The 144,179-nt window shown below is 45.6% G+C and overlaps 1 long non-coding RNA gene across 1 annotated transcript; it reads right to left on the reverse strand.

The window, feature by feature from the left end:
- Positions 1 to 35,615: 35,615 nt before the first annotated feature.
- Positions 35,616 to 114,847, reverse strand: LOC115456619. The gene is made up of 3 exons (XR_003939896.1): positions 114,741 to 114,847; positions 67,054 to 67,140; positions 35,616 to 35,736 (listed from the first exon to the last, which is right to left on the reverse strand). It is a non-coding gene; the product is annotated as an uncharacterized LOC115456619 (long non-coding RNA).
- Positions 114,848 to 144,179: the final 29,332 nt, after the last annotated feature.

The raw sequence follows: 144,179 nt of genomic DNA on the forward strand, positions 1-144,179 counted from the left end.
CTGATGCGAATTTCCAGGGATTGGGAACCTGTCTGGAGAGAAGACTAAGATAAATCATAGTATGAATAAAAGGGAGGAACATATCTAAAAATATCTGAACAAAAAATGATGGAAGAGGATCAGCTGGAGCTATAGTAATGTTTACGGACATAATAGTGCGTTGGAGGTCTTGAGGTGAAAGTATGTGAAAAGTAGCCATAGAATTACATAGGGTTGAAAGAACTAATGGAGAAGAAGAGATTAATTCTAAGGGATCTAAGTTACCAATAGTGGAGAGTGGCAATGAAGAAAAGGTACTTCACAGACATGTAACTTTATCATGAAAGAAATCTGCTAATGGTTGTGCTTGGAAAGAGGCTGAAGTAGTGACTGGAGGGGTGTGATAAGTACTTAATGCTTTCAAAATTTTATATAAGACAGCTGAGTTAGGAGCTTCTGTAATTTTACTGGTGTCTGGTCCTGGATGGTTTGCAGGATATCCACAATGATATCAACCCCTCCACGGGCCTGACTCATTATTTCCCTAATTTAGATATTTGCTTTGCTCCTCCCCAGTCTTTCCTAATATGGGCAGAGCTTCCTGATGGGTTGCAGGCTTCCATGTCCCCACCCTTCTGGACCACACCTCCTAATTATTCTCATCTTGGGCTAACCCATTCTTAAAGGGTCCTCTTCCTTACCTAGGTTCTTGATATATTTGTCCTTGAGAAATGCATTATGGGACTCACAGTTTCAGCTTTCTTAAAAGGGAAACTCCTTTTCCTGTCATGACAGGTCCTGTACCTGTCACACTGTGTGGAACAACTGCTTATGGCCTTCTGGCATCTATCAGTCCTGGCCTTTGTCCAGAGCCAATGTATTTGTTGTTTAATCAGTCTCCTATACAATATCTGGGCATACACAAGGGCCTATGGCCCTATGAGCAATGTTCTCTGTTCACATACAGAGTGCCTTGCAATAGCATCCATGATGGTTTGGGTCTGGTGCTATAGGCACACAAAAAGATTGGCCCAACTGTTGTCCTACAGACCCAGGGGCCTGTCTCTGCACAGCAAATCCTCAGTCTGTCAGGCAATCATCTTGCAAGCAAACGGTAACAGAGCAACAACAACAACAAAAAAAAGCACAAGTCTCACCATTCATACCATTCAGAGAAATGTCATGGCTGCCTGACTATAACTTGCTTGCCTTGAACTTAGATTTGGAAAATGAAAATAATACATCTAAAGTCTAAATCCTAAACATTCTAGAGATCACTACTGACATCATCATTCCTTAAAGGACGGGTTTTTTTCCAAAATGGACCAAAAAAAAAAAAAAAGTCCTAATCACAAAACATCCAAAATACAAAACGTCCATAGTATTTTCGAAAAATAAGATAGACGTTTTTCTTTTTCGAAAATGAGCTTCTTTCCTGTTCAGAATTTGGATGTTTTGTGTAAAACATTCAAATTCAGATTTAGACATCATATCAAAAATGCCCCTCCACGTCTCTTAAAGTTGATGGGGATGGATGGGATTTGGGGTTTCTGAATGTTGGGCTGAGCACTCTGAAGAGTCCACTGAGTGCTTAGGGTTTAGTTGTGTCTTACAATGTTTTTCTGAAGGGAAAAAAGATTCTGGATAGGGGAGAGTTGGGGGGGGGGGGGGGTTAGGGAATAAGGGGTAGGGGGATTGGTGGATTGTTCATAGGATCTTTTGTTGTGATTTCGTTTCTTCTCTGACATCCATGATATCGTTCTGTATTGTTTTTCATAAAATGCAATAAAAATTTAATGTTAAACAAAAGAGAGGGTATGCACAGAGTTCTAGAGATATCATGACCGCACACCATATGGCTGCATCCTGTTCTGGGGATATGGAAAGGCCACAGTCCATGTGAGAGTGACCTGACAGCTAAGCACAGCAGTACTGCTAAATATGGAGAATGGCTTTTAGATAGTAGCCAAAGAGGAGTGAGAGTGAGAGTGAACATATCCTCCACCCCCACCCCCCCAAGACAACTTACTGATTGTCTTGGGGGGGCGGGGGGATACGTTCAGTTAGTTCTGCTCCCACAAAGCGGGTGTCAAAAAACTGCCACTCTGCCTAGGTTAAAGAAGCCACCTGGCCAGTTTGGGATTTGCCATTTGCCTTGACCTTCATGATCCTCCTCAGTTCCGCCCTCCACTTCTTTTGCATCTTAATTATTGGGCAATATACCCTTTGCTTTGTGGCAAATCCCTACACAATTTCTTTGCTTGGTTTAAGCACTGACTTTTTGCCTGCAGGGCCAAACAGATGCTCTGATGATTGTGGATCTCCTTGATCATTATACTTACTGAGGGGTGGGGGAGGGAGTTGAATTTTCTCAGCAAACATTTTTTGGGGTGTGGGGGGGAACCATTGTACAGATATTGAGGCTGTATATTTTTTTATTTTTTGTTACATTTGTACCCCGCGCTTTCCCACTCATGGCAGGCTCAATGTGGCTTACATAGGGCAATGGAGGGTTAAGTGACTTGCCCAGAGTCACAAGGAGCTGCCTGTGGCGGGAATTGAACTCAGTTCCTCAGGACCAAAGTCCACCACCCTAACCACTAGGCCACTCCTCCACTCCTTGTGGGTTTCTAAATGGAATGCTACACGTGGAAAAGGCAGCCCATTGGATGCTTTTACAAATGTTTCCTAATAAAATTAACATAGTAACATAGTAGATGATAGCAGATAAAGACCTGTATGGTCCATCCAGTTTGCCCAACAAGATAAACTCACTTCATAAGGTATGATGTAATACTGCTTATGTATACTTGATTTATCTGTGCCATTTTCAGGGCACAGACCATAGAAGTCTGCCCGGTGCTGGCCTTGTTCTCTAACTACTGAAGTTGTCATCAGAGTCCTACTCCAGGCTGTCCAAATCTGGCCAGCCATGATCAGGGCACAGCCAGCACTGGCTTTGCTTCTCAACTACTGGTGTTGCCACCTCTCAGGGGAAGGGCATTCCAGGCATCCACCACCCTCTCTGTGAAAAAGTACTCTTGATGTACTCCTGAGTCACTCTCTAGTTCTACCACCTTCCTGTCTCTGGAAAAGGTTTAATTGTATATTAATACCTTTCAAATAATGGCAGCTCTTTTAAACATGGTTAAGCCTGCATATGCTTTGATAGCCTTTATTGGGTGCCACATGGCCTCCATCAGGAATTGTGCAAGCCATTTCACAAGGTCACACTCCGCTCCATTAATGGTGCCCATATATGATGTGGACTGCTGATAGGTGCCATAAAGACTTAGTAGGATGCTTGGCCAACAGGGATGTGTGAACTATATATCCACAACTGCTTAGTCACAAATCAACAGTGAAAACAACACTGATAATTAATGTAAACTATAGGGACCATCTGAACAGTTCACCACCATGGCTGCAGATAACTAACATAATACTGTCTTATGCAGTATAGTTTGGTATTGTACCTAACTTAGACATCTCTGCCAGTTTATATATGGGCAAAGGAAGCAAAAGCTCTGTTAGCTTTGGTGGTGGTGGTGGTAGTGGTAAGTATGTTGTTAATTCTAAGAAAAATTTGCAAATGATTAAATAGTATGCTTTGGGCCTTGTTGCGAGGAACTGTATAGAGTGGGTGTGGGATGCTTCAATAGATAGTTCACAGGGACAGAGGAGAGACACAGTGGCTTCCAACAAAGGCCTGAAAAGGATGGGGCAGACATTAGATCTAATAGATGTATGAAGAGTGTTACACCCCACTGAGCGGGTCTATACACACCACGCACGGGCACATGAGTCCCAGGCTAGAATAGATTACATACTCCTATCAGAAGAAATGCTTGAGAGGGTAAAGGATGTGTCTATTGGCCCTTACACGATCTCAGACCAAGCCTGGGTATGCTTAGATTGGGAGCTGGGAATAAACCAACACAAGGTGAGCTCTTGGCAATTTCCCTTAGACCTAGCAGGAGATGACATCTTGAGGGCAAAACTAAAAGAATGCTGGGAGGAATATGAAACTTTGAATCAACAACATATAGGAGACCCAGTTCTGTTTTGGGACGTAGCAAAAGCAGTGATAAGAGGGGAAATAATCAGTTATTATCACCACGTTAGAAAGACGCAAAATAGAGAAATATTGCGTTTAAGAAAATTAGTGTGTAAGGCACGCCAGACATATGGAAGGACACATCTAGAAACTCACCGCAGCAACCTCTTAGAAACCCAAGCTGCACTGAATATGCTTCTACACCAAAGGGCCTCTAAGTCCCACTTATACTACAAATTCCAGCTACATCGCTTTGGAAATAAAGCAGGGCGCCTTCTGGCACGTCTAGCCAACCTGAGAGGGAATAAAAGACAAGTACTGCAAATCAGAGGGACCCAAGGGACAGTAGAACTTGCAGCTGATAAAATTTATGAGACCTTTGCAAAATTCTATAGTGAATTGTATGCGCAGCCAAGGGAACAGGTCATGCCGGGAACCCTGTACTTAGATAATTTAGAACTTCCAATTCTCGATCAACGAGATAAGGATAAGTTGAACTAACCAATTACAGATGAAGAGGTATTACTGGCTATTAGACAAGGTACCCTTCTTAAGGCACCTGGTCCCGATGGCATGCCCATAGAATTTTACAAAATGATGGGAGAGTTCATTACACCGACCCTCACCAAATATTTTAATACAATGGTGGATGCGGAACGAGTGCCTGAGGTCTTATCCGTAGCGCAAATAGTGGTGCTCCCAAAACCAGGTAGAGACCTACAACAACCAGAGTCATATCGCCCAATATCACTTTTCAATGTGGAAATTAAATTATTAGCTAAAATTATGGCCAATCGAATGAAAAAAGTACTACCAAAGCTAGTGCACGAAGCGCAAGTTGGATTTGTAGAGGGCAGAGTTATAGCCAAAAACCTAAGGAAAATAATTGGGGCATTGGAGACGAGACAGAGGAAGGACACCCCCTCTTTGCTTATAAGCTTCGATGCAGAAAAAGCATTCGATAAGGTGTATTGGCCATTTATGTTCTCCACGCTGGAAAAATATGGGTTTGATGGTAGATTCCTGTCAGTGGTCCGGGCTCTTTATTGTAATCCAAAAGCATGGGTGAAGGTTAATGGGATGGAATCAGAGGAGTTCCCAATATGCCAAGGAACCCGACAAGGGTGCCCATTATCCCCGTTACTCTTTGTATTGTCACTGGACCCGCTGATTATAGATATAATGGCAAGGTACAAGGTGTTCGAGTGGGTCGGACCGTATTTAAAATAGTGGCTTTTGCGGACGCCCTATTGGGGGGCATTTCAAGATGGCGGATGTTGCCTGTTAGCATGCATCAAGGCTCTCTGGATTTTTTTTCCTTTTCTATCTTAAACATAATAGTTTTCTCTGAAAGATGCCTCATACAAAAAGGAAAGGGGTGGTAAAAAGCTTACCATCCGTGGCAGGAACCACCCAGTTAGTCCAGTTGACCCTCGATAGTTTTGCTACAAGCACGCCATGGGAGAAGGAGGTGAGGAGCCCTGCTGTGGGAGCATCTGGAGGAGCGACGACTCCCCTGGGGCTAGTAACAACTCTTTCCTCGCCAGATCTTAACCCTCCTCTGTGTCCTGCAAGCACAAGAGGTGAGGCAGAGTTTTCAGAAGTCTCCGAAGGGGGGGGGGCTGAGGAATCCTCAAGGGACGGAGCCTCGCCCGCCCGAGAAGCCTGCAGATGATTTGCAGCAGGAGCTATTAGCTCCCACAGAGGTAACCCTAGGAAGCATTTGGATAATGTTGTAACAATAAGACAATTACAAAAGCTGCTTCGGACACTGCCTCTTTGGTGATTAAAGTTGATCTTTTGTCTGACTCTGTAGAAAAAATCAAGCAGATAGCCAGAAAATACTTTTCCAACAAGAACTAAGTTCACTAAAAACTACAACTGAGTGCCTGATTAAGGATAAAGTTATTATCCATAACAAAATCGATCAGCTTGAAAACATTAACAGGCGGCTCAATTTGCGAATATTGAATTTTCCTAAAATGGTATAACTGAGTGCTCTTGAATTGTTTAAAAAATATTTGTCTGATATTCTCAACTACTCCTCTGACCATATTCCCCCAATAAACAAAATCTACTATCTTCCAATACTGCAAAAAAGGAGAGAGGAGGAAAAGAGAAAACCAGAGAATCAAATGCAACAAGCTTCCGGATTACAAAATTTGACTGCATTCCTAGAGCAATCCTTAACCGAAATCCACACTCGCTCTACGTTGTTGGTTTCTTTAGTCTTCGAGCAAGACTTGAACTCAATAATGAAGTTCTATTTTAAAAATGCTTTAAAAGAATTCTTGGGCGCACGAATCTGGATTTACCCGGATGTTACAAGAGCAACTCAGGAAAAACGGAGAAAGTTTCTTGCATTAAGAGAAGATACCAAAGCACTGGGGGCCAGTTTTTTACTGGCATACCCGTGCAAATGTATGATAAGATTTGTAACAAATATGTTTTCTATGAACCAGATCAGCTGAAAAGCTTTATTGCTTTAAAGAAAATTACCAAATGACTTTCGGGACTAGTGTTGAGTAAAGCAATTGTAAAATAGCCCGTGGTTTGGGTCCAGGCCTTATTGCCTATTATGAACTAATATGATATATGTTCTCCTCAACTTTACTGACCTCCCCCTCTAAATTAGTGGTCTAAGAAAAGAGGAATATTTACTTTAGAATATTTTTTTTATTTCAGATAATATCTCTGTGTTTCTTGTACAAGATATATCTTGTGAATAAGGTTTGAAATATTATAAATATATAAATAAATACTATTGGTATTATTGACAGAACCCCGGACATATTTTGCGGTACTCATGGATTTGATGAAAGAATACGGTGACTATGCAGGATTCAGCTTGAATTTGACTAATCCTTAGCTTCCTCAGCGACAGTGAAATCACTATGGGATCAAAGTTTTCCACTAAGCTGGGTGGAAGGATCTTTTAAATACCTAGGGATAAAGCTGACTATGGAATTGGAGAAATTGCATGACTTAAACGTCACCATTTTGTTAGAAGGGACAAGAACCAAACTAGAGGGGTGGGATGGCCTCCTGCTGTCCTTGAGGGTCAGGTTAAATCTAATCCAAATGGTGATATTTTCCAAGTGGTTATACCTCATGCAAACACTTCCCATTCGACTACGATGAAAAGACTTAGCGAAATCACAAAACTTTTCAGTAGATTCTGCTGGGGAAAAAAGAAGCCCAAGATGCAGTTTAAAGGGTTACTGGGAGGCTGGCACTGGGGGGGGGGGGGGGGGGGGGGGGGATGGGACTGCCTGATATAGCTTTATATAACCAGGCTTGCCTGCTGAGACATGTAGGAGACTGGATAGGCCAATCAGATATATTTACGCCAATAGAGGTGGAGCGAGAATATTTTGCCCCCTATGATGTTCCTACCCTCCTGCATCTCGATCAGAGGCAGATTCCGACCCAGTTTAAACATTGCCGACTATTACAACCCAAGCGCTGGCTATCAGCATGGGGGGCACGCCAGCAACATCGGAACTGTTAGCACTCAGAGGAAATCCGAATTTTGAGCCAGGGCAGAGTAATACTACATTTATAAGATGGGGTAATAATGGAACCACAAGGGTGGAGGACCTGATGGGACCAGAAGGGAGCCTACTAACATTTGAAGAATTACAAGATAAGATAGGGAATACTTGGGGAGACCGCTTTGCCTATGCTCAGGTTAAGCATTACATTCTACATCTAAACCAGCCTGCCTTAAGAATGAAACTTGGACATCTGGTTAACACGTTTTTTCAAAACCTAGAGATAGCGGGAATGACAGTTTCAACCCTATACAGAGCACTAGTGTCACACTATCCCCAAAATAATTTAGGATATATCATACAAAAATGGGAAAGAGACTCGGGGAGGTCATTAAGAGGATGGGACATCAGGGCAACACTGGGACGCATTCCGTCACTCACCATAGATGAGAGATTAAGAGAGTATGGATATAGGGTGGTTATGCGGGCATATATGTCAGGGCAACAATGGGGACATATGAGGACCACAAATGATACTAAATGCGTAAAATGCAATCATGCACCTCACAACTTATACCATGCTTTTTGGGGCTGCCCAAGGGTACGTGCCTTATGGAGACAAATCCAGAGTTATCTAACTAAAATAACACAGGTCTCAGTAGGTGGAACCTGGGATCATTATGTCTTAGATACACAAGCAGCCTTTGCGACCCAGGCGAAAGGAAATAGAGTTTGGTGTCGCAAGGTATGTTTAGTGGCACGCAAGACTATTCTACAGAAGTGGATAGACCCGGATCCACCGGTGTATTGGCACTGGAGGAACCAGATACATGAGTTAGCCACTTGGGAAGCCAGAGAAATGAAGGGATCCCCGAAAAGGAAAAAACAGTTCATGTCAATATGGGGCCGATATATACAAGGACTTAGTCCACGGGGGCGAAGTTTGCTCCTCAATCTATTGTGAGTTACCTTGGTAGTACACATGGTCTGAATGCTTAAACCCACTATCCCCAATATTGTTTGGCACACACAGAAGTAAGGGGGGAGGGAGGGGGGAAGAGAGGGTAGGGAGGAGGGTAGGGGGGAAGTATACAAAAAACTTGATGATGGTCTGTTCAGTACTTATATGTGAAGTTCCACTGTATTGTTGAAGTTTTATATTTTATGGTATCTGTTATACCATATTTATTTCATCATCAATAAAAACGTTGAAACATAGAGTGTGCGTGGATACTTGCTGACACTTTTGTGGACGAGGAAAGGTGTTCAGCCACATACTGTCTACCTAGGATGTACATGTAAGTGCGACAGTAATCAGGGTTATACCCTCCCTCTGCTTGGCATTCCCTCAACTCCTGCAGCATTTCCAGGGCTTCCACCCCTTCTTCCCAAGCGTGTAGGCCTCATATACTGGACATGTTCTATGAAGGTTGGATATAGAACCCCAGACAGCCATTGAGCTGCACCTTGCTTATATAAGGATGCCTCTTTAGGTTCGTATACTCCTGTATGAATTGTTATTGAGTTTTGTAAAGACTGAATAAACATAACCATAAGAGGGTTTATATTGCTGTTACCAACATTACACTAGAATCGGTGATTTTTTTATGTGGTAAGTTTTATAAAGAAGTGTTCTAGCTGAGGAGGTTCGGTAGATGCAGAATATATATTTTGATTTAGTACTATATAGCGGAGGCATTATGTTGGGGGGCTGGAGAAAAAGTGCAACATCTTGTACACCTCCCCAACACCCACCTTTAATGTGGGTTGCAAAACCTGCACCGTTGCCCTCACTGCAGTTATTTATTGGGGGGGGGGGGAGGGGAGTGCAGGGGCAAAACACAGGCAGCAACAGGTGGTGGGTTTTTCTTTTAGAAAGTTGGCAAGCCTAGTTTGTTCTCCTGCTGCTTCGCTCTGTTCTGCCTCTTTGCTCTTTTCCTTCTCTGCCTCCATCTATGGTGCTGGGAAGACAACATCATCTCCCTCCTCTTCCTCCTGACAGATCTTACTGCTGAACTGCAGAAAGGCAATATATCAAATCCATGACCCTTTCTTGCCATGAAAGTGTGTGTGCATCTTAGTTGGTGGTGCAACTAGAACAAAGGTTTCTGGTAAACCATGCCCAATATGAACTCAAGGGAGAATCACCTACAAGTTGCCATTTGGTTTGACAGGACTGGCTACATATTAGGCAAGAACAAGCAGTCAGAGTAACAGTGATTCTTGGTCTGATTCTAGACACGATTTAGAGTGTAGGATATCACACTAGAGAAATGATGGGTCTGCAGAGTGGTCCTGCTCTCCTTTGGCCATAGCAAGGAGGGAGGCCCTAAGTAGTATTATTTAATGGGAATAGTGCTGCAACTGTAGACACACATCTAGGTCAAATGCCATATTCCCGTCTCTCTCCGGGTACAGTAACAATGCAGTGGGGGAATTCTTTTACTTCCCTTATGGAAGGGGGAAGGGAAGAGATATACTGTCTTTCTGTGGTTTTTGCAATGACATTCAAAGCGGTTTACATAGTATACACAGGTACTTATTTGTACCTGGGGCATTGGAGGGTTAAGTGACTTGCCCAGAGTCACAAGGAACTGCAGTTCCCCAGGATCAAAGTCCCCTGCACTAACCACTAGGCTACTCCTCCATATCTTATACGGGGCCCAGCTATACATTCCAAGTAGTCAATGTAGAAGCTACAGGCTGATTGTAGATGACCTTAGAAAGGAGCAATCCCCTAATAGTGTCATTAATGGTGAGGTGTGGAAGGGTGGAAAATTGGTCATTTGGGGAGGTACAGCACCCCAGAATAGGCACAGTCAATTAGCAATAATTAACATTTGCATGCGCATCTCCCCGTACCAGGTATTTGTGACCTGGATTGACCACTGTTGGAAACAGAATACTGGGCTTGATGGACCCTTGGTGGCAATACTTATGTACTTACGTAGCCTATTCTATAAGCCCATGCACCTAAATCACCGAGTGTGCAACTCGAAAGGGTGTGTGGCCAGGAGAGCAACAAGGGTGTTCCTAATAGTTGCACGTGAAGTTATAGAATAGCCCCATTTCCGGCATTTACACCAGATTTCAGCTGTGTAAATACCGGCGTACAACGTTTGACATGGAAATGGGTTCTAAGCATCATTCTATAAACAGCGCTGAACCCACACTGATTTTTTCTGGTGCCGTTCATAGAATGTTCTCCATGGTGTGTAATTCTGGAGACCATACCTTCAGAAAAATATGATCAAGATAGAGTCATCTAACTTGCCACCTGCTCGTAACCGTTATCTTATCTTCCTCTCTTCAATAGTCCCTTTCTGTCTGTCCTACCCTTATCCCTTATTTGTCCTGTCAGTCTGGCCTGATTTAGATTGTAAGCTCTTTTGAGCAGGGACGGTCTTTTCTTCATGTTAAATTTGTGAAGCGCTGCGTACGACTGGTAGCTCTATAGAAATGATTTGTAGTAGTAGTAAAATGGACAGTGGTCTTCATAATAAAAGGGGACAGCTTAAAAATCTCAATGTGTATGCTTTGGAAGAAAAGTATATATATGCACAGATGATGGGTTTCTTTCCAATTGAAAGGAAGCTATGAAATGAGGCGGGCATATGATGAAACTCAAAGAGGAGAGATCAGGGGTCCATAGGGGAAAATCCACTGCTTATTTCTAGGATAAGCAGCATAAAATGTTTTGTACTTTTTGGGGATCTTGCCATGTATTTGTGACCTGGATTGGCCACTGTTGGAAACAGGATGCTGGGCTTGATGGTCTGTCCCAGTATAAAAATACTTATGTACCTAAGTAAATATTTCTTTATGGAAAGGCTGGTGAACGCATGGAATGGACCATATCTGAATTCAGGAAAGAATGGGGCAAGCACAAAGGATCTCTAAGGAAGAGGAAGGGATTGTACAGCTTGTAGTCGGTATGGATGGGCCGATATGGTTTTTATCTGCCATCATTTTCTCTGTTTCTATAAAAGTTACCAGAATGTGTGATACATTGTGTCAGATAACTACCATTTCACAAGCATCACAGTAAACTTTGAAACAGATCCTGACATTTACGGCTGTGTGGAAGTTTGCCCCCTATTGGAAGACTCCAGGAGCTCCAGGGGGTGCATAATACCTTCCCAGCTCGAGTGCTCTTATGAAAGAATGTAACAGTGGTTACATTAAACAGCACTGGATGTTGGAATCAAAACACTAAGGTGATAGTCTGCCACACACGGGGAAAAAAAAGAAGAATTTCCATATACCAGGGCCATCTCAAGCCTCTTTTCCCCTTCCTCTGGATTATCCAGGAACTCAGAACCCTGGTATGAAGGCACATTATTGTGTGCTCATACATATTTTTTGTGTTGGTGGAAGGGGGCAAAATCAAAAGAAATACTGTGTCTGAGGGGCCCCCTTTCAGCTAATAATGAAGGGAATATTGTATTAGGCATGGAAACATATTCAGTGGAACATGCAGCAGGCAGACAGAGTCCCTTTTCATCACACCCAGGCCACAAATACAACTGCCAATTAAATCGGCTCCTTTCTTCATTGACTGCCAACATAAACGAGGGAAAGGTGGGGAGGAGAGGATGCAAAAATAGTAGCAACAGAGGTGCCAGGGCTAGGTTTCTAGGGGCAGCTTTCCTCCCTGCTCTCTTGCACTGTCTGCTACCAGACCAGTGAGCTTTTTCCAGTCTGCCACGTCCTAGAAAACATCAAGTAAAGACATCAAAATCATAGTCCCTTCATCCTTGCTAAAATACCAGGCCAGTATCAGCAATCCATTGTTGGGGAGAGGCTGGGTAAAATGAGTGGATGTTTAGTGCAGAAGAATAGCTATGAGAACAAAAGGTGTTTCTTCTGAACAGTCAATTCATTTCAGCAAGTACCAAGGGGAGGGCATTGGTTCAGTAAGAAGAGTAAGCCTTTTAGGTTTTCTCAAATATCATTCAGTATTCAGATAATCAGATTCTGAGGCCTTTTAAACATTGTTAACATGAAAAGGCCCTGACTGAGATAGTAGAAGTTTTCTATCACAGTTCTAACATTCCCTCTCCCATCTCCCAATACCCTTTGCACATCAGAACAGCCCAGCTCCTGTAAAGGACATTAGGACTCAGAGCTGCCAATGTATCCTGTCCACAAGGCAGATTTTTTGGCCAGTCCTGATTTTAACTACAGCACACATCAAAAAACAAAGTGACATTTGTAGTCCCTGAGCTTACCCATCGAATTCAGTGCTGCAGATCCCAGAATGCAACAGGAGGGTTTTTTCAGAAATCCAGGAGGGAGATTCTATGTCAGCCCTGGAACTGGGTAGTTTGCCTGTTCTGCAGGATGTGACACCACTATCTGGCTAAGTGCCACTGAAAATGCCCGGTTAGTCTCAGACAGGTGATTTAAATGGTCCGGAGCTTCACCTGGCTGTTTAAACCACTTTGAAAATGGGGCCCAATGTTTTTTCCACTGACTGAGTCAGGCACACAAGGGCTGCTCTGTTCATTGATGATGTCGATTTTCCAGAAGCAGCCTAGAGAGAAAAAAAATATATGAGAGTCAATGTTTGTATTTTCTTTTTAAAACTGCTTCAGTTTATCTTAATTATGGAAACAACCTTGATGTCATTTTTTTTTTATTTGCACATGGCGCTGTATCAAATAATGCTGTCAATAAATGAATAAATCTCACAAAGATAAGTTGCCAGTACATCTTGACTGAATGTACTATCCTTGATTGTGAACTGCACTAAGTTGTAGTGTGAAGTAAATGTGGAGAACCAAGCAGCTACTTTGCAAAGATTTCATGAGCGGCCCACAGTATCTCTGATTTCGTCAGGTCTGTCTTTACTGGCTAGAGGAGAACTAGCTTCTACATAACAGAATTGTGGATATAGCATGCTAGCTAGTTTGCCAAAGTTGGTTTGGCTACTGAAATGCCAATTCTTTTGGAGTCGAAGCTGCCTAGATTTTCTGATTGATTCAGGACTTTAAAATAGTAAGCAAGAGCACTTTTTAAGTAGTTTAGCACCGAATATAGGAAACAGTATTTACTGATTGGCAAGGAAATAAATATGTGACCAACTTTGGTAAGAACATAGGAAGAGTACATAGAACTATTTTGTGATGATGGTTCAGAGGTTACCAAGGACTGAAGTTCACTTATTCTTCTAGCCAAAGTAAATGCTACTAGAGAGTCCTTTCCAAATAAGATGCTTGAGTGAAGCAGATTCCACTGGCTCAAAAGGAGGCCTCATGAAAGATAAAAGGGCAAGTCTGAGGTCTCACAACACAGTAGGCTTCTGAATTGGTGGCTTGACATGAAGAAGTCCTTTCATGAAATGAAAAACGATTGGATATTGTGAAGCTAGAATAAGGTTACCAGATTTTTGGCTTACAGGGTCTGGTGGGGGCAGGTGGGTGGGGTCACAGTGGGCTCTTCCCATGGCAATTTTTTACCATAAAAAATTATAATCTTCACCTCTCCCCCTTCCAGTCTAGACATCTCCACTTCTCTCTCTCCTCTGCCCTTCCAGTAAGCCCATCTTTCTAAGTACATAAGTACATAAGTAGTGCCATACTGGAAAAGACCAAAGGTCCATCTAGCCCAGCATCCTGTCACCGACAGTGGCCAATCCAGGTCAAGGGCACCTGGCACACTCCCCAAACGTAAAAACATTCCAGACAAGTTATACCTAAAAATGCGGAATTTTTCCAAGTCCATTTAATAGCGGTCTATGGACTTGTCCTTTAGGAATCTATCTAACCCCTTTTTAAACTCCGTCAAGCTAACCGCCCGTACCACGTTCTCCGGCAACGAATTCCAGAGTCTAATTACACGTTGGGTGAAGAAAAATTTTCTCCGATTCGTTTTAAATTTACCACACTGTAGCTTCAACTCATGCCCTCTAGTCCTAGTATTTTTGGATAGCGTGAACAGTCGCTTCACATCCACCCGATCCATTCCACTCATTATTTTATACACTTCTATCATATCTCCCCTCAGCCGTCTCTTCTCCAAGCTGAAAAGCCCTAGCCTTCTCAGCCTCTCTTCATAGGAAAGTCGTCCCATCCCCACTATCATTTTCGTCGCCCTTCGCTGTACCTTTTCCAATTCTACTATATCTTTTTTGAGATACGGAGACCAGTACTGAACACAATACTCCAGGTGCGGTCGCACCATGGAGCGATACAACGGCATTATAACATCCGCACACCTGGACTCCATACCCTTCCTAATAACACCCAACATTCTATTCGCTTTCCTAGCCGCAGCAGCACACTGAGCAGAAGGTTTCAGCGTATCATCGACGACACCCAGATCCCTTTCTTGATCCGTAACTCCTAACGCGGAACCTTGCAAGACGTAGCTATAATTCGGGTTCCTCTTACCCACATGCATCACTTTGCACTTGTCAACATTGAACTTCATCTGCCACTTGCACGCCCATTCTCCCAGTCTCGCAAGGTCCTCCTGTAATCGTTCACATTCCTCCTGCGACTTGACGACCCTGAATAATTTTGTGTCATCGCCGAATTTAATTACCTCACTAGTTATTCCCATCTCTAGGTCATTTATAAATACATTAAAAAGCAACGGACCCAGCACAGACCCCTGCGGGACCCCACTAACTACCCTCCTCCACTGAGAATACTGGCCACGCAATCCTACTCTCTGCTTCCTATCTTTCAACCAGTTCTTAATCCATAATAATACCCTACCTCCGATTCCATGACTCTGCAATTTCTTCAGGAGTCTTTCGTGCGGCACTTTGTCAAACGCCTTCTGAAAATCCAGATATACAATATCAACCGGCTCCCCATTGTCCACATGTTTGCTTACCCCCTCAAAAAAATGCATTAGATTGGTGAGGCAAGACTTCCCTTCACTAAATCCGTGCTGACTTTGTCTCATCAGTCCATGTTTTTGTATATGCTCTGCAATTTTATTCTTAATAATAGCCTCAACCATCTTGCCCGGCACCGACGTCAGACTCACCGGTCTATAATTTCCCGGATCTCCTCTGGAACCCTTCTTAAAAATCGGAGTAACATTGGCTACCCTCCAGTCTTCCGGTACTACACTCGATTTTAGGGACAGATTGCATATTTCTAACAGTAGCTCCGCAAGTTCATTTTTTAGTTCTATTAATACTCTGGGATGAATACCATCAGGTCCCGGTGATTTACTACTCCCCCTTCCAGTAAGCCATCTCCAACTCTCTCGTTCTTTTTCTTTTCAGCCCAGTCATCTCCACCTCTCTCTCTCCTCTCTCTTCTCCCTTCCAGCCCAGAATCTATTTCTGGTTCCATCCTCTTCCCACCCCCACCCCTACCTCAAACCTCCTTTCACAGCTCTAGGCTCCTTCTCTCTGGTTGCCGCATTAGGAAGTAAGCACTGCAATGCTGCAGTTCTCCTCAACCTCACTGTGCATCTCTGTCAGGTCTTTCCCCCTCTGACATACTTCCTATCGCCATGGAGGCAAGAAGCAGCAGACACACACTGAGAGTCAAGTAAACCGCAGCATTGCAGAGCTGTACTGCTGTTAATATGTGTCCCAGCTTGAGACCCATCCACTGGAATAGTGGTGGGCTGAGTTATATAGCTTAAACTGCTGAAAAGCACTGACTAGGCCTAAAAATCTGATGATGGCCTTGTTGCTGAGCACCTGCAGAAGCAGGGCTGCTTGATAAGCCTTATTAGAATTTAGTGTGACATTCAAAAGCAGTGCAAAAGCCAAGATCAAGGAATTAATGGCTAAGATCCTAAAATGTTTGGTTCAGAACATGGAGTCTGTTGTAGTTAAAATGGCTCCCAGAGTCACAAGATACAAAGAAACTGATCTCTCTATATTAGGAAAGATGTTTACAAGTCCGGAAATTGACATTATTAAGTAATATCAGAAAGGAGGGGCAGGTGGGCACCTGACTTGCGGTTAAGTATGATTCATAGATGAAAAAAAAATTAGAAAAAAAGTCTTTCTCCATTGAGTTGTATGGACTGCAAATAGTATATAAGGACTGTGAATCTGAGTTAAAATCGGATTCTTTCCCCAACGCTCCCATGAGGCGAAGCTACGGTCCGTTGAACCCAGAATTTGACTGATGTGTGCAACAGCTGGCAGATTCATTTGGTGAGAATAAAGACTATCTCTATCACTAAACTTCTCCAGTCTCAGTTTCAATCTCTTCATTCTCTTTAAACTGCCTCACATAAATACTATACACATAAGTAAATTATCTTTCACTCATGTAGACTTTATGTGGGAACATAAATGGCCGAAGATTCACCTAGATCCTAGAAGACAGAAAGTTGTGGTCATGGGAATTAGATTTGAACTGTGCCTTCTGTCACCCCCCCTACACCTCCGTGTCCGAAGGCACTCATTTGGAACCTTGTTCACCTCACCGTGGAAAGGGGTTCCGCGGAGGTCTAGAGAGGGGTGGATAAACCAACTCCTGAAAAAAACACTTCCTAATCCTGGGAGGGAAGGAGCTGGAAGCAGAAGGGGAGATTTGAGGGGAGAAACTAATGCTGGCAAGAGTGAGAGATGCTAGATCACGTGAAAGGAGGCACGAGGGGCAATGGAACACACTATGGCACTTCTGCCCCCATTTCTAAAATCAGGGTCAGATGGTTGCTAGTCAAGGACAAATCCCAAACAGGGGTCTGAAATCAAGGACATCTGGTAACCCTACGCTAGAAGTCTATCAATGGGAACATGACATGCAAAGATGCAGGACATTTGATGGAGGACATTTGCATCCCTAGGTGACGGAGATGATATAGGTATTGTTGTGTAGTAGTTGGAGGACATAAAATGGGGTTGTCATGGGGTAGTGATCAATGATGACGCACCAAAGGGTAAAAAGAAGTATTCCTTGCTGCTAACCAAGTTAAATTGAACTGGCATTGGTAGACGTGGAGACATACTGTCAAAGCACTTATACTTACAAAGTTATATAGTAAGCTATGGAACTTTGTAAGTCTAAGGGCTTTGAGCCCCTTAGGGTGACAACTAAATGCTGCTCAACTGCCATGCTCTCAAGGCCAGTGAATTTGATTTAATTTATTCAATTTATACACTGCTTAGCTTGGCAAGGCATTCAAGCAGTTCACAATAATAGCAAATTCAATAACTTAAGAAAAGAAAATTAAAAATGCAATTACAGCATACAAAATATAATGTCTGATAAAAATAGCTAACACAACCATAAAATCCAATAAAATAACAAACAAAAACAGTCATGGTCACAATATAGGCATAGTTTAATTTGAAAAAAAAAAAGCCAGAACTCCAGGATTTTCAAAGAAAAAAATACTTAAAAATACTAGTTGCAAGTTTTATTAGGACGTGATATACTGCCCAGGAGGAGGCCTATCTGGACAGTTTCCATACAGTTAAATATAACATGATATATATGTTCTAGGACAGATGAGAGAGGGGAGGGGTGAATCTGGCGGTCACTCCCAGCACAGTGAAATTTAGTGACCAAATGCATCCAGGAATAGGAGGGTTTTCAAGTCAGATTTAAATTTAGTGATCGGTTGCTCTAATCTAACAGAAGGAAAGGGCATACCAAGTAATTGGGCCAATTACGCTGAAAAGCTTGTGCCCTACAGAATCAAAACAAATATGATAGAACGATGGGATATTTATGAGGTTGTGTTGTGAGGAACCTAAAGATTTGGGGGGGAGGGTGCAAGGAATCTGGACAGTCAGAGGGGAGTGCCAGAGTGATTTACTTTGAAGGTATGCCAAGAAAAGAGAGATCCCTTCATTACTCCTATTGATAGATGGATTTTGTAGGAAATTCTGTGAGATATTGGTGGCCAGTGTTCTTCTCGTTGGAGGGGAGTGACATGAAGTAAGATTCAAGAAAGAACATATTCCTCCAATTTATCTGAAAGGTAAACAGAAACAACAGCTTATAAGAAATCCTTGCCATAATTGGAAGCCATTGCAATTTTATAAGAATAGGCATCATGTGATCAAATTTCTTTTTCCCAGTGACTTGAGGTTAGGAGCTCCTATGTGGAAAAGTTTGAAGAGGAAGAATTCAGAGTCTTTTTAGAAGAGGGAACCAGTTCGCATTAGGCCAGCAGAATACTATGAGAACAAATGAGCCAGGTATCGTTTGCAACTTGCACAGGGTTCTTTCTATCAGTGTCGATCCTTGTGCTGATTGGTGAGGAAATACTGATTGCTAGATGTGTTCATGTTTAAAGTGTCTTTTTGGCTTGATTGCTGTTACCATATTGAAAAAGATATTTCATACAGATACTTGACTTCTGTATCAGGCAATTACAATGCTGAAACACGGACCGTGTCGAGTCCACTGTATCTGGTCTCTCAATATATCTTTTACTGCAGTCAACCTCTGGAGTTTTGCCTGTGTGGTTGGCCTACATCCATCACCTACTTCATCAGTTACTTTGGTTCCCTTGTAGGGACTTTTTTCTCATTTTGGTGGGTGTTGGTTTTTACCTAAAAAATTAACTATATGCCCCTATCGGACCGACCGTTCACTTGTGTATTAGATTGTAAGCTCTTTGAGCAGGGACTGTCTCTCTTTGTTAAATTGTACAGCGCTGCATAACCCTAGTAGCGCTCTAGAAATGTTAAGTAGTAGTAGTAGTAGTATACCTATGAATTATCACACATAGGATAATAGAAACAGACACACAGAAAAATGAATGCAGATCAAGTTCAAGTTCATCTTTACTTGATATACTGCTACGAGAAACGTACCGAGTGGTTTACAATTTTACAAATAAGAGAAAAAAATATACTACTGAAAAAGTACAATTAGAATACAAAAGCAGAAAAAGAAACCCGCAGTCAGAGCAATAAAATAATAAACTCTGTGCACCAAGCTAAAGTCCCCAAAAGGGCAAAGGCCAGATAAAGACCAAACAGTAAAGGATTAGCAGGCATTCCTTTCTTGTTCTGCATACTGGGGGAAAACATCTCTGAATATTCCCCATTCACTTTCACACCCCCTCCAGGATTTCTGTAGAGGCCTTGTGTCCAGCTAATAAAGTTTTCTGCATAAATAAGTACCTTCACCTCACCCTGTCAAATATCTGTTTGGCATCTATCAATAGGAGTAGTGAAGGGATCTCTCTTTTCTTGGCATACCAGATTAGGTTAAGCATTCCCTTAATATTGTCAGTTGCCTGAAGACCCGGGATAAATCCAGCACTTAGAACAGGGCGCATTTCTGAGACTGCTACCCTGGAGGTTCTGGATTTCCAGAACCTTTCTCCCACTTTCCTGTCATGTACCAGCTGCCTCCTCCCCAGCACTGTCTAAAATCATATTTATGTGACACGTGAGGTGTTAGCTATAGAATCACTTCCTGTGTTGCTCTCTTTTCAGGTGATCTCTTCTCTCCAAGGCAGCACAGAGGTTGCCAGACTCAAGGTGGAGCTTCTTTACTTTGTCCCTGTAGTACTCCTCTATATACCTGTCTGTCTGTCTTACCTCCTCCAAGTCTCTGAGGCCCAGAAACATAAAAATTAACGAACTAGCAACATGGTTTTACTGGCTTTAGCTGGTTAAGCACAGATTTCAGCGAGACATGCACAAAGGGGTTCTGCGGGCTCTTTTTCTGTCATGGTAGCAGCTAACAATAATTGCATGCTAAGTTATTTAAATGAGCTACTTACCATTCAAAGTGCATTCCGAGTAATGAACAACCTTTTCATAGTGATGCACAGAATGGACTGCCTACTTTAATGATGAAATTTTTATCGGTAGTCAGGAGCTGTTGGTACCGCTGTTTCCTTCCCATTACTTTGGAAATAGCAAGTGCCTATTGGCTAGGGTTACCATATGGCTCCAGAAAAAGGAGGACGGATTGAGCCAGCCGGGTTTTACTTCCATTGCTCAATGGAAGTAAAACCCGGCTGGCTCAATCCGTCCTCCTTTTTCTGGAGCCATATGGTAACCCTACTATTGGCTGAGGAGAGCTGTGGCATCTCTAGTGCCCCCCCCAACCGCTCGCCAAGCAGCCCTTCGCTGTCTCCTTGGCCTGGCTTGCTTCCCTCCCCATCAACACTGGCTCCACTGCTGCTGAGGGTCATCAGGTATGTGCAGAGCAGCCAGGCTTAGCTGTTCTGTGCATGCTCAGGTGACCGATTGCCTTCCCGCCTGCCAAGCTGCTTGCTGTTTTTGCAAGCAGTTCATTTACATCCTGTTTGTTTTGAGCATCCTTCATTACAGAGTTGGAAATAGCAATTGGTGCTTTAATGGAACTTTGACGCATCTGCCTGTGAGAGCTCTTTACAGGAAGTGCACCTACATGACCCTCTCACCAAATGGGTAGATACAAGAGCTGAAAGATGTGAGAAAGTGACCGTGGCAATGCAGGCAGGCCAGACTGAAGCAGAAAAAAGAAGTGGGAAGGGAATACAAAAAGAAGTGGGGATCAGACTATGAATTTGAATGCAGGGTGAGGGAAAACGAACCAGAGTAAAAAGGGAGAAACGATGGGGGCAGGGGGGAGATGAAAGGATTGGGGATAGATAGCAAGGAGGACCCTGGAGTTGATAAAAGGGAAGGAAGGAAGTGTAAAGAGAGAAGAATGGGGAAAGAACAGCATGCAAGAAAAAAAGAAGATTTAAAGAAGAGTGTTAAAGTATTCACAATGAGAAAGACAGAGAAGAAGAAACAAAAAAGATAAAGGGAGGATGACAACAGAAAGAATGAGGAAGCAGAGATCAAATTGACACAAGCAAAAATAGGTGAACTGCAAACATACATTAAAATGATGTTTGGTTTTATCGTACTCCAACCTAGACTAGTTTGGAAAGTGTGAGAACTAAATACATTTCCTGTGATATGTAGGAAATGTACCTGTATGTACGAGTAATATGTGGTAAACCACTTTGTACTACAGAAAGCCAGTATAACAAGAATCTATGTTAAATAATAAACAAACAAATGGCTGCTATCTGTTCTCATTTAGCTCTGTCACCAGTGTAAATAAGGTCTATATTCTGGAAGGAGGGGATGTTTACATCTGAAGTGCTATCCTACCCGCTGTTAGAAATTGTTCCCCCTGGCAGGTTTGCATGTCACTCTTTCTAGTCACTTTATTTTGTTCACCCCATGAAAAAACCTAACCCTTTGGTGGACTCTAGCCAAATAAGCATGTTGGAACCCCCCCCCCCTCTATTGTAACATAAATACATCTTAAAATGCCCCCATAGTTCTCACTGCAAAGTGAAAATGGTACAGGAAGAAACAAGGTAAAAGGTACCAGTCACCAACAACTGTAGTCAACTGGAGGACTATGCATAGGGGGTGGGGAAAGCAGATAGACCTCTGCTGGCACCAGTTCCTCTGATTTCCCCCCCCCCCCCCCCCCCCCCCCCCCACACACACACACACACTCTCTCTTTCTTCTTGCAGCTGACTGCACCAGGATAAAATTCTGCTTTGTTCTCTCCTGAAAATTTTCGGCCCTAGGCAAGTGACTAGTAAGTGTCTGTAGGTATTTACCCCAGCCACATCTGCAAGGCACAGATAAAGAAGGCCAAGAGGGATTACGAAAAAAAGATAGCATTAGAGGCAAAAAAAACATAGTAAAAAATGTTTTCGGTATATTAAAAGCAGGAAGCCGGCAAAAGAATTGGTTGGGCCGCTGGATGACCGAGGGGTAAAAGGGGCGATCAAGGAAGACAAAGATGTAGCGGAGAGACTGAATGAATTCTTTGCTTCGGTCCTCACCGAGGAAGATTTGGGTGGGATACCGGTGTCGGAAATGGTATTTCAAGCAGAAGAGTCGGAGAAACTTACTGACTTCACGGTAAACCTGGAGGACGTAATGGGGCAGTTCAGCAAACTGAAGAGTAGCAAATCTCCTGGACCAGATGGTATTCATCCTAGAGTACTGATAGAACTGAAAAATGAGCTTGCAGAGCTACTGCTAGTGATATGCAACTTATCCTTAAAATCGAGCGTGGTACCGGAAGATTGGAGGGTGGCCAATGTAACGCCGATTTTTTAAAAAGGCTCCACGGGAGATCCGGGAAATTATAGACCGGTGAGTCTGACGTCAGTGCCGGGGAAAATGGTAGAGGCTATTATTAAAAACAAAATTACAGAGCACATCCGAGGACATGGATTACTGAGACCGAGTCAGCACGGCATTTGTGTGGGGAAATCTTGCCTGACCAATTTACTTCAATTCTTTGAAGGAGTAAACAAACATGTGGACAAAGGGGAACCGGTTGATATTGTGCATCTGGATTTTCAAAAGGCGTTTGACAAGGTACTTCATGAAAGGCTACAGAGGAAATTGGAGGGTCATGGGATAGGAGGAAATGTCCTATTGTGGATTAAAAACTGGTTGAAGGATAGGAAACAGAGAGTGGGGTTAAATGATCAGTATACACAATGGAGAAGGGTAGTTAGTGGGGTTCCTCAGGGGTCTGTGTTAGGACCGCTGCTTTTTAATATATTTAGAAATGGGAGTAACTAGCGAGGTAATTAAATTTGCTGATGACACAAAGTTATTCAAAGTTGTTAAATTGCGACAAGATTGTGAAAAATTACGAGACTGGGAGACTGGGCGGCTAAATGGCAGATGACGTTTAATGTGAGCAAGTGCAAAGGTGATGCATGTGGGAAAAAAGAACCCGAATTATAGCTACGTCATGCAAGGTTCCATGTTAGGAGTTATGGACCAAGAAAGGGATCTGGGTGTCGTCGTCGTCGTCTATAATACGCTGAAACCTTCTGCTCAGTGTGCTGCTGCGGCTAGGAAAGCGAATAGAATGTTGGGTATTATTAGGAAAGGTATGGAAAACAGGTGTGAGGATGTTATAATGCCGTTGTATCGCTCCATGGTGCAACCGCACCTTGAGTATTGTGTTCAATTCTGGTCGCTGCATCTCAAGAAAGATATAGTAGAATTGGAAAAGGTGCAGCGAAGGGCGACTAAAATGATAGCGGGGATGGGACGACTTCCCTATGAAGAAAGATTAAGGAGGCTAGGGCTATTCAGCTTGGAGAAGAGACGGCTGAGGGGAGACATGATAGAGGTATATAAAATAATGAGTGGAGTGGAACAGGTGGATGTGAAGCGTCTGTTCACGCTTTCCAAAAATACTAGGACTAGGGGGCATGCGATGAAACTACAGTGTAGTAAATTTAAAACAAATCGGAGAAAAGTTTTCTTCACCCAACGTATAATTAAACTCTGGAATTCGTTGCCGGAGAAAGTGGTGAAGGCGGTTAGCTTAGCAGAGTTTAAAAAGGGGTTGGATGGTTTCCTAAAGGACAAGTCCATAAACCGCTACTAAATGGACTGGGGAAAAATCCACAATTCCAGGAATAACATGTATAGAATGTTTGTACGTTTGGGAAGCTTGGCCTGGATTGGCTGCTGTTGTAGACAGGATTTTGGGCTCGATGGACCCTTGGTCTTTTCCCAGTGTGGCATTACTTATGTTCTTATGCACATCCATAGCTGTGAGTCACCTCCATGCTGCTCATACAGCAGCTTTGAGTATTACTTAGCATCTTTTTAAAACACGCTGCTTTAAGACTCCGTACTATCATGAATCACCACCTTCAGCATTCCTGACTCTTTTAGAGTAAAACATTCACAAAGAGTTATTAGAATTGGTTATTGGAGAGGGCATTTCCCAGCAGTTTTATCAAAAGTTATTTTCACAGACTTGATAAGGATCTCAAAGAAACAGAAAATGCCTGCTTACAGGCACATTTACTCCTATTGAGGAACAACCATCTTAAAAAGACAAATCACCCAGAACAGCCACTGCAACCTCAAAGAATGGCTATTTACAGCACTTTTAATTCCTGGCAATCAAGCAATAGTATCCTTGACTTCTCAGGAAATGATATTCACATATTAACATTCCACTGGACTTACAATTATTCAGAAATCCTGCTATTTCAGTTACTACACACAAAAATAGGCCAAAGTGAACTTTTAGCTGTGTAAAGAAAGCTCATGGGTCACAGAAAACAGCATCTGTAAGGCACAATCACAGTTTCAAAACTGGTTATTTGCAAAGCTTATTTAAGTGAACAACTAGACTAGCCAACAGAATGATTCTCGCCAAAACACACAGAACAGAGCATATTTGTTACTAGTCTAAAGTTGGTTTAGAACAGAAAACTACAAGCACATATGAGACATGTATGTATGTCACTTTTTAGAAACCATGAACTATTGACTAAGAGGGCTTTAGTGCCACCTCGAGGCCACATACACTAAATGCAACAGACAATTGCATGAAACAGAGAAAAGGAAGGCAGAAAAAGACCAGATGGCCTATTCAGTCAGTTCATATACATACCATCCAATGTATGTTCCTCTCCTTTAGAGATTCTATACCATTCACTACTCTCTTACTCTCTATCCTATGTGTTTCTCCCATGCATTCTTGAATTCAGATACAGTCTATCTCCACCACCTCCACCGCCCATCCATAAAGAAGCATTTCCTCAGGTTACTTCTGATCTATCCCCTTTCACCTTCATCCTGTGCCCCCTCATTCCTGAGCTTCCCTTCATTTGAAAGAGATTTACTTCCTGTGCATTTATACCATGGAGGTATCAGGGGTGTAAGCGAACAGCCCATTTTTGGGGGTGCCAGGGTGGACTGGGTGGGTGGGTATGCATTTCCTCTTTGCTATCCCCCCACCCCCATGTATCTTACCTTTGCTGACAGGAACTTCCAAGTCCCACCAGCCAGAGATTCACTGCCAAACCCATCTCCTCAACAGTGAGGAAGTCAGCGGTGTGCACAAGGAGTGCTGGTATCACTGGCTGAAAGCACACAACTGACTTCCTTACTGCTGAGGCAGCACGAGGGAGAGTGGAGGGAGGTTGACAGGCAGCGTATCTCTTCAGCTGCTGGGGCCTGGGCATCCCCACCACCAGCCATTCAAGATTACTGCAGTTTGGGAGGGGGCGTGAGCATAAAGTTGGGGGGGGGGGGGAGCAGGTTCCCAAGTTCCCCTGTGGCTACGCCACTGAGAGGTATATATCTCTATCATATCTCCCGTCTCCTGCCTTTCTTCCAAAGTATACATACTGAAATCTTTAAGTCTGTCCCCATATACTTTATGTTGAAGACCAATGACCATTTCAATAGCCGCCATCGGCGTAGTTTGGGGGTGGGGGTGGGCAATGCCTCCCCAAACAAGCTGCCACCTTATTTTTCTGCCTGGCATCCCTCTGAGTGGTGCAGATGCAGCAGCATCTCTCTTTATCTCTTTCCGCCGCCGCCGCCACCACAGCACTGCAGTCTTCCAGTTCTTTCTCTCCTTCCAGCCACAGCTCCAGTTCTGTGGTGGTGGTGGCGGTGGTTGTGGGAGGGGCTGGAAGAACGAGAGAGACATGGGCAGGCACAGGCAGCGAAGGGTAAAAAAAATGAGACCACGGGGGAAGGGGGAGTAAGAGAGAAAGATGGAGAAGGAACAGAAGATGGATGGGATGGGGGGGGGGTATGTGGAGGGAGGGAGAGGGAGCAGATGAATGGGACTAGGGGGTGTGGAGGAGAGACAGGGAGCAGATGGATGGGACTAGAGGGTGTGGGTGGGGGAGGGAGGAGCAGAAAATGGGTCTAGGGGGTGTGGATAGGTGAGAGGGAGGGAGGAGCAGAAGATGGATGCAACTAGGGATGTGGGGGGGAGGGGAACAGAGAAGATGAGTGGAACTTGGTGGGGGAGGGAGAGGGAGCAGAAGATGAATGGGACTAGGGGGTGTGGAGGAAAGAGAGGGAGCAGAAGATGGATGGGACTAGAGGATGTGGGTGGGGGAGGGAGGAGCAGAAAATGGATGGGTCTATGGGGTGTGGGTAGGAGGGAGGGAGGGAGAAGGAGCAGAAGATGGATGCAACTAGGGGTGTGGGGGAAAGGGGAACAGAGAAGATGATGAGTGGGTGGGGGAGGGAGAGGGAGCAGAAGATGAATGGGATGGGGCTTTGGAGGAGAGGGAGCAGAAGATGGATGGGAGGGACTAGAGGGTGTGGGTGGGGGGAGGGAGGAGCAGAAGATGGATGCAACTAGGGGTGTGGGGGGAAGGGGAACAGATCAGAAGATGAGTGGGACTTGATGACTGAATGGGAAAGGAAGATGACAAGAGGAGAGAAGAAATGGAAAAGCTGATCCGGAAAGGAATTTAGAAGACTGACACATGGAAGGTGGAAGAGAGTGGGACCAGCCCAATCAGAAAAATAAAGTGCTCAGACAACAAAGGTAAAAAAGAAAAAAATAATTGTTATTTAGTATTTTTTAAAGATTGAGATGTGCCTGCTTTGTGAAATGTACATTTATTTACTTATTTATTAGTTTTATATTTTGCAGAGTACAGAAGGAAAAAAACATTTCTGTTTTTCTCTTAGCAGTATTGCCCTGCTTGTAGAGTCTGACTTTCTTGAGTGGAGGGGTGGTGGTGGTTCCATTTCAGTTGTTGTCTGAATGGTCTTTTTCTGGTCCCCTACATATATTTATGCTAATGAATATGCTAATGTACCACACCCCACCCTTTGCCCCTCCCAAATGAAACTGTCAAACTATGCCCATGATAGCCGCCCTCTACCAACTCCATCCTGTTTATATCCTGTTGAAGGTGTGATCTCCAAAACTGTACACAGTACTCTAAATGAGAGCTCATCAGAAACTTATACAAGAGGCAGTATCAAAACTTTTTTTTCCTGCTTATTATTTCTCTGTCTATGCATCCGAGCATCCCTTCTGGCTTCTGCCATCACCTTTTCTACCTACAGTGGTGGAAATAAGTATTTGATCCCTTGCTGATTTTGTAAGTTTGCCCACTGACAAAGACATGAGCAGCCCATAATTGAAGGGTAGGTTATTGGTAACAGTGAGAGATAGCACATCACAAATTAAATCCGGAAAATCACATTGTGGAAAGTATATGAATTTATTTGCATTCTGCAGAGGGAAATAAGTATTTGATCCCCCACCAACCAGTAAGAGATCTGGCCCCTACAGACCAGGTAGATGCTCCAAATCAACTCGTTACCTGCATGACAGACAGCTGTCGGCAATGGTCACCTGTATGAAAGACACCTGTCCACAGACTCAGTGAATCAGTCAGACTCTAACCTCTACAAAATGGCCAAGAGCAAGGAGCTGTCTAAGGATGTCAGGGACAAGATCATACACCTGCACAAGGCTGGAATGGGCTACAAAACCATCAGTAAGACGCTGGGCGAGAAGGAGACAACTGTTGGTGCCATAGTAAGAAAATGGAAGAAGTACAAAATGACTGTCAATCGACAAAGATCTGGGGCTCCACGCAAAATCTCACCTCGTGGGGTATCCTTGATCATGAGGAAGGTTAGAAATCAGCCTACAACTACAAGGGGGGAACTTGTCAATGATCTCAAGGCAGCTGGGACCACTGTCACCACGAAAACCATTGGTAACACATTACGACATAACGGATTGCAATCCTGCAGTGCCCGCAAGGTCCCCCTGCTCCGGAAGGCACATGTGACGGCCCGTCTGAAGTTTGCCAGTGAACACCTGGATGATGCCGAGAGTGATTGGGAGAAGGTGCTGTGGTCAGATGAGACAAAAATTGAGCTCTTTGGCATGAACTCAACTCGCCGTGTTTGGAGGAAGAGAAATGCTGCCTATGACCCAAAGAACACCGTCCCCACTGTCAAGCATGGAGGTGGCAATGTTATGTTTTGGGGGTGTTTCTCTGCTAAGGGCACAGGACTACTTCACCGCATCAATGGGAGAATGGATGGGGCCATGTACCGTACAATTCTGAGTGACAACCTCCTTCCCTCCGCCAGGGCCTTAAAAATGGGTCGTGGCTGGGTCTTCCAGCACGACAATGACCCAAAACATACAGCCAAGGCAACAAAGGAGTGGCTCAGGAAGAAGCACATTAGGGTCATGGAGTGGCCTAGCCAGTCACCAGACCTTAATCCCATTGAAAACTTATGGAGGGAGCTGAAGCTGCGAGTTGCCAAGCGACAGCCCAGAACTCTTAATGATTTAGAGATGATCTGCAAAGAGGAGTGGACCAAAATTCCTCCTGACATGTGTGCAAACCTCATCATCAACTACAGAAGACGTCTGACCGCTGTGCTTGCCAACAAGGGTTTTGCCACCAAGTATTAGGTCTTGTTTGCCAGAGGGATTAAATACTTATTTCCCTCTGCAGAATGCAAATAAATTCATATACTTTCCACAATGTGATTTTCCGGATTTAATTTGTGATGTGCTATCTCTCACTGTTACCAATAACCTACCCTTCAATTATGGGCTGCTCATGTCTTTGTCAGTGGGCAAACTTACAAAATCAGCAAGGGATCAAATACTTATTTCCACCACTGTATTTGGACACCTTAAGGTCATCTGATACGATCAGCCCCCAAGTCCCACTCTTCTTCCAAACACAGAAGAAGTACTTCACCCCTGGTCTATACTGTACCACATCCTCAGGTTTTTGTAGCCCAAATGCATGATTCTGCACTTTTTAGCATTAAATCTTAGCTGCCAAATTCTAGACCACTCTTCAAACTTAAGTCCCTCTTCATGCTATCTACTCCATCAGGGTGTCTACCCTATTGCAGATTTTGCTATCATCTGCAAAGAGGCAAACCTTATCAAACAACTCTTCCACAATATTTCTCACAAAAAATGTTATAAACAGCCAGACCTAGAACCAAACCCTGAAGCACACCTCTGATAACAACCCTTTCCTCCAGATGAGCTCCATTTACCACAACCCTTTCTTGCCTTCATTATAATCCAGTCAGCCATTTTAGGGCCCATACTGAGGGTACTCAGTAACATAGTAAATGATGGCAGATAAAAACCTGAATGGTCCATCCAGTCTGCCCAACAAGATAATCTCATTTTACATGGTATGTGATACTTTATATGTATAGCCAAGTTTGATTTGTCCTTGCCTTTCTCAGAGCACAGACCGTAGAAGTCTTGTACTAAAAGTTCTGAAACTAACGTTGAAGCCCCTTAAATTTACACTCCAGCCCATCCATATCTATTCAGTTATGATCAGGGCGTAGACCGTAGAAGTCTGCCTAGCAGTGGCATTCCGATGCTGGCTGACACCCGGGGCGGATCGCTGATGCGCCCCCCCCCCCGGCGAAATGACACCCCCGGGTGCACGCCGCTGGGGGGGGGGGTGCCGCGGCGCGGGCCTGTTGCCTCCGAGTTCGCATGTGTTCACTGCTCCCTCTGCCCTGGAACAGGGCAGAGGGAGCAGTGAACACATGCAAACTCGGAGACAGGGTGACAGGCGCGCGCCACGGCACCCCCCCAGCGGCGTGCACCCGGGGCAGACCGCCCCCACCTTGGTACGCCACTGCTGCCTAGCACTGGTTTTGGCTTCCCACCCAATGTCCATTAACATTCCGTAGATCCATTCCTTCTAAAAAGGATTCGTGTTTATCCCACGCATGTTTGAATTCCATTACCGTTTTCATCTCCTCCATCTCCCACAGAAGGGCATTCCATGTATCTACCACCCTTTCTGTGAAAAAATACTTCCTGACATTACTCCTGAGTCTGCCCCCCTTCAACCTCAGTTCATGTCCTCTACTTTTACCACTTTCCCATCTCCAGAAAAGGTTTGTTTGCGGATTAATACCTTTCAAATATTTGAACGTCTGTATCATGTCACCCGTTTCTACTTTCCTCCAAGGTATGCACAGCAAGCCTCTCCTCATACGGTTTGCAACGCAAATCCCATACCATTTTTGTAGCTTTTCTTTGCACCACTTCCAGTGTTTTCATATCTTTTGCAAGCTATGACCCTCCAAAACTGAACACAATACTCCAAGTGGGGCCTCACTAACGAATTGCAGAGGGGTATCAACACCTCCTTTCTTCTGCTGATTATATCCCTCTCTATGCAGCCTAGCATCCTTCTGGTCACAGCCATCGCCTTGTCACATTGTTTCTTCGCCTTCATATCCTCTCACACCAACACCCCAAGGTCTCTTTCCTGAGTCGAGCTTACTAATCGCTCCCCTCCTATCCGGTATCTCTCTTTTGGGTTTCTGCACTTCTTGGCATTAAATGTTGTATTACTTCAATTGATGGGACCTGAGGGTGGTCTTCAACATAGGTTGTTATATAAGGAACAACGATTTATTTATATGTGGGGCACCACCTATTCCGGGGGCTTGAATAGGGAAGTGGAATGGGTTTGATAAATCATTTATGAGGTGTCCCTTTAAGGGTGAGAGAAATTAAGTGGGAGGGGGCGCCTGGTAATTAAAAGCATCAGATGACCGTGTGCTGGCCTTTAAATTCCGGTATATTCCAGAAGTTCAGTGTAGTTAGACTTCCCAGGAGGGAAGGTCAGTGTTGAGGACTTAGGTCCGACCGAGAAAGATGGCCACATCGATGAGGTAAATGGAAGTTTTTTTTTTAAAAATGGGGTTGTAGTAATGAAGAAAGTTATTTTGTTTGAATTCTGTGTATTGTTTTTGTGAACAGCAATTCCTTCTGAAGAAGCATACTAGCGAAACTCTGCATGAGCAAAGGAACGTCTTAAACCATAGTTTATGGAATATTTGTTACAAGATCGCATGTGGACATTTTGGGTTTCCTTTTTTGGACACACACCGTAAAACATAAAGTATGATTGGAAGCAGATGGTAAAATCTGTATGGGAGATTGAAGATGTTCTTCAGTCATTGGTCATATATTGGTGTTAACCTTCCTGGAAAAGCAAATTCATGAACGTTTGGAAGAACTGTTTCATATATAACTTAAATCTTTGTACATCAGCAGACGGTGGTGACCATTTGGATATATGTTTAGTTGTGTTAGGAAACATTTAGTACTTTTATGTATAGGGACGTGAAATGCCATGTATCAATGCTACAGTTAAGGCAATAAAATATTGAATATATTTACAGCTTCAAAATTTGATTTGTTAATGAAAAGCTTATTGTTAATGTATGTGGTAAAATCAAATTTGTTTATGATGATTATTGCTATAAAAGTGCTTTTGGTAGTTTTATCATTGAATGTATAGTTCCCAGGTTTATAAAGATTCAATTTTAACTGCCAGACCCTTGACCATTCTTCTAACTCTTGGAGATCCCTTCTCATTGTTTCTACTCCCTTCGAGGTATCCACTCTATTGGTTATCTTCGTGTCATCAGCAAAAAGGCAAATGTTTCCTTCTAACCCTTCAGCAATATCTCTCACAAATATATTAAACATAATAGGCCCCAGCATCGACCCCTGAGGAACTCCACTGCTCACCTTCCTTTCCTCTGAGCAGATTCCATTTACCACCTCCCTCTGCCACCTGTCGGTAAACCAGCTTCCTATCCAATTCACCACTTTCGGTCCTAAGTTCAGCCCTTTCGGCTTATTCACGAGTCTTCTGTGGGGGACTGTATCAAAGACTTTGCTGAAATCCAAGTAGATTACATCTAGCACACATCCTTCATCCAGTTCTTTGGTCACCCAGTCAAAGAAATCAATAAGATTCGTTTAGCAGGATTTTCCTTTGGTAAAGCCATGTTGCCTTGGGTCCTGTAACCCATCGGCTTCTAGAAAGTTAACTATCCTTTCTTTCAGCAGCGACTCCATTATTTTTCCTACCACCGACTTGTGCTGATGAAGAAACTTGTTCAATGGGTGGCAAAATGGTCAACCTTCTTACCCCAAGTGTTTATATACCAAAGAGCAGTGATTTATTTTTCAATGGGATACAATATAGCCTCACAGGCTCAACAAAGAAGTTGAGTGGCTAACCCCGGTTTAAGGTCTGAATCCTGTTTTAGCCAATTGGATAACGCATTCATCATCACAACGTCAACTGTTAACCGTGATAGCCTTGGGAGTGAGCACATTAAATGTTTTGCTTAAGAATGTTTTGAAATAATATATTGAGGTGAAGAAAAAAATTTTTTCAGGTGGTTATGTATATCTATGTGGGCTCAGACATTGTTTTTTTTTACATATGTTTATAGATTTACATTTTATTCCCCTGAAACAGCAGCTTTGAGAAACAGATTGTGTTGGCAATAACTGCATGCAAGGATCTTTTCAAACACTTTGGGTAAGAAGGTTGACCATTTTGCCACCCATTGAACAAGTTTCTTCATCAGTACAAGTCTACATTGGAATGAAATCTCTACAATAGTTAGAATTTTTTCTAAGTTGGATACATTGGAGTGGAATCTACATACGGTGTTCAAGTTATTTACCTATATTTTAGAGGATATTAGTACAAGATTGAATTATGGACTTTTAGCTACAGCGTTATAAGAATCTCATCCATCTTTATGAACTTTGTAGGGGCTGTTATGTGCAATAATGGGATGGTCAGACATCCTTAATTAAAGGGCAACTGGTACTCAGAACATTTCACACATAATTATATAGGTTGTATTTACAGGGATTAGTATATTCATTATTTAGTACAATACTCTGATCTTTTTTGATGCATATTCATTAGAGATAACCTGAAAACATGGCCAGTTTGCAGCCCTAAAGGACTAAACCTAGACAAGCCGAAATTAGATAGGTTGGATTTAAAACAGACATAAAAAGAAATCCACATGTGTGCTGATGATGTGCAACTACTCATACCCAATGAAGCAAATCTACCCACAGCTCTAAGTAATCTGACTGCCTGCCTAACCGCAACTCAGGAACGGGTGAAAAACAACTGACTGAATCCAAATAAAACAGAGAGTCTTTGGATACAAAACACGTGGACAAATAACCCACTTCAAAATATCTTTTGGAAAGTATGAACTCCCCCTAAAATCACAGGTCAGGAACCTTGGGATACTGCTAGACTCATCACTCACTCCGATCCCACAAATTCAAACAACCTTCAAAAATTACCAGCTCCAACTAATTCAGAATGCAGCAGTATGACTGATACAAGGCTGCACGTGGCGTGACCATATCACACACTTCCTGCGAAAGCTACACTGGCTACCAGTATCTTACAGGGCTAAATTTAAAACTCTACGTTTGATTTACAAGGTCCTCAGACAAAATGGACCAGAGTACTTAAAGAATAAGTTAGCCCTCTAAGGAAGGATCATCACTATCTGTACCCTCATCAAACGAAATTGTACTATGCGATACCCGCCAGCAAGCCTTCTCAGGAGTAGCCCCCATGCTCTAAAATTTACTCCCAGAGGGGCTACATGTAACTCGAGACTACCTCTACTTCAGAGAGTGGAGGAGTGGCCTAGTGGTTAGGGTGGTGGACTCTGGTCCTGGGGAACTGAGTTCGATTCCCACTTCAGGCACAGGCAGCTCCTTGTGACTCTGGGCAAGTCACTTAACCCTTCATTGCCCCAGGTACAAATAAGTACCTGTATATAATATGTAAGCCGCATTGAGCCTGCCATGAGTGGGAAAGCGCAGGGTACAAATGTAACAAAAAAAAAAAGCAGATGAAAGGCTGGCTCTTCTCCCAAGACTTTAATACATAGGGTGACTGACTATACATTAATTCTGTACCTGGACTAGCTTGCTACACACACTGTAACTTAGATCAGTTCTTTATCTCTTGCTTAACTATACAAAGAACTTGCCTTGAGTGTAGCTAACCACCAAATTATCCCAACTGACTGTACCATGCATTTTGTTCCCATCAGATATATGCTCTTGGTCCCTCAGCTATATGGTAAGCCGTATTGTAGAAAATCTTTAGCATCATATCTATGTAAGTTGAATATTCCTATGGGCTTCTCTAGCGTTTAACGTGCGCTAATCATTAGTGCACACTAAAAACGCTAGCGCGCCTTTGTAAAACATCCCTTTAGCTTTTGTCTCTGCATAAGTCACTCCCTATACAGAGACAAAAAGCTAAAGGGTCCTTTTACCAAATGGCAATAAAAGGTGCGTGGGATTGCTGCGTGCCAAGGCCACCTTTTACCACTGTGGGAACAAGGTAATTTTCTTTAAAGGCCAGTAAATGGCTGTGCACTAAAGAAACATATTTAGGAGGTGGTAAGGGCTCTGGTGCTAACTGGGAAGTGAGTGGCGCTGCCTGATTACCACCATGCACGCCCCCAGCACTAGAAAAGAAAAAAAATTCCTAGCGCTGGAAGCCAAAACTACCGCCAGGCTCCTGAGCGAGCTCGGCAGTAGGTACACTTTCCTGCGTGCAAATCCAGAAGTAGCCCTACTACCGGGTAGTAAAAGGACTCCAAATAATTTTTTTTTTTTTTTTTTTAAAGAGTAAAAGAAATGCATTAAAATTTAGGAGCTTTTTTTAAGCCAATGATTGAGGAACACTGGTGTAAAAGTTCACACGTATCTGTATATTTCTGAGGCTTTTTCATCCTGATTAACAAAATTAAAAGCGAACAATATGAATAAAAATTACATTACTGTTCACAAGCTAGAAGTTTAATAAAGGCATGTTTATTTATTAAGGGGGTCTTTTACTAAGACATGGTATCTTACAGGACGTTTTTAGTTCAAGGTAGAAATCAGCTAGCAGTAAACGCCAAGACCTCCATTATATTCCTATGAGCGTCTCGGCGTTTACCGCCAGCTGATTCCTACCACAAGCTAAAAATGCTACCACAGCTTAGTAAAAGACCCCCTTAAGTTGGAATGATCTACAAGAATACTGAATGTTGATTTAGTGAAGTTTTGGTTTTGTTTGGTGATTATTTCTACTTCACTCTTCTTTGGAAGTATTTCTGGAATATTGATCTAACAGAGAAATGTTCAAGATTTCAGATTTATTCATGTTTACTTTAAATCATGGTACGAGTCCAAATTCCTAAAGTGTCCAACAAGGATTCCTTAATCTGATATAAAGAACTCACACAGAAAGAAAGGTAATCTGCAAGACAGCTGGGATTGTTCTCGTTCTCCATAGTTTTATTACAATATTTTCCAAACTAAAGAACTTTAATTTTTTTTACTTTCTTAAAGTAATCACAAAACTGTCTCATACACACACACACACACACACACAAAATAAGCTCATCAGCAGAGAACACAAAATTTATACCTCAGTATAAAGTAGGCAAGTTAAAGAGGATATTATATTATGGCAGAAGTCATTTTCTGTGGAATAAACAGTTGAATTACAAGCCATTATTTCTTCCAGGTTATACAAACTGCAGAGCTACAAAGTGTTCAGAGAAGAAAGGGATTTCCTCCAGACTGATCTTATGCTCTCATCTCCTTGGGCAAAAATATCTGGAGAGAAAGAAAATACATTTAAGACACAGCAATGGTTTATGCTGGTGTTCATTCATCTTGATGCCAAGTAGCTAATCAAGACTGAAAACAACATGTCATACAAGCTTCTTTAAGTACATAAGTATTTCCATACTGGGAAAGACCAAAGGTCCATCGAGCCCAGCATCCTGTTTCCAACAGTGGCCAATCCAGGTCACAAATACCCAGCAAGATCCCAAAAATGTACAAAACATTTTATACTGCTTATCCCAGAAATAGTGGATTTTCCCCAAGTCCATTTAATAACGGTCTATGGACTTTTCCTTTAGGAAGCTGTCCAAACCTTTTTTAAACTCCGCTAAGCTAACCGCCTTTACCACATTCTCTGGCAACGAATTCCAGAGTTCTTTGTCTGTAAGAAAAGTGGGATTCAGGTACCAACGACAGACAATAGGCCAGACCCCCAAAGAGAAGGCAAGTAAATGCCTAGAACGGACTCTTCCAGCACTCCATTATCACAGGGAATTGAATCACAAAATATAATCTGAGCTACAGGGCACAAAAAAATCTGACAAGAAACCCAACAGTGACATAGGCCAAGTACTTCTAAAACAGTGGTTCTCAACCAGTGTGTCACGAACACAGGAGGAGTGTCGCGAAGCCAGCACAGAGCAGCTTTTTTTTTTCTAGTTTCCAAGGTAGTGTGCCTCTCCCTTCTTTTCCCTCCCCTCCCGCCACGGATTCAGAAACTCTTCACGGCCTCTCTCAGCATCCCTAATCCATCAAATCTTTCTTCACCAGTACCTCCCTCGGCTCCCCCAGTCAAGCAAACCTGGTCTTTACTGGCAGCGCCAGTAACAGTGCCCTGCCTGGGCCAAAGCGGATCCTTCCCCGCCTCTCTCCAACTTAATTTCCTGTTTACGTGTGGGTAGCACGCAGAAGGGGAAGGATCTTCCTTGGCACAGGCAGGATGTTACTGCTGTTGATGCCGCTACCAGCGAAGAACAGGTTTGCTTGACCAGGGGTGCTGAGGAAGGAACTGGCAAAGAAAGGCTTGATGGACTGTCCTCTCTCCCTTCCCCTCTGCTCCTATGGTGCAGGGCAGCCACTCTAAGGTGAAGGCAGCCACAGAAAAAAAACCCAGCTTGGTAGCAGGAGATGCAGCTACATAAATCCCAATGCCCTGCTCCTTCCTGGGCTATGTAGGTGGAAATAAACACATCAGAACTAAAAGCCTGCCAAGTGAGGTTTACCACCTACACAACCCAGAAAGAAAGGCGGCATTGGGATTTGTGTAGCTGCATCTCTTTCTCCCCCCTCCCTTTCTTCTCTTGCAGCCCAGTATCTCTTTCCCCCATGGTCTGATGTTTCCCTCAGCCTCCACGGTCTGATGTGTCCCCTTCTCCCTACCTCCTACCCCTCACAGTCTGACATGTCCCCCTCGTTCCACCCTCTATCCCCCATCCCCACAGTCTGATGGGTACCTAGCACTTGACCCACTCCCACAGCCTGTCATGTGCCCCTCCCCAGCCCCACCCCTGACATGTGCCCATATCTCCACCCCACACGATGGTAAAATTATTTATCATACCTGATAATTTTCTTTCCATTAATCATAGCTGATCAATCCATAGACTGGTGGGTTGTGTCCATCTACCAGCAGGTGGAGATAGAGAGCAATCCTTTTGCCTCCCTATATGTGGTCATGTGCTGCCGGAAACTCCTCAGTATGTCGATATCAAAGCTCCATCCGCAGGACTCAGCACTTAGAGAATTACACCCACAAAGGGACACTCTGCCCAGCTCACCACCGCCCAAACGGGGGAGGGGAATTAACCCAGTTCATCCCCACACAAGTGGGAGAGGGGAATCCGTCCAGCTCATCCCCGCGGAGCGGGGGAGGGACACCACCCCGCCGATGCGGGGGGGATCTGGCTTATCCTGCAACCGCGGGAGGAGCTGACTGACCCTAACACCGCCGAAGCGGGAGGGGTACAAAGCTGCCCTAGAGCCGCACGAAGTGGGAGGGAGCGCCGGCAGAATTTAGGTCTCAATCCAGCCCCGTAAAACAGAGGGGAAAGGAATGCAGCAGCTCACTGTAACACAAAATCGTCTCAACTCCTAAAGAATCCAATTGAAAAAACTTGAACACGAAGTCCTCCTGAACAGGAACTGAAGACTAAACTTGAACCTGAAATGCAACCAGAATAAAAACAGTACAGATATCTGGGAGGGGCTATGGATTGATCAGCTATGATTAATGGAAAGAAAATTATCAGGTATGATACATAATTTTACCTTCCATATCATCATGCTGATCAATCCATAGACTGGTGGGATGTACCGAAGCAGTACTCACCCAGGGCGGGACATAGAAATCCCTGACCGCAACACTGAAGCTCCAAACCGGGCCTTCGCCCGAGCAGCCACAGTCAAGCGGTAATGCCTGGAGAAGGTATGAGCCGATGCCCAAGTTGCCGCCTTGCAAATCTCTTCCAAGGAGACGGACCCGGCCTCCGCCATCGAGGCCGCCTGAGCTCTAGTGGAGTGAGCCTTCAGCCGGATAGGCGGCACCTTCCCCGCGGCCACCACATAAGCCGCTGCAATGGCTTCCTTGACCCATCTTGCCACTGTAGGCTTAGCAGCCTGCAGACCCTTACGAGGACCTGCAAACAGGACAAACAGATGATCCGACTTCCGGAAATTATTGGTCACTTCCAAGTATCTGATGATGACTCGTCTCACATCTAGATATTTGAGAGCAGAGTACTCCTCTGGGTAGTCCTCCCTACGAAAGGATGGGAGACAGAGCTGCTGATTCACATGGAAGCGAGAAACAATCTTGGGCAGGAAGGAAGGCACTGTGCGAATAGACACTCCTGCCTCAGTGAACTGCAGAAAGGGCTCTCGACATGATAGCGCCTGGAGCTCGGAAACTCTTCTGGCTGAAGTGATAGCCACCAAAAAGACTGCTTTCAACGTCAGGTCTTTCAGAGATGCCCTTGACAAGGGTTCAAAAGGCGGCCTGCAAGGCTCTTAGCACTAGATTGAGATTCCACGCAGGTAGCACTGAGTGCAGAGGAGGGCGCAGGTGATTAACTCCCTTGAGAAAGCGCACCACATCTGGCTGCGAAGCCAGGGAAGCACCCTTCAGGCGGCCCCTGAAGCAAGCCAGAGCCGCTACCTGGACTTTAAGGGAACTGAGCGACAGGCCTTTCTCCAGACCTTCTTGCAGGAACGCCAACACTGAAGAAATTGGAGCAGTGAAGGGAGAAAGAGAGCCTGCCTCACACCACGATGCAAAAGTACGCCAAACCCTGGCGTAAGCAGTAGAAGTAGAGCGCTTCCTCGCTCTTAGCATAGTGGCGATGACCTTGTCTGAGAAGCCTTTCTTCCTCAGACGCTGCCGCTCAATAGCCAGGCCGTAAGACCAAAGGGGGAGGGATCCTCCATCACCACGGGACCCTGATGCAACAGGCCCTGCTCCACTGGCAGTCGCAGAGGTCCGTCCACTGAGAGCCTGATCAAGTCCGCATACCAGGGACGTCTGGGCCAGTCCGGACCCACCAGGATTACCCGGCCCGGATGCTTTGCCACCCGGTCTAGCACCCTGTCCAACATGGGCCAGGGCGGGAACACATAGAGAAGCTCCTGTGTCGGCCACTGTTGGAGAAGAGCATCTACTCCCAGAGATCGAGGGTCCCGTCCTCTGCTGAAAAAGCGCGGCACTTGGCAATTGGCCGATGACGCCATCAGATCTAGGCTCGGCTGGCCCCAGCGCTTCGTGATGTCCAAGAACACCTGAGCCGATAACTGCCACTCTCCGGGATCCAAGGTATGGCGACTGAGAAAGTCCGCCTTGACATTCATGACTCCAGCAATGTGGGCCGCCGACAGCTGTTCCAGGTTCGCTTCCGCCCACTGGCATAGATTCATGGCCTCCTTGGCTAGAGGGGCGCTCTTGGTACCTCCCTGGCGATTGACATAGGCCACAGCCGTGGCATTGTCCGACAGGACCCATACTGGCTTCAACGCCAGTACCGGGAGAAACTCCAAAAGCGCCAACCGAATGGCTCTGAGTTCCAGGAGGTTGATAGACCACTTTGCCTCTGCAGGAGACCAGAGCCCCTGCGCTGTCCTTACCAAGCAATGGGCTCCCCAGCCCGTCAAAGAGGCGTCCGTCGTGACGACAACCCACTCCGGGGTCAAAAGAGGCATCCCTGCGGACAACTTGTCTGTCCTCAGCCACCAGCTCAGCGCCTCGCGCACCGCTAGGTCCAAGGGAAGGCGCACAGCGTAATCCTGCGACACTGGAGTCCAACGCTGCAGCAGAGAGAGTTGTAGTGGTCTCATATGAGCCCTGGCCCAGGGCACTACTTCCATCGTGGCCGTCATAGAGCCCAACAGCTGCACATAGTCCCAAGCCCAAAGAGGAGAGGCTACTAGGAACTGGTCCACCTGAGCCTGAAGCTTGACAATTCGATTGTCCGGCAGGAACACTCTGCCCACTTGGGTGTCGAAACGAACTCCCAGATATTCCAGGGACTGAGTCGGGCGCAGCTGGCTTTTCTCCCAGTTGATGATCCACCCCAGGGAGCTCAGAAGAGCAATCACCCGGTCTACAGCTCTGCCGCAATCTGCATAAGAGGGGGCTCGGATCAACCAGTCGTCCAGATAAGGATGGACTTGTACTGAGGGGAGATATGATAGAAGTGTATAAAATAATGAGTGGAATGGATCGGGTGGATGTGAAGCGACTGTTCACGCTATCCAAAAATACTAGGACTAGAGGGCATGAGTTGAAGCTACAGTGTGGTAAATTTAAAACGAATCGGAGAAAATTTTTCTTCACCCAACGTGTAATTAGACTCTGGAATTCGTTTCCGGAGAACGTGGTACGGGCGGTTAGCTTGACGGAGTTTAAAAAGGGGTTAGATAGATTCCTAAAGGACAAGTCCATAGACCGCTATTAAATGGACTTGGAAAAATTCCGCATTTTTAGGTATAACTTGTCTGGAATGTTTTTACGTTTGGGGAGCGTGCCAGGTGCCCTTGACCTGGATTGGCCACTGTCGGTGACAGGATGCTGGGCTAGATGGACCTTTGGTCTTTCCCAGTATGGCACTACTTATGTACTTATGTACTCCTTCCTTTCGTAGGAAGGCCGCGATGACCACCATTACTTTGGAGAAGGTCCGCGGAGCAGTAGCCAACCCGAACGGGAGGGCTCTGAACTGGAAGTGTCGGCCCAGGACTGCAAAACGCAGAAAGCGTTGATGAGGAGGCCAGATGGGAATATGCAGGTAAGCTTCCTTGATGTCCAAGGATGCCAGGAACTCCCCTGCCTTCACTGCCGCTATAACAGAGCGGAGAGTCTCCATTCGGAAGTGCCGAACTTTCAAGGCCCGATTGACCCCTTTGAGGTCGAGGATAGGCCGTACAGAACCTCCTTTCTTTGGTACCACAAAGTAAATGGAGTAACGTCCCTTGCCAAGCTGATCTTCTGGCACCGGAACGACCGCACCCAGGTGGATCAGATTGTCCAAAGTCTGCTGCACTGCCACAGCTTTGACCGGAGACTTGCAGGGAGAGTGTACAAACCCGTCTCTTAAGGGTCGGCAGAACTCTAGCTTGTAGCCGTCTCTGATGACTTCCAGCACCCAAGCATCTGAAGTTACCCTGGTCCACTCGCCCAGAAACGAGGACAGGCATCCTCCAATCTGCACTGGGCCATGGACCAGGGCCCCGTCATTGGGTACGAGACCCTGGGGGAGGACCGGAGGAAGCACCTCCGGGACGGCGGTCTCTGCGAAAGGAATGCTGCTTGGGGGAGAAGTTCCTCTTGAAGGAAGAGGGGGCAGAGGAGCCCGACTTGCCCGGGCGATACCGACGGGCTTCCTGAAACCGTCCTTTGGAGTTACCGGGGCGAGCACTGGCCCGAGCCCTGACCTCTGGTAACCTCTTGCCCTTAGACGTGCCGAGATCGGTCACAATTTTGTCCAGCTCGACCCCAAAAAGCAGCTTGCCTTTAAAAGGCAACTTAGGGTAGGGTACACTTGCTAAAAATGATTATTTTTCCAAGGTGGCTTTATGCAATGCAGGCTTTACCACTATGGATCAATAAACAAGATTTGGAGACCTTCTATAAAATGGCGGCAGGATTTTGCTGGGGGGGGGGTAGGAAGGCAAAAATGAAATGGAAACTGGTGATGGGTAATTCAAGGTTTGGAGGGCTGGGATTTCCAGATTTTAAGAAATACAATCAAGCCTGTTTACTCAGATATCTTAGAGACTGGTTGTTGGAAACCAGCACTTATCTCAATATGGAACTGGAAAAAAACTACTTTGACCCCTGGAATGTAGCATCTTTGCTACATGCATCCAGAAGACAAAAGCCAACACAATTTCGGGACAGCATATTGCTGCGTCCAATATGGCAGCTATGGAGAACATTATTGCCACTGTGGCAACAAAATCCCACGAGTAGTGTATGGCTTCCTATACAAGGGAATCTAGAATTTGCGCCAGGAAGGGATTCCAAGGTGTTTCGTCAATTACTCAATAAGGGAATAATAAGGTTGGCAGACCTACTCCAACAGGACGGTTCGCTGGTAGACTACCAGACTTTTGCAGGGTTGGGAGGATGGGGCCCATTAAGCATATTGGCCTATAGGCAGCTGGAGCATTACGTGCGATCGCTGCCATCGGAGAGCCTATCGGTTGCTTTTGGTGAACAGCTAAGAACACTCCTGGAAGGAGATGCAGAGGGACAAGTGTCGGTAGCATGGTTCCATAGAGAACTATGCAATAAAGAAAAAGCCCGTGACTTACAGGGGGTGGCAGACAGATGGAGCAGAGAGATGGGAAGGCAGATACCTGCGCAATTGTTATTGACAGCCCTTAAAAGTGGCCCACAGTTGGTCCACAGTGCAGAACTCCAGGAGTGTCATTTTCGGGTGGTGCATAGGGCTTATGTTTCCCAGAGACAGGCTGCTCATATGGGGGTAACTGATTCACGTTGTTGTCTCAAATGCACAAGCGGTGAGGCTACACTTGCCCATGGACTGTGGCAATGTGGAAGTATTTCTAGATATTGGGCGGCGATCTCCAGGTTTTTACAAGAGGTACTAAGTAGGAATTTTAAACTAACGTTTGAAAGAGCAATATTCAGTGTGCCCGGGATGTGGAGTCTGGGCACACGAGGGGAGAAATTATTTCTAGCAAAGGCGTGCATTGTAGGGAAGAAGTGCATATTACAATACTGGTTGCAGGATCACCCTCCCTCCTTTTGGCATTGGAGGAATAAACTTCACGAACTGATGATATGGGAGGCCAGAGGTGCGGGCCTGACACCGGGAAGGCAGCGGAGGTTCTTAGCAGTGTGGGGGACGTATCTGAACACCATCTCGCCACGAGCGCGTAGTCAAATTTTAAATAAACTCCCCTGGCAAAAGTAGTATTGCCTACACGATGCTTCGAGCGTTGCATGGAGGGAAGGGAGGGGGAGGGTGGAGGGGGGTGTAGAGTGGGAGGAGGGAGGGGGCTTGGGGGGGAAGGGGGGAAAGGTCTGAGCGGTAATGCACGGCTTCTTATTATAGAACTTTAAAGTATATATTATTAGGAAATGGGAAATGGTTTCTGTTGAATCACAAGGCTGGGCAAAATAGGAGAAACCAACCAGTGCAATGGTGTACTGCTGACGCCCAGAGGAGGTGCACGGTCAACAGGATCCTTGAAGCAGGAATCATGGGGCAGATGAATGTTAAGATTGGGGGGGGCGAGGGTACAGGGGAGGGGGGGAGAAAAGATTCGAATACTGTTTGATGAGGACAAGACTCACAATGTTTAATCAGATGTGTATGTTATGTTTACAATGCACTGTAAAACGACTTTGTGTGCTGTTGTTATGTTGTGGAATCATCAATAAAAATGTTGAAAAAAAAAAAAAAAAAAAAGGCAACTTAGCCAGGCGAGACTTAGAGGCGTGGTCCGAAGACCAATGCTTCAGCCAAAGCCACCGCCGCGCAGAGACTGTCTGAGCCATACCTTTAGCTGAGGCTCTCAAGACATCATACAGCAAGTCTGCCAAATAAGCCAAGCCCGATTCCAGGGCCGGCCAATCAGCCCTCAAGGAAGGATCCGAGGGGGAAGCCCGCTGCACAATCGTCAGGCACGCCCTGGCCACATAGGAGTCGCACACTGAGGCCTGCAAACTTAAAGCAGCCGCCTCGAAGGACGACCTTAAGGCCGCCTCCAATCTTCTGTCTTGGGCGTCCTTTAGGGCCGTGCCACCTTCCACCGGCAACGCCGTTTTCTTAGTCACCGCAGTGATTAAAGAATCCACGGTAGGCCAAAGAAAGGCCTCCCGTTCACCTTCAGGCAGAAGATAGAGGCGGGACATAGCCCTAGCCACTTTGAGGCTCGCTTCTGGGACATCCCATTGAGCCGAAATCAAGGTGCGCATGGCCTCATGCACGTGGAAGGTTCTAGGCGGGTGCTTCGTCCCCAGCATAATGGCGGAGCCAACAGAGGCTGAGGGAGAGATCCTCCGGAGAGGAAATCTTCAAAATGCTCATGGCCTGCACTAACAGGTTGGGCAAATCCTCTGAGCGAAAGATCCGCGCTGCAGAGGGGTCATCTGCTCCATCCGAGCGGGAATCCGTCTCCTCCAAGGAATCCCCAAAGGACCGTTGGGAGAACTCAGATACGCTGCCCTCATCTACATCAGAGGAGACAGAGTCCTCTAGGGCCTGGAAATCCACCCGAGGGCGTTTGCTTCCGGAGGCCTCAACCCCTTTATCAGACAGGGGGGCAGGGGCAGCGTTTTGCATAAGAAAAGCCTGATGCAGCAGCAAAATGAACTCAGGGGAGAATCCCCCCGAACAGTGCACTTCTGCAGCTTCAGCCACGGCCCTAGCCGCACCCTCAACCGGCGCTCGCAAGAGCGGGGGAGAAACGTGCTGCGCATCCAAAATGGCGTCCGGCGCGAAACTCCGAGAAGGAGCCGCGCGGGAAGAACGGCGCTTAACTTTGGCCGCTTTCTTACCGTCGCCCGAATCAAGGGCGACCATAGTATTAACGTCTCCCAGCTCGAGGGCGGCCCAAGAAGAAGCCGTCCGAGCAGAGTGGCCGGCCAACATGGAATGGGCAAGCAGCGGGGGATGGGCGCTTATGGCGGGAAAAACCACCGCACAGGAGGAAGAACCGGGACACTGACCGGCCTCCAAACCGATGCTTAACAAAGGCGATTCAGGTTTTGAAATCCCCGCATCCCCGCTAGACGCACCCACGCGGTCCGGGGAGCGAATCCTCGCGCCCTCGCCCTCCGACGCCATAAGCCACGTGGAGACCGAACGGGGAACCCCCTGCCCGCTATAAAAAGGTAAAATTACCTGCTTCTCGCTCCAAGCTGTAACGAACTGGTGTCCCAGTGAGCAGCTGCAATAAACGTTGAAATAAACGCCCTTAAAGACGTCCAAAAATTTTTTTTTTTTTTTTAACGGAGCCAGCGGGAGGGGGGAGAAAAGGAGGGACCCGGTACCACCAGGTTTGCACTTGCTCAAGAAGAGCCCTCAACCCCAGGTACTCAACAAAACCTAAAAATTAGGCTTGGAGACCTAGCCAGAGCTGCTGCTGTGTGTGACCACCACCTGCTGAGATAGAGAACATACTGAGGAGTTTCCGGCAGCACATGACCACATATAGGGAGGCAAAAGGATTGCTCTCTATCTCCACTTGCTGGTAGATGGACACAACCCACCAGTCTATGGATTGATCAGCATGATGATATGGAACAGTCATTTTTCCCTCTCTACAGCCTCCACATCCCCATGATCTAACATTCTCCTCCCCTTCCCTCACCCAAGGTCTGGCATATTTCCCATGGGCCTGGCATCGCTCCACACCCCTCCCACCAATCCTGTGAGTCCAGCACCTGTTCCTCAGCCTCAGTCAGCACCCCCATTGTGAAAAATGCCCTACTTTTCCCGGGTTTGCTGTCAGGTGTTTTTACTCAGTGGGACTTCAAGGGCTTGTGAACTTGGGGACAGCTACTGGATGATGGGATATTTGTTTCCTTTGCTACCTTGGCAGATTCCTACCAGCTTCCCCAAGACATATGAGAGACTTGAGGAATTGAACATGTATACCCTGGAGGAAAGGGGTGATATGATACAGACGTTCAAATTTTTGAAAGGTATTCATTTACAAACCTTTACCAGAGATTGGAAGGTGGTAGAACTAGAGGATATGAAAGGAAGTTGCATGGGGCCAACTCAGGAATAACGTCAGGAAGTACTTTTTCATGGAGAGGTTTGTAGATACCTGAATGCCCTCCCGCGGGAGGTGGTGATGAAGAAAACAGTAACGGAATTCAAAAATGTGTGGGATAAACACAAATGAATCCTGTATAGAAGGTGTGGAACCAAACAGCAACCTTCAAGATCTGCTTCTACTATTTACGACAACTACGCTGCCTCTCTCCTTACATCGCAAAGGAAAATCTTACCCCATTTGTGCATGGCATGATAACATCAAGACTGGATTACTGTAATGCACTCTATAATGGTATGACTACAAAGGGTCTGCACCAGCTCCAATTGATTCAGAATGCTGCAGCAAGACTCATAGAAGGTTGCAAGCGACGTGACCACATCACACCATTTTATTTATTTGTTGCATTTATATCCCACATTTTCCCACCTATTTGTAGGCTCAATGTGGCTTACAGTATTCTGCCTTGGCTATTGCCATAGCTGAGTAAAGATACAATTAATAATTATATAAGAATATAAGTAACACAGTGAGATAAAGCATTGGGTATTTTTTTTTTAATTTTTGTTACATTTGTACCCTGCGCTTTCCCACTCATGGCAGGCTCAATGCGGCAGGCAATGGAGGGTTAAGTGACTTGCCCAGAGTCACAAGGAGCTGCCTGTGCCGGGAATCAAACTCAGTTCCTCAGTTCCCCAGGACCAAAGTCCACCACCCTAACCACTAGGCCACTCCGCCACTCCTATAACGAAATCAATAATGAAATAACAATTAAAACAGTAATTTACTAAAGTTCAAGTGAAGGGTCGTTGTGATATGTTCTATTGAAGAGATAGGCCTTCGGTGATTTCCAAAAGTTGATTAGGTCGCTTATTTTTTTCACATCAAGTGGTAATGCATTCCAAAGCTGTGTTCCTATATAAGAAAAACTGGATGAATGTGTTAATTTATATTTTAGTCCTTTGCAACTAGGGAAGTGAAGATTTAGGAATGTGTGTGAAGATCTTTTAGTGTTCTTGGGTGGTAAGTCAACAAGGTCTAACATGTAAACTGGGGCATCTCCATAAATAACTTTATGTAAAAACTTTATTGGATACCAGTACAATACAGTGCTAAATTTAAAACTTTATGTCTGATATTCAAGGCCCTTAAAAGGAAATGGCCCCGAGTACTTGAAAAGCAGGATGAACCTCCACACACCTCCAAGGACACTAAGGTCCTCTCAAGGACTATCCCTAACCACTCCCTCTTCAAAAGACATTAGACACGATGTGATACCTGTAAGCAAGCCTTCTCTGAAGAAGCCCCCACACTCTAGAATGCCCTCCCTGAAAGGCTCCGCTTAACACAAGACTACCTCTACATCAGGAAGCAGGTGAAAGCTTGGCTCTTCAACCAGGCCTTTAATGGAAGAAGTAATTAACTTCTAAGTGTCACACACACACACAAGGAGTGACACAGGCTACACATACTACAGCTGGACATGTTTATTCACTCCTACCCTAGCTAATCATCTCTCTGACCTCATGTGCAACTTTCTTTAAATTAGTCACCTTATTTTCTAACTCTTAACTCTCTTACCTATCTATATGTTCTATCATTGCTTATACCTTACACTGTCTATTAAAATGTTCTATCATAAATTGTGTTGACATTGTAAGTAGTATACTTATCAGGCTTATTGTCGAAAGAGAAGGACGCCCATCTTTCAGCACAAATCGGGAGATGGGCGTCCTTCTCGTAAGGTGAAACTGAAAGAAGCCAAGAGAGAGATACGTCTGGCGAAAGCGCAAGCGGAAGAAAAAATGGCTAGAAAGGTAAGGAGGGGTGACAAAAATGTCTTCAGGTATATTAGTAAAAGGAGGAAGACTAAAAATGGAATTGTGAGACAAAGATGCTGTGAACCTCTATGTAGATAATGATGAAGAAAAAGCAAATTTGCTAAATAGATACTTTTGTTCTGTTTTCACAGAAGAAAATCCTGGAGAAGGACTGCGATTGACTGGCAAAAGTACAAATGAGAATGGAGTGGATACAGCACCGTTCACGGAAGAGAGTGTGTATATGAACAACTTGAAAAGCTAAAGGTGGACAAAGCCGTGGGACCGGACGGGATCCACCCCAGGATATTGAAGGAGCTCAGAGAGGTTCTGGCGGGTCCTCTTAAAGATTTGTTTAATAAATCCTTGGAGACAGGCGAGGTTCCGTGGGACTGGAGAACGGCGGAGGTGGTCCCTCTTCACAAAAGTGGTGATAGGGAAGAATCTGGAAACCACAGTCCGGTAAGCCTCACTTCGGTTATTGGAAAAGCAATGGAAGTGATGCTGAAGGAAAAGATAGTGAATTTCCTGGAAGCCAATAAGTTGCAGGATCCGAGACAACATGGTTTTACCAAAGGTAAATCTTGCCAAATGAATCTCATTGAATTCTTTGACTGGGTGACTGGAGAATTGAATCAGGGATGTGCTATAGACGTAATCTACTTAGATTTCAGCAAAGCTTTTGACACGGTTCCCCACAGGAGGCTCTTGAACAAACTTGACAGGCTGAAGATAGGACCCGACGTGGTGAACTGGATTAGGAACTGGTTGACGGACAGACGCCAGAGGGTGGTGGTTAATGGAATTTGCTCGGGTGAGGGAAAGGTGAGTAGTGGAGTGCCTCAGGGATTGGTGCTGGGGCCGATTCTGTTCAATATATTTGTGAGTGACATTGCCGAAGGGTTAGAAGGTAAAGTTTGCCTTTTTGCGGATGATACTAAGATTTGTAAAAGAGTGGACACCCAGGAGGGAGTGGAAAATGTGAAAAAGGATCTGCGGAAGCTAGAAGAATGGTCTAAGTTTTGCCAATTAAAATTCAATGCAAAGAAATTGAAAGTGCAAAGTGATGCACTTAGGAAGTAGAAATCCACGGGAGACGTATGTGTTAGGCGGTGAGAGTCTGATATGTATGGACGGGGAGAGGGATCTTGGGGTGATAGTATATGAGGATCTGAAGGCAATGAAACAGTGTGGCAAGGCGGTGGCCGTAGCTAGAAGGTTGCTAGGCTGTATAGAGAGAGGTGTGACCAGCAGAAGAAAAGAGGTTTTAATGCCCCTGTATAAGTCGTTGGTGAGGCCCCACTTGGAGTATTGTGTTCAGTTTTGGAGGCCATATCTTGCTAAGGATGTAAAAAGAATTGAAGCGGTGCAAAGAAAAGCTACGAGAATGGTATGGGATTTACATTACAAGACGTATGAGGAGAGACTTGCTGACCTGAACACGTATACCCTGGAGGAAAGAAGAAACAGGGGTGATATGATACAGACGTTCAAATATTTGAATGGTATCAATCTGCAAACGAACCTTTTCCGGAGATGGGAATGCTGTAGAACGAGAGGACATGAAACAAGATTGAAGGGGGGCAGACTCAAGAAAAATGTCAGGAAGTATTTTTTCATGGAGAGAGTGGTGGATACTTGGAATGCCCTCCTGCAGGAGGTGGTGGAGATTAAAATGGTAATGGAGTTCAAACGTGTGGGATAAACATAAAGAAATCCTGTTCAGAAGGAATGGATCCTCAGAAGCTTAGCCGAGATTGGGTGGCGGAGCCGGTGGGGGAGGCGGGGCTGGTGGTTGGGAGGCAGGGCTAGTTAGGGCAGACTTCTACGGTCTGTGCCCTGAAATGGCAGATGCAAATCAAGGTAAGGTATACACAAAAAGTAGCACATATGAATTTATCTTGTTGGGCTGACTGGATGGACCGTGCAGGTCTTTTTCTGCCGTCATCTACTATGTTACTAAGGTTGTCCAAATCGGCGTAATCGAAAGTCGATTTTTTTTGACACCCTCGACTGCTTTCTGTCGCGGGGACGACCAAAGTTCATGGAGGGTGTGGCGGCAGGGTAGCGAAGGCGGGACTGGGGCGTGATTAGGAGATGGTCGTCCTCGGCCGATAATAGAAAAAAGAAGGGCGTCCCTGATGAGCACCTGGCCAACTTTATTTGGTCCATTTTTTTTAACGACCAAGCCTCAAAAAGGTGCCCCAACTGACCAAATGACCACCGGAGGGAATCGGGAATGACATCCCCTTACTCCCCCAGTCATCACTAACCCCCTCCCATCATAAAAAACAAGTTTAAAAATACTTTTTTCCAGCCTCAAATGCCATACTCAGGTCCATCGCAGCAGTATACAGGTCCCTGGAGCAGTTGTAGTGGGTGCAGTGTACTTCAGGCAGGCGGACCTGGGGGGGGGGGGGGGGGGGGTTGGGGGGCTCAGCACCCAAGGTAAAGGAGCTATGCACCTGGGAGCAATTTGTAAAGTCCACTGCAGTGCCCTCTAGGGTGCCCGGCTGGTGTCCTGGCATGTCAGGGGGACCAGTACACTACAAATGCTGGCTCCTCCCACGACCAAAGGGCTTGGATTTGGACGTTTTTGAGATAGACGTCTTTGGTTTCCATTATCACCGAAAACCTAAAGTCAAGATTTGGCCGTCCCTGACCGTATTATTAAAATGAAAGATGGACGTCCACCTTGTTTCGGTAATACGCGTTACCCCGCCTCTTCACGGCACCGTCCTTAGAGTTGGGCACTCTTAGAGATGGTCGTCCCCGTTCGAAAATGCCCCTCCACGCCATACTTTCTATTGCTATTTGAATATTTTTACTGCTGTAATTGTCTATTGTTTAGGTTTGATTTATTCTTACTGTACACTGCCCTGAGTGAATATTTTCAAAAAGGCGGTAAATAAATCAGAATGAATGAATAAATGAATAAGTAAATAAATAACTGTTTCATGGAGCAACCGGGGTGGGGGATGGGGTTACATTTTATTTATTTATTTGTAGCATTTGTATCCCACATTTTCCCAACAATTTGCAGGCTCAATGTGGCTTACATTTGCCGTAATGGCGGATGCCATTTCCGGGTAACAGAATTGCAAATGGTAATGTGTTAAGTTGCATACATACATGGTAACATACATGTAACATAACATACGTGACCAGATCATGGCTTAGATATTTATCATGTGCATATATATGTTAAGGAAGAATAAATTATGGTAATACATGAAAGTTCCTGAGTAAGAAATTGGAAGAATAAATTATAGAAATACATGAATGTTCCTGAGTACGAAATTGGGTTGTATCATTCTTTAGGTCATCGACAATGGAGAGACCATATTCGACATAGAGATTGAAGTGGTTATGCTTATTCATTAGTGGTAAGGGGTTTTTGTATCTTTTTTTTTTTTATTTTCTCAGGACGTTTCGTCTTAAATTGCATTTTGGTCACAATTAGAATTTCAGTAGAGATCAAAAGTCCTTCTCAGACAAACAAAGATTACCGTCAGTGTGTGTACACCAGGCCTGATTGACGCTGTATTGGATACATTTCAACAACTGGTTACTTACCTGTAGCAGGTGTTCAATGAGGACAATAGAATAAATAGGTTAGTTAGTTTAGTTTATTTGAGCTTGCGACACCACCTTTGCCAACTAGTAGATCAAAACTAGTTGATACGTGGAGGGGCATTTTTGAAAGGGACGTCCATGTTTTGATATGGACGTCCTCGCAAAACGTCCCGATCTAGGGGCAGGGAAACCTGTATTTTCGAAACAAGATGGACGCCCATCTTTCATTTTGAAAATACCGTCAGGGATGTCCAAATCCTTAAATTTGGTTGTCCCTAGACTTGGTCATTTCTAATTTTCGATGATAATCGAAAGCAAGGACGTCCATCTCAGAAACGACCAAATGCAAGCCATTTAGTCGTGGAAGGAGCCAGCATTTGTAGTGCACTGGTCCCCCTGACATGCCAGGACACCAAGCGGGCACCCTAGGGGGCACTGCAGTGGACTTCATAAATTGCTCCCAGGTACATAGCTCCTTTACCTTGTGTGCTGAGCCCCCCAACACACACTCCCCGCAACTGTACACCACTACCATAGCTCTTACGGGTGAAGTGGGTACAGTGGGTTTGTGGTGGATTTTGGAGGGCTTGCTGTTTCCTCCACAAACGTAACAGGTAGGGGGGATGAGCCTGGGTCCGCCTGCCTGAAGTGCACTGCACCCATTAAAACTGCTCCAGGGACCTGCATACTGATGTCATGGACCTGAGTATGACATCTGAGGCTGGCACAAAATATTTTGAAAGATATTTTTTGAGGGTGGGAGGGGGTTAGTGACCACTGGGGGGAGTAAAGGGAGGTCATCCCCAATTCTCTCTGGTGGTCATATGGTTATTTCGGGCACGTTTTTGTGCCTTGGTCGTAAGAAAAACATGACCAGGTAAAGTCGTCAAAGTGTTTGTCAGGGACGTCCTTGTTTCTTTCGATTATGGGTCAAGGACGTCCAAGTGTTAGGCTCGCCCAAGTCCTGCCTTCGCTACACCTCCGATATGCCTCCTTGAACTTTCGCCATCCCTGCGACGGAAAGCAGTTGGGTATGTCCAAAATCGGCTTTCGATTATACCAATTTGGACGACCCTGTGAGAAGGACACCCATCTTCCGATTTATGTCGAAAGATGGGCGTCCTTCTCTTTCGAAAATGAGCCCGATAGTATCAAAAACTGAAGAAAAACAGAAAGGAACTACAATATTTAGATAGGAAAGATAATAGCCATCCATGCAGATTAAAATTAGGGGGAGACATTGGACTGTAACACAGGAAGGATAGGAGAGGGAGGGGATGAGAAAAAAGAGAGGTAGGAAAAGGTACTCCTAGAAACAGAAAAAAGAAAGAGGCAAGGTGAGAGAAAAAGAAGCAGATCCATTCATGCAGTACCAAAAGCCAAGTCTTCAATTCAACTTTAAATTTTTCATACGATAACTCGCTCCTAATTTCTTTTGGAAGAGAGTTCCAATTAAAGGGGGCAGCAAAGAAAAAGGCATACATACTCTCCCTCCTCTATTAGCTTAAAAACTGGCTGGCTGGCTAGGTCCTCTGTAAGAAAGGCAGACAGGAAGACAGGCATATGTGTCTGGTACAGTATTCTAAAAAGTTGCTGTAAACAAGCTGGAGAAAGCTCCCACAGCGGCTCTGTTGATGATGGGTACCTAAATGCAAGATTTACATTTCCCCAAAGGATTAGATCTAAAATGTAACCCCATCCCCCCCACCCCGGTTGCTCCATGAAACAGTTTTTATTTACTTATTCATTTATTCACTCATTCTGATTTACTTACCGCCTTTTTGAAAAAATTCACTCAAGGCAGTGTACAGCAAGAATAAATCAAACCTAAACAATAGACAATTACAGCAGTAAAAATATTCAAATAGCAATACAAAGTATGGCGTGGAGTGGCATTTTCGAACAGGGACAACCAGGGCAACGCGTATTATCGAAACAAGATGGACGTCCAGCTTTCATTTCGATAATACGGTCGGGGACGCCCAAATCTTGACATTTAGGTCGACTTTAGAGATGGTCGTCCTCGGTTTTCGGTGATAATGGAAACCAAAGACGTCTATCTCAAAAACGTCCAAATCCAAGCCCTTTGGTCGTGGGAGGAGCCAGCATTTGTAGTGCACTGGTCCCCCTGACATGCCAGGACACCAACCAGGCACCGTAGAGGGCACTGCAGTGGACTTCACAAATTGCTCCCAGGTGTATAGCTCCCTTACCTTGGGTGCTGAGCCCCCCATCCCCCCCCCCCAGGTCCGCCTGCCTGAAGTACACTGCACCCACTACAACTGCTCCAGGGACCTGTATACTGCTGCGATGGACCTGAGTATGGCATTTGAAGCTGGCATAGAGGCTGGCAAAGAAGTATTTTTAAACTTGTTTTTTATGGTGGGAGGGGGTTAGTGATGACTGGGGGAGTAAGGGGATGTCATCCCCTATTCCCTCCGGTGGTCAGCTGGGGCACCTTTTTGAGGCTTGGTTGTGAAAAAAAATGGACAAAGTAAAGTCGGCCAAGTGCCTCGATAGAGGCCGGGAGTCGCAATGTTTTGAGGGAGGGGGTATATAATACTACGAGGTCCCTTATGCCCCCAGGGAAGCCTTATAAGCCGGAACTACCTTACCCAGAATCCATCAGAGAGGGGGGTGTTTATCAGAACCCGGTAGGGATTCCTTCCTCGGGAACGGGGCCCCTCAGTTGCAGTAAGGGAATGTCAGGGACGCCTTTAGCCAGCAGGGGGAGCGGAAGCCCAGAAGACCAATTTCCCTGGGTAAAGAATCAGTATATAATCCCTGCCACCTGTGAGGAAGGGAGGCCTGTCTTCCAAAAGACTTTAGGGAACGGAGGAGGTGGAGAAGGTAGTAGTGAAGGGAGAAGAGACATGGAATGGGAAGAGAGTCTGCCAGCTTCCCCAGCTGCTATACAAAATCAAGAGGAACAAATGGACATGAGCTGTTAAAGGATAAGTGCCATTTACTGTGTTTGAAGAGAGCAGTGTGTGTGGGAGGCCACAGAGTGTTCCTTGCTGTGTAGAGGGAGGAGCACTGCTATGGTGAGGTGCCAAGTTGCTGTGGTTCCTTGCTGAGAAAAGAGGAAGAATGGAAATTTAAACGTGCTAAGAACTTTAAAGAACAGTTTTCAGCTTTTGGGAAAAGAATCTTCAGTTGTTGGGGAGAGCTAAGTTGCAGCTCTACTTTTCTTTCTTGGTGGGGTTTTTTTTTTCCTTTGAAGAGTGAACATTTAAGAGAAGCAGAAAGACTAAGTCACCTGCTTCTCACCTGCTTCTTGATTGGAACTTTGTGAACTCAATTAAAAGGAGGAGCTGAAATAAACAGGATTTTGTTTTGGATTAACCAAGTGTGTGAGAGTTGTGCTGTGTCAGCAGTGGTCATTGGAAACAGGAGTTGAGCCCAGGAGAAAAGTGATCCCTGAAACGAGGGGAGGCTTTACACTATCTGTCTCCAAATATCAGCCTTGAAAGAAGAGATCAACAAACTCAAGAAGGAATTAACTACAATTAAAGAAACATCCAGGATAGCGAAGATACTTACCTGTAGCAGGTATTCTCTTAGGACAGCAGGCTGATTGTTCTCACTGATGGGTCGGCGTCCAAAAAAGCTTTAAGACAGCTTCCGGAATGCGAGGGACTCGCACTGCGCATGTGCGGCCATCTTCCTGCCTCAGTTATATCAAAAAGCAAATAAGAACAACAACAACTCCAAAGGGGAGGTGGGAGGGTTGGTGAGAACAATCAGCCTGCTGTCCTTGGAGAATACCTGCTACAGGTAAGTATCTTCGCTTTCTCCGAGGACAAGCAGGCTGCTTGTTCTCACTGATGGGGTATCCCTAGCCCCCAGGTTCACTCAAAACAACAAAAGAAGGTCAATTGGGCCTCGCAACGACGAGGACATAACAAAGATTGACCTACGAAGAAACATCTAACTTAGAGTGCAGCCTGGAATAGAATAAAATGGGCCTAGGGGGGGTGGTGTTGGATTCTAAACCCCACACAAATTCTGCAGCACCGACTGCCCAAACCGACTGTTGCGTTGGGTATCCTGCTGGAGGCAGTAGTGAGATGTGAATGTGTGGATTGATGACCACGTCGCAGCCTTGCAAATCTCTTCTATAGTGGCTGACTTCAAGTGAGCCACCAACGCTGCCATGGCTCTAACACTATGAGCCGTGACATGACCCTCAAGAGTCAGCCCAGCTTGGGCATAAGTGAAGGAAATGCAATCTGCTAGCCAATTGGAAATGGTGTGTTTCCCGACAGCAACTCCCCTTCTGTTGGGATCGAAACAAACAAACATTTGGGCGGACTGTCTGAAGGGGCTTGTCCACTCCACGTGGACAATGCTCTCTTGCAGTCCAATGTGTGCAACTGACGTTCAGCAGGGCGGGTATGAGGACAGGGAAAAATGTTGGCAAGACAGTTGACTGGTTCAGATAGAACTCCGACACCACCTCCGGCAAGAACTTAGGGTGCGTGCGGAGGACTACTCTGTTATGGTGAAATTTAGTATAGGGAGCATATAAGTACAAACGTAATGCCATACTGGGAAAAGACCAAAGGACCATCGAGCCCAGCATCCTGTCCCCGACAGCAGCCAATCCAGGTCAAGGGCCCTGGCAAGCTACCCAAACGTACAAACATTTTATACAAGTTATTCCTGAAATTGTGGATTTTTCCCAAGTCCATTTTGTAGCGGTCTATGGACTTGTCCTTTAGGAAACCGTCCAGCCCCTTTTTAAACTCTGCCAAGCTAACCGCCGTCACTACGTTCTCCGGCAACGAATTCCAGAGTTTAATTATGCGTTGGGTGAAGAAAATTTTTCTCCTATTTGTTTTAAATTTACTACACTGTAGTTTCATCACATGCCTCCTAGTCCTAGTATTTTTGGAAAGCATGAACAGACGCTTCAAATCCACCTGTTCCACTCCATTCATTACTTTATATACCTCTATCATATCTCCCCTCAGCCGTCTCTTCTCCAAGCTGAAAAGCCCTAGCCTCCTTAGTCTTTCTTCATAGGGAAGTCGTCCCATCCCCGCTATCATTTTAGTCACCCTTCGCTGCACCTTTTCCAGTTCTACTATATCTTTCTTGAGATGCGGCGACCACAATTGACACAGTACTCAAGGTGCGGTCGCACCACGGAGCGATACAACAGCATTATAACATCCTCACATCTGTTCTCCATACCTTTCCTAATAATACCCAACATTCTATTCACTTTCCTAGCCGCAGCAGCACACTGAGCAGAAGGTTTCAGTGTATTATCAACGACGACACCCAGATCCCTTTCTTGGTCCGTAACTCCTAACGTGGAACCTTGCATGACATAGCTATAATTCGGGTTGGGCTACCAAGGCTTGCGAAAATGACCTTCCAGGTCAAGTACTTCAGATGGCAGGAATCCAGTGGCTCAAAAGGAGATTTCATCAGCTGGGTGAGAACGACGTTGAGATCCCGTGACACTGGTGGAGGTTTGACAGGGGGCTTTGACAAAAGCAAACCTCTCATGAAGCGAACAACTAAAGGCTGTCCAGAGATAGGCTGACCTTCCACATGTTGATGGTAAGCACTAATCGCACTAAGATGAACTCTTACGGAGTTGGTCTTGAGACCAGACTCTGACAAGTGTAGAAGGTATTCAAGCAGGGTCTGTGTAGGACAAGAGCGAGGATCTAGGGCCTTGCTGTCACACCAGATGGCAAAGCTCCTCCATTTAAGAGAGTAACACCTCTTCGTGGAATCTTTCCTGGAAGCAAGCAAGACTCGGGAGACACCCTCAGAAAGACCCAAGGAGGCGAATTCTACTCTCTCAACATCCAGGCCTTGAGGGCCAGAGACTAGAGGCTGCGATGCAGAAGTGCCCCCTCATTCTGAGTGATGAGGGTTGGAAAACACTCCAATCTCCACGGTTCTTCGGAGGACAACTCCAGAAGAAGAGGGAACCAGATCTGACGCGGCCAAAAGGGAGCAATCAGAATCATGGTTCCGCAATCTTGCTTGAGTTTCAGCAAAGTCTTCCCCACCAGAGGTATGGGAGGATATGCATACAGAAGGCCCTTCCCCCAATGCAGGAGAAAGGCATCTGACGCTAGTCTGTCGTGGGCCTGAAGCCTGGAACAGAACTGAGGGACCTTGTGATTGATCTGAGTGGCAAAAAGATCCACCAAGTGTGTGCCCCACTCCTGGAAGATCCTGCGTACAACGCCCATGTTGAGCGACCACTCTTGAGGTTGCATGATCCTGCTCAACCTGTCGGCCAAACTGTTATTTACGCCTGCCAGATATGTGGCTTGGAGAAACATGCCGTGACGGCGAGCCCAAAGCCACATCTGGACGGCTTCCCGACACAGGGGGCGAGATCCGGTGCCCCCCTGCTTGTTGATGTAATACATGGCAACCTGATTGTCTGTCTGAATTTGAATAATTTGATTGGACAGCCGATCTCTGAAAGCCTTTAGAGCGTTCCAGTCCACTCGCAACTCCAGGAGATTGATCTGAAGACCTGATTCCCGGAGGGACCAAGCTCCTTGAGTGTGGAGCCCATCTACATGAGCTCCCCACCCCAGGAGAGATGCATCCGTGGTCAGCACTTTGAGAGGCTGAGGAATTTGGAAGGGACGTCCCAAGGTCAAACTGGATTGAATTGTCCACCACTGAAGGGAATTGTGAAAATTGGTGGACAGCTGGATCACATCCTCTAGCTTCCCTGCAGCTTGATACCACTGGGAAGCTAGGGTCCATTGAGCTGATCTCATGTGAAGACGGGCCATGGGTGTCACATGAACTGTGGAGGCCATAAGGCCTAGAAGTCTCAACATCTGTTGAGCTGTGATCTGCTGAGACGCTCTGGCCATGGAGACAAGAGACAGAAGATTGTCTGCCCTCGCCTCGGGGAGATAGGCATGAGCCGTCTGGGAGTCTAGCAGAGCTCCTATAAATTCTAGCTTTTGAACTGGAAGAAGATGGGACTTCGGGTAATTTATCACAAACCTGAGTAGCTCCAGCAGTTGAATAGTCATATGCATGGACTGTAGCGCTCCTGCCTCCGACGTGTTCTTCACCAGCCAATCGTCAAGATAAGGGAACACATGCACGCCCAGTCTCTGTAGCGACGCTGCAACCACCGCTAGGCATTTTGTAAACACCCTGGGTGCAGATGCCAGACCAAAGGGCAGAACACAATACTGAAAATGCTGTGTTCCCAGATGGAAACAAAGATACTTCCTGTGCGCAGGAAGTATCGGGATGTGTGTATAAGTCCAGAGAGCATAGCCAATCGTTTTCCTGAATCATGGGAAGAAGGGTGTCCAGGGAAACCATCCTGAACTTTTCTTGGACCAGGAATTTGTTCAGGGCCCTTAGGTCTAGGATGGGACGCATCCCCCCCGTTTTCTTTTGCACAAGAAAGTACCTGGAATAGAATCCTAGTCCTTCGTGCCCGGGTGGAATGTGCTCGACCGTATTGGCACTGAGAAGGGTGGAGAGTTCCTCTGCAAGTACCTGCCTGTGCTGGAAGCTGAAGGACTGAGCTCCCTGTGGGCAATTTGGAGGTCGAGACCAAATTGAGGCCACCTTTGGTGAAAAAATTTTAACCTCCCCCCGACCGGTAGATCGTCTGGCACAGGTACTTTTATGTTGGCTATGCTCAGCTGGAGCCAGTCAAAAGCCCGTCCCTTGCTTTTGCTGGGGAGCTGCAGGGGCCTGTCTGGGCGCACACTGTTGACGCGAACAAGCACGCTGGGGCTGAGCCTGAGAAGGCTGTCGGGAAGGTGGATTGTACCTACGCTTATTGTAAGCATAGGGAGCAGTCCTCCTTCCTCGGAAAAACCGTCTACCTGTTGAGGTAGAAGCTGAAGGTGCCCGGTGGGAGAGCTTGTCGAGGGCGGTTTCCCGCTGGTGAAGCTGCTCTACCACCTGCTCGACTTTCTCGCCAAAAATATTATCCCCCCGGCAAGGAACATCCGCTAGCCGCTGCTGGGTTCGACTATCCAGGTCAGAGGCACGCAGCCATGAGAGTCTGCGCATCACTATACCTTGAGCAGCGTATCTGGATGCAACATCAAAAGTGTCATAAGCACCTCCTGAAAAGGCCTGGCGTGCTCCGGAGGGAGCTTGTCCACCAAGTCTGCCAGTTGCTTAACATTGTTCTGCATGTGGATGCTCATGTAGAGCTGGTATGATTGGATCTTGGACACGAGCATAGAGGACTGATAGGCCTTCCTCCCAAAAGAGTCCAGAGTCCTAGATTTTCGCCCCAGGGGCACCGAGGCAAAATCCCTAGTACTCCTGGCTCTCTTGAGAGCGGAATCCACAACCATAGAGTCGTGAGGTAACTGGAACCTCATCAACTCAGATTCTCCATGAATCCGATATTGGGACTCAGCTTTTTTGGGAATGGTGGGATTAATGAGTGGTTTCATCCAGTTCCTAAGCAATGTCTCTTTAAGGACATTATGCAAAGGGACAGTGGATGACTCCTTAGGTGGTGAAGGATAGTCAAGGACCTCGAGCATCTCAGTCCTGGGCTCATCCTCAGTTATCACCGGGAAGGGAATGCCCACAGACATTTCCCAGACAAATGACGAGAAGGTGAGACTCTCCGGTGGAGAAAGCTTCCTCTCAGGTGAAGGAGTAGGATCAGAAGGAAGACCACAAGACTCCTTGGAAAAGAAATACCTGGGGTCTTCCCCTTCATCCCACGAGGCATCCTCCTTGGAACTGGACAAGAGTTATCTAACTGCAGTCCGAAACCGGGCCCGTCTCGACACCGAGGAACGCCGTCCTCTATGGCGATGCCGAGATGTCGACTCCCATGCCGGCGGTGATGAAGCTCCCTCCAGCGACTTCGATGGGGAGTCAAACTGGGTAGCCACCGAGGCCAATGCCGCAAGCGGTACTGGCGTTGGGGACCGCACCACACACAGAGCCAGATGCCGCTTCCATTGACAGTACCGATGGCGCAAGCACCCCCGGTACCGAGACAGACTGATGCAGCAGCCCTTCCAGGAGACATGGAAGAAGGGCTCGGATGCGTTCGTCTAGGCTGCGGGGCCGGTGCAGAAGTCGGCGTCAGAATCTGTGGAGGCGGTACCGGGCTGTCCAAAGATCTGTGCACCGACAACTCTTGTATGGAGGGTGAGCGCTCCTCCCGGCGTCGACGCTTCTCGGGTACCGAATCTTTCGACGCCCCGGAGCTCCCGGTACCGTGCCTCGAAGGAGACCGATGACGATGCTTCTTTGCCTTCGTTCGAAGCTCGTCACCGGCACTCCTCGGTACCGACGAGGAGGATGTGGAATCTACACGCCTCCTCGGGGTCAGGTCCAACAGCGGTCAGTCCCGATGGGCCTGCACAGCAGGAGCCCTCGAGACAGGTGGAGACCCACTCGACGCCTTACTGTTCCCAGCACGAGTTGGTCTCATAGCAGCCACTACCTCTCTCCCTGACGTCGATGCTCCTTTCAATGTCGACGCTGCCGACCTCGGTACCGATGTCGAAGTCGACGTCGAAGGACTGGACTGAGCCCCAAAAAGGTTTTCACGTTGGGCCTCATACGAAGACACAGACTACAAGCGGCTGGGCTATGGTCGGGCCCAAGGCACTGAATACACCAGGCATGGGTATTGGTACCTGAGATAGTCTGGTTGCACTGCATACAACGCTTGAAGCCGCTGGGAGTCTTCGATGACATGGAAGGAATAACGGCTTCGACGAAATCAAAAGACGCGATTGTGCCTAAAAATCAGAAAAAGGCACAAAAGAGAAAAGGGGAGAACCCGACCGTGCGGCCTAAGGCCAGACGTAATGAAAAAGAAAGAAAACTTGAAATAGGGAAAAAAACCTAAAGGGAAAACTACAGAAACCTTATTATTTTATTTTTTTAATCTTGTGAAGAAAAATAAAAAAAACAGAAGCGAACAAAATCGCAAACGAAGAAGACTCTTCCTGGGCCTGAGAGGAGCACAAAAAGAAAGCTGCCGCACCTCAACACGGAGAAAGAAAAACTGAGAAGTGCTCACGCGACAGGCGAGAAATCAGTCTGCGCACGCGTGCCAGAAGACTCTGGCAAAACTATACTTTTTTGCTTGCAAAAATTTGCCGATTACTGGGCCGACGCGGACATCGACCCACATGTGAGAACAAGCAACCTGCTTGTCCTCAGAGAAAAAAGGTTATCATCTTATTTTCTTTTCTATGTTTTATTTTATTCTGTTTCTATTGAGTAACTTTCTAACTAAAAATCTAAATCTGGCTTCTAGAACCTCCTTCCTACATTTTCATATGTCATTGGTAGTCACATGTATCAAGACAGCCAGGTCCTCCCCAGCACCATCTAAAATCTTATCCAGGTCATACAAGGTCTGCCATCTTCACACCAAGCAGGCAAGCATCCAAGCAATCCCCCCATCCACCAGCCATCTACATGCCTAATGATCCATTATAACAGCTGTCCTAACTTTTCTCTCCTGGGCACATGCCTCTGGATACTAAATACCTTTGCATACAAGAATCCAGCCTCCTAAAATGAGTATTAACTCACTGGAAAATTCTGGTAAGTCACAAGAACCTAATCAATGCTTTCTTGTCATTTCTGAAATCCTCCAATAACCCAATATCCTTTGAGGGGCTTTGAATGACAAGGATGGATAAAAATCAAAATACAAGGACAATCTGAATCCCTGTTGTTCTTAGGCTGTGTGCCCAGGGATAAAATTTCCCCATACTACTTAAATGAAGAGGCAGTCCCTGCTCGACAGAGCTTACAATCTAATCAGGACAGACAAACAGGAACAGACAGGAGTTACTACGGTGGGAATGACAAAACATGAGTACTGAACAAGTGAGTAAGGATTAGAGCTAAAAGCAGAATCAAAAAGGTGGACTTTTAGCCTAGATTTGAAGACGGCCAGAGATGGAGCTATTCCAGGCATATGATGGTGAAGCATGATAAAAGGAACGGAGTCTAGAGTTAGCAGTGGAGGAGAAGGGTGCAGATAAGAGAGATTTACCCAGTGACCAGAGTTCCCGGGGAGGAGTATAGGGAAAGATAAGAGTGGAGGAGTACTGAGGAGCTGCAGAGTGAATGCACTTGTAAGTCAATAAGAGGAGTTTCAACTGTATGTGGAAACAGATAGGGAACCAATGAAGTGACTTGAGGAGAGGGCTAATAACAGTGGCATACCAAGGGCGGGGCGGTGGGGGCGGTCTGCCCCAGGTGCAAGTCGTAAGGGGGTGCTGCGGCAGCCAAAGGCATCTTCCCCTCCTCCTCCGAGTGATGCGGTGCTTATGCTGCTGGGATGTACTGTGGTGGTGCTGCTGCTGCGATAAATAAGGGTTCCATCCAAGTGCTGCCCCTCTCCGATTACTCCGATGTATTGTATGCTCTCCTTCCTCTCTCCACCCTCAATCTGCAGGCCTTTAAACTCTGAGAACTCCGGCAGCGTGCATCAGCGACATGAGCGCTGCCTTTGGCCAGCCCCGGAAGCCTCCTCTGTACAACGTCCCGCCTACGCGGGAAGCTGTACAGAGAAAGCTTCCGGGGCAGGCTAAAGGCAGCTCTTAACATCGCTGATGCTGTGTGTCAGTGGGGCTAAAAAGCTTGGAGGCCTGCAGAGCGGGGTAGTTGTGGAGAGAGCCGAGGTAGACCGTGGAAGAGAGCGTCGCGATGTCAGCCAGACCGCAGGGAAAAGGGGGTGGAGAGAGGAAGAAGATCACGCGATGCCAGTCCAAAGGGGTGGAGAGAGGAGGGAGAGTAAAGGCAGACCTCAAGGGAAGGGAAAAGGAGGGTGGACAGAGCAGGAAAAGCAACGTTAGACCGAAGGGGAAGAGGGGGTGGAGAGGCAGAGAGTGATTCCAGACTTCAGAGGAAGGGAAAGAGGAGGGAAAGTGATACCACGAAGGAAGGAGAAAAGTAAAATATACAGGAGATACATACTGGAAAGCAGAAGATGGATGGGGAGAGGAGAGACAAATATGGGGGGGGGGGGGGGGGATGTTGGACTGCATCATGTAAAAAGGACAGAGGGGGCACATGCTGGATGGAAGGGGCAGAGAAAGCAGGCAGACACCAGTGGAAAGGGGGACAGGGCAGACAGAATGGAAGAGAGTGCAACAGTGAATGGAAGGGGCAGAGAAAGCAGGCAAATGCTGCATGGAAGGGAGAGAGAAAGGGCAGACACTGGGTGGGGCAGAGAAAGTACATAAGTACATAAGTACATAAGTAGTGCCATACTGGGAAAGACCAAAGGTCCATCTAGCCCAGCATCCTGTCACCGACAGTGGCCAATCCAGGTCAAGGGCACCTGGCACGCTCCCCAAACGTAAAAACATTCCAGACAAGTTATACCTAAAAATGAGGAATTTTTCCAGTCCATTTAATAGCGGTCTATGGACTTGTCCTTTAGGAATCTATCTAACCCCTTTTTAAACTCCGTCAAGCTAACCGCCCGTACCACGTTCTCCGGCAATGAATTCCAGAGTCTAATTACACGTTGGGTGAAGAAAAATTTTCTCCGATTCGTTTTAAATTTACCACACTGTAGCTTCAACTCATGCCCTCTAGTCCTAGTATTTTTGGATAGCGTGAACAGTCGCTTCACATCCACCCGATCCATTCCACTCATTATTTTATACACTTCTATCATATCTCCCCTCAGCCGTCTCTTCTCCAAGCTGAAAAGCCCTAGCCTTCTCAGCCTCTCTTCATAGGAAAGTCGTCCCATCCCCACTATCATTTTCGTCGCCCTTCGCTGTACCTTTTCCAATTCTACTATATCTTTTTTGAGATACGGAGACCAGTACTGAACACAATACTCCAGGTGCGGTCGCACCATGGAGCGATACAACGGCATTATAACATCCGCACACCTGGACTCCATACCCTTCTTAATAACACCCAACATTCTATTCGCTTTCCTAGCCGCAGCAGCACACTGAGCAGAAGGTTTCAGCGTATCATCGACGACGACACCCAGATCCCTTTCTTGATCCGTAACTCCTAACGCGGAACCTTGCAAGACGTAGCTATAATTCGGGTTCCTCTTACCCACATGCATCACTTTGCACTTGTCAACATTGAACTTCATCTGCCACTTGCACGCCCATTCTCCCAGTCTCGCAAGGTCCTCCTGTAATCGTTCACATTCCTCCTGCGACTTGACGACCCTGAATAATTTTGTGTCATCGGCGAATTTAATTACCTCACTAGTTATTCCCATCTCTAGGTCATTTATAAATACATTAAAAAGCAACGGACCCAGCACAGACCCCTGCGGGACCCCACTAACTACCCTCCTCCACTGAGAATACTGGCCACGCAATCCTACTCTCTGCTTCCTATCTTTCAACCAGTTCTTAATCCATAATAATACCCTACCTCCGATTCCATGACTCTGCAATTTCTTCAGGAGTCTTTCGTGCGGCACTTTGTCAAACGCCTTCTGAAAATCCAGATATACAATATCAACCGGCTCCCCATTGTCCACATGTTTGCTTACCCCCTCAAAAAAATGCATTAGATTGGTGAGGCAAGACTTCCCTTCACTAAATCCGTGCTGACTTTGTCTCATCAGTCCATGTTTTTGTATATGCTCTGCAATTTTATTCTTAATAATAGCCTCCACCATCTTGCCCGGCACCGACGTCAGACTCACCGGTCTATAATTTCCCGGATCTCCTCTGGAACCTTTCTTAAAAATCGGAGTAACATTGGCTACCCTCCAGTCTTCCGGTATTACACTCGATTTTAGGGACAGATTGCATATTTCTAACAGTAGCTCCGCAAGTTCATTTTTAGTTCTATTAATACTCTGGGATGAATACCATCAGGTCCCGGTGATTTACTACTCTTCAGCTTGCTGAACTGACCCATTACATCCTCCAAGGTTACAGAGAATTTGTTTAGTTTCTCCGACTCCCCCGCTTCAAATATTCTTTCCGGCACCGGTGTCCCCCTCAAATCCTCCTCGGTGAAGACCGAAGCAAAGAATTCATTTAATTTCTCCGCTACGGCTTTGTCCTCCTTGATCGCCCCTTTAACACCATTTTCGTCCAGCGGCCCAACCGACTCTTTGGCCGGTTTCCTGCTTTTAATGTATCTAAAAAAGTTTTTACTATGTATTTTTGCTTCCAACGCTAATTTCTTCTCAAAGTCCTTTTTTGCCCTCCTTATCTCCGCTTTGCATTTGGCTTGGCATTCCTTATGATCTATCCTGTTACTTTCAGTTGGTTCTCTTCTCCACTTTCTGAAGGATTGTTTTTTGGCTCTAATGATTTCCTTTATCTTACTGTTTAGCCACGCCGGCTGACGTTTAGTCTTTTTTCCCTTTTTTCTAATACGTGGGCAAATGCTGGATAGAAGGGAGGGGGAGAGAGAGGGAGCACATGCTGGATGGAAGGGAGAGAGTGAAGAGAAGATGAGGAAAGCAGAAACCAGAGACAACAAAGGTAGAAAAAGATTTATTATTATTTTATTTTTTTGCTTTAAGATAAAGTAGTATTGTAGTTGTGGTGAGAAATAGAAAATGAGCCTGTGATTTTTCTGTTAGACTAATTTTAATACATTTTTGACTAACCTTCGGAGACCAAAACCCCATCCTCAGCTCAGGACAGGATACCGTAACATACTGACCTGAGGAAGGAGGTGTTGGCCTCTGAAAGCTAATTGAAAAAATGTATTAGTCCAATAAAATGGTATCATCTTATTTTCCATTTTTTTGTTTTATTTCTGTTTGTTAATTTGTAAAATGGTGATTGGTATTTGTCAGTTTTTTCAAATTTACACCTGCTGTCTTTATATTGCACAGTACTAGGCGACATGCATCACTGTTTCTGTGGTGTTGAATTGCATGCAGAATCTGACTTATTGGGGGTTGTTTAATTTTTGTCTACATATTTCTGTTTTTAGTTTGTGGTTACTTGTTCTATACTTGGCGAGGATGTGTCTGTGTTCTACGTGAAAAAGACATGGTTTTGTGTTGGCAGGATCATTTTTACTAATGTCTTGTTTAGTTTTGCAGTGAGTGTATTGATGTTCTAGTGCTCACTGCAATGTTTAAGATGTTGCCTTTTCCTAGGTATACCCTTGTTGTGTGACTCGTGGATTATTATTAAAAATAATTTTTTCATATAGAGAGGGGGGTGTTAAAAATGATCAGCCCCGGGTGTCACATATGCTAGGTACGCCACTGGCTAATAATACATCTTATTACAAACCCAAAACCATTCACACATTTAACACACTTAAAACTCACCAGGGTTCCCAAAACGTCAACAAGCCCCCCAAATTTAAGAGAAAAACTCAGGGAAAAAACCTTCATTAGACTCATCTGTCTAATCTGTTCTCTGATCTGGCTCTGTGAAGGGCATTCCCCTTTGGGGCTCCCCCTTGGTGATGTCCCAATGTCTGCAGGCTGTGATGTGGGTAAACCTCCCTAATAACATCACACATAGTGGACAAACTCCTCTCCAGGTTCAGCCTGTGGTACTCATTTTGTTTCACTCCCATCAGTGTCTCATGGCTGTGTTGAACCAGGAAAAGCTCCCAACAAGATGACAGCAACATATCAATACGAATTTTCTGCAATTTTGCCCTCTGGGCATGCACTGATATCGCCAAAGTCAATCTGCTCATAACACTGCCCTTGTATTTCTCTTACCTTAAATGCTGTCAAACTTCAGAATTAAGGGAAGCAAACATTCTGTAGCACATTGTCTTTTGTTTCTCCATGTAATCTCTGTAACAGCTGTAAGGAGAGAGAAAAGCCTTATTTTAAATCCATATTAGATGACACACATCCATTCCCTCATCACTGATCCCCTAACCTCAAAGACGCAACTATATCTTTCTTCCCTTTCTTATGGGGCTCTGTGTACGCCAATAAATCAATATTTCCCTACAGGCCGACTATATTTACCATTCCCATCAATCCTTTTTTTCCTTAAAAAACCTGTCCATTTTGGCTTTTGATCTTACTGTTATTGCTGTAATTTCAGTAGTAAAAAAATAAAATTCCCCTAAAGGTAGTGAAATTTAATACACCTTAAAAAGATATACGCTAAATCCAAAAAAATTACTCCAAGAGTAAACCTTCATTTTCTTCATTGCTCTTGAAGATATAAAGATTACTAAAATGAAGTGCAGGCTAGGTCATAGGATAAAGATGATTCCTTTTTGGCTGAGATTTAGAATTGTGGAGGTTAATACCTTGCCACTTTGACTTTGAATAGCCAGTTCTTTGAACTTGACCAAGAGAGGAGGATTAAAACCCTACATTAAAAAAAAAAAATTCAGCATTCCCTATGCAATATAGCTATGTTTTTGTATAATCTAACTAGATTCCACTCATCACTTCTTTCTAAGTTAGACCGACCATATTTGAAAAATATCTTTCAGAATATGAAAATACCTGTCTCTCCTTTTTAGAGGTGACTTAATACTTTTTCTAATATCTAACTGCATTTTGAGCACAAATACACAAACTGTAAATCTGTATTTAAATGTGGTCTAATGAACACCTCGTACAGAGGATGGATTTGTCAAATTCCACTACTGTTTAGTACACATTAACATGCTCCCAGTTTTGGTTCTTCTCAGGGTGGAGAGAGAGGGGAGTGCAATCTCGCCCAATAGGTTAGATTTTGGGGTTCTTTTGTTTGTTTGTTTTAAATATGCAAGAGTCCCACACAATTATTATTATTATTATTATTATTAACATTTGTATAGCGCTACCAGACGCACGCAGCGCTGAACACCTGACACAGAGAGACAGTCCCTGCTCGATAGAGCTTACAATCTAAAAATACAGACAGGCAAGACAATTAAGGGCGAGGAAAGTACTGGGTGAGAAAGAACAAGGATAGGGGAATTGAGTAGTGGTTAGGAGCCAAAAGCAGTGGTGAAAAGGTGGGTTTTCAGCATAGATTTGAAAACAGGTAAAGATGGAGCTAGGCGTACAGGCTCAGGAAGTCCATTCCAGGCATAAGGTGCCGCGAGGGAAAAGGAACGAAGCCTGGAATTAGCAGTGGAGGAGAAGGGGGACGACAAGAGAGATTTGTCCAGCGAGCGGAGTTTACGGGGAGGAATGTAGGGAGAGAGGAGAGGTAATGGGGGGCTGTAGAATGGATGCATTTAATGGTCAGTAAGAGAAGTTTGAACTGTACGTGGAAGCGGACAGGGAGCAAGTGAAGCGACTTGAGGAGTGGGCTAGTGTGGGTAAAATTATTTTGGCGGAAAATAAGTCGTGCTGCAGAATTTTGGACAGACTGGAGAGGAGAGAGATGGCTGAGCGGAAGACCGGTGAGAAGCAAATTGCAATAATCCAAGTGAGAGGTGACAAGGGTTTGGATAAGGGTTCTGGTAGCGTATTCAGAGAGGAAGGGGCAAATTTTGCTAATGTTGTAGACAAGGAAGCGACAGATTTTGGCCGTCTGCTGGATGTTAGTGGAAAAGGAGAGGGAGGAATCAAAGATGACTCCTAGGTTGCAAGCAGATGAGTCAGGGAGGATGAGGGTGCCATCTACTGAAATAGAGAATGGGGGGAGGGGCGAGGTGGGCTTGGGGGGAAAGACAATAAGCTCAGTTTTGGCCATGTTCAGTTTCAGGTGGCGGTGTGACATCCAGGCAGCTATGTCGGTCAGGCAGGCTGAAACTTTGGCCTGGGTTTCAGCAGTAATGTCAGGTGTGGAGAGGTAGAACTGAGTGTCGTCGGCATAAAGATGGTACTGGAAACCGTGAGATGAGATCAGAGAGCCCAGGGAAGAAGTGTAAATGGAAAAAAGAAGGGGGCCAAGGACAGATGATCCCTGAGGAACTCCAACTGAGAGTGGGACAGGGGTGGAGGATGATCCACCAGAGTATACTCTGAAGGTACGGTGGGAGAGATAAGAGGAGAACCAGGAAAGAACAGAGCCATGAAATCCAAACGAGGACAGTGTGGCAAGAAGAAGACTATGATTGACAGTGTCAAAAGCAGCGGATAGATCGAGCAGGATAAGGATGGAGTAATGGCCTTTGGATTTGGCGAGGAATAGATCATTACAGACTTTAGTGAGCGCTGTTTCAGTCGAATGTAGAGGGCGAAAGCTGGATTGAAGTGGATCAAGGATGGCAAGAGAGGCAGCGGCTGTGAACGGCACGCTCAAGTAACTTGGAAAGGAAGGGTAAGAGGGAGATGGGACGGTAGTTGGAAGGACAGGAAGGGTCCAATGACGGTTTTTTGAGGAGCGGTGTGACCACAGCATATTTGAAGGCATCAGGGACAGTTGCAGTAGAAAGAGAGAGGTTGAGGATGTGACAGATAGTGGAAGAAATGGAGTTAAGTAAGTTGGTGGGAATGGGATCAGAGGGACAGGTAGTGCATTTCGAGGAGGAAAGAAGGTGTGTGATTTCCTCCGGTGATATCAGGAAAGGAATATTAACTAAATCATTTTTAAAAAGGACTACAAAAGCATCACTCAAAAATATTTTTATATGCATGAACTCCAAAAAGACATTACATTAAATACAAATACACAGAAATAAAAATGGACAAAATATTGTTTATATAAAGAATGAGGATAACAGCAAAGATGTATGAGAGTCCAGGTCAAATCACAAACTATTAGTCAGTAAGACATTTTAGTCCAAACCATATCTCCATCGTGATAATCATTTACCCTCTATCACCATGTGCAAACCACAAATTTAAGTGAATTATACAGGTCCTTTATGTCTCCCCAAATTTGATTTTCATATACTAGTACAGATTGAAAAACTTATGCTATTTAACTTTCAGTTCTAAGCGGATTATATAAAAGTTGCTAGACATTTCTAAGATGTCACATAATAAATTATTATCAAGCAACAACCAACAAACAACTTCTAATTTGTCCATTGAGATAGCGGTCATGTTTTGTATTTTGTTTGTGTTTTAATTTTTGCTTTATAAATTATAATCTTGAATAGTGCGGGGTAATACATTTTTTAAATGCACACACACACACATAATGAGCTCATTTTCAAAAGAGAAAAATGGTCTCAAACAGCATAAAGTGACATTTGGATGATCCAAGCGGCGGAATTCATTAGATGCCTCCAGATACTGAACCAGCAATCACCGCACATCCACTAGGTGCAACTTGGCAAAATCCACCTGACAAGTCTTCCTTCTTGAAAGAAGGGAAGAACAATGGCTGGTTGAGATGGAAAGCCGACACTACCTTAGGCAAAAAGGAAGGAACAGTACAAAGTCACTCCTGCTTCAGTGAACAAAAGGAACAGATCCCTGCATGACAAGGCCTGAAGCTCCTGTGAAACCCTTAAATGTAGACTTCCTCGGGGGCTCAAAGGGTGACTTCTGTAAGGCTTGGATGAGGTTGAGATGCTAAGGAGGACAGGAAGCACGTAAGGGAGGCTTCAGGTGGTTCACTCCCTTAAGAAAACAGACATCCGGACGCGCAGCCAATGAGGAGGAAGCCAACCACCCTCGATAACAAGTCAAGGCGGCCTCCTGGACATGCAGAGTTGTAAGCAAGCCCCTTTTTAAAACCCTGCTGAAGAAAGGCAAGAATATGAGGCAAAGATGACTGTAAATTAGAAACAGCGCGCTCTGCACACCACATCTTAAATGTCCTCCAGACTCGAACATAAGCCAAGGAGGTGGAGCGCTTCTGGGCCTGGAGCAAAGTGGAAATTACACCCTCCAAATAACCCTTCTTCCTTAGTTGCAACTGCTCAAGAGCCAAGCTGTAAGACCAAACTGAGAGGGATCTTTTATTCGGACTGGACCCTGGAAGAGGAGATCTGGAAGAGGCAGTTGAAATGGTTTGGCCACTTGAAGTTAAGCCAGATTCGCATACCATGGCCTGTGTGGCCAATCTGGAGTGATCAGAATTACCTGCCCCAGATGAAGGATGATCCTGTGGTGTACTCTCCCGATCATGACCACGGAGGGAAAACATACAGCAGATCTGTCTCCGGATCAACGCTGTAGAAGAAGGTTGATCCCTTCTGAACCAAACTCTTTCCATCTGCTGAAGAACCAGTAGACCTTCAGATGCTGTGAGAGGCCATGAGGTCCAGGACCAGGGTCCCCTAGCGGTCCGTTATCATTCAAAAGGGCTTGGGTGACAACGCCCACTCTCCGGGATCCAGCGAGTTTCTGCTGAGATAATCTGCCTGAACATTTAAGTCTCCGGCAATGTGCACCATCAGGACATGCTGCTTCGCACAATGGAGCAGATGGTGTGCACTGTGTGTCCCTCCATGTCTGTTGATGTAGACCACTACCACAATTGTTGTCTGAAAGTACCCGAACTGGGTTGCCCTCTAAGGCTGAAGGAGTCTACCAAGCTGCCCTGAGCTCCAAATGATTGATCGGCCACTGAGCCTCCTACAGAGACAAGGGCCCCTGAACGTAAGTACATAAGTACATAAGTAGTGCCATACTGGGAAAGACCAAAGGTCCATCTAGCCCAGCATCCTGTCACCGACAGTGGCCAATCCAGGTCAAGGGCACCTGGCACGCTCCCCAAACGTAAAAACATTCCAGACAAGTTATACCTAAAAATGCGGAATTTTTCCAAGTCCATTTAATAGCGGTCTATGGACTTGTCCTTTAGGAATCTATCTAACCCCTTTTTAAACTCCGTCAAGCTAACCGCCCATACCACGTTCTCCGGCAACGAATTCCAGAGTCTAATTACACGTTGGGTGAAGAAAAATTTTCTCCGATTCGTTTTAAATTTACCACACTGTAGCTTCAACTCATGCCCTCTAGTCCTAGTATTTTTGGATAGCGTGAACAGTCGCTTCACATCCACCCGATCCATTCCACTCATTATTTTATACACTTCTATCATATCTCCCTCAGCCGTCTCTTCTCCAAGCTAAAAAGCCCTAGCCTTCTCAGCCTCTCTTCATAGGAAAGTCGTCCCATCCCCACTATCATTTTCGTCGCCCTTCGCTGTACCTTTTCCAATTCTACTATATCTTTTTTGAGATACGGAGACCAGTACTGAACACAATACTCCAGGTGCGGTCGCACCATGGAGCGATACAACGGCATTATAACATCCGCACACCTGGACTCCATACCCTTCCTAATAACACCCAACATTCTATTCGCTTTCCTAGCCGCAGCAGCACACTGAGCAGAAGGTTTCAGCGTATCATCGACGACGACACCCAGATCCCTTTCTTGATCCGTAACTCCTAACGCGGAACCTTGCAAGACGTAGCTATAATTCGGGTTCCTCTTACCCACATGCATCACTTTGCACTTGTCAACATTGAACTTCATCTGCCACTTGCACGCCCAATCTCCCAGTCTCGCAAGGTCCTCCTGTAATCGTTCACATTCCTCCTGCGACTTGACGACCCTGAATAATTTTGTGTCATCGGCGAATTTAATTACCTCACTAGTTATTCCCATCTCTAGGTCATTTATAAATACATTAAAAAGCAACGGACCCAGCACAGACCCCTGCGGGACCCCACTAACTACCCTCCTCCACTGAGAATACTGGCCACGCAATCCTACTCTCTGCTTCCTATCTTTCAACCAGTTCTTAATCCATAATAATACCCTACCTCCGATTCCATGACTCTGCAATTTCTTCAGGAGTCTTTCGTGCGGCACTTTGTCAAACGCCTTCTGAAAATCCAGATATACAATATCAACCGGCTCCCCATTGTCCACATGTTTGCTTACCCCCTCAAAAAAATGCATTAGATTGGTGAGGCAAGACTTCCCTTCACTAAATCCGTGCTGACTTTGTCTCATCAGTCCATGTTTTTGTATATGCTCTGCAATTTTATTCTTAATAATAGCCTCCACCATCTTGCCCGGCACCGACGTCAGACTCACCGGTCTATAATTTCCCGGATCTCCTCTGGAACCCTTCTTAAAAATCGGAGTAACATTGGCTACCCTCCAGTCTGAATGTCAGCTCCCTAGCCCTTTAGGCTCATAAGTACATAAGTATTCTCATACAGGAACAGACCAAAGGTCCATCAAGCCCAGCATCCTGTTTCCAACAGTGGCCAATCCAGGTCACAAGTATTTATTTATTTATTTATGACATTTATAACCCACAGTACAATGTGGCGTACAATAGTTAATAAGCAAACAATAGTACAAAATACAGATCACAAGAGGGAGAAAAATAACTGAGGAGGAAAGGAAGAGATGGGAGGTGATAAACTATCACAGAGAGAGCAGTGGGTTAAAAGGGCGGGGCACCAGAAGGGCTAACAGCATATGCTCTGCCAAACAGGAAGGTCTTGAGTTGCTTCTTAAAGGTCGGATGATCAGGAGTGAATTTGACCTCTCGAGGCAGCCCGTTCCACATTTGAGTGCTGAGATAAGGGAAAGAGGAACCATAGACGGTCTTATATTTGAGGCCACAAGGAACCGGGTAGTGGAAATTGAGGTACGAGCGGGAATTCCTGGGCGACAGGTTAATGAGAGTGTCCATATAGAAAGGGGCTTCTCCGTAGATGATTTTGTGCACCAATGCGCAGATCTTGAACGCGATGCGGTCCTTCACAGGAAGCCAATGCAGCTGCTCACGTAGTGGTCTCGAACTTTCAAATCTCGGTATGCCGAAGATGAGTCGAGCTGCTGTATTCTGAGCAGTTTGCAATTTTTTTAGGAGCAGGTTTGTACATCCCCCATAGATACTGTTGCAGTAATCAAGACGGCTAATTACCAGGGACTGGACTAGATTGCGGATGTTTTAATTACCCCTCTCTAGACCTCCGGGGGACCCGTGCCCACGGAGATGAAGAGTGGGTTTCAGAAGGCTCATTTTAAGTCTGTTACCCAGGACCTCGGCTTTCTGACTCCTGGTGTCTAAGTGTATCTTAGGGCATCTATTCTCCCACATAATGCACTAAGGAGTAGGAGCTTCCTTGCTTATGTGAACACTATTTGTGTAGGTGTGTTCAGAGAGATAGATATGCAGTCAAGAAATTTAGGCACAGGCTAGGAGGATAAGTGTTAGAAATGATCTTTATTCTCACCAATTGGAACTTCAATCAATCTGGCACGCTCATCAGTCAGAATCTCAGATGGACCGACCATAGTTCTGCCCTCTGGGTAGAGTTGGGGAAAATTCCAAACTCCGCCTAGATTTGCAGATCTTAAATACTCTCTTCTGCCCATTAAACTCAATGGGCAGCTGGTCACGTGATGCTGTGATGGAGAGCGGTCGTGGGTGAATCTCTCTCCGTCGCCAACCTACCCGTTCGCAAATCAGCAAAAGAATCGGTCCCTCCAAAATATATAAAATAGTAGCAGCACAAGGTCTGGAGAGTGCTCCTGTCGACATTTCTACCGGTAAAAGCTGAAAATGACAGCGAGATCAGCGCCGCGGGACAAGCAGAGGGGAAAGACGACCGAGTACAAAATGGCGGCGTCTCCTCCCGAGGCGGGAACATTGGTTTCCTCCGCTTGGATAGCGGAGATAACATCAGAACTCACAGTAGTGATGGAGGATCTGCTTGAGCGGCGTCTGGCCCCGATAGACCAAAAGCTGGATGGTAAACTGGAACAGCTGAACGCTAAGATCGGAGAGCTGACTAAAGAATGTGTGGCATTCCAGACACGGACCAGCGTGGTTGAGGACCGCGTTACAGATTTGGAGGAGGCTCAGAAAAACATGAAGAAACTGGTGGCAGACATGGAAAGTAAAATCGAAGATTTAGAAAATCGTTCCCGACGGAACAATATTCGCCTGGTGGGTCTGCCAGAGGCGCTGGGGGCCCGTCAGTTGGAAAAAACCCTGGAACAATGGCTGAATACACAGGTGGATTTTCCAGAATCAATAGGCCCATTGAGAATAGAGCGAGCTCATCGCCTGGGAACTCGCCAGATGGGGAAAACTACATCACGAGTGGTTATCTGCAAGATATTAAATTTTGTGCATAAACAATGTATATTACAGGCAGCACGCTCCGCAACGACTTTAACCTATGAAGGCAAGAGGATTCTGTGTTTCCAAGACTATTCGGCTGGAATATCAGCAAAAAGGCGGGCATTTTCGCCAGTGTGTTCAAAGCTATTTGAGATGAAGATTCGCTTCTCCTTGCAATACCCCGCTACTTTGAAACTGACACATAATGGAAGCTTAAAAATTTTTACATCGGAGAAAGAAGCGGGAGCCTTTGTAGCCGACTTGGAGCGGGCAGCAGAAGTGGAGTCTGCAGAGACTGGATCTACTTGACCTATTTGAACCTGAGCAGGCTGATAGCAGGATACACGGAATACACGAAGATATGAAAAAGTTTGGGAAGAAGTGGAGACAGACAGCAGCAGGAGAGAGTTTGTAAGAACTTAAAATTATACATGGATCAGGACTTGATAGTTGGTTGTTGGATTTGAATTGAAAGTTAAAGATGAGGGGAGAAGGCAATATATAAAGAAGTACGCGTTAGGTGAATATCATACAGGGGAAGAAGTGGGAAGGTAAATGGCATACACATAAGGATGGGACTGAATGCTATTAATGGTATCTTTCACATTTGGGAGAGGGTGAAAGGGGTAATAGATCAAGACTAGAACGGGGAGGGGAGGTAAGCATTGGTTAGTTGTGACCAGCCAAGCGGGGGGAAAGTTTGGTTAATGGCAAGGGTCAGAGGGAGGGGATGGGGAATAGGAGATAAGGGGGGGAGGGGACGCAATATATGCAGAATGGAAAAGAAAAAGCTAAACTCTTCTCAAAGGGGAAAGAGGATGGGAATGTTGGGGTATAGACACTTTCAGTCGCAATATAAGACATATGGTAAATATGTGGGACGGCTGCAGCTGGGACAGCAGTCCGGGACTTGGCAGGAAATTAGCCAGCTATTGGAAGCAAAATATGGAGGAATAACATGAAGGATATGAAAATATACTCATGGAATGTTGGAGGTATAGGCTCGCCCATAAAGAGAAAGAAAATAATGGGGGAATTGCGCAAAAAGGGAGCATTAATAGCTATGTTACAGGAAACACACTTAACAACACAGGAACATGCAAAACTAAAATCATGGTGGGTGGGTACTGTATTAGAGGCCCCTGCAGTGGGGAAAAAAGCAGGAGTAGCAATATTGATTCATAAAACACTACAAGTAACTCAGAATTATGTATATACAGACCCAGAGGGCCGATTTATCATAGCTAAGGTGACGATAGATGGAATGCCAATGCTATTGGTGAATGTATATGCCCCGAATGTGTACAGCAAAAGGTTCTTTCAAACTTTAATTATGCGTATTCAAAAAATTAAACTACAAGACCCATATGTGCAGACGGTAATTGGGGGAGACTTTAACATAGTGGCGGACGCAACCATAGATAAAACCTGTAATAAGGGTGGAGGAAAAGGGGATCATATGAAGGGCATTGCTTGGATGTGTGACACACTGGAAGTTATAGATGTGTGGAGAATATTAAATCCAGGTCTTAGAGATTATACGCACTACTCAAGAGCACATCATACTCAATCCCGGATTGATTATCTTTTGATTAATGAAAGGGCTCTTCCAGATGTACAAGGGGCAGGCATAGATGCCACCATAATATCTGACCATGCGCCAATCTATATCATTGTTAATAGACAAGACACACAATCTAAGAGACGGAAATGGATATTCCCAATTGAGCTTTATTATGATGATGAATTTCTGAGTTATATAAGAGAGAAATGGATGGAATATAAGATTCATAATGAGAGGCATACATTAGAACCTATATTGTACTGGGAGGCAGCGAAAGCTGTACTCCGAGGAGAAATAATAGCTTACTGCAGCCGAAAGAAAAAAAGACGGGAACAGGAAATACTCAGGCTAGGGAAGCAATTAGTCAAATTGCGACGTCAATATAGAGACACAGCCCAAGGCACAATAAGAGAGCAGTTATTGGTCACACAGATAAATTTAAATACTTTAATCCATCAAAGAGCTATCAAATCAGCAGTATACTACAGATATCAACTCTATAAATTTGGTAATAAGCAAGGTAAAATGCTCGCAGGGTTGATCAGGAAAAAGACTGGCCCACAAAGGGTGCTTACTTTACAACATCCCTCAGGAACTGTAACAAACTCAGAGAGTAAAATTAGACAAATATTTTTAGAATATTATACCCAGCTATATCAGCCAGCCACAGAAGATCAGTTAGAGCCAGAGATGTATCTAGATAATATAGTAATACCACAGATAACAGAGGCCCAGAAGGAAATGATTAACAAGCCCATTGAACTAGACGAAATAACCAGGGCAATCAAAAATAGTCCTTTACAAAAAGCTCCGGGACCTGATGGGTATCGAGCCGAATTTTATAAACTGTTAGAGGCAGAGATTGGGAACCCAATAATGCTGGCCTTTCAATGGGCAGTAGATCAGGAATGTCTACCAGAGACACTTCGAGTGGCAGACATTGTGGTATTCCCCAAACCAGGAAAGGACCTGAGTAGGCCAGAATCATATAGACCAATTTCCTTGATTAATTATGAAACCAAGCTATTGGCGGGGATCTATGCCAATAGACTAGCAAGGATCTTACCAGACATCATAGCCTTACCACAAGGAGGATTTATTAAAGGGAGACAGATAGTCAAGAATATTAGACAGATATTAGCCTCATTAGAATGGGTAAGAAGAAAGAAAGAAGACTCCTTACTAATAAGTTTCGACGCCGAAAAGGCGTTCGATAGAGTAGACTGGGGATTTATGTTTCGGACAATGTCAGCATATGGTTTTGCAGGGTCATTTGTAAAAGTTATAGCCGCATTGTATAAAAACCCCTTAGCCAGGCTATATGTTAACGGGGACTATACTGAAACGTTTGAGATTGGTAGAGGCACACGACAGGGATGCCCCTTGTCCCCCTTGTTATTTGCCTTAACCCTGGATCCGCTGTTACGGACAATACTGGAGGACCAGGAGATCACAGGGGTGAGAATGGGACCTCACGAATTTAAAATCTCGGCATTCGCTGACGACCTCTTGGTCCACCTTACCAAGCCACAGGTGGCACTACCGGTATTGCTGGAACGATTTAAAGAATATGGCTCATTTTCGGGCTTTAAACTTAATATGCAAAAATCAGAAAGTATGCCAACACAGGACACAATGCTGGCAGGGTGGAGGGGGGAGTTTCCCTTACGATGGGTCACAGGTGAATTCAAATATTTAGGAATAACTCTGACAGCGGATCCACGCCAACTTTATAGGAAAAATATAGATAGCCTTCTGAGACAGACGAAGCAGACATTGACCCATTGGCATACCTTGCCGTTGACACTAAATGGGAGAATCAGCCTGTACAGCATGGTGTTATTTCCCAGATGGCTATACGTATTTCGACAGCTACCATTATACTTACAATAGAAGGATTTTAAAAAATTAAAGAGAATGCTGTCCTACTTCTGCTGGGGGGGCAAGAAGCCAAAAATTAAATTTGAAAATTTGAGTGGAAAATTGCAGAAAGGAGGATTGGGGTTACCTAATTTGCGAGATTATAACTGGGCATGCTTATTAAGACATATGGCAGACTGGGTACTAGGAACGGAAGAATACACCCCATGGGAGATGGAACGAAGCTTATTTAAACCGTATCATCCCTATTACTTATTACATGCTCCCACGCATAAGATACCTACAGAGTGGAGGCAGCATCTTTTGTTGGCTCCAATGAGAAAGACATGGGAATATGTAATTCACCTCCTGGGGAAGAATCCCAGATGTACCGACATGATACCATTAATGGGCAATGCTGACTTCCAGTCGGGTATTCAATCGAGTAGACACCACAGATGGGCAACAAAAGGGGTGGTGGTAGTGGCAGATGTATTACACAATACAGGACAGATGAGGACACAAGGTGAATTGGGACAGATAGTAGGGGAGGACAATGTAGATTGGTACTCTTATCTGCAGGTGAAGATTTATATGGCTAGATTGATAAGAGAGGGGTGTTCTAGAGAGCTTTATCCTCTGCTGGAACACTTCTTCTTACCCCCAGGGATAGACAGGGTTACGGTGTCAGGGATGCATATAGCAATATCACAGCTGAAAGTACCTAAGTCATTAGCAGGGGTGGCCCAAAAATGGACGAATGATCTAGGACTGACAATCACAGAAGATGGCATTTTAACACACATGACAGAGATTAAAGACAACTTGCATTATGCAAGACATAGGGAAACTCAGTATCGTATAATCATGCGGGGATATTTCACACCTAAACAAGCGTATTATGCGGGACGTATATCAGAGAGTAAATGTTACAAATGTGGAAGCACAGATCCGTTGTTTTTACATATGCTATGGGATTGTGTTTCCATACAGAGATTCTGGATGAGAATCAAGCAGTATTGTGTATATATATTAAATAAACCAGTTATGCTGACCGCTCAGAGGTGTATATTGGGATATAAAGGCAGTAGGACAAATTTGAGAAGAGCAGAACGCCAGTTTATGTATAAAGTCTGTATCATTGGGAAAATGTGTATAATGCAATATTGGATACAGGAGGAAGCTCCCTCATTTTGGCATTGGCGTAGCGGGCTGCAGATGCTCGCTGCGTGGGAGGCCAGAGATGCGAGAGACACTCCCAAAAAGAAAAAGGAGTTTTGGGTAATATGGGAACCTTATATTCAATCGATGGGGGGCAGAGCCCGTAGTTTAATAATGAATACGTTGCAAATGTATAATCAATAAACAGATGACTGAAATGTGCAAACATATAAGGAGGAGAAGAGTGAGAGGGAGGGGGGAGGGGAGGGGGGGCATAAGGGGGAAGAACAATAATAATAAAAGTACTTTGTTGTTGATGTTAGAATTGGTTAAAGTTAACAAGTGGTGTGATAAAGAGGATTGTGTACAAGACTCAATTACATTGTTAAACTCCATCTTCTTTAATAAAAATTATTGAACAATAAACTCAATGGGCACACAATTTTTTTCATATGTGAATCATACTTTCTGACAGTTTGCTCAATCGCAGATCGGATGCCCACTCCTCCCTCCTTTCACCTATTTCTTCATAACTGTAACTTCCTGAGTTGTAAACAACTCAGGAGATACAGAGAAAGACACCATCTTCCCAAAATCAGACTCCATTTTATGAACCTAACTTCTTAATATTTTAGCCATTAATTCCTCCATCTTGGCCCTTACACTGTATTTGAATGTCACACCAGATCCTAATAAGGCTTGCCTACCGGTCCTGCTTCCGCAGGCATTCAGCTACAAGGCCATCATCAGATTTTCAGGCCTAGTCCACCTTTTTTACAGATTAACTGGCTGTGCTGCAGCTCTGTCTGTACATTTTAGACTTAGCAGCTCTGTCTCTGAATCTCCCCCACAAATTCAAACTTAGTGGGTGTGACCTGATTCTCTGTTAGAGGGGCAGCCTTCTATACCAGTTTTTCTTGAGAAATCCACCTTTTTTACAGATTAACTGGCTGTGCTGCAGCTCTGTCTGTACATTTTAGACTTAGCAGCTCTGTCTCTGAATCTCCCCCACAAATTCAAACTTAGTGGGTGTGACCTGATTCTCTGTTAGAGGGGCAGCCTTCTATACCAGTTTTTCTTGAGAAATCCACCTTTTTTACAGATTAACTGGCTGTGCTGCAGCTCTGTCTGTACATTTTAGACTTAGCAGCTCTGTCTCTGAATCTCCCCCACAAATTCAAACTTAGTGGGTGTGACCTGATTCTCTGTTAGAGGGGCAGCCTTCTATACCAGTTTTTCTTGAGAAATCCACCTTTTTTACAGATTAACTGGCTGTGCTGCAGCTCTGTCTGTACATTTTAGACTTAGCAGCTCTGTCTCTGAATCTCCCCCACAAATTCAAACTTAGTGGGTGTGACCTGATTCTCTGTTAGAGGGGCAGCCTTCTATACCAGTTTTTCTTGAGAAATCCACCTTTTTTACAGATTAACTGGCTGTGCTGCAGCTCTGTCTGTACATTTTAGACTTAGATCCCTCCCACCCACCCCTCTACCCACCCACCCCTAGGGTGATAGTTCTTATATACCCTCCCAAGCAACCTAATCTGCCTGCAGATAACTGCTCTGTCTCTGTGTTCAGGCTCTTCACCTCCTTTCCTCCCACATTTTTCAAACATAGTGGGTGTGACTTGTTCTTACTGGGCAGTGCCTACCTGCCTGCTGCCTACCATTCCAGTTTTAAGCCTCTAATCCAGCTCTGCCGTTCTATCTATCGCTTAACACCTCAGTCACTACATATATACCCATAACACCTCAGTTACTACTTATGGCCCCTTTACACATTCTCTTCCTTGCCCTGTCCCTTCCTAATCTTTTTCCCCTCCCCCTACCGCTGTCTACCACTGGAACTCACTGCCCACCCATGTCCTCTCCCATCTTGCTCACTACTGCAATACCCTACTCACCCCCGTCCCTCACCACCTCACCATCTCTCCTGACCCCCTCCTCCTTCCTAGCTCTCAACCTTCAACACTTCCTTCCTGCCATTAACCCATCCCCATTCCTCCTAAGCGCATCCCGTCTTCGTCGCCTTCGTCGCCCTACCTCCCCCACCCTCCTCCGCACTCTCTTGCTCCTCCTCCTGCTATCCGCAGGAGACATCAATCCCAATCTAGGTCCCCCACACCTGTCCTCGTCCTATCCATGCAAACGTTTCCGGGATGTCTCCAATCTCATATCTATTCCCCTCCTCCCCCCTCTTCCCTCCCCTTCTCATGTGCACTGTGGAATGCCCACTCGGTCTGCAACAAACTTCCCTTCACCCACGATCTCTTCATCTCTCATTCCCTTCACCTGCTTGCCCTAACTGAAACCTGGCTCTCCCCTGACGACTCTGCCTCAGTTGCGGCTCTATGCCATGGAGGCTATCTCTTCTCCCATACTCCCCGCCTAGTTGGCCGTGGAGGAGGCGTCGGGTTACTACTCTCGCCCTCCTGTAGCTTCCAACCCCTCCTCCTACCACAGTCTCACTGCTTCTCATCCTTTGAAGTCCACTCCATCCGTCTATTCTACCCGTTGCCACTCAGAGTGGCAGTCATTTACCGCCCCCCCTGATAAATCCCTCCCTTCCTTCATCACCGACTTCGATGCCTGGCTTTCTGTTTTTCTTGAACCCTCATCTCCATCCCTCATTCTCGGAGACTTCAACATACACGTTGATGACCTGTCCAACTCTCACGCTTCTCAGTTCCTCACTCTAACATCCTCCTTCAACCTCCAGCTATGTTCCACCACCCCTACTCACCGTGATGGCCATTGCCTTGACCTCGTCCTCTCCTCTTCCGGCTCACCCTCCAATTTCCACACCTCAGCTCTTCCTGTCTCTGATCATCACCTGATCACCTTCACACTTCTTCACCCTCCCCCTCAGCCCCGCCCAACATTAACCACTACTTCCAGGAATCTCCAGACTATTGACCCTCCCACCTTATCATCTAGTATTTCTAATCTCCTCCCCTCCATCATGTCCTCTGAGTCTGTTGACGAGGCTGTCTCCGCTTACAATGCCACTCTCTCCTCTGCTCTGGACACCCTTGCACCATCCACCTCCCGTCCCACAAGGCGTACTAATCCCCAGCCCTGGCTGACCCCTTGCATCCGTTACCTTCGCTCCTGCGCCCGATCTGCTGAACGCCTCTGGAGGAAATCTCGCACCCATTCAGATTTCCTTCACTACAAATTCATGCTATCCTCCTTCCAGTCCTCACTATTCCTTGCCAAACAGGACTATTACACCCAATTGACTAATTCTCTCAGCTCTAACCCTCGTCGTCTCTTCGCCACCCTTAACTCCCTCCTCAAAGTGCCCTCCGCTCCCACCCCCCCGTCACTCTCTCCTCAATCACTGGCTGACTACTTCCGCGACAAGGTGCAAAAGATCAACCTTGAGTTCACTACCAAGCCACCTCCTCCTCTTCACCCTTCAACCCTCTCCCTCAACCAACCAACCCAGACCTCCTTCTCCTCCTTTCCTGATATCTCCAATGAGGAAACCGCCCGCCTTCTTTCCTCCTCAAAATGCACCACTTGTTCCTCTGATCCCATCCCCACCAACTTACTTAACACCATCTCTCCTACTATCACCCCCTCCATCTGTCATATCCTCAACCTCTCTCTCTCCACTGCAACTGTCCCCGACACCTTCAAGCATGCTGTAGTCACGCCACTCCTCAAAAAACCATCACTAGACCCTACCTGTCCCTCCAACTACCGCCCCATCTCCCTCCTACCCTTCCTCTCCAAGACACTTGAGCGCGCAGTCCACAGCCGCTGCCTTGATCCGCTTCAATCCGGTTTTCGCCCTCTTCACTCGACAGAAACAGCACTTTCTAAAGTCTGTAATGACCTGTTCCTTGCCAAATCCAGAGGCCACTACTCCATCCTCATCCTCCTGGATCTATCCGCCGCTTTTGACACTGTCAATCATGACTTACTTCTTGCCACACTGTCCTCATTTGGGTTCCAGGGCTCTGTCCTCTCCTGGTTCTCCTCCTATCTCTCCCACCGCACCTTCAAAGTTCACTCTCATGGATCTTCCTCCACCCCCATCCCCTTATCTGTTGGTGTTCCCCAGGGATCGGTCTTTGGACCCCTTCTCTTCTCAATCTACACCTCTTCCCTGGGCTCCCTGATCTCATCTCATGGTTTCCAGTATCATCTCTATGCTGATGACACCCAACTGTATCTCTCCACACCAGACATCACCGCGGAGACCCAGGCAAAGGTATCGGCCTGCTTATCCGACATTGCTGCCTGGATGTCCAACCGCCACCTGAAACTGAACATGTCCAAGACCGAGCTTATCGTCTTTCCACCAAAACCCACTTCTCCTCTTCCTCCACTTTCTATCTCAGTTGATAACACCCTCATCCTCCCCGTCTCATCTGCCCGCAACCTCGGAGTCATCTTTGACTCCTCTCTCTCCTTCTCTGCGCATATCCAGCAGATAGCCAAGACCTGTCGCTTCTTCCTCTTTAACATCAGCAAAATTCGCCCTTTCCTCTCTGAACACACCACCCGAACTCTCGTCCACGCTCTCATTACCTCTCGCCTGGACAACTGCAACTTACTCCTCACCGGCCTCCCACTTAGCCATCTATCCCCCCTTCAGTCTGTTCAGAACTCTGCTGCACGTCTCATATTCCGCCAGAACCGATATACTCATATCACCCCTCTCCTCAGGTCACTTCACTGGCTTCCGATCAGATACCGCATTCAATTCAAGCTTCTCCTTCTTACCTACAAATGCACTCAGTCTGCTGCCCCTCACTACCTCTCTACCCTCATCTCCCCTTACGTTCCCGCCCGTAACCTCCGTTCACAGGATAAATCCCTCCTCTCAGTACCCTTCTCCACCACCGCCAACTCCAGGCTCCGCTCATTCTGCCTTGCCTCACCCTATGCTTGGAACAACCTTCCTGAACCCTTACGCCAAGCCCCCTCCCTGCCCATCTTCAAGTCTTTGCTTAAAGCCCACCTCTTCAATGCTGCGTTCGGCACCTAACCCTTACCGTTCAGTGAATCCAGACTGCCCCAATTTGACTGCCCCTATCGGACCGACCGTTCACTTGTCTATTAGATTGTAAGCTCTTTGAGCAGGGACTGTCTCTCTTTGTTAAATTGTACAGCGCTGCGTAACCCTAGTAGCGCTCTAGAAATGTTAAGTAGTAGTAGTAGTAGTAGTTTTACAGCAGCTTAGGCTATAGAGCTCAGCCCACCACTATTCCAGTGGAGGGGTCTCAAGTTGTAACACATATTAACATTCCCCTCTTCACCCTCTCTCTCGAGGGAAGTAAGGCTTGATATGCTTAAGCCTCCAAAGAGAGTAGAAACATTTGCTTGACTGTAGAGTTCACATGCTGCTCCAATGTCAGAGATCTGTCAACCAGGACTCCCAAGATTTTTAGGGATGCTGAGATAGGCAGGACTAGCTCAGGCGTAATTAATGTAGGAGGCCTGAGTTTGCTATAGGGGGAGGAGAGGATCAAACAGTGCGTTTTCTCTGCGATGAGTTTAAATCGAAAAGAATTGGCCCAGTCAAGCATGGTTTTAAAGCCTTGCCGAATCCTACAGGTAATTTCAGTTAGGTCTTTTTCAAAAGGGATGAAGATAGTGATATCATCTGCATAGATAAACGGGTTTAATCCCAGTTTAGAGAGAGCCATTGCCAGAGGGATCAACATCACATTGAAGAGGGTAGGTGATAGCGGGGAGCCCTGTGGCACACCGCAGTCTGCTTTCCAGTGAGATGAAAGGGTAGAGTTGGCGTATACCTGGTAGGATCTGGATGTGAGAAAACCTCTCAGCCAGGCCAGTACGTTAGCACTTGCTCCAAAATAGTCAAGGAGCCACAAAAGTATACCGTGGTGCACCATATCAAAGGCACTGGAAATGTCAAACTGCAAGAGTAAAATGCTCTTCCCTTCAACTATTTCCCTCTTGAAGTTGGAGAGGACAGTGACAAGTACGGTCTCTCAGTATTGTGGAGCGCTCGAAATCCTGATTGCGAGGTATGTAGGATATTAAATTTGTTCAGGTACTTACTAAGTTGTTTATTCACCAGGCTCTCCATGAGTTTTACGAAAAGGGGAATGGATGCAATTGGCTGGTAATTGGACAGATCACTACTTTCTTTCTTAGCGTCTTTAGGTACTGGGGTAAGCAAGATGCTACCATGACTTGTAGGAAACTGGCCTTTACCAAGCATGTAGTTGAGGTGTAGCGTCAAGTCGTCTAGGAAACAGGCAGGGGCACATTGGAGCAAATAGTTGGGACATGCATCCAGCCTGCAGTACTTCCTAACAAATCTGCGGAGCTCCTGCTTGACGGAATCAACAGTGAGAGTTGAATAGCTTGAGAGCAAACGGTCTGCCGGTTGCTCGTCAGGCCCTGGGTCCAATCCATTAATAAAATCACCAATGCTAGAACTGCACAGCGGAAGGGTGCTCTGAAGTTTCTTGAGCTTGTCTTGAAAAGATTTAGCTAAATCTGCAGCTGGTGGGGTGCCTTCTCCAGTAGTGGTGAGTACTGTGGTATCCATTAGTTTGTTTACAAAGAAGAAGAGTTTCTTGCCATCATTGTAATCTGGGCCAATCTCTGGCAAGATCCCAAAACAGCACAATACATTTTATGCTGCTTATTCTAGAAATAAGCAGTAGATTTTCCCCATTTTAATAATGGTCTATGGACTTTTCCTTTAGGAAGCCATCCAAACCTTTTTTAAACCCGGCTAAGCTAACCGCTTTTACTATATTCTCACATTTGTTACTACCACCAACCACTGAGGAGATGCAAGCAGTGTCCCCCGGAACTGGTGGTCAGACTGGAACCACCACTGCAAACTGGCCCTCACTAGCAACCTCCAAGGGAGGCAGCACTGATATTCCTGCAATACCGGAGACCAGTGAGACTGCAAAGAGTGCTGAAGGGATCCCATATGAGCCCTAGTCCATGATACCACCTCTGATGTGGCCGCCATCAAGCCCAGAACCTGCACATAGTCCCACATCCGAGGGCTAGGACTCTGAAGGAGCTGCTGAATTTGGAGCTGCAGCTTGTGACTCCTGTGGTTTGGCAGAAACACTCTGGCTTGAAGAGTGTCAAAGCGAACCCCCTGACATTCCAGAGACTGGGAAGGACTCTTGGCAAAATTGAGCACACATCTGAGGGACAGCAGGAGGGCGATCACTCAAGAAGTCACCTGGAGACTCTCCCAATATGAATCCATCCAGATCAAAGTCATCCAGGTAGGAGATACACCTTGATCCCCTCCCGCCTGAGGAGGGCCACCACTAACAACCATGACCTTGAAAAATGTCCGAGGCAGTGTGGCAATACTAAATGGCATGGCCTGAACTTGGAAGTGCCCGCCCAGAATCGAAAAATGGAGAAATCTTTGGAGCGGAGGCCAAATGGGGATATGAAAGTAGGCCCCTTTCAGATCCAGAGACTTGAGGAATTCACCCAGCCCGATGCTATGACCGACCGGACCATCTCCATAAGGAAATGCTTGATTCACAAAGACTTATTGACTTGCTTGAGGTTGAGAACTGACCAGGATTCCCCTTTTTAAGGAACCACAAAGTAGATGGAATAGCAACTGCTTCCCCTCTCGAGCGCGGGCACCAGAATCATCGCCCCAAAGTCCTGCAAGAAGTACAGTGTCCAGAACTGACTGTCACTTTATAGAAGACTCACACAGGGATTCCAAGAAAAAATCTGCGGCAGGAGAGGAGAACTCTAGTTTGTACCTGTCTCTGATAATGTCCAGCACCCATTGATCACGCTTCGTGAAAGGCTGAAAGACAGCCCTTGACCCGCAAGAGAGAAGAGTGGATCAGAAGGGCATCATTGTGAAGCCCTGGAGGCAGAAGCAAATCTGAAAGGCTGAGCAGGGGCCCACTTGTCCAACCAAAAGGACTGCTTCTGCTGATATCTTGGCCTTTGGAAGGACTGTGCATGCCCTGGTCTGACCTCTTGGAATCCCTGAAGCACGACTGCGATTCGCTGCCTCAAAAAGCTCCCTTTGGTTTATCGTCACCAAGATACTTCACCAGCTTCTCCAGATCATCTCCAAAGAGAGGCTTCCCCCAAAAGGTAAGCTTAGTAAGCCTCTGCTTGGAAGCAGCATCCACTGCTTAGTGACAGTCAAATTAAGCGCTGCACAGTGACCAAATCATACAAGATATCAGCCAGATAGGCCAAGCCCATTTCCATGGACAGAAAAGACCCAGGAGAACCAGAATCAGCCAAGGAATACGCCACCCTCTGCATCCAGACCAAGGCAGCCCTGGCAACATAAGAGCCACAGACAGAAGCCTGCAAAGCCAAAGTGGAAACCTCAAAAGACAACTTCAAGGCACACTCCTTGAGTGGAGGAGTGGCCTAGTGGTTAGGGTGGTAGACTTTGGTCCTGGGGAACTGAGGAACTGAGTTCAATTCCCACTTCAGGCACAGGCAGCTCCTTGTGACTCTGGGCAAGTCACTTAACCCTCCATTGCCCTATGTAAGCCGCATTGAGCCTGCCATGAGTGGGAAAGCGCGGGGTACAAATGTAACAAAAATAACAAACAAAAAAAAAACTTCCAACCCTGAACATCTTTCAAGGCAAGCCCCCCTTTACCGACAGGGTAGTAATCTTGGCCACTGCTGCGACCAATGAGTCCACTTTGGGCAGCTTCTCCAAATCTTCGGGCGCTAAGTGACAGAGCCTGGCCATGGTTAACCCTCAGGTTGGAATCTGGGGCATTCCACTGCACTGAGATCAATACCTGAATTGTCTCGGGAACAGAGGAGGCTTCTTGGTACAAGCCATCATAAAATTGGAGGCCCTCGAGGGCGGGACCCAGTGAGTGAAGACCCGACGCAACGTCACGACGTTGACGAGGAGATTTGCCGCTTTCTTTTACAAGCAGGCAGGGCAGACGCGAAGCATGCCTGCCATGCCGCTTTTCAGATTTTTCTTTAAAGGCACAGCAGGATGGAGGCAGGAGACGAGAGCTGTTGTCTCTCCACGAAGGTGGTAGGTGGGTCGAGTTGGGGGGGCTTAGATGGGAGAGGAGGACTGGGGAGGGGGTTTTCAAATGGGAGAAGGGGACTGGGTAGGGGGCCTCAGATTGGAGAAGGGGACTGGGGTGGGGAGGGGGGTCTCAAGATGGGAGAAGAGGGGAGAAGGGGACTGGGGTGGGGAGGGGGATCTCAGATGGGAAAAGGGGGGTGGGGGTCTCAGATGGGAGGGGAGAAGGGGACTGGGGTGGGGAGAAGGGGGGTGGGGGTCTTAGAAGGGGGGTGGGGGTCTTAGATGGGAGAAGGGGACGTGGGGAGGGGGTCTCAGATGGGAGAAGAGGGGAGAAGGGGACTGGGGTGGGGAGAAGGGGGGTGGGGTCTCAGATGGGAGAAGGGGACATGGGGAGGGGAGTCTCAGATGGGAGAAGGGGACTGGGGTGGGGAGGGGGATCTCAGAGGGGAGAAGGGGACGGGGTGGGGAGAAGGGGGGTGGGGAAGGGGCCATGCAAGAAAATGGAAGCCATGCCTGGGGCTGGTGGGAAAATGGGTCTGGGGCTGAAAAGGGGTCCTTAATGCAAGGCATGTGGATGAAGGGGGCTGGAACTGGGGGCTGAAAAGGAGGGTAGGTGGGATAAGTGGGCTGGAACTGGGGGCTAAAAAGGGGCAGGGGCTGAAACTGGGGGGGACTGGGGGCTGAAAAGGGACAGGGAGAAGTGGCTGGGGCTGAAGCTCGGGACTGGTGAGAGAAAAGGGCTGGGGCTGAAACTGCGGACTGGTGGGATAGTGGGGCTGAAAAGGGGGGGGCAAGTGGGAGATGTGGGCTGGGGCTAGAACTAGGGGCAGGTGGGATAAGAGGGCTGGAACTGGGGGCTGAAAAAAGGGGCAGAGAGGGGGGACAGACGATGGATGGATGGATGGATGAATGGGGGGGGGAGAGGGAGGTCAGACCCTGGATGGATGGGGGGGGGGAGAGGGAGGGCAGACAGTGAATGGAAGGGGGAGAGAAAGGGCAGACAGTGAATGGAAAGGGCAGGGAGAGAGGGCAGACATTGGATGGCGAGGACAGTAGAGAGGGCAGACACTGGATGGCAGAGAAAGAACAAAGACAGATGCTGGATGGAAGGAAGACAGTGAAAAGAAGATGAGGAAAGCAGAAACCAGAGACAACAAACTGTAAATAAAATATATATATATATATATATATATATTTTTGCTTTAGGATAAAGTAGTATTGTAGCTGTGTTAATAAATGTTTATAATAGAACATGTAAATAAGGTAATCTTTTTATTGGACTAATTTTAATAAATTTTGACTAACTTTCGGAGAACAAAACCCCCTTCCTCAGGTCAGGTTAGGACACTAACACACTATACTGTATTGACCTGAGGAAGAAGGTTTTGGCCTCTGATAGCTAAATGTATTAGTCCAATAAAATGGTATTTTATTTTCTATATTTGTTTTATTTCTATTTGTTAATTTGTAAAGTGGTGATTGGTATTTGTTAGTTTTTTTCAAATTTACATCTGCTGTCTTTATATTTTGCACAGTACTAGGGGACATTTTCTGTTTCTGTGGTGTTGCATTGTATGCAGAGTCTGGCATCTTGGGGGTTCAGTTTAATTTTTGTCTAAATAGAAAATTTATGATTACTTGTTCTATAGTGGATTAGGGTGTATCTGTGTTTGTGAAAAAGACATGACTTTCAGTTGGCATTGACTGTGCAGGATTGACGATCTGTACTATCTGTCTGGTTTCGTTTTACAATAGGTGAATTGATGTTCTAGTGCTCACTGTAGTGTTTAAGATGCTTTCTTTTTCCTTGTGTGACTCATACAAATGACTGCTTATGGTATGGTATAATTCCTCTATATATAGGTCCTGAGTGTTTTGTATTCTCGGTATGCCTAGTACTGGATTTTGGAGGGGGGTGTTAAAAAATGACCGGCCCTGGGTGTCAACTACCCTAGGTACGCCACTGAGTGTATGGAGTCCTTTTTGGTCCGAGCGGAGGCGCGAATGTCAGGTAAAACGGCGAAAAAAGAATCGGTGAAGACTTGCGGGCAAGCTAGAAACAAAGATGGCGCAGAGCCCGAGCGCCGAAGCCCCAGTGTTCAGCGATCTCCAAATGCAACAAATTACTAAGGCAGTAAAAGGGGCCACAGAACCGCAGTTTGCCCAACTATACCTACAAATGGCGACTATAGAAAAAAGACTCGACGATGTGGGGCGGCGCACAGAGGACCTCGAAAATCGGGTTGGAGAAGCAGAGGAGCGGGAACGCGTCACGGAGTCTTCGGTGCGAGCCCTGGAAAAAATTGTTAAGGAACAAGGAGAACTGATCGACGAGCTGGAAAACCGCTTGAGACGAGCCAACATACGCATTGTGCGGTTCCCCGAATCGGTTACGGATCAAGCCCTCAGCACAGTATTAGAGCGCTGGTTTACCACAGAATTGGCACTCACAGATAGCGTGGGGAAACTCTGCCTGGAACGTGCACATCGACTAGGCCGCAAACAGGAAAATGCGACCCGACCCAGAGTGATAATAGCAAAGGTCCACAATTTTATCCACAAAGCAGAGATAATGAGAGGAGCCCGACAGAAGAAAGACCAAATGAGCTATGAGGGCCAGCCTATAAAAAATTTTCAAGACTATTCACTGGCACTCCAACAGCGGCGACGGGCCTTCCATCCAATTTGCAATATACTCTATGCAAAAAAAGTACAATTCATGTTGCTATATCCAGCAACCCTTAAGATACAGCACAAAGGCCGCTGGCATGTGTTTATCACTCCCCAGACAGCGGAAAGCTTCCAGACCACTATGTTCATCAAGGAGGAATCCACCACAGAAAAGTGATAAATTGCACTATAAGAGTGGACTATATAGCACTGCAAATCAAATCACAAAAAGAGTTGCACAAAAAGGGTGGATGATGGGAACCACAATGCAGCAAGGCAACACTAGGCCGGCAGCTGCAGAAGATTTCGTTTTGTTGGAACTTTCACTAACTGGATTTACATTGGTTGGAATTCAAAGTTAACGCAGCACCTGGGTCTATAACTGTGAGTGTTGTCAGCGAGGTGGGGCTGGGGGCGACACCATCACAGTGATCGCTTATCTCCCAGAGCTTCCAGGAGATATGAGGGGTGTTTTGGGTTTACATGGGGGGGGGGGGGGGGGGTAAGAGATGGGAGGGATGGGGAAATAAGTTGGGGGGGAAGAACACAGTCGGGACTAAGGAGGGCACCACATTCAAACCTTGGGGAGGTTTGTACCCCACCCCCCCCATTATCCACATTCAGACACAACATAAACAACAATACCAGAAAATAAAACCATCATATGCCACAAGGGCGGTGGGGCGAGGCTGGGCGCCCAACGCCTACATTATAGAAGGGCCACGATCAAAAGCGAATCACCCTATGAATGGCGGTTAGCTCAGTTAGATTTAATACCTGGAACGTAGGAGGGATCACATCCCCCGTCAAACGTGCGAAGATACTGACAGCGCTTCGCAGAAAACGAACAGATATAGCTTGCATACAAGAAACCTGGCTAACAAATGAAGAACACCAAAAGCTCAAGAGACACTGGGTAGGGGAGGTGCACGCGTCTCCGGCGGAGGGCCGTAAAGGAGGGGTAGCTGTATTAATAAGAAAAGGTTGCAAGATGGCCGCAAGCTGTTAGGTCGTGTCGACTCAAGCTCCTAACATGCCGAAACGGAGAGGACGAATAGCGGGTAGGGCTTCCCCGTTAACACCCTCCCTACCTGGTCCGTTGGATCGCTACTTGAGATCGCAGGGAGCTCATTCTGAAAGCGGGTTGCAACCAGATGTACGCGCCGGCGAAACGGAGAATTTGGCGCTTTCTGGACTTGAAGTGACTCTAAGCCCCGCTGAACGCACTCCTCCTCCCCAGCCGATTGGCGCCAGTTCCTTCCTCTTGGATTCGACAGGGTCTACTCCCATTGAGGTAAGGGGCCCAGAAGAACGCCGAATCGAAGCCTCTCTTACTACCGAGGTGGGATTGGAGACCAGTTTGCCTGTGGAAACGCTGCAAACTGAGGGGAGAGAAGCTGAGGGGCGAAGTGAGGACGCTGATCAGCCTGTAAGGTTTGAATTACCCATAGAATTTATGACTAAACCTAAAGATGTTACACTTGAAGCTTTGTGGGACTTGGTTTCCAATCTGGGTCAAGTTTTCCTTAAGCAGATAAACGACCTTCAACCTAAAGTGAAATCCTTGGAAAGTAACTTAGGTGTACAAGAGCAACAGATTAAAGATTTAAATGGAAAAATAGTTAACCTGGATCAGAGACTTCTGAAGATTGAAACCCTACAACCTATTATGGTGAAAGACTTGACAAGTCTTAGAGATAAAATGGAAACTTTTGAAAATTACACTAAAAATCATAATCTTAGATTTACTAATTTTCCTCGACTTCAGAATGTAACTCCAATAGATATGCTGAAACGCTATATGCGTGAAAATTTATTAATTCCGGAATAGAATCTGCCTCCAATGTCTATGGTTTATTATATTCCTGGGAAAGGAACCTCTTCACCTGAAGCTCCGATTGATATTTCCCTGTTACTTGAAACTTCTGATACTGAATTGGCAACTGCGGCTACATTAGTGGCCACAGTGGTATTATTACCAGATAAGAATTTGCTCTTTCGTCTGTTTTTCCGTAATAAAGATAAACCCTTTTTGGGTCTAAAAGTTTTACTTTTTCCTGATGTCTCCAAGGAGACTCGCCGACGAAGGAAACAATTCTTACTCCTTAGGCCTGGGGTGTTGCACTTGGGGGGTACTTTTTTTTTAAGGTACCCCTGCAAGTGCATAATAAGGTTTAAAGAAAGAAAATATGTATTTACAGAGCCGTTACATGTGTCCTCGCTCATAACCTCAGTGAAAATGGAAAAGCGTTAATTATAACTGTGCTCTTCTTAACAGCTTTTGTATAATCTTTATTAATTTCCTTATATTTTGTCTCCGCAATTTTCCTGAAATCTTGGATCATATTTATGGACTTGAGTATAAATTTTCCTTAGTGAAGGTTTATTTTCACTTTTTTTTTTTTTTTCTTTTCCTTATTATTATTATTTTACAATATTGTAAATTACTATATACTATACCTGAACAAGAGGAATGTCTTGTAATATAATGGAAAATGTTAATAAATAAAAAAAAAAAAAAAAAAAAAAAAGAAAAGGTTTAGCGGCTAAAACTGAACTATTACAGACTGACTCTAAGGGCAGGTACGTGCTCCTACATTTATGGCTGCAAGGTAGAGAACTATTACTACTAGCGCTCTATGGGCCAAACATATACGATAAAAAATTTTATAATAATCTAGTACAACTATGTAGACCCTATAGATCTTTGAAACTAATGGTCCTGGGAGATTTTAATTTAGTGGCCCGACCCTCAGAAGACTGTTCAGAACCAAACAGGGCACATAGAGAAGGACCCCGAGCTAAGGCTTTATCCATCTTTATGCAGAGCCTAGACATAGTAGATGCTTGGAGAACACTCCATCCGGGGCAAAAAGATTTCACACACCTATCGAGAGCACATGGGACCTACTCCCGATTAGATTATATTCTAGTGGCACGATCATTGTTTCCAGGAGTGCTCTCAGTGAATATAGAAGCAGCAGATATTTCAGACCATGCCATGGTCTGGCTAGACCTGGAAGCCCCGGGTTACTATCAACAGCCATCGAGGGGATGGAGGTTCCCGGCCTATCTTTACCATAACCTAGAATTTGCAAAATACCTGAGGGCAAAATGGGAAGAGTTTGAACAATTCAATAAACAACATAAGGATGACCCATCCCTATTTTGGGAAACAGCAAAAGTAGTCCTGAGAGGGGAGGTGATAGCTTTTGTGCATGCAAGAAATAAAAAAATCTCTAGGGCAATCATAGATTTAGAAAGGAAGCTGAAAGCGGCAAAAAAGAAAGTTATCAGAACACCGACAACAGCAAATAGAGAAGATCTCCATGCAGCTCAGGTAGCCCTAAACACAATGCTGCATGAGAGGGCTACTAAGGGGCTACTTTATAATAAATACAGATTCCATAGATTTGGCAATCGGGTGGGACCAATGTTGGCAGGGATGGTTAAGACATGGGGGGGGACAGAAGCCAATAACTATGATAAAGGATCATATGGGGAAACCTCACCACACTAATGAAAAAATAGCGGAAATATTTAGACAACACGTCTCCCAGGTATATGCGACACCACACGCAGGAGTCACAACAGCTTTGACTCAACATCTGCAGCAAGCTAACTTAACTCGGCTAACACCACAGGAGATAGAGAGCTTAAATGGTCCTATACTAGGAAAAGAACTACAGGAAGGCATTAAGAAGCTAAAATTGGTCTCTGCCCCAGACCCAGATGGCTTGTCAGGCGAATACTACAAGCTATTAAAGGATAAACTCATAGGCCCATTGATCTCCTATTATGACCAAGTGATAAATAGGGGACAGCTCCCAACATCTATGAATGAGGCGCTGATAATCTTATTGAAAAAACCAGGTAGAGAAAAAGGCGTGCCTGATTCGTACAGACCAATATCATTATTAAACGTAGATTTGAAACTGCTATCTAAGATCATGGCCGACCGCCTCTCTGAGATTCTACCACGGTTAGTCAGCGAAATACAAGTAGGCTTTGTTAAAAATAGACAGACTGTACATAATGTCCGAAGGCTGCTGCTGGGGATGGCTACTTGTCAACATCATGAGTGGCAGTCCCTAGCAGTAAGCCTAGACGCTGAGAAAGCATTTGATAAACTACACTGGAACTATTTATTTGAGGTGCTGCATGAAATGGGATTTGAAGGCTGGTTCATTCAGGCGTTGCATGTGCTATACAGAAATCCCACTGCGACCATATTAGTTAACGGTATCAAGACATCCAAGTTCCCCATAGGTAGAGGAACCCGCCAGGGGTGCCCGCTCTCCCCCCTTTGTTTCTCCTATCACTAGAACCCCTGCTGAGAAGGTTACATATATGTGGGGAAATTCAGGGAGTGCAGGTGGGAGGTACTGTGATCAAGACTCTGGCCTTTGCAGATGATCTATTAATATTGCTTCAAAATACCAGAACTTCATTACCCAAGTTAATAAAAGAAATAGAGCATTATGGGGAATACTCAGGATTTGTACTAAATATGCAGAAATCAAAGATACTTACAGTACATGGGGGGGAACACGAGGGAGACAGGAGCGGGATGGATGTGCTGGAAGCAGGGTCACCTCTAAAATACTTGGGAGTATATATACCGCAGAATCTAAGTCAACTTTATGATGTTAATGTACTGAGACTACTAAGGGACACAAAAGACCGGCTATGCGCTTGGCAGAACTATCCATTATCATTATTAGGTCGGGTGGCTTTATATAATATGCTGATAGCACCACGCTTGCTCTATGTCTTCCAAGTATTACCCTTATACCTAAAGGGCAAAGATGAAAAACAGCTCAATAGACAGCTCCAAAAATTTCTTTGGAGGGGAAAGAAACCCAGATGCTCCTTAACTACATTGCAAATACCAGTGGAATATGGAGGCTTGGGTCTCCTGAGCTTACGACAAATGACAATCGCAAGCGGCATGCGACATATTGCAGACTGGTTCCGAACATCACAAGACTTTTCAGTAACGCCATTGGAACTAGAACTCACCGGCAAAGTACACTTCAGTTGCTGGTTACACAGGGTAAAGAGACCAATGCCCTATGAATTGAGACAAACGTCAATATTACCCACAGCACAGAAAGTTTGGAGATGGGTCTACAAACTACACACTTTTTCGGCAAAAGCCACGCCGTTCATATCCATCTGTGATAATCCGGCCTTTCCTCCAGGAGAGATACATAAAAATTTTAAACGATGGCAGAAGAAAGGAATTAAATACATCTCTCAGATCCTGACGGAGGAAGGCACGCTAAAGTCATTTCCAGAATTACAAACCAGATATTCTCTGCCAGAGTCAGATTTCTTTCATTACAGCCAAATGAAGCATTATGTGGACAGTTTAGCATGGCAAAATCTGACCGAGGACGTACAGGAGGAAATCTCCTCAGCATATTCTACTACTACTACTACTACTACTACTATTTAGCATTTCTATAGCGCTACAAGGCATACGCAGCGCTGCACAAACATAGAAGACAGTCCCTGCTCAAAGAGCTTACAATCTAATAGACAAAAAATAAATAAAGTAAGCAAATCAAATCAATTAATGTGAACGGGAAGGAAGAGAGGAGGGTAGGTGGAGGCGAGTGGTTACAAGTGGTTACGAGTCAAAAGCAATGTTAAAGAGGTGGGCTTTCAGTCTAGATTTAAAGGTGGCCAAGGATGGGGCAAGACGTAGGGGCTCAGGAAGTTTATTCCAGGCGTAGGGTGCAGCGAGACAGAAGGCGCGAAGTCTGGAGTTGGCAGTAGTGGAGAAGGGAACAGATAAGAAGGATTTATCCATGGAGCGGAGTGCACGGGAAGGGCCGTAGGGAAGGGGTGTAGGGAAGGACGAGTGTGGAGAGATACTGGGGAGCAGCAGAGTGAATACATTTATAGGTTAGTAGAAGAAGTTTGAACAGGATGCGAAAACGGATAGGGAGCCAGTGAAGGGTCTTGAGGAGAAAATCCCACTTTCCTTTCACCATAGGCACATACTGGCTCCCGATCCGCTACCGTATACAGTTCAAGCTTCTCCTATTGACCTTCAAGTGCACTCAATCTGCAGCCCCCCATTACCTCTCTACCCTCCTCTCCCCGTATGTTCCCACCCGTAACCTCCGCTCTCAGGACAAATCACTCCTTTATGTACCCTTCTCCACCACCGCTAACTCTAGACTCCGCCCCTTCTGCCTCGCATCACCTTATGCCTGGAACAGACTTCCTGAGCCCATACGCCATGCGCCCTCCCTGCCCATTTTCAAGTCCTTACTCAAGGCCCATCTCTTGTCCCTTGCTTTTGGCGCCTAACCACCTTCCCATTCCTGATACCTACACTGACTACATAGTTTTTACCTTTAGATTGTAAGCTCTCTTGAGCAGGGACTGTCCTTCCCCATGTTTAAACTTGTACAGCGCTGTGTAACCCTGGCAGCGCTATAGAAATGCTAAGTAGTAGTAGTAGTAGTAGTACGCGATACATCCTCTGAGTTGGCCTATGAGAGATTGGCAAAAGAGTGGTTATCGGAGTTGGGCACCGTTGTGCCAACCCATATTTTTCAGGAACATGTACTAAAAATGAAGAAACAAACTAACTTCACCTGGTGTTGGGAATTACAATATAAATTTGCGTTACGCTTGTATATATCACCAAGAAGGGCTTTCCACATGGGGTTATCCCCGGCTGGGGAATGCCCAAAATGCAACAAAGTAGGCGCAACACTAGGTCATATGTTTTGGACCTGTCCATACATCAAAACCTTTTGGAGACAACTCTCACAAACAAATTCATCCCTGTGGGGGATAACCTGGATACAGGACTGCCAGCTATTATTTGGACATTATAGACTAACTAAGAGGGCGTCCAAAGGGTTTAAAGAATACATCAATCGAACAACTATTGTGGCTAAAAAAGTGATTTTGCAGGAGTGGCTGTCCAGGAAGGCCCCCACCATGCAGCAATGGAGAGCCCAGATGATACGACTCATGAGAATGGAGAGACTAGAAATCTCACAGATGGACAATAAGAAACATAAGTCATTTGAGAAGCGATGGTCAGCATTCTGGCAAACCCTAACACCAGCAGCAAGAAGCTACCTGCTAAACTTTTAACATACTGGGAAGGTTGACGGGAGAGTACGGTATGATCTTAATAACCTGAAAGATCCTGAGACGATGTGGGGTCTGAAGACCAGACTGTGTTCCAATGGAAGGGAGGGAGGGGGGAGGAGGGAGGGGGGGATATAGGAGGGAAGGTGTTAGAAAATTAGAAAAGTTAAAGCTTCCTTATTGTTGAAAGTAAAGGTATTATATAATGTCAAATAGACCTGATTATGTATAACTTAAACTTGCTGTGATTAATGGTCAGCTATTTGTTGGCATTGTAAAGTTGTAATGGCTTCAATAAAAAACATTGAACATAAAATTTACTACTTTGTTGCATCATCGCATGCCCCCTAGTCCTAGCATAAACAGATGCTTCACATCTACCCGTTCAACTCCACTCATTATTTTATAGACCTCTATCATATCTCCCCTCAGTCGCCTTTTCTCCAAGCTGAAGAGCCCTAGCCGCTTTATCCTTTCCTCATAAGTCGTCCCATTCCCTCTATCATTGTCGACACCCTTCTCTGCACCTTTTCTAATTCCACTATATCTTTTTTGAGATGCGGCGACCAGAATTGAACACAATATTCGAGGTGCGGTCACACCATGGAGCGATACAAAGGCATTATAACGTCCTCATTTTTGTCTTCCATTCCTTTCCTAATAATACCTAACATTCTATTTACTTTCTTAGCCGCAGCAGCACACTGAGCAGAAGGTTTCAACGTATCATCATCAACGACACCTAGATCACTTTCTTGGTCTGTGACTCCTAATGTGGAACCTTGCATGACGTAGCTATAATTCAGGTTCCTCTTTCCCACATGCATCACTTTGCACTTGCTCAGATTAAACGTCATCTGCCATTTAGACGCCCAGTCTCCCAGTCTCGTAAGGTCCTCTTGTAATTTTCACAATCCTCCCGTGATTTAACGACTTTGAATAACTTTGTGTCATTAGCAAATTTAATTACCTCACTAGTTACTCCTATCTCTGGGTCATTTATAAATATGTTAAAAAGCAGCAGTCCCAGTACAGACCCTTGGGGAACCCCACTAACTACCCTTCTCCATTGAGAATATTGACCATTTAACCCTACTATCTTTTAACCAGTTTTTAATCCATAATAGAACACTACCTCCTATCCCACGACTCTCCAATTTCCTCTGGAGTCTTTCATGAGGTACTTTGCAGAAACACTTTCTGAAAATCCAGATAGACAATATCAACCAGCTCACCTTTATCCATCCACATGTTTGGTCACCCCTTCAAAGAAATGTAGTAGATTGGTGAGGCAAGATTTCCCTTCACTAAATCCATGTTGGCTTTCTCTCATTAATCCATGCTTCTGAATATGTTCTGTAATTTTGTTCTTAATAATAGTCTCTACCATTTTGCCCGGCACTGACGTCAGACTCATCAGTCTATAATTTCCCGGATCTCTCATGGAACCTTTTTTAAAAATCGGCGTTACATTGGCCACCCTCCAATCTCCCGGTACCATGCCCGATTTTAAGGATAAATTACATATTACTAACAATAGCTCTGGAAGTTCATTTTTTAGTTCTATCAGTACTCTGGGACGAACACCATCCGGTCCAGGAGATTTGCTACTCTTCAGTTTGTAGAACTGCCCCATTACATCCTCCTGGTTTATAGGGAATTCATTCAATTTCTCCGACTTGTCAGCTTCGAACACCATTTCTGGCACCTGTATATCTCTTCCAAATCTTCCTCGGTGAAGACCGAAGCAAAGAATTTATTTAATTTCTCCGCTACGGCTTTGTCTTCCCTGATCACACCTTTTACTCCTCGGTCATCTAGCTGTCCACCTGATTCTTTTGCCAGCTTCCTGCTTTTAATATACCTAAAAAAAATTTTTACTATGTGTTTTTGCCTCCAACACAATCTTTTTTTTGAAGTCCCTCTTAGCCTTCCTTATCAGCGCTTTGCATTTGACTTGACATGCCTTATGCTGTTTCTTATTACTTTCAGTCTGTTCCTTCTTCCATTTTCTGAAGGATTTTCTTTTAGCTCTAATAGCTTCCTTCACCACACTTTTTAACCATGCTGGCTTTCGTTTGGTCTTCCATCCTCCTTTTTTAATACACAAAATATATTTTGCCTAGGCTTCCAGGATGGTGTATTTGAACAGCATCCATACCTGATGTAAATTTTTGACCCTTGCAGCCGCGCCTCTCACCGTTCTCATTTTATCATAGTCTCCTTTTTAAAGTTAAATGCTAATGTATTTGATTCCTATGTATACTTACTTCAAAGCTTATATCAAATTCGATCATATTATGATCACTGTAATCAAGCGTCCCCAGCACTATTACCACCAGATCATGCGCTCCACTACAATTTTTCCTTCTCTCGTCGGCTCCTGTACCAGCTGCTCCATAAAGCAGTCCTTGATTTCGTCAAGGAATTTTACCTCCCTAGCGTGCCCTGATGTTACATTTATCCATGAGGTACTTTGTCAAACTCCTTTTGAAAATCCAGATACACAATATTGACTGGCTCACTTTTATCCATGTTTGTTCACCCCTTCAAAGAAATGTAATAGATTGATGAGGCAAGATTTCCCTTTACTAAATCCGTGTTGGCTTTTGAATATGCTCTGTAATCTTATTCTTTATAATTGTCTCTACCATTTTGCCCAGCACCAACATCAGAATCACCGATCCATAATTTATCGGATCTCCCTGGAACCTTTTTTAAAAATCTGCATTACATTGGCTACCCTCCAATCTTCTGGTACCATGGTTGATTTTAAAGATAAATTACATATTACTAACAATAGTTCCGCAGGCAACTACAAGTGCCTTCTCTTCACAGATTCCAAAAGGAAAATAGTAGCTGAAGGCCCCTGAGCACTCCCTCCTGAATCCTGAGAGTGCTGCAGCAAAAAGGCTTGATGAAGGAGCAATATTATTATTATTATTATTTATTGCATTTGCATCCCACATTCCCCCACCTATTTGCAGGCTCAATGTGGCTTACATAGATTTGTTAACGTTATCATATCAGGGAAACAGATATGGTTGGTACAGTGTACCGGAGGGAAGGGGGAAGAAGGAAGAGAGTGATTAGGTTAGTTATAGAGGTGGGTTTTCATGATTGATTGGACTGGTGAGATGACTTAGTGAGGTTATATGTTCTCATTGTAGGCCTTGTTGAAGAAGAATGTTTTTAGAGACTTTCGAAAGATGGTTATTTCGTTGGTTGCTTTCAGGTCTGTGGGCAATGCATTCCATATCTGCGTGCTCATGTAAGAGAAGGTGGTGGCGTGCATCTGCTTGTACTTGAGACCTTTGCAGCTAGGGTAGTGTAGGTTGAGAAATTTGCGGGATGATCTTGTGGCGTTTCTGGGAGGTAGGTCCACAAGGTTTAGCATGTAGATCGGGGCATCTGCATGAATGATTTTGTGTACAATTGTGCAGATCTTGAACGCAATGCGTTCCTTAAGTGGGAGCCAGTGAAGCTTCTCTCTTAGTGTTTTTGCACTTTCATATTTAGTTTTGACAAATATGAGTCTGGCGGCCGTATTCTGGGCAGTTTGGAGTTTTTTTATTATCTGTTCTTTGCATCCAGCGTATAGTGCATTGCAGTAGTCCAGTTGACTTATTACCATTGACTGTACCAGGGTGCGGAAGATGTATCTCGGGAAGAAAGGTTTTACTCTTTTAAGTTTCCACATGGTGTAGAACATCTTTTTCGTTGTGTTTTTCACGTGGGTGTCAAGAGTGAGGTTTCGATCAATGGTGACTCCCAGAATTTTCAAGTTTTGTGAGACTGGAAGAGAGCAGTATGGTGTGATTATGGTGTTGTAGCTTTTTGTGTTATGTTGGGAGGTGAGTATGAGACACTGTTTTTTCTGGGGAAAAGGGGAAAACCAGCGGAAGCAGTAGACAAAAGGGACCATGAAGCAGAAACTGCTGCAGTATCTGAAGCTGGAGCAAAGCCTAAGAATGATTCAGATCCGTGAGACTCCAAAGTGGTTGCTGGAACACTAAGAAGCAGACTGCAGCACGCCAAGGTCCGCATCCACCATGACTCACAGAATAATCACTTGGGTCTAACACCTCTTTATCACTACATTTCTTGTTTCTCCTCCACTACTTATGCCTTTATTTTTGCATCCAGTTTTTTATCTGTTGGAATGGGAATGTTCCAAGTAATCATAACTTAAATTCTCAAGAATTCTTTTCAGATTATGATCCCATGGATTGTCCAGTACAGTGATGATGTAATGTCTACAAAGTATCTAGTGAATGAGACGTACCACCTTAATTGTGCTTTTCTGAATAGGAATTTTCTCTTATTAAAACTTCATAGCCAGCTATGAGTAATCATTTCAGCTTTAAAAACACACCTGTTTTAGACTGCGTTTGAAAGCTAGAACTAAAAGGAGTCTTGTATTTTTTTTAAGCCATCATTTATTTGTTTATTTTTATCTGAAGAATGCTATGTTACAGGTAGGCCTGGAGTCACTATTCCAAGGTCCAAACACAGAAACAAATGAAATGGAATATGTGTTTTGAGTGAGTGTATTCTTTCTTATTGATATTATAGAGTTCTTTTCAGTCTTTTAAAATGTATTTTATATGTTATAAACAATTTTGACATGCTCCCCATATAACGTGATATAGTAAGCCTAAATAAACAAATGATTTTAACGCTTTCTTTTTAAACAGAAGGAAAAGTTATGTCTTATCTGATAACTTTCTTTCCTTTAGTCCTATCACACAAGTCCAGACCAATGGGTTGTGTCCATCTACCAGCAGATGGAGACAAAGAATAAAAGTAGTTCAAGTGATTCACCCCTTAAGGGTACTTGTGCAGCATAGAATATTCAGTATTTCAAACAGCCAAGCAATGGTACTCAAAATCTGCTTGATGGCCAATATTGAAACTTTGAGATCAAATGTCTAAATCAGGTCATAACCTTGCCAGCCATTGCAGCATGTAGATATTTCACTGTCAAGATACATGTGACATACAATAGGTTAGGAAAACTTAAAAGCAGAATCAGTGATTTCTGAAAAATATAGCTTGTAATCATATCAACCAGGGAGGGATTGTGGACTGGTCTGACAAGATTAAAGGAAACAAAACTATCAGGTAAGACATAACTTTCCCTTCCATAGTATCCTATCAGACCAGTCCATACCAATGGGATGTAGCAAAGCACTGTCCTCAACATATGGTGGGACTAAAAGATTGAAAAAAAAAAAAAAAAAAAGAAGCAATAAACTGGAATAGCCATAGAGATCCCTTCGATCAGAACCCAGTAGAAAGAACCAAGACCAATCAGGAGGACTCTGGAAAGACAAAGGATATGGAAGAGAAGGAAGCAAGTCCCACGATAAGCAGGAATAACAGAAAATAGCACTGATAGACTAGGGATGTGTAAAGCAAAAAACAAACAACTTGTGACTTTCTTGAATGGGTCCTTGAAGGCAACAGCCCAAGTCAAAAGCACATCTATGAAGGGAATATTGTAACTACAATAGAAGTCCTGGAGAAGTTGAATATCCAGAGAAGAGAATATAATTAGAAAGCTATCATGAGCTAAAAAAAAAAAAACACTGTTGAAAAACCACTGTGCTTTTCCCTGTCTACATCTGTGACAACCAGGAAAATCCAGAAGCAAACTGAAGAATCACCCTTTGTTGAGAATAAAAGAAGGAGACCAATGGGGTCTAAACAGAATGACTACTGACTGACCTGGTGGCAAAGAACGCCCAATTCAGACATGAAAATTGAAATGTCATCATAAGAGCAAGAGGAGACAACAAGAGCCCTGAGACATGCCATGAAATATGAGAGACTCAGACAGGATAACCAAGAATGGGAGTGTGACAAAACAGTGGGTTTGTAAGCCTGTAAAATGTATTATTTCTTGAAGTGTATTTCTCTAGTTTGGCCAGCATGTTTTATGTTATAGAGAAATATTCCTTCTTTAGTTTAACGCAAAGAGAAAATAACCCACACTGATGTGGCCAGTTACTTTTTACAAATGTTGTTCTGGGCTCCGATTGGCCCAGGAGCTCAAATTCAGGCCCCGATGCACAAAACTTACTGGGCTGGCAACGATCATTTTCAACCGTTCCAGACGATTTAGCGATCACAATAATCTATAAATGCGCAAAGGGTTCCAGCAACCAGTTTACCACACTCGCAAGCACACAATGAAAATGCAATGCAAATGTATGCCAATTAGCTGTTTCTCATTCAAATGATCGCAATGCATGATGCACAGACGTTTACAGGCAATGCACACAAAGGACCACACACCTTTAATGTGATACATTTTACGGGTGGTCAGAAGCTGTTGGTAGCTTTGGAGCTGTCATCTGCTGCCAACATAACATAGAACGTTCATAAAGTGCGTGCATAAGTGCTGTCATCGATGTGTTATTTGTGCGTGCGTGCACATGTGTTGGAGAAGGGATAGCTTCGCAGTAGGGTCCCGCGGTCAGAAGTCGAACTTCTCCAACATGGATGTGCTGTGACTGGCACAGCTCATCATCACCAATGAAAAAGCGCCTCTTCTCCCAGTAGGGGAGGAGGAACTGAAGAAGTGTGCCAGCGCGCTCTGAAAAAATAATAGAGCATGGCTCCAGGAGGTTCACACGTACCTCGACAACAGCCCGGGTACTCATTGGTTGGCCATGGGGTTAACTACTACTAGTGACCTGAATGCTAAGGGGTTGTGACAGTTTCCCTCTTGTCTTTCTACAGAAGTATCTTTAGAAGAGGAGGAGGAGGAGGATTATTGATGCTGATGATGAGGAAGGGTCCCTGGCAGGTGTTGCTCCTCCCTCCCATTCAGGTCCTGCCCCTGGTCTGCATCCCTGATCTTACTTTCTCCTCCATCTCGACCCCCCTTTTCCCCAAGAAACCCCGAAAAACCACCTGCCTGCACCCAAGTCTGGCCCCGCACAACCCTCACCCCACCCTGAGATAAGCCCCCCTACCTCACCCCTAGAGCCACGCACTCTTGCTTCCCCCTCCCCACCCACCTCACCTCCCAACATCCCTCTGGGCACCTCCTCTCCAACCCATGCTCCCCCTCAGACTGTCCATCCTGCCCCCACCTGGAACCACTCTCCCTCCCATGCACAGCCTTGTCAGGGGCACCTCTGAAGAAGTAACCCCGATCCTGGCACGCTTTAAGGACATACTTGTCCATGGTGAGTTGCACAGGTACTGCCTACATTGGTGTGTGCATGTCTGAGGCGGTCTGTGCAGAAGCTGTCTGACAGGTCTTCTTCTTACTTGCAGGTGGTGTGGACCAGGGGAGGATATCACCTCTCACCCCCCCCTCCACTCTAGTCGACCATAGCACCTCCTCCATCCATTCCACACCCACCCTTGTCCACAGATCCACATCTCTTATTGCTTCCACCCCCACCCTTGTAGACCATGCATCCTCCCCCATACCTCTCCCCCACCCAGATCTTAGCGGAGAGGAGTTGATGGAGGCAGCACAGCTGATGCATGTGGGAGGGGAAACACTCGAGAACCTGTCCCAGGTGCTCGAGTATCTCTTCTCCCATACAGGCCCAGCTGTGCCACACCCATGACCTTCTCTCCTCCCCAGGGTTCCCATCTCCAAGCCCCTTGCTCCCCCCCCCCCCCCCCCCCCCCCCATAGTGAACCCCGACCCTCCAATCCACACTCCCACCCCAAATATCCTTTAAAACCACCCACCCCCTGTATATATTCCTACCGTGTATATATTTCCCCAGCTTGTTTTTTTAAAGTAAAATTCTTGTTTAAAACGTTCAGAATGTGTGTTCTTTGTGTGATCCAAATGTAAGCCATTGTTGAAGTAGAGAGGAAACTGGTTACAATTTCAGTGGCTAAAATTATGAGGGGTGGTACGGTTTTCAATGACAATGCAGACTGCCTCTGGACAAACATTTTGTATGAAGGAAGCCCCGACCTCATTATTCAATACATATCTGTTAAACAGAAGTAACAAAGAAAAGCAAGTGCATTTCTATAATATACCACTGCATTCCACAAAACAAAAAGGAACAAGTTCCCATATGCTATCTTTTTCTTTTGATGTAGGTACAGGAAAAAAAGATGTTTCAACCTAAATAATGTTTTTTTCAAATTCTACTTATAAATAGTACATCTATTTCTTAAATATCTGATTCTCGTAACATGATGTCTGTTTCAGTGGCCCTTGGCTAGGCGAAAACATCTCCAGCCCTCCGTGACCTATGATTTAAAGTGTAGAACAAATGAGTACTCTAACTGATGAAACCAATACTTCCTCTGTGTACATCCATATGCTACACAAGCCAGCATGTTTGAAAATATAGGTGAGATTAAATAAAAATGCTACTAACGAAGTACGACAATGAAGATGTAGCAGCTCATAGGTTTTGCTTGCTGTTTTGAGTGTGCTAGATGACAGCTGCATGGGGAAGGGAAAACATAGACTAACTTAATTGGCTTCATCTTTTTTATGTCATCCCGTCTCCTGTTTTCTTGCATCGGCTGTGTGGGTGCATGCATATGACATGGCAATAGAGGTTGCGCCAAAGAAGACTGGGAAGGTTTCGCATCATAAAAAAGTGCCATGCAGCAAGCATGCATGTACAAACCTGAGCATGCTACTTGTGCATTTGTCTTAGACGTGTCTTGCTGCAACCGGGAAATGGATGGTGGATTCTACCTGGCGCAAATGGACTTTATAGAAGACAGTAAAGCTGACAAGCCATGGGAGCCGGGGCGACCTGCGCACTCACCCCCTGCCCGGTCCCACCCCTGTGTGTTCCGTCCTCAGGTGGCCTTGGAAGATATGTCGGACAGGAAAGTCGTGGATGATTACCGCCTGACCCAAACAGCTATATATGATCTATATGAGATACGAATTGATGTTGACCCACCCACTTCGAGATCTTATGCAGTACCTGGCCTGGTGAAACTGCCGATTGTCCTGCAGTTCCATGCCACAGGGACATTCCAGCATGTGATAGGGAGTAACAGTGGTATGGACCAGTCTACAGTTTCAAGACATCTAGCCCAGGTAGTAGTTATCTTATCTGTCCCCCCATCCCATATTCTCTTTCCCCTCCTCTTCTAGCCCTACCACTCCATAGTGCCAGCCCCCACCCCCATTCTCTCTCCCCTTTTTCTTATTCCCATTGTTGTGCTATGCACTTATTTTTATTTTTTGGACTGTTGACCTCCTTGGCCATATGTCTAATATGAGTTGAGGTTTTGGTTGGACAACAGAGAATATAGGGTTTAGATAGTGAAAGAAAGAAAGAGACACAGAAATAGATCGCATACATTATGACCCCCCCCCCCTTTTTGCTCTACATTTGAACTTCTGTCTGGCAGTGGTAACTGGAGATGGGTGACTTTGGAGGCCCATGTAAATAGTTCTATAGTCTAATCTTGCTCCCCTTTTTTGAGGTTCTGCGGACCCTGACAAGACGTGTTCGCTAGCATGTTTGATACCCTGCAGGGGAAGAGGAAGATTAAACAGGACTTTTTCAAGATCTCTGGCACGCCTAAAGTCCTGGGGGCCATTGACTGCACCCATGTTGCATTAACTCCACCACTGGATCAAGAAATCCAGTACCGCAACCGCAACATGGGATGCTCCCTGAATGTCCAGGTGGTCTGCAATCCAAACGTGAGGATCCTTGATGTTATGTCACATTTTCCTGGAAGCTACCATGACTCATATCCTGGCAAACAGTCCGCTTGGGCAAAAATTTGCGGAGGGGAGATTCGGAAAAGGGTGGCTACTTGGTGAGTGCTATTGTCTTTTAACAGATGTAGCCAATTGGAAACGGTGCGTTTCCCAACAGCAACTCCCCTTCTGTTGGGATCAAAAGAAACAAACATTTGGGCGGACTGTATGAAGGGGCTTGTCCGCTCCATATAAAAGGCCAATGCTCTCTTGCAGTCCAAGGTGTGCAACTGACGTTCAGCAGGGCGGATATGAGGACGGGGAAAAAATGTTGGCAAGACAATTGACTGGTTCAGATGGAACTCCGACACCACCTTCGGCAAGAACTTAGGGTGCGTGCGGAGGACAACTCTGTTGTGATGAAACTTGAGATAGGGTGCTTGCACTACCAAGGCTTGAAGCTCACTGACTCTACAAGCTGAAGTAACAGCCACGAAGAAAATCACCTTCCAGGAATTCAGTGGCTCAAAAGGAGGTTTCATCAGCTGGGTGAGACCGACGTTGAGATCCCATGACACCGTAGGAGGTTTGACAGGGGGCTTTGACAAAAGCAAACCTCTCATAAAGCAAACAACTAAAGGCTGTCCAGAGATAGGCTTACCCTCTACATGATAATGAAAGGCACTAATCGCACTAAGATGAACTCTTATGGAGCTGGTCTTGAGACCAGACTCTGACAAGTATAGAAGGTATTCACAAGCAGGGTCTGTATAGGACCAGAGCGAGGATCTAGGGCCTTGCTGTCACACCAGAGGGCAAACCTCCTCCATTTAAAAGAGTAACACCTCTTCGTGGAGTCTTTCCTGGAAGCAAGCAAGACTCGGGAGACACCCTCAGAAAGACCCATGGAGGCGAAGTCTACGCTCTCAACATCCAGGCCATGAGAGCCAGAGACTGGAGGTTGGGATGCAGAAGCGCCCCCTCGTTCTGAGTAATGAGGGTTGGAAAACACTCCAATCCCCACAGTTCTTCGAAGGACAACTCCAGAAGAAGAGGGAACCAAGTCTGACGCGGCCAAAAGGGAGCAATCAGAATCATGGTTCCGCAGTCTTGCTTGAGTTTCAGCAAAGTCTTCCCCACCAGAGGTATGGGAGGATATGCATACAGAAGGTCCTTCCCCCAATGCAGGAGAAAGGCATCTGACGCTAGTCTGTCGTGGGCCCGAAGCCTGGAACAGAACTGAGGGACCTTGTGAATGATCTGAGTGGCAAAAAGATCCACCAAGGGGGTGCCCCACGCTTGGAAGATCTTGCGAACCACGCCCGAGTTGAGCAACCACTCGTGAGGTTGCATAATCCTGCTCAACCTGTCGGCCAGACTGTTGTTTACGCCTGCCAGATACGTGGCTTGGAGAAGCATGCCATGACAGCGAGCCCAAAGCCACATCTGGACGGCTTCCCAACACAGGGGGCGAGATCCGGTACCCCCCTGCTTATTGATGTAGTACATGACAACCTGATTGTCCGTCTGAATTTGAATAATTTGATTGGACAGCCGATCTCTGAAAACCTTTAGAGCGTTCCAGACCGCTCGCAACTCCAGGAGATTGATCTGAAGACCTTTTTCCTGAAGGGACCAAACTCCTTGAGTGTGAAGCCCATCTACATGAGCTCCCCACCCCAGGAGGGATGCATTCGTTGACAGTACTTTTTGAGGCTGAGGAATTTGAAAGGGATGTCCCAAGGTCAAATTGGATCGAATTGTCCACCACTGAAGGGAATTGCGAAATTCGGTGGACAGCTGGATTACATCCTCTAGATTCCCAGCAGCCTGATACCTCTTGGAAGCTAGGGTCCATTGAGTAGATCTCATATGAAGACGGGCCATAGGCGTCACACATGAACTGTGGAGGCCATATGGCCTAGAAGTCTCAACATCTGCCAAGCTGTGATCCACTGAGACGCTTTGGCCATGGAAACTAGAGACAGAAGATTGTCTGCTCTCGTCTCGGGGAGATAGGCGCAAGCCGTCTGTAAATCCAGCAGAGCTCCAATAAATTCCAGTCTTTGAACAGGGAGAAGATGGGACTTGGGGTAATTTATAACAAACCCGAGTAGCTCCAACAGTTGAATAGTCATCTGCATGGACTGTAGAGCTCCTGCCTCTGAGGTGTTCTTCACCAGCCAACCGTTGAGATAAGAGAACACATTGCCTCCCAGTCTGCGTAGCGACGCTGCAACTACTGCCAGGCATTTTGTAAATACCCTGGGCGTAGACGCAAGACCAAAGGGCAGAACACAATACTGGAAGAGCTGCGCTCCCAGACAGAATCGAAGATACCTTCTGTGAGCTGGAAGTATCGGGATGCGAGTATAAGCATCCTTTAAGTCCAGAGAGCATAGCCAATTGTTTTCTTCAATCATGGGACCAGGAATTTGTTCAGGGCCCTTAGGTCTAGGATGGGACGCATCCCCCCTGTTTTCTTTTCCACAAGGAAGTACCTGGAATAGAATCCCAGCCCTTCTTGCCCCGGTGGAACGGGCTCAACCGCATTGGTGCTGAGAAGGGCGGAGAGTTCCTCTGCAAGTACCTGCCTGTGCTGGAAGCTGAAGGACTAAGCTCCCGATGGGCAATTTGGAGGTCTGGAGATCAAATTGAGGGAGTATCCGAGCCGGACTACTTGGAGAACCCACCGGTCAGAGGTTATGAGAGGCCACCTTTGGTGAAAATATTTTAACCTCCCCCCGACCGGCAGATCATCCGGCACAGACACTTTCATAGCGGCTATGCTCATCTGGAGCCAGTCAAAAGTTCATCCCTTGCTTTTGCTAGGGAGCTGCAGGGGCCTGTTTGGGCGCACGCTGTTGACGAGAATGAGCGCACTGGGGCTGAGCCTGAGAAGGCTGTCGGGAAAGAGTATTGTACCTACACTTATTGTAGGCATAGGGAGCAATCCTCCTTCCCCAGAAAAATCATCTACCTGATGAGGTAGAAGCTGAAGGCGCCCGGCGGGAGAGATTGTCCATAGCGGTTTCCCGCTGGTGGAGCTGATCGGCCACCTGCTCGACTTTCTAACCAAAAATATTATCCCCCCGACAAGGGACATCTGCAATCCGCTGCTGGACTTGATTGTCCAGGTCAGAGGCATGCAGCCATGAGAGTCTGCGCATCACTATACCTTGAGCAGTGATTCTGGATGCAACATCAAAACAGTCATAAGCACCCCTGGACAGGAATTTACGACACGCCTTCAGCTGCCTGACCACCTCCTGAAAAGGCTTGGCCTGCCCCGGAAGGAGCTTGTCCACCAAGTCCGCCAGTTGCTTCACATTGTTCTGCATGTGATGCTCATGTAGAGCTGGTTTGACTGAATCTTGGACACGAGCATAGAGGACAACCAAAAGAGTCCAGGGTTCTAGATTCCCATCCCGGGGGCGCCGAGGCAAAATCTCTAGAACTCCTGGCTCTCTTGAGAGCGGCATCCACAACCATAGAGTCGTAAGGTAACTGCGACTTCATCAACTCAGGTTCTCCGTGAATCCGATATTGGGACTCAGCTCTTTTGGGAATGATGGGATTACTTAATGGTTTCATCCAGTTCCTTAGAAGTGTCTCTTTCAGGACATTGTGCAAAGGAACAGCAGATGATTCCTTAGGTGGCGAAGAATAGTCAAGGACCTCGAGCATCTCAGTCCTGGACTCATCCTCAGATACCAGAGGGAAGGGAATAGCCACAGATATTTCCTGGACAAATGAAGAGAAAGAAAGACTGTCCGGAGGAGAAAGCTTTCTTTCTGGCGAAGGAGTGGGTTCAGAAGGAAGACCACAAGACTCCTCGGACGAGAAATACTTGAGATCTTCTCCTTCATCCCACGAGGCATCCTCCTCGGTATCGGACATGAGTTCTCTAACTGCAGTCCGAAACCTGGCCCATCTCGACGCCGAGGAACCATGTCCTCGATGGCGTTGCCGAGAAGTTGACTCCCATTCCAGCAGCGATAAAGCTCCCTCCAGCGATGTCGACGAGGAGTCGACCTGGGTGGCAGCCGACGCCAATGCCACAGGCGGCACCGGCATCGGGGACCTCACCACAGGCCTCGAGCCAGCTGCTGCTTCCATCGACGGTACCGAGGGCGCATGCACCCCCGGCACCGGAACAGGCTGATGCAGCAACCCCTCCAGCACACCTGGAAGAATGGCTCGGATGCGCTTGTCCAGAGTCACTGTCGAGCAAGGCTGCGGGGTCGGTACAGGAATCGGGTCCAAAATCTGTTGAGGTCGAGGAGGCGGTACCGGGCTGCCCGAAGACCGACACCTCCTGAATGGAGGGTGAGTGATCCTCCCGGCGTCGGCGCTTCACAGGTGCCGAATCCTTCGACACCCCGGAGCTCCCGGTACCGTGCTTAGAAGGAGACTGATGACGATGCTTCTTCGCCTTCGCTCGAAGCACGTCATCGATACTCGATACCGATGAGGACGTGAAATCCACACGCCTCCTCGGGGTCGGGTCCGAGAGTGGTCGGTCCCGTGGGGCCTGCGCAGCAGGAGTCTCCGAGGCAGGTGGAGACCCACTTGATGGCTCACTGCTCCCAGCGTGTGGTCTCTGGACAGCCATTACCTGTGCTCCAGAAGTCGATGCCATCTCCAGTGCCGATATAGACGCCGCCGACCTTGGTACCGATGTCAACGTCGACGCCGAAGAACCAGACGAAGCTCCAAAAAGTCGGTCCCATTGAGCTTGTCTTGACGCCTGTGCCCGCTTTTTTAAGCTAAGACACAACTTACATGCGTCTGGGCGATGGTCGGGCCCAAGGCACTGAAGACACCACGTGTGGGGGTTGGTACCTGAGATCGTCCAGTTGCACCGAGTACACTTCTTGAAGCCGCTGGGAGTCCTCGATGACATGGACGGAAAAATAGCGGCAGCGAGATCAAAATTTGCGATTGTGCCGACAATGACACAAAAAAAGAGGGCCGCAACGGAAGCGAAAGTAAACTTAAGGGGACCAAGGTAAAACTTTGTTTTTGTTCTTTTTAACACAAGGGAGAAAAAGAAAAGGAGAAAGATCACAAAGAGGAAAAACCTCTAGCAAAAATGGAAGGCTCTTTCTTCAGGCCGAACGGAGAGAGACCGACAAGCAGCCACTCTCCAACTGCGGAAAAGAAAAAACTGAGTGGGGACTCACGCGTGCAGCAAGGGAAGATGGCCGTGCATGCGCGGTGCGTGCACCCCGCGTTCCAGAAGGCTCTGGCAAAGCTTTGCCTATTTTTTCTGAGAAAAATTGCCGTTTCCAGGCCGCCGTGGATGCCGACCCATCAGTGAGAACAAGCAGCCTGCTTGTCCTCGGAGAATAGTGGCTAAGCACATAAACAGTGCCTAACTTAAGGTGCTGGCAATTATGCCTGCTGAAAGCACATGTAAATGCCAGCTCCTTAAGTTAGGTACTGATCAGATCTACTCTGTAAAAATGTGCGTAAATTCTAGGAATGCTCCTGGCCATGCCCCTTTGTATTTGCACGCTATAGGATTTCTGAACTCATTATTACAGAATACAATGAGCGTGTATATCCCAATTAACAAAATTGGCTGTTAGCAGCCAATTATTGGCTCATTAATCAATTAATTTGTGCGTGCAAATTGTCAATGCGCACTGATTTGCACGCGTAAATTTACTTGACTTATTTAGAATCCAGGGGTTAACATGCAGTGGAGTTTTTTTCTTGACTGATGATTGAGAGCCCAGTTTGGACAGTGTTTTGCTGCAAATATCAGTACACCTTTTTGACCGAGGTCTTTTTCTCCACTTTGTTGTGTTTTTGATTCGTTTTCAGTAACTGTACAGTCTGGATCCCACATCGAATACCGGGTAGGATTGTGTTTTGATGTTTGTGGATTATTTCCTAATAATTTCTCTCTGATCTTTTGATTTTCAAGGGCTAAATATATAGCCCAGGGAGTTAGGAGTACTCAGTGGTTTAAATGCCATAAAAAACGAAAAGTAGCAACAGGGAGTCTCCCTGCAAAGCCTTTGTGCTACTACGAAGATAGAGGGCAACCTGCACAGAGCTGGAGCTACAATCCTAACCATCTTACTGGACAGACTAGATCAATGGTATTCACTCCCAGTCTTCGAGAACAACCAACAGGCTATTTCCCATTATCTACTCCAGTGCTGTACTACCTACACTTCCACCACCAAACCTCGGGCAGTGCCAGGAGAGAGGAAGCATTGTATTTTGTATATTTCCATATCCCTGCCTTTAAATTCTGTACCAGGAGAGGTGGAAATACTGTGCAACTACCTCAACTCCTTCACCTCACAATGTGGAGGACCAGGAAAGCCACACCATTCCCGCTTCCCCATGTAGTGCAAGTGGTATTTACATACCCTGCTAGTTTCTTCAGCTCGTTATTAATGTCCTGGTTATAAGGCTGCACTTTCTGGGCTGCAATAAGGAAGTCACGTGCTTTATCATACTCTGTCATAATAAGACAAGCCTGCCGTTGGAGAACAAGAGAGAAGTTAGAAAAAACTTATATGTAAGCACGTGGCAAGAAAAGTTGGTTTACTTTAGTTCAATTCATAGTTTATATTCTGCCTTTGCACAGATAAAACCTAGTTCAAAGCAAAGTAAAAATACAACATGCAACTATCAAAAAGTAATAACCTAATACAAAATCTCAAAATTAATTTAAAAATGAACTGCAAACAACAGCAATCTAAACATATGGCTTAAATAAGATAAACCAAGAAACTGGAGGATGTAATGGGGCAGTTCTACAAACTGAAGAGTAGCAAATCTCCTGGACTGGATGGTATTCATCCCAGAGTACTGATAGAACTGAAAAATGAACTTGCGGAGCTATTGTTAGTAATATGTAATTTATCCTTCACAGTGAGAATCCTGAAAGGTAACTTTAAAACCATACAAGAACGTAAGACCTTTGAAGTCAGAATGATTGAATATTTTAACACCCAACAGAAAGGACTTAACAAGGATCTGGGGTTCCTAGCCCATTATAAACCATAAAGCTGTATGTCTCTGTTGATCACCCTCCCCTCACCTATCCACACCCATCCTGTTAGAATATCAATGATATGCTTCGATGTCCCCATGCATACTTCCTACCCACCCCCCTCCTCCCACCCTGTCAGACTGTCATAGTAATGCTTGAATGTTTTCACTTATATACACTGTCAGCTAGCACATTTGCTTATTTCCGATCTGAAGAAGAAGGGCAACCTTCGAAAGCTAATCAAGAAATGTATTAAGTTATGTCCAATAAAAAAGGTATCATCTTATTTTCTTTTCCATGTTTTATTTTGTTTGATTTCTATTGATAACCTTAAGAGTGGACTAACACGGCTACCACACTCCTCTAATTTATCCTTAAAATCGAGTGTGGTACCAGAAGATTGGAGGGTGGCCAATGTAACCCGATTTTTAAAAAAAGGTTCCAGAGGAGATCCGGGAAATTATAGACCGGTGAGTCTGACGTCGGTGCCGGGCAAAATGGTAGAGACTATTATAAAGAGCAAAATTACAGAGCATATTCAAAAGCATGGATTAATGAGACAAAGTCAACATGGATTTAGTGAAGAGAAATCTTGCCTCATATGCATTTCTTTGAAGGGGTGACCAAACATGTGGATGGATAAAGGTGAGCCGGTTGATATTGTGTATCTGGATTTTCAAAAGGCGTTTGACAAAGTACCTCATGAAAGACTCCAGAGGGAATTGGAGAGTCATGGGATAGGTCGTGATGGCGAACCTTTCAGAGACTGAGTGCCCAAACAGCAACCCAAAATCTAATTATTTATCGCGAAGTGCCAGTACTCATTATGGGCGGGGTCACCACATATGACTCCACCCCTATGATAGCCACACCCCCTTACACCCCCCATGGCGCATATAAACAGACATCATTGAAAATATTATACTAGTATAGGAGAAAAAAATAACATGATTTTCTTTCATTTTAAATCACTTCTGTAAGTTGATACAGCTCCAGTATACCCAGCGCAAAATAAGACAGCAGATGTAAATTCTCAAATTGGACATATTCCAAACACTAAAATGAAAATAAAATGATTTTTTCTACCTTTGTTGTCTGATGATTTTGTTTTTCTATCCATATTTGTCCTAGTCGCTGATTCTGCTGCTCTCTATCTGTTCTCTTAACTCCGTTTCCAGGGCTTCCTTTCCATTTATTTCTTTACTTTCCTCCTTTCTTCTTCATTTCTTGCCCTTCATCCATGTCCAGCAACCCTCCTCTCTCCCCTGCCCTCCCCCTCCAGCCACCCTCCTCTCCCCCTGCCCTCCCCTCCAGCCACTTATGTCCAGCCACCTTCCTCTCCCCCCTGCCCTCCCAGCAGCAGGCCTCCCTCCCACCCAGCACCAGGCCACCCAGCACTCCCACCCACCCAGCACCAGGCCTCCCTACCTCCCACCCAGCACCAGGCCTGCCACCCAGCACCAGGCCTCCCTCCCTCCTTTCCCAGCACCAGGCCACCCACCCAGCACCAAGCCTCCCTACCTCCCACCCACCCAGGCCTCCCACCCAGGCTACCCACCAGACCTCCCACCCAGCACCAGGCCATCCATCCACCAGACCTCCCACCCTGCACCAGGCCGACCTCCCACCCACCCACCCGGCAGCAGGCACCAGACCACCCTTCTTCCCACCCACCCGGCGTCAAGCATTCCTTCGTCCCTCCCTCCCACCCAGCACCAGCCCGCCCGGCCTCCCTCCCTCTCTCCGAGCAGAAAATTTTAGTCTTCCCTTGTCGCTGTTAAAGCCGCGTCAGCAGTAGCAGTGAAAGCGTGCTGCTGGTTCGGCGCGCCTTCAGCCTTCCGTCTCTCAAACAGTGCGGGACCAGAGTTTGAGAGACGGAAGGCTGAAGGCGCGCCGAACCAGCAACACGCTTTCACTGCTACTGCTGACGTGGCTTTAACAGCGACAAGGGAAGACTTAAATTTTCTGCTCGGAGGGAGGGAGGGAGGCCGGGCGGGCTGGTGCCAGGTGGGAGGGAGGGACGAAGGAATGCTTGACACCGGGTGGGTGGGAGGGAGGGCTGGAACGGGCTGAGGCGACCGTGCCCTCTCTGGCATGCGTGCCATAGGTTCGCCACCACTGGGATAGGAGGTAGTGTTCTATTGTGGATTAAAAACTGGTTAAAAGATAGAAAACAGAGAGTATTCTCTGTGGAGAAGGGTAGTTAGTGGGATTCCCCAGGGGTCTGTGCTGGGACCGCTGCTTTTAAACATATTTATAAATGACCTAGAGATGGGAGTAACTAGTGAGGTAATTAAATTTGCTGATGGCACAAAGTTATTCAAAGTTGTTAAATTGCAGGAGGATTGTGAAAAATTACAAGGCCTTACAAGACTGGGCGTCTACATGGCAGATGACGTTTAATGTGAGCAAGTGCAAAGTGATGCATGTGGGAAAGAGGAACCCGAATTATATTTACGCCATACAAGGTTCCATGTTAGGAGTCACAGACCAAGAAAGGGATCTAGGTGTCGTTGTTGATGATACATTGAAACCTTCTGTTCAGTGTGCTGCTGTGGCTAAGAAAGCAAATAGAATGTTAGGTATTATTAGGAAAGAAATGGAAAACAAAAAGTGAGGATGTTATAATGTCTTTGTATCGCTCCATGGTGCGACCGCACCTCGAATATTGTGTTCAGTTTTGGTCGCCACATCTCAAAAAAGATATAGTGGAATTAGAAAAAGTACACAGAAGGGCGACGAAATGATAAAGGGAATGGGACTACTTCCCTATGAGGAAAGGCTAAAGCGGCTAGGGCTCTTCAGCTTGGAGAAAAGGTTCACAAGATTAAACTTGAATTCTCAACCAGGTCACCTCCACCTCTCCTTCCCTTAGTCCATTCTTCTCAACCCTCCAACCCCTGCCTCCTTTTCTTCCTTTTCTGAAATCACTGAAGAGGAAACTACACATCTTCTTTCCTCCTCTAAACTAACTACCTGTTCCTCTGATCCTACTCCCACCCATCTACTTAACACTATCTCTCCTACTGTCATCCCGTTTATCTGTCATATCCTCAATCTTTCACTGTCCACTGCGACTGTTCCTGATGCCTTCAAACATGCCTTAGTCACACCACTCCTTAAAAAACCTTCATTGGACCCTACCTGTCCTTCCAACTATCGCCCCATCTCCCTCCTCCCTTTCCTAGCCAAGATACTTGAACGTGCTTGTTCACCGCCGTTGCCTTGACTTTCTTTCATCTCAAGCTATTCTTGATCCACTTCACTCTGGCTTTCGCCCCCTTCATTCAACTGAAACAACGCTTGCTAAAGTCTCCAATGATCTGCTCCTAGCCAGATCCAAAGGTCTCTATTCTATCCTCATCCTTCTCGATCTGCTGCTTTTGACACTGTTGATCACAGCCTACTCCTTGATATGCTGTCCTCATTTGGATTTCAGGGCTCTGTTCTTTCCTGGTTTTCTTCTTATCTCTCCCAGCGTACCTTTAGTGTATACTCTAGTGGATCCTCTTCTACTTCTATCCCACTGTCAGTTGGTGAACCTCAGGGATCTGTCCTGGGACCTCTTCTCTTCTCCATCTATACTTCTTCCCTTGGTACTCTGATCTCATCCCATGGTTTTCAGTATCATCTTTACGCTGATGACTCCCAGATCTACCTCTCCACACCAGAAATCTTAGCAGGAATCCAGGCCGAAGTATCAGCCTGCCTGTCTGACATTGCTGCCTGGATGTCTAAGCGCCATCTGAAACTAAACATGATCAAGCTTCTTATCTTTCCCCCTAAACCAACCTCTCCTCCTCCCCCATTCTCTATTTCTGTGGATAACACTCTCATCCTTCCTGTCTCATCAGCTCATAACCTTGGGGTCATCTTCGACTCCTCCCTCTCCTTCTCTGCAAATATTCAACAGACTGCTAAAACCTGTCATTTCTTTATCTATAATATCAGCAAAATTCGCCCTTTCCTTTCTGAGCACACTACCAGAACCCTCATCCATGCTCTTATCACCTCTCGCTTAGACTAGTGCAACTTGCTTCTCACAGGTCTCCCACTTAGTCATCTCTCCCCTCTTCAATCTGTTCAAAATTCTGCTGCACAACTAATATTCCGCCAGGGTCGTTATGCTCATATTAGCCCTCTCCTCAAGTCACTTCACTGGCTTCCTATCCGTTTCCGCATACAGTTCAAACTCCTTTTATTGACCTATAAGTGCATTCACTCTGCAGCTCCTCAGTACCTCTCCACTCTCATCTCTCCTTACATTCCTCCCCGGGAACTCTGTTCACTGGGTAAATCTCTCTTATCTGCACCCTTCTCCTCCACCGCTAACTCCAGACTCCGTTCCTTTTATCTTGCTGCACCATATGCCTGGAATAGACTTCCTGAGCCGTCTTCAAATCTAAAAGCCCACCTTTTTGATGCTGCTTTTAACGCCTAACCCTTATTCACTTGTTCAGAACCCTTACCTTATCATCCTCACCTTAATTTTCCCTTATCTCTTGTTTGTCCTGTTTGTCTGTCCTAATTAGATTGTAAGCTCTGTTGAGCAGGGACTGTCTCTTCATGTTCAAGTGTACAGCGCTGCGTACGTCTAGTGGCGCTATAGAAATGATAAGTAGTACAATGTAGTAAATTTAAAATGAGTTGGAGAAACTTTTTCTTCACTCAACGTGTAATTAAACTCTGGAATTCGTTGCCAGAGAATGTGGTAAAGGCGGTTAGCTTAGCGGAGTTTAAAAAAGGTCTGGCGCGCAGTAGAATTTTGAATGCTTAAAATAGTGTAACGTGGCATGGGGGTGGGAGGGTGAGGGGGGGTTAGGGAGGAAATGTTAAAAATGCTGATAAAGTATAGCATGTGCTGTTGATATGGTGCTTGTTGTTTGACCTCACCAATATAACGATTTAAAGATATAGAAATAGGATGAAGAACATGTTATTGACGTTTATCGAATGTTTCGGTCTCAATATATGATAACACACGACGCTTCTAATCATCGGCTTGGGGGGTCATCAGAGTTCAGACCTCACGAGACATGATGGCGGGGAGAGTGTACCTTCTAATGGGAGTAAGGGATAGTCTAGAGTGAGGTTATAGTAATCTAGTTAAGATATGGTGCGAGCGCTACCATTGATGCAGGGGATTGGGGAAGGGGGGGAGGGAGGGCTATTGGGGGATAGGGGAGAAAATGTTTAAAATTTACTCTGCATGTTGATTTGTATTGCGCTGTACATGTGCAACATGATTGGTTGATGAAGTTATACAGTGAAATACATGGCTGTATGCTGTTGGAGTTTCAATAAAAACCGTTTAAACATAAAAAAGGTCTGGACGGCTTCCTAAAGGAAAAGTCCATAGACCATTATTAAATGGACTTGGGGAAAATCCACTATTTCTGGGATAAGCAGTATAAAATGTTTTGTACTTTTTTGGGATCTTGCCAGATATTTGTGACCTGGATTGGCTACTGTTTTGAAACAGGATGCTGGGCTTGATGGACCTTTGGTCCCTCCCAGTATGGCAATACTTATGTAATGTACTTAACTACTTCTCATCCAGCCAAACTTTCAACTACTTCTGCAAAAACACTTATGGGCTTATTTTCGAAAGAGAAGGGCACCCATCTTTCGACACAAATCGGGAGATGGGCATCCTTCTCCCAGGGTCGCCCAAATTGGCATAATCGAAAGCCGATTTTGGGCGTCCTCAACTGCTTTCCATCGCGGGGCCGACCAAAGATCCAGGGGGCGTGTTGGAAGCATGGCGAAGGCGGGACTTGGGCGTACTTAACACATGGGCGTCCTTGGCTGATAATGGAAAAAAGAAGGGCGTCCCTGACGAGCACTTGGCCGACTTTACTTGGTTCATTTTTTCTTGCGACCAAGCCTCAAAAAGGTGCCCGAACTGACCAGACAACCACCGGAGGAAATTGGGGATGATCTCCCCTTACTCCCCCCCAGTGGTCACTAACCCCCTCCCACCCTCAAATGTCATACCCAGCTCCCTGGCAGCAGTATACAGGTCCCTGGAGCAGTTTTAGTGGGTGCAGTGCACTACAGGCAGGCGGACCCAGGTCCATACCCCCCCTACCTGTTACACTTCTGGTGGTAAATGTGAGCACTTCAAAACCCACCACAAACCTGCTGTACCCACATCTAGGTGCCCCCCTTCACCCCTTAGGGCTATGGTAGTGTTGTACAGTTGTGGGGAGTGGGTTTTGGGGGACTCAGCACCCAAGGTAAGGGAGCTATGTACCTGGGAGCACTTTCTGAAGTCCACACTACAGTGCCCCCTAGGGTACCCAGTTGGTGTCCTGGCATGTCAGGGGGACCAGTGCACTACGAATGCTGGCTCGCCCCACGACCAAATGGCTTGGATTTGGTCATTTCTGAGATGGGCGTCCTCGGTTTCCATTATCGCCGAAAACCATTTAAGGTCGACCTAAATGTTGAGATTTGGGCGTCCCCGACCGTATTATTGAAACTAAAGATGGCCGCCCATCTTGTTTCGATAATACGGGTTTCCCCGCCCCTTCGCTGGGACATCCTGCGAGGACGTTCTCAGGAAAACTTGGGCGCCCCATTCGATTATGCGCTCCATGCTTACTTCACTCTTGTACTGGTAGAGGATTCCTTAAGAAAATAGTTTTTCTTGAAAAAGCTCTCTCGGTGAACAGTTTAAGCTGTTCAGAAGGCAAAGACAGAAGACAGCACACAAATGGGCATAGATTGAATATAATGCATGAGATAACTAAGGGGCCACGCCTCTGAGAATTCTAAAAAAAATATCAAAAGAATGTTAAAATCATTATCAGAGACTGGCATCCAACACAAAGGCAATAAGAGAACAGACCTATCCCATCACCTGTGGTCAACAATAATCATAGCTGAAGTATTCTGCACAAACTGCAGTATGGTCACCTGCTTCTTGGGAAGACTCAAATAAACAGAATTGCAATGATGGGAGAGATCCATTCACTAAGAACAGAAAATAAATCAGAAAGGGATAAGAATAAATTTGCCTAGCCAAATATAGATTCATAAAAAATCTAACGATTAGATACAAGCTGAAGTCAGTATCCCAAGGCTGAGAATTTTCCAAGAAGGAGCAAAAGCAACATTACCAGCTTTAGCAGATACACAGGCAGCAGCAAGCTCAACTTTCCCAGTCAAAGCATTCTGCTTTATTCAGTGTTTAATTTTAACCGGTTTGCCATCATCCAATAGTTAACAGGAAAATAATCTTTCAAAAGCAATAATGCCACCAATACTGCTGTAATTGTCTATAGGTTATGTCTGAGTTGTTCTTGCCCTACTCCACCTTTGGTGAATTTCTTCAAAAGATGGTAAATAAATCCTAATAAATAAATACACTGTAGTAAATTTACAATGTAGTAAATTTAAAACGAATTGGAGAAAATTTTTCTTCACTCAACGTGTAATTAAACTCTGTAATTCATTGCCAGGGAATGTGGTAAAGGCGGTTAGCTTAGCAGAGTTTAAAAAAGGTTTGGATGGCTTCCTAAAGGAAAAGTCCATAGACCATTATTAAATGGACTTGGGGAAAATCCACTATTTCTGGGATAAGCAGTATAAAATGTTTTGTACTTTTTTGGGATCTTGCCAGGTATTTGTGACCTGGATTGGCCTCTGTTGGAGACAGGATGCTGGGCTCGAAGGACTTTCCCAGTACGGCAATACTTATGTAATAAAATAATATATGGTGGTGACCCCTAAGGGAGTTGTTTTTTTTAAACCTGACTTAGTGTAAGGTATAGCTTCTCTTTGTGCACTTTAAGCAGGGCTTCCATAAGGCCATCAGCTGTATCTTGAGACTTTAATGTTCTTATCCAGTTGATGAAAGCTTCATTTGGGCTACTAAACTATTTTAGTCTGGCATTATATGACCTGGATGGTCTTATTTTTGTTGGCAACCACATCAGTGCACAGCTGATCTTTGGAATCTAGTGACTGATCCACCCTATGCAAAGTTTTTCAACAATGCAGTGTTTTTGTGCACTCACGAAAAGTTCCTTCTTAAGGCAGTTATGCATTTCCACCTTAATCAGTTAATCTTCCTTCCTAATGGAATTGTTTTTTAAACCTGATTTAGGGAGGTGATTTAGGACAATAGCAACAAAGAATCAACCAATGTAACAATAAGATTTAGGAGCCCTAAATGTGTCCAGCGCGCATCAAATCAGCATTACCCCCCCAGTTAGTGCGTGCGCCTGGCGGTAATTCTGAGTGTGGCGCGTGCCCAAAACACACGGTAGAAAATAATTTTCTACTGCAGGGGCGTTCCCAGCAGTAATTGGCAGTTGGCGCTCGCTGGGCAGTTACAAGAGCCTTTACCACTAAGTCAACGGGTGGTGTTGAGGGCTCAGGCCGTAAATAAGTACATAAGTACATAAGTAATGCCATACTGGGAAAAGACCAAGGGTCCATCGAGCCCAGCATCCTGTCCACGACAGCGGCCAATCCAGGCCAAGGGCACCTGGCAAGCTTCCCAAACGTACAAACATTCTATACATGTTATTCCTGGAATTTTGGAGTTTTCCAAGTCCGTTTAGTAGCGGTTTATGGACTTGTCCTTTAGGAAACCGTCCAACCCCTTTTTAAACTCTGCTAAGCTAACCGCCTTCACCACTTTCTCCGGCAACGAATTCCAGAGTTTAATTACACGTTGGGTGAAGAAAAATTTTCTCCGATTTGTTTTAAATTTACTACACTGTAGTTTCATCGCATGCCCCCTAGTGCTAGTATTTTTGGAAAGCGTGAACAGACGCTTCACATCCACCTGTTCCACTCCACTCATTATTTTATATACCTCTATCATGTCTCCCCTCAGCCGTCTCTTCTCCAAGCTGTATAGCCCTAGCCTCCTTAGTCTTTCTTCATAGGGAAGTCGTCCCATCCCCGCTATCATTTTAGTCGCCCTGCGCTGCACCTTTTCCAATTCTACTATATCTTTCTTGAGATGCGGAGACCAGAATTGAACACAATACTCAAGGTGCGGTCGCACCATGGAGCGATACAACGGCATTATAACATCCTCACACCTGTTTTCCATACCTTTCCTGATAATACCCAACATTCTATTCGCTTTCTTAGCCGCAGCAGCACACTGAGCAGAAGGTTTCAGTGTGTTATCGACGACGACACCCAGATCCCTTTCTTGGTCCGTAACTCCTAACATGGAACCTTGCATGACGTAGCTATAATTCGGGTTCTTTTTTCCCACAATGCATCACCTTGCACTTGCTCACATTAAACATCATCTGCCATTTAGCCGCCCAGTCTCCCAGTCTCGTAAGGTCCTCTTGTAATTTTTCACAATCCTGTCGCGATTTAACGACTTTGAATAACTTTGTGTCATCAGCAAATTTAATTACCTCGCTAGTTACTCCCATCTCTAAATCATTTATAAATATATTAAAAAGCAGCGGTCCTAGCACGGACCCCTGAGGAACCCCACTAACTACCCTTCTCCATTGTGAATACTACCCATTTAACCTCACTCTCTGTTTCCTATCCTTCAACCAGTTTTTAATCCACAATAGGACATTTCCTCCTATCCCATGACCCTCCAATTTCCTCTGTAGCCTTTCATGAGGTACCTTGTCAAACGCCTTTTGAAAATCCAGATACACAATATCAACCGACTCCCCTTTGTCCACATGTTTGTTCACTCCTTCAAAGAATTGAAGTAAATTGGTCAAGCAAGATTTCCCCACACAAAAGCCATGCTGACTTGGTCTCAGTAATCCATGTCCTCGGATGTGCTCTGTAATTTTGTTTTTGATAATAGCCTCTACCATTTTCCCCGGCACCGACGTCAGACTCACCGGTCTATAATTTCCCGGATCTCCCCTGGAGCCTTTTTTAAAAATGGGTGTTACATTGGCCACCCTCCAATCTTCCGGTACCACGCTCGATTTTAAGGATAAGTTGCGTATCACTAGCAGTAGCTCCGCAAGCTCGTTTTTCAGTTCTATCGGTACTCTAGGATGAATACTATTCGGTCCAGGAGATTTGCTACTCTTCAGTTTGCAGAACTGCCCCATTACGTCCTCCAGGTTTACTGTGAAGTCAGTAAGTTTCTCCGACTCGTCCGCTTGAAATACCATTTCCGACACCGGTATCCCACCCAAATCTTCCTCGGTGAAGACCGAAGCAAAGAATTCATTCAATCTCTCCGCTATGTCTTTGTCTTCCTTGATCGCCCCTTTTAACCCTCGGTCATCCAGCGGCCCAACCGATTCTTTTGCCGGCTTCCTGCTTTTAATATACCGAAAAAAATTTTTACTATGTTTTTTTGCCTCTAATGCTATCTTTTTTTCATACTCCCTCTTGGCATTCTTAATCTGCGCCTTGCATTTGCTTTGACACTCCTCATGCTGTTTCTTGTTATTTTCAGACGGTTCCTTCTTCCATTTTCTGAAGGTGTATCTTTTAGCCCTAATAGCTTCCTTCACCTCACTTTTCAACCAGGCCGGGTGTCTTTTGGACTTCCGTCTTTCTTTTCTAATTCGCGGAATATGTATGGCCTGGGCCTCCAGGATGGTATTTTTGAACAGCGTCCACGCCTGTTGTACAGTTTTTACTCTCTCAGTTGCCCCCCTAAGTTTTTTTTTTTACCGTTCTTCTCATTTTATCATAGTCTCCTTTTTTAAAGTTAAACGCTAACGTATTTGACTTTCTGTGTACAGTTACTTCAAGGTTGATGTCAAAACTGATCATAGTATGGTCACTGTTATCAAGCGGCCCCAGTACCATAACGTCCCTCACCAGATCATGCGCTCCACTAAGGACCAAGTCTAGAATTTTTCCTTCTCTCGTCGGCTCCTGCACCAGTTGCTCCATAAAGCTGTCCTTGATTTCATCAAGGAATTGTATCTCTGTAGCGTGTCCCGATGTTACATTTACCCAGTCTATATTTGGATAATTGAAGTCACCCATTATTATCACATTGCCCATTTTGTTCGCGTCTCTGATTTCTTTTATCATTTCTGTGTCTACCTGCTCATCCTGGCGAGGTGGACGGTAGTACACTCCTATCACCATTTTTTTTCCCTTTTATACATGGAATTTCAACCCACAGTGATTCAAAGGTGTGATTTGTGTCCTGCTGAATTTGTAATCTATCTGAGTCAAGGCTCTCTTTAATATACAATGCTACCCCTCCACCAGTCCGGTCTACCCTATCATTACGATATACTTTGTACCCCGGTATGACAGTGTCCCACTGGTTATCCTCCTTCCACCAGGTCTCAGTAATGCCTATTATATCCAATTTTTCATTTAGTGCAATATATTCCAACTCTCCCATCTTATTTCTTAGACTCCTAGCATTTGCATATAGACATTTCAGAGTATGTTTGTTGTTCTTATTTGCATGATAGAAGCGCGCGCTGGTTTTAATTTTGCTGCAAATCCATTCCCCCCCCCCCCCCAACAAAAAAACCTCTTTTTTCCAGATGAGAAATGGTCTAGCGTGCATCCAATACACGTGCCCACACTACCGCAGGCCACTGTTTGGCATGGCTTTGTAAAAGGGCCCCTCGCTGCACAAACAGAAACAACGTCAGTACAAACAGCACGATCAACAATAGGTCAAACTCATCCAGAGTTGCACCAGATTCATAGGAAGCCCAAATTTCCCAACATGTTTCTTGCTACCACCTGCATCAGAGGTATTTAAAACAGCTTTGTTGACCTAGATCACTATTATAAATCATAGGGTAACAGCCTGGGAGAGGAAAAAACAAAAATTTAAATTAAAATACCAAAAGGAAAAGCAAAAAGAAAAGGAACCTCATCAAAAAGTTGAAATTAAAATACCAAAAGGAAAAGCAAAAAGACAAGGAACCCTCATCAAAACCAACAGTCTAAATAGTGTCTTTGCAAACCCCTCAATAGGAAATAAGAGCCACAACTTTTTACCTTGAACCAAACGAGAAAGAATTCTCAGTAAACACATATCTGAAAAAAGCTAGCACCAATCTATATTAGAAAGGTCTTATTAAACACCATGGTCAACCAATCTTTTTTTCCTCTTACTTTTTATTTACTTTTCTAACAAAAAGGTTTGTCTCTCCAAAGAGATTCTCTGCTGTGAACTTTCCCTGAATATTAACATAGTAGATGACAGCAGATAAAGACCTGTATGGTCCATCCAGTCTGGTTTTACATACAAGAACGTAAGACCTTTCAAGTCAGAATGGTTGAATATTTTAACACCCAACAGAAAGGACTTAACAAGGATCTGGGGTTCCTAGCCCATTATAAACCATAAAGCTGTATTTCTCTGTTGATCACCCTCCCCTCACCTAGCCACACCTATCCTGTTAGAATATCAATGATATGCTTTGATGTCCCCATGCATACCTCCTACCCACCCCCATCCTGTCAGACTGTCATAGTAATGCTTGAATGTTTTCACTTATTTATTTACACTGTCAGCTAGCACATTTGCTTATTTCCGATCTGACGAAGAAGGGCAACCTTCGAAAGCTAATCAAGAAATGTATTAAGTTATGTCCAATAAAAAAGGTATCATCTTATTTTCTTTTCCATGTTTTATTTTGTTTGATTTCTATTGATAACATAGGTTGGAAACTCACACCAATAGGAGCCTCTAAGCTCTTATACCCATTGCAGCAGCTCTTGATGCAGTCGTTTTGAAAGCATAAAAGGCAGATCTGATCATATGCACTTCAAAATTCTTCCCTCTACCCACTAGTGACCTTATTTCCTCAGATTTTTCTTGAGGGAGAGGCTGCAGACTCCGTTTTACAGAAAGCATCTCACATGTAGTTCCCCATGAAGAACTGATAAATGACTTATTTCCATGTAGTTCCTTAAGTTTGCTTAGAGCAGAAATTCCTTTGACTTTATTTGCTTGCTAAACAGGGATCTCCTGTGTTCATTCCACATTTTTCTGAATTCCACCACCTCCACTGAAAGGGCGTTCCAGCGAGCACAGCATTCTGAAGAATTTTCCACTCAAGTAGTCCAAGATATGAGCCTCAATTCTTTGGTGCACTAAAGAGTAGGTTCTAGTACTCCTGGCTGTCTTAAGAATGGATTAAACTCCCACAGAGTAGTAAGGAAATTTTAATTCAGAAGCATTCTTGTGTACAGGTGCATATTTGTTATTTTATTTAACAATTTTTTTTTAATTTATTTATAATTTTTAATTATTACATACCAAGCAAAACACGCTTGTACAGAAAGTAGTTAAATACAGAATCATTTAAGGAAAATTAAAGAGGAAAAAAAAGGAAAAAGAAGGGAGTGAATCATATTCATTCCCTCAATTTATATTTAAACCACTAAAGTCCACAAATACGATTCAGATTTACGACCTGGAGAATTAGTTCAAATAATAATATTAACAAAGAAAAAAAAAAAGAGCAAAAACTGTGGAGCTACAAGGAATATTTCTCTCTCAGGACACTTGAGTCTCTCTTTCAATTCTCTTGGTTGCTAAGAATTCAGTGAGATGTTTAGGTTCAAAGAACACATATTTGATAGATTGATATCTAACTATGCATTTACATGGGTAATGCAAAAAAAAAAAAAAAAAACGATGCACCCATCTGTTGTACTCCAGGTCTACTTAGAAGAAATTGACGTCTTCTTTTTTGTCTCTCTCTTGTCACATCCAGAAATATTCTTACTTTTAATCCATAAAAGTCTTCATTTCTATTTTTAAAGAAAAGTCTCATCACACACGCCTTGTCAGGTGCCAAAACCACCGTAACAACTAAAGTAGAAGGAATAACTTTTTCAGAGTCCGAAGACTCTAATAATGCTGACACATCCAAAGGGGATTCTGAGATCTAATGATCTGGTATTTTCACTGGCAAATAATATATTTGTAAAAAAGGAGGTATTGCTTCTGCTGGAATCTGAAGTATATCTTTGATATATTTTAATAACATTTCTTTTGATGACATTGTTTTTATTCTTGGAAAATTGATAAACCTAAGGTTTTTACTTCTTTGATTATTTTCTAATACTTCAATTTTCCTGCGCAAGTTCGTCAAATCTTTAACCGTCATCGCTTGAATATCTTGAGTTTTTTTTCCCCGTTTGGTCGATATTCTTTATTTTCTCATCCAATAACTTAACTTCAGTTTTTATTTTACTCATATCTTCCGTTAAAGTTTGAGTTTTCAATTCTAGCTGATTGATTTGAGGGCATATCGCCTTACTGAATGAGGCAATCAAGGCCCACAATGAATCGAGAGTTACTTCAGATGGTTTTTCTAACAAAGCAAACATTTGCATAGGTAGATTAGTTTTCAAAGAAGTACTTATCTCAGTTCTCGCAGCCAAGGATTCCCTCGCCGATAAAGTTATTTGCCTCGCAGCAGTTCCAACCTCCGCAGTTGCGGGACTCTCCGAGCCAACTCCGAGTTGTTCCCGTGTCTCGAGTCTATCAGGGTTTTCCATGGTAGACGCCATCCTAGGGGTACTCGCACGTTGCGGTTGCGGGGTCCTCTTATCTGGGCTCAATGTTGTTTCGAGCACAGGCGTCGGATCTAGGCCTCCAGCTGCTCCAACCGACGCCAGCGTGCCGCTCACAGATCCTGTTCCTTGCACATTCTGGATGAATGAGTCCATAGGTCCGATCACTGGGACTGCTTGTCGGCCAGAAGACACAACGCTGGCCGATTTGCCCCTTCGCTTAGGCATAGCGAAAGCTAGGATTGACTCACCGAGAGCACTGCTTCCACACGTTCGCTCTAAGCGGCCATCTTGAATCCTTATTTAACAAATTTATGGCTCACTCAGTTGCCATGGGGGTGGGGGGACATAAGACAAACACAGACAGTACACACAAATGGAGTAAAGATAAAACAGTAAAAGTCTGGTCAAACCAATACATCTTAAAATACTTTCAAAATGTACCAATATCAGGCACAGCTCAAAGGTAGAACATTCCGTAAGAACAGCATATAAAATGAACTTGAAAACACTGCTTCTTCTACAGGGTCAAGGAAGGGATTATATTAATATGTTGCAAGCACTGCCTCAAGAGCCTAGTTGAGGTATAAGCTTGCACGAAAGACAACGTAAGTACATAAGTGTTGCCATACTAGGAAAGACCAAAGGTCCATCGAGCCCAGCATCCTGTTTCCAACAGTGGCCAATCAAGGTCACAAATACCCGGCAAGATCCCAAAAATGCACAAAACATTTTATATTGCTTATCCCAGAAATAGTGGGTTTTCCCCAAGTCCATTTAATAACGGTCTATGGACATTTCCTTTAGGAAGCCGTCCAAACCTTTTTAAAACTCCGCTAAGCTAACCACCTTTACCACATTCTCTGGCAACGAATTCCAGAGTTTAATTACATGTTGAGTGAAGAAACATTTTCTCCTATTCGTTTTACATTTACTACATTGTAGCTTCATCACATGCCCCCTAGTCCTAGTATTTTTGGAAAGCGTGAACAGATGCTTCACATCTACCCTTTCAACTCCACTCATTATTTTATAGACATCACATCTCCCTTCAGCCGCGTTTTCTCCAAGCTGAAGAGCCCTAGCCGCTTTAGCTTTTCCTCATAGGGAAGTCGTCCCATCCCCTTTACCATTTCGTCGCCCATCTCTGCACCTTTTCTAATTTCACTATATCATTTTTGAGATGCGGTGACCAGAATTGAACACAATATTCGAGGTGCGGTCGCACCACGGAGCGATACAAAGGCATTATAACATCCTTAGTTTTGTTTTCCATTCCTTTCCTAATAATTCCTAACGTTCTATTTGCTTTCTTAGCCGCAGCAGCACACTGAGTAGAAGGTTTCAACGTATCATCAGCGATGACACCTAGATCCTTTTCTTGGTCCGTGACTCCTAACGTGGAACCTTGCATGACGTAGCTATAATTCGGGTTCCTCTTTCCCCACATGCATCACTTTGCACTTGCTCACAACGAGTACTTGAAGACAGGTATGCTTGATTTTAAACATCAACAACAAAAAATAAGGTTCTGGACTCTTCTGTGTATCCTTTAGGGCCCTGTTATGTCTTTAAGGGTGGGGTGGGTTAGGATGGCTTGGGGGGGGGGGGGGGGGGGGAGGGAAGGTTGAGTGATTGAAGGATGTCCAGAAATTCTTCCCTGGGTTCCTCCCCTTTCTCTAACTGAAGTGGAATGGTGCTAACCACTTTCTGTATAACTATATTCCGCAAATCTCTGAAAAATTACCTCTTTAACAAGACCTACCACGAGAACCCATAACTAACTATATCACAACACCTTTCCACATTACTCTTTCTTTAACTGCTTGACCAAATCCTCTTGCTTTCCTTGACTTCTCTGTAACCCCAATTGTATTCTTACCCTGATATGGCGACCCCATAACAGGTCTCTGTAAGCCACATTGAGCCTGCAAATAGGTGGGAAAATGTGGGATACAAGTGCAACAAATAAATAAATAATGGAAAGATCTTCCAGGGAAGACATTTCCTATGCAGATAAGTGGTCTGAGAGGCAGACTTTTTTTTTTTTTTTTGGTAAAAGTCACTAGTTCACACTCAGAACCTCAGGATTGTTTTTCAAATATAAAACAATCTTAGCTAACTAGCAGTCAAAACTTTAGTAGTACTCCTTGACAATGGCTTCTAGACTTTGAAGGCTTTCGAAGACTCAGAGAAGATTCCTCATACTGGCATCGGGGCTCTGACACTGATGACAATCCTCCAGACAATGAATGAGTTTTGAGGATCAATATAACCTGCACCTGCCTCAAGTTTGATGGCTTTGATGCTGAACACTGATTTAAGCTAGGCTGCAGGGAAGATGTACCTTTTATTCTGCTATCTAGATCCTCCTTGAAGATTGCCAAAGTTAAACTTGAAGCGGGCTAAGCAGGAAAGGCCTCCTGGGCCACCTGAATACCCTTGGAATCCACCATGACCCCTTAGATATCGAGGAGAATGAAATGTTCCTCTGGGTGTGCCTTGCAGAAATGGTTGCCATTATCCTAATGTTCCCAGAATCATGTTCCAAGAAGGTCTAACGTCTGTTTCTTTGCCTTCACTTGGTATGATTGTTGGAAACCTTTAATGCTGGTGTCACAGAGACAGAATAGGAGCCCCTGGGATGGGGCATTAGCCAATACCCACTGATGCTTGATGAACATCAAAATCTCCTCAATGTCAATGCACCTCCAGCATGCAGTGTCAATGAACAAGAATTAAACTTTGATGAACAAGAGCGCCTTTCCTTCTAGTCTTCCCAGCCACAAAAGCCAGTGTTATCAATAAGCACAAATGACATTTAATGCCCTCGTGATCTGGGCCCAGGCACCACAAGCTCCAGCTGTGATCATCTGTACTGGATATGGTCTTAAAATGCAAACACACTTTAAGCCAGTAGGGATTTTCTTCAAGGTCATAACCACTGAAACAGACTAAGCAAAATCAAAGGACTTCATTTTGGGGACAAAAAGGCTACACTGAGAAGACAAGTGCACTAGAAAACAAAGAGATGGGAACAAAAAGAAAACTTCCAAAAAGATTAAAAAATACTATTTACATGTGCACAGTGAGTCTTATGCACAGGCTCCAGAAATGCCACCCATTTGTGAGGGCATTCCATCTTGCTTGCCTTTGAGAAACACTGGGTACTCATTTACTTTCTGAATCTTTTATTGCTGTGCCATTAGGTATTTGAAAATAAAAGTGGATACCATTTTCTGATGTATTAAATAGAGCTACTATACAAACCACTGATTCAGTGGGGATGTCATTTGAGACAAGAGGGTCCTAGCACATCCTACAACATGCCACCTGCAACAGGGTTCTAGTATCCTCTCTGCCCACACACAGTAGGCAGATCAACCAGCTTTGAATGCCTGGCCACAAAATCTGCATACTGCCCTCTTGGAGGTACCTGTTATCTGTAGATTAACCCTAGTTCCAGGTTTAGAATGTGAGGAGATTAGACCAGAAAGTCTGACCACTGGCAAAGTGGGAAAATAGTCTGAACTAGTCAAGGTTCCTATGATTCACAAGTTAAAGGTACTCTAGCGCATCATCTTCCTCAGTCTTTATGAGGGCATAATTCTTAGGATCAAAACTGGTAGGATGCAACATATTTTTTTGTATGTGACTGTTCACTCTTTGGTTTGGGACTTGATACATTTGTGACTTCCATTGCATTTTTTGCAGTGTATCTGCTTTTCACAAATTACCCTGATTCATGTTAATTTATAAAGTAGTTTCAACAATATAAATTCTCTCCTTAACACCCCCTCTCAAGACTCACAATCCAATTACCCTACGTACTGTGTACCACCTATACTGAATCCTGCCTGATCAATGATTCAGCCCTATTAAACTATGCTGTGATCCTATTCGACTCATTTTTCATAACTTTCTACCAACAGTCATATAATCACCACAGAATCCCCTAAAAATGCAACCTAGCCCTATACTCTCCACGAGACAACCCACAGACTTGCACTATTCTATCGAATTGTTAACCTGCTCGATAATTTGTAACCGTCCCCTTTGTTCCATGTAAGCCACACTGAACCTACCGGAAGATGGGATAATGAGGATACAAATGCAATAAATAAATAATTTTAAATTGTTCCAGAATTTATTGCTAAAGCTCTGATTTTTTTTTTCTGAAACAGTTTTCTTTTGTTCATTTAGAATAAGAACACTCTGTGGGTAGATATCTACTGGTTCATCTACTCCCATCTCCCACAATTATTTACAGATTTCACATAAGCAGAAACTACAAATAGAAGATGACTGTCTTCTTCTAGGTATTTTTAGGTATAAAAGCAAATATCTATGGTGCATCTTTGTCTGTCCATTTGCATGAATATTTAACTTGGAAACTACTGAACAATTGGCACAGGGAATTGAAACTTCTGTGATTTTGGTTCTAATTAGTACAAAATTATAATTGTTGATTCTGGCGTGTGTGCACCGCGCATGCGCGGATTTCCCGCCCATCGCGTGAGCACTTCAGTTTTTCTTTCTCCGCGTTGAGGTGCGGCAGCGTTCGTTTTCTGCTCCTCTCAGGCCCAGGAAGAGAGTCTTCTTCGTTTGCGATTTTGTTCGCTTCTGTTTTTTGTTTTTTCCTCCGAAACTGTCGACAAAGCGGTCTCCGCCTACAATACCGCTCTCTCCTCTGCTTTGAACACCCTTGCGCCATCCATCTCCCGTCCCACAAAGCGCACCAATCCCCAGCCCTGGCTGACTCCTTGCATCCGTTACCTTCGCTCCTGCACCCGATCCGCTGAGCGCCTCTGGAGGAAATCTCGTACCCTTCCAGACTTCCTCCACTACAAATTCATGCTATCCTCCCTCCACTCCTCCCTATTCCGTGCAAAACAGGACTATTACACCCAATTGACCAATTCTCTCAGCTCCAACCCTCGTCGTCTCTTCACCACCCTTAACTCCCTCCTAAAAGTGCCCCCCGCTCCTACTCCCCCTTCTCTCTCTCCTCAATCACTGGCCGACTATTTCCGCGACAAAGTGCAAAAGATCAACCTTGAGTTCACGACCAAGCCACCACCTCCTCTTCACCCTTTAACCCTCTCCATCAACCAACCTACCCAGGTCTCTTTCTCCTCTTTTCCTGAGATCACCGAGGATGAAACTTCCCGCCTTCTTTCCTCCTCGAAATGCACCACCTGTTCCTCTGATCCCATCCCCACCAACCTACTCAACACCATCTCCCATACTGTCACCCCCGCCATCTGTCGCATCCTCAACCTCTCTTTCTCCACTGCAACTGTCCCTGACACCTTCAAGCACGCCGTTGTCACACCTCTCCTCAAAAAACCTTCACTTGACCCTACCTGCCCCTCCAACTACCGCCCCATCTCTCTTTTACCCTTCCTTTCCAAAATACTTGAGCGCGCTGTTCACAGCCGCTGCCTTGACTTTCTCTCCTCTCATGCCATCCTCGATCCACTTCAATCCGGCTTTCGCCCTCTGCACTCGACAGAAACAGCACTCTCTAAAGTTTGCAACGACCTGCTCCTGGCCAAATCCAGAGGTCACTACTCCATCCTCATCCTCCTCGATCTTTCCGCCGCGTTTGACACTGTCAACCATGATTTACTTCTTGCCATGCTGTCCTCTTTTGGGTTCCAAGGCCCTGTCCTCTCCTGGTTCTCCTCTTATCTCTCCCACCGCACCTTCAGGGTACACTCCCATGGATCTTCCTCCACTCCCATCCCACTATCTGTTGGAGTTCCCCAGGGATCTGTCCTTGGACCCCTTCTCTTCTCAATCTACACCTCTTCCCTGGGCTCGCTGATCTCGTCTCATGGTTTTCAGTATCATCTTTATGCTGATGACACCCAGCTATACCTCTCCACACCTGACATCACCGTGGAGACCCAGGCCAAGGTATCGGCCTGTTTATCCGACATTGCGGCATGGATGTCCAACCGCCACCTGAAGCTGAACATGTCCAAGACCGAGCTCCTCGTCTTTCCTCCTAAACCCACTTCTCCTCTTCCTCCACTCTCTATCTCTGTTGATAACACCCCCTATCCTCCCTGTCCCATCTGCCCGCAACCTCGGAGTCATTTTCGACTCCTCCCTCTCCTTCTCTGCGCATATCCAACAGACTGCCAAGACCTGTCGCTTCTTCCTCTTCAACATCAGCAAAATTCGCCCTTTCCTCTCTGAGCACACCACCAGAACTCTCGTCCACGCTCTCATTACCTCTCGCCTTGATTACTGCAACTTACTCCTCACCGGCCTCCCACTCAGCCATCTATCCCCCCTTCATTCAGTTCAGAACGCTGCTGCACGTCTTATATTCCGCCAAAACCGATATACTCATATCACCCCTCTCCTCAAATCACTTCACTGGCTTCCGATCAGTTATCGCATACAATTCAAGCTCCTCCTCCTTACCTACAAATGCACTCAGTCCGCGGCTCCTCACTACCTCTCCACCCTCATCTCCCCCTATGTTCCCGCCCGTAACCTCCGCTCACAGGACAAAGCCCTTCTCTCAGTACCCTTCTCCACCACTGCCAACTCCAGACTCCGCCCATTCTGCCTTGCCTCACCCCATGCCTGGAACAATCTTCCTTCACCCATACGCCATGCCCCTTCCCTACCCATCTTCAAATCTCTGCTTAAAGCTCACCTCTTCAATGCTGCCTTCGGCGCCTAACCACTCGAGATATATAAAATACCCCAATCTATCCACCCTATCAGACTAACTGTTCACTCGTCCTCTAGATTGTTCACTTGTCTTTAGATTGTTTTCTTGTCTTTTAGATTGTAAGCTCTTTGAGCAGGGACTGTCCTATGTTTAAATTGTACAGCGCTGCGTAACCCTAGTAGCGCTTTAGAAATGCTAGTTAGTAGTAGTAGTAGTAGTTCTTAAGATAAAAAAAAATGGTTTGAGGCTCAGCCGGTCCTTCGACATCTGTACCGAGCTCGGCGGCATCGACATCGAAGGGAGCATTGACGTCGGGGAGAGAGGTAATGGCTGCTATGAGACCAACTCGTGCTCGGAGCAGTGAGGTGTCAAGTGGGTCTCCACCTGCCTCGAGGCCTCCTGTTATGCAGACCCCCGGGACCGGCCTTTGTCGGACCTGGCCATTAGGAGGCATGAGGATTCCACATCCTCATCGGTACCGAGGAGTCTCGATGACTGGCGTCGAGCGAAGGCTAAGAAGCACCGTCATCATTCTCCTTCGATGCACGGTACTGGAAGCTCTGAGACGTCGAGAGAGTCGGCACCCGAGAAGTGTCGGCACCGATAGGATCGCTCCCCCTCCTAGCAGCCCGATTCCTGCGCCCGAGCCTCCACGGATTCTGACACCGCCTGTCCCATCGACCCTGCAACCTTCTCCGATTGCAGCTTCTGGGCCTTGTTTCCAGAACTTCTGGAGGGACTGCTATGTCAGTCAGCTTCGGTGTCAGGGATGCTTGCGCCTTCTGTACCATGTGCTGCAGCAGTATCTGGCCCTTTACCTGTGGTGAAGTCCCCGACCGTGGAGATGCCTTCGGTGTCGGCTGCCACCCAGGTCGACTCCCCTTCGACATCAGTGGAGGGAGCTTCACCGCAGTCAGACAGGGCATCGACCTCTCACCATCACCATAGAGGACATTGTTCCTCGGCGTCGAGGCAGGTCCAGTGTCGAAGCACCTTAACTCAGATTTTATCCGACACTGAGCAGGAGCGTTCATGGGAGTCAGATGAGGATCCCAGGTACTTCTCTTCTGATGAATCCTTTGGGATTCCCACTGATGAATTCAAACATGCGTGGGATAAACATAAAGGAATCCTGTTCAGAAGGAATGGATCTTCAGGAGCTTAGCCGAGATTGGGTGGCAGAGCTGGTGGTTGGGAGGCGGGGATAGTGCTGGCCAGACTTATACGGTCTGTGCCAGAGCCGGTGGTGGGAGGCGGGGATAGTGCTGGGCAGACTTATACAGTCTGTGCCCTGAAAAAGACAGGTACAAATCAAAGTAAGGTATACACAAAAAGTGGCACATATGAGTTTATCTTGTGGGGCAGACTGGATGGACCGTGCAGGTCTTTTTCTGCCGTCATCTACTATGTTACTATATAACTTTAGTTTCCATCCTCTATGAAGGGGTAAAGGGTCATGGATTTGATATACTGCCTTTCCATGAAACAACCAAAGCGGTTTACATTTTACTTTACTGGATTTATACCCCACAAACATCCGAGATGGAACTCAGTTCTATGTGGCTTACATTAAGCTCAGTCGTGCTTACATATTGATGTCAGGTGATCCGATAGGACTCAATCAGACTTACAATATAGCTCAGATGAACAAATAGATTCAGATAATACAGTTCAGATGTGCCAAGATCAGATCAGGGGTGCATGAGGGGGAGAGAAGAGATAGACGAGAGGTGGTGTAGTGTTGTGTATTTGGTAGAATTGTTGTGTTGTCCATTGTTTATGTTAAGTTGTGTTGATCTATTCAATATATTTGTGAGTGACATTGCTGAAGGGTTACAGGATAAAGTTTACCTTTTTGCGGATGATACTAAAATTTGTAAAAGAATGGACACCTAGGAGAGAGTGGAAAACATGAAAAAGGATCTGCGGAAGCTAGAAGAATGGTCTAAGGTCTGGCAATTAAAATTCAATGCAAAGAAATGCAAAGTGATGCACTTAGGGAATAGAAATCCATGAGAGACGTATGTGTTAGGCGGTGAGAGTCTGATATGTACAGAAAGGGAGAGGGATCTTGGGGGTGATGGTATCTGAGGATCTGAAGGCGACGAAACAGTGTGACAAGGCGGTGGCCGTAGCTAGAAGGTTGCTAGGCTGTACAGAGAGAGGTGTGACCAGCAGAAGAAAAGAGGTTTTAATGCCCCTGTATAAGTCGTTGGTGAGGCCCCACCTGGAGTATTGTGTTCGGTGTTGGAGGCCGTACCTTGCGAAGGATGTAAAAAGAATTGAAGCAGTGCAAAGAAATGCTACGAGAATGGTATGGGATTTGCGTTACAAGACGTATGAGGAGAGACTTGCTGACCTGAACATGTATACCCTGGAGGAAAGGAGAAACAGGGGTGATATGATACAGAAGTTCAAACATTTGAAAGGTATTAATCCGCAAACGAACCTTTTCCAGAGATGGGAAGGCGGTAGAACGAGAGGACATGAAACGAGATTGAAGGGGGGCAGACTCAAGAAAAATGTCAGGAAGTATTTTTTCACGGAGAGAGTGGTGGATACGTGGAATGCCCTCCCACGGGAGGTGGTGGAGATGAAAACGGTAATGGAATTCAAATATGTGTGGGATAAACATAAAGGAATCCTGGAAGGAAGGAATGGATCCTCAGAAGCTTAGCCGAGATTGGGTGGCAGAGCCGGTGAGGGGAAGCGGGGCTGGTGGTTGGGAGGTGGAACTAGTGCTGGGCAGACTTCTACAGTCTGTGCCCTGAAAATGGCAGATACAAATCAAGGTAAGGTATACACAAAAAGTAAAGCATATGAGTTTATCTTGTTGGGCAGACTGTTACTATGTTACATCAGGAATTTTCTGTACTTTTTACTTTTCTGCGAAAACGTTTGTAAGTGTTATCGTGGTGTGTGTCTTTTGGCAATGTATTCCACCGTTTGGTGGTGTTGTATGGGGTCTGAAGTGAGCTGCTTTGTAGGTCACTAGTTTACAGCTGGGTTGGTGTATGATGAGGTAAGTCTCTTAGTTTTTTCTTGAGGGTAGGTTGCAGAATTTGGTAATTCGACTAGTGCTGTCATGTAATTTGGTACAGTGCCGTATATAATCTGATACACAAAGGTGCAGGTTTTGAAAAACACTCTTGCTGTAATTGGTAGCCAGTGGAGGTGTAGTAGTAGTGGCATGGTCATATATGGATGCTCTGCAGATCAGGCGTGCTGAAGTATTTTGTGCTATTTGTATTTTTTTTTTTAGTATGGATAAAGGGGAGCCGGTTGATATTGTGTATCTAGATTTTCAAAAGGCGTTTGACAAGATACCTCATGAAAGGTTACAGAGGAAATTGCAGAGTCATGGGATAGGAGGAAATGTCCTATTGTGGATTAAAAACTGGTTGAAGGATAGGAAACAGAGAGTGGGGTTAAATGGGCAGTATTCACAATGGAGAAGGGTAGTTAGTGGGGTTCCTCAGGGGTCTGTGCTAGGACCGCTGCTTTTTAATATATTTATAAATGATTTAGAGATGGGAGTAACTAGCAAGGTAATTAAATTTGCTGATGACACAAAGTTATTCAAAGTCGTTAATTCGCAAAAGGATTGTGAAAAATTACTGAAGGACCTTATGAGACTGGGAGACTGGGAGGCTAAATGGCAGATGTTTAATGTGAGCAAGTGCAAGGTGATGCATGTGGGAAAAAAGAACCCAAATTATAGCTACGTCATGCAAGGTTCCACGTTAGGAGTTACAGACCAAGAAAGGGACCTGAGTGTCGTCGTCGATAATACACTGAAACCTTCTGCTCAGTGTGCTGCTGCGGCTAGGAAAGCGAATAGAATGTTGGGTATTATTAGGAAAGGTATGGAAAACAGGTGTGAGGATGTTATAATGCTGGTGTATCGCTCCATGGTGCGACCGCACCTTGAGTATTGTGTTCAATTCTGGTCGCCACATCTCAAGAAAGATATAGTAGAATTGGAAAAGGTGCAGCGAAGGGCGACTAAAATGATAGCGGGGATGGGACGACTTCCCTATGAAGAAAGATTAAGGAGGCTAGGGCTATTCAGCTTGGAGAAGAGACGGCTGAGGGGAGACAAGATAGCGAATGCTACATACCTGTAGAAGGTATTCTCCGAGGACAGCAGGCTGATTGTTCTCACTGATGGGTGACGTCCACGGCAGCCCCTCCAATCGGAAACTTCACTAGCAAAGGCCTTTGCTAGTCCTCGCGCGCCCATGCGCACCGCGCATGCGCGGCCGTCTTCCCGCCCGAACCGGCTCGTGTTCGTCAGTCCCATATGTAGCAAGACAAAGACAAGGGAAGACACAACTCCAAAGGGGAGGCGGGCGGGTTTGTGAGAACAATCAGCCTGCTGTCCTCGGAGAATACCTTCTACAGGTATGTAGCATTCGCTTTCTCAGAGGACAAGCAGGCTGCTTGTTCTCACTGATGGGGTATCCCTAGCCCCCAGGCTCACTCAAAACAACAAACATGGTCAATTGGGCCTCGCAACGGCGAGGACATAACTGAGATTGACCTAACAACTTTTCCAACTAACTGAGAGTGTAACCTGGAACAGAATAAAACATGGGCCTAGGGGGGTGGAGTTGGATTCTAAACCCCGAACAGATTCTGAAGCACTGACTGCCCGAACCGACTGTCGCGTCGGGTATCCTGCTGCAGGCAGTAATGAGATGTGAATGTGTGGACAGATGACCACGTCGCAGCTTTGCAGATCTCTTCAATAGTGGCTGACTTCAAGTGGGCCACTGACGCAGCCATGGCTCTGACATTGTGAGCCGTGACATGACTCTCAAGAGCCAGCCCAGCCTGGGCGTAAGTGAAGGAAATGCAATCTGCTAGCCAATTGGATATGGTGCGTTTCCCCACAGCCACTCCCCTCCTGTTGGGATCAAAAGAAACAAACAATTGGGCGGACTGTCTGTTGGGCTGTGTCCGCTCCAGATAGAAGGCCAATGCTCTTTTGCAGTCCAATGTGTGCAGTTGACGTTCAGCAGGGCAGGAATGAGGACGGGGAAAAAATGTTGGCAAGACAATTGACTGGTTCAGATGGAACTCCGACACTACCTTCGGCAAGAACTTAGGGTGAGTGCGGAGGACTACTCTGTTATGATGAAATTTGGTGTAAGGGGCCTGGGCTACCAGGGCCTGAAGCTCACTGACTCTACGAGCTGAAGTAAATGCCACCAAGAAAATGACCTTCCAGGTCAAGTACTTCAGATGGCAGGAGTTCAGTGGCTCAAAAGGAGGTTTCATCAGCTGGGTGAGAACGACATTGAGATCCCATGATACTGTAGGAGGTTTGACAGGGGGCTTTGACAAAAGCAAACCTCTCATGAAGCGAACAACTAAAGGCTGTCCTGAAATCGGCTTACCTTCCACACGGTAATGGTATGCACTGATTGCGCTAAGGTGAACCCTTACAGAGTTGGTCTTGAGACCAGACTCAGACAAGTGCAGAAGGTAGTCAAGCAGGGTCTGTGTAGGACAAGAGCGAGGATCTAAGGCCTTGCTGTCACACCAGACAGCAAACCTCCTCCATAAAAAGAAGTAACTCCCCTTAGTGGAATCTTTCCTGGAAGCAAGCAAGATACGGGAGACACCCTCTGACAGACCCAAAGAGGCAAAGTCTACGCTCTCAACATCCAGGCCGTGAGAGCCAGAGACCGGAGGTTGGGATGCAGAAGCGCCCCTTCGTCCTGTGTGATGAGGGTCGGAAAACACTCCAATCTCCACGGTTCTTCGGAGGACAACTCCAGAAGAAGAGGGAACCAGATCTGACGCGGCCAAAAAGGAGCTATCAGAATCATGGTGCCCCGGTCTTGTTTGAGTTTCAACAAAGTCTTCCCCACCAGAGGTATGGAAGGATAAGCATACAGCAGGCCTTCCCCCCAATCCAGTAGGAAGGCATCCGATGCCAGTCTGCCGTGGGCCTGAAGTCTGGAACAGAACTGAGGGACCTTGTGGTTGGCTCGAGATGCAAAGAGATCTACCAAGGGGGTGCCCCACACCTGGAAGATCTGGCGCACTACTCTGGAGTTGAGCGACCACTCGTGAGGTTGCATAATCCTGCTCAACCTGTCGGCCAGACTGTTGTTTACGCCTGCCAGATATGTGGCTTGGAGCCACATTCCGTAACGGCGAGCCCAGAGCCACATGCTGACGGCTTCCTGACACAGGGGGCGAGATCCGGTGCCCCCCTGCTTGTTGATGTAATACATGGCAACCTGGTTGTCTGTCTGAATTTGGATAATTTGATGGGACAGCCGATCTCTGAAAGCCTTCAGAGCGTTCCAGACCGCTCGTAACTCCAGGAGATTGATCTGCAGATCGCGTTCCTGGAGGGACCAGCTTCCCTGGGTGTGAAGCCCATCGACATGAGCTCCCCACCCCAGGAGAGACGCATCTGTAGTCAGCACTTTCTGTGGCTGAGGAATTTGGAAAGGGCGTCCCAGAGTCAAATTGGACCAAATCGTCCACCAATACAGGGATTTGAGAAAACTCGTGGACTATTTGAAGAACCCAACGGTCAGAGGTTACAAGAGGCCATCTTTGATGAAAAGCTTTCAACCTCCCCCCGACCGGCAGATCGCCCGGCACTGATACGTTGATGTCGGCTATGCTCTGCTGGAGCCAGTCAAAAGCTCGCCCCCTGCTTTTGCTGGGGAGCCGTGGGGCCTTGCTGAGGCGCACGCTGCTGACGAGAGCGAGCGCGCTGGGGCTTAGCCTGGGCCGCAGGCTGTCGAGAAGGAGGATTGTACCTACGCTTACCAGAAGAGTAGGGAACAGTCTTCCTTCCCCCATAAAAACGTCTACCTGTGGAGGTAGAAGCTGAAGGCTGCCGGCGGGAGAACTTGTCGAAAGCGGTATCCCGCTGGTGGAGCTGCTCTACCACCTGTTCGACTTTCTCTCCAAAAATGTTGTCCGCTAGGCAAGGGGAGTCCGCAATCCGCTGCTGGATCCTATTCTCCAGGTCGGAGGCACGCAGCCATGAGAGTCTGCGCATCACCACACCTTGAGCAGCGGCCCTGGACGCAACATCAAAGGTATCATATACCCCTCTGGCCAGGAATTTTCTGCACGCCTTCAGCTGCCTGACCACCTCCTGAAATGGCTTGGCTTGCTCAGGAGGGAGCTTGTCCACCAAGCCCGCCAACTGCCACACATTGTTCCGCATATGGATGCTCGTGTAGAGCTGGTAGGACTGAATCTTGGCCACGAGCACAGAAGAATGGTAGGCCTTCCTCCCAAAGGAGTCTAAGGTTCTAGAGTCCTTGCCCGGGGGCGCCGAAGCATGCTCCCTAGAACTCTTAGCCTTCTTTAGGGCCAGATCCACCACACCAGAGTCGTGAGGCAACTGAGTGCGCATCAGCTCTGGGTCCCCATGGATTCGGTACTGGGACTCGATCTTCTTGGTCCAGTTCGCCAGCAATGTCTTTTTTAGGACATGATGCATGGGTACTGTGGACGCTTCCTTAGGTGGAGAAGGATAGTCCAAGAGCTCAAACATTTCAGCTCTGGGCTCATCCTCCATGACCACCGGGAAGGGGATGGCCGTAGACATCTCCCGGACAAAGGCCGCAAAAGACAGACTCTCGGGAGGAGAAAGCT

The sequence above is a fragment of the Microcaecilia unicolor genome, chromosome 13 (assembly GCF_901765095.1).
Source record: "Microcaecilia unicolor chromosome 13, aMicUni1.1, whole genome shotgun sequence".
Lineage (NCBI taxonomy): Eukaryota > Metazoa > Chordata > Amphibia > Gymnophiona > Siphonopidae > Microcaecilia > Microcaecilia unicolor.